At 43.1% G+C, this 144,179-nt stretch overlaps 1 protein-coding gene across 2 annotated transcripts; it reads right to left on the reverse strand.

The window, feature by feature from the left end:
* Nucleotides 1–20,772: 20,772 nt before the first annotated feature.
* Nucleotides 20,773–105,346, reverse strand: LOC128136248 (myocyte-specific enhancer factor 2C-like). 2 transcript variants are annotated; one of them, XM_052775510.1, is made up of 10 exons: nt 105,308–105,346; nt 100,955–101,055; nt 99,622–99,725; nt 95,547–95,587; nt 93,582–93,588; nt 38,733–38,905; nt 35,851–35,874; nt 32,861–32,990; nt 31,829–31,964; nt 20,773–21,057 (listed from the first exon to the last, which is right to left on the reverse strand). In XM_052775510.1, exons 1-10 carry the CDS (start codon nt 105,329–105,331, stop codon nt 20,829–20,831), a joined length of 969 nt encoding a protein of 322 aa, XP_052631470.1. In that variant the 5' UTR covers nt 105,332–105,346; the 3' UTR covers nt 20,773–20,828. The 2 variants fall into 2 exon arrangements, with proteins under 2 accessions (XP_052631470.1, XP_052631469.1); XM_052775509.1 differs by having other exon boundaries at nt 20,773–21,153.
* Between the last annotated feature and the right edge of the window lie 38,833 nt (nt 105,347–144,179).

Genomic DNA, 144,179 nt, shown 5'->3' on the forward strand with positions numbered 1-144,179 from the left:
TTGAGACAGTATAGTCATAGACTACACTGAATCCCAACTAATTGTCCTTTCTAATATAGTCTGATTAGCCTTGTCACGTTTCCATTCCATGATCATTCGAGTTGTATTTTTCTTAACTTGTTCATCATAAATACAATATCCTACATTATGAAATCTCCCAATTTTAATAAAAACAGAATTTAATAATTTTTCACAATTCGCCCTGTTCCCTGGAGACTTCCATTGCTTCTTAATAATTGTCACTTGTTCTTGCCATCCAACTACTGGCCTTTGTTCACAGTGGGTAGTCACATTTCTATGTTCTAAATTAATCAAATTCATTGTTAAAATTCCCCATGGAACGGATTCACCAACTGCCCTTGGTATTGGTAAACAGGCAGTAATTTGTGTCACATTCTGGAAATTAGCAAATCCCTTAATCAATCCTACCATCAGATTTTCTTCCTGAGTTTTCTTTGGGAGGTAAATGAATTGTTCAGCTTGTCTCTTATTTCTTGTCTTTTTCTTCAGCTCAATTTGTCCTGGTAGATACTCACCTTTTCCTTTATCTCTCATCCAACTAATTTCTAATTTGTCAGGATCAAATTCTGAAATCTGAATAAAATTACATCCCAATCCCAAAGTACCTCCATAGTTCACTGTTACTTGTTGTTTAGCCACAATCTCAGACCAGACTCCCACCAATATTATTTTCCAAATCAAAATCTATTTCCCCTAGATACCAAAATTATATGGAAGATTAAACATGCTTCAAAGTCAGTTTTAAGGTTCTAGGGTCTCTATATACAACTTTCCAAGATGATGGAGCTTAAAGTAGTCAACAATACTTGAAAGGGTCCTTTCCAGCGTTCCTGAAGAGGTTCAGAAGTCCATGTCTTCACATAGACATAATCACCTGGTTGGAAATCATGTACTGGATTTTCCAAAGACAGAGGTCTGTTCCAAACAACCGCACTCCGAAGTGCAGTTAAAGTTTTTCCTAAAGAAAGCAGATAGTTATATACATCTTGCTTTCCTTTTAAATGCATGCTCAGATTTGGTTCAGGAGATTCATAAGGTTTACCATATAATAGCTCATAGGGACTGATTAATGTCCCACTCTTTGGCTGAACCTGAATTCGTAAAAGGGCCAGTGGGAGTGTTTGAGGCCATTTCAAATTAGTTTCCTGACATATTTTACTAATTTGTCTTTTCAACGTTTGATTCATTCTTTCCACCTTCCCACTAGATTGTGGTCTCCAAGGTGTGTGTAAGTCCCATGTAATTTCCAAAATTCTACTAACACCCTGGACCACTTCTGCAACAAAATGGGAACCTCTATTGGAAGAGATTCCAATTGGTACTCCAAATCTCGGGATAATTTCTTGTAATAACCATTTAATGACCTCCTTTGCTTGATTGGTCCAACAGGGAAAGGCTTCTGGTCATCTTGTAAATGTATCAACCCCCACCAGAATATATCGATACCCATTCTGTCGAGGTAACTCCGAAAAATCTATTTGCCAATAATCCCCTGGTTTCATTCCTGATTTCAATATTCCCATTTGAACCTTCTTCTTTACAACTGGATTATTTTTTTTTTAAACATATCTCACATTTAGCAGTTGTCATTTTAGCTATTTCTAGCATTTTTACTGATACTACTTGCCTTTTCAAAAGAGTTACTAATGCTTCTGCTCCCCAATGACATTCCTTATGTTTTGTCTGTATTATTTCCCTCATTACAAATGGTGGAATTACTACTTGTCCTTTTGATGTCACCCACCATCCTTCCAAATTTTTCCTTGCATTTAATAGTCTCCCCAATTTTTCATCCTCCTCTGAATATTTAGGTTTTTCCTTTGCTAATGCAATAGTTTTTGTAGGAATTAATGCCATTTGTAGGGTATTCCTTTTGGCTACTTCCCTAGCTGATTTATCTGCTAATCTGTTCCCTACAATCTCTTTTGTATTCCCTGATTGATGTGCTTTACAGTGCATGATTGCTACTGCAGTTGGTTTCCGAACTGCTTGTAATAAATGCAAAATCTCCTCTTTATATGTAATGTTGGACCCCTCTGAGGATAATAATCCTCTCTCCTTCTATAAAATCCCATGGACATGGACCACACCAAATGCATATTTCAAATCAGTCCAGATATTCACTTTCTTTTCTTCACTCAATTCTAGAGCCTTTGTCAAAGCCACTAATTCCGGTTTCTGAGCTGAAGTTGTGCTTGGCAAAGCATTGGCTTCTATAACTGATTTTTCAGTTGTTACCGCATATCCTGCATAGCGGATTCCATTTTCAACAAAACTGCTACCATCTGTGTACAATTCCCAGTCTGGATTGTCCATAGGTACATCCTTCAGATCCTCTCGACTGGAATATACATACTCAATGGTAGTCAGGCAATCATGTTCCAGTTGTCCTTCTTCCTGTACAGAACTCAGAAAGACTGCAGGATTAGTTAAGTTAGTGGTTTTCAAAAGTACATCATCTTGCTCCATCAAAATTACCTGATATTTCATCATTCTGCTTGGGGAGAGCCAATGGCCCCCCTTTTGCTCTAACACTGATATCACCATATGTGGTACATATATCACCATCATCTTTCCCAAAGTCAATTTTCGGGCCTCCTGTATTATCATCACAGTGGCTGCTACTGTTCTCAAACAAGCAGGCCAGCCCTTACTTACAAAGTCCAATTGTTTGGAAAAATATCCAACCGGTCGCTTCCAACTTCCCATCTTCTGAGTCAGCACTCCCAATGTAATGTGTTGTTTTTCATGTATAAATAACTGGAAGTCTTTAGTCAGATCCGGAAGTCCCAGAGCTGGTGCTGTCATCAGGGCCTCTTTCAGATTCTTGAAAGCTCTCTGCTGATCTGGACCCCATTCAAATGGTGGACCTTTAAGAGCTTCATATAATGGTTTAGCCAACAGACCATAGTTCATTATCCATAGCCGACACCACCCAGCCATTCCCAAAAAGGTTCTCAATTCGTGGGTATTTCTCGGCTCCGGGATACTGCAAATTGCTTCTTTGCGGTCTGTTCCCAACTGTCTTTGCCCTTGTGAGATTTCAAAACTTAGATATATCACAGTCTGTTTTGCTATCTGGGCCTTAGTTCTAGAGACTTTGTATCCGCTTAGTCCCAAAAAGTTTAAAAGATCAATTGTTACCTTTATACACGCTGGTCTCTCTTCTGTCGCTATCAATATGTCGTCTACATACTGTAGGAGCAAATGTCCAGGTTTGGGACCATCTCGTTTCCACATCTCAAGTTCTTTTGCTAATTGGCTCCCAAAAATTGTTGGACTGGTCTTGAATCCTTGCGGCAATCTTGTCTATGTCAATTGTGGTTTTCGTCCTGTTTTTGGATTTTCCCACTCGAAAGCAAATAATTTTCGACTTCCTTCTTCCAGGGGTATACAAAAGAAAGCATCCTTTAAATCAAGCACTGTAAACCACTGGTGATTCTCCCCTAGAGCTGTTAAAAGTGTATATGGATTGGCCACTACAGGATGTATGTCTTTCACTATCTGATTTATTACCCTCAGATCCTGTACTAATCTATATTCTCCTGATGGTTTTTTCACTGGTAAAATTGGAGTATTATATTCAGATTCACACTCCTCTAAGATTCCATATTCCAAAAATTTATCAATTAATTTCTTGATTCTCAATCTAGCCTCAGGTTTAACTGGATACTGTTTTAATCTCACTGGTTTCACATTTTCCTTCAATTCTACTTTTACAGGCTGTGCCATTTTAGATTTTCCAGGTATCTCTGTGTTCCAAACTGTAGGGATCACAGCATCATCAACTTCTTGTGGCATCTCCTGAATCTTAACCTTCTCCTGTACCATCAGTATTTCCCCTGTCTTTGATTCTGGTATTTTTAAAAGAATTTCTCCTCCCTCAAAAGCTATCTGTGCATTTAATTTGGATAACAGATCTCGACCCAACAAGGGTATCGGACATTCTGGCACATACAAAACTTCATGTGTAATTGCCTTATTTCCAAATTTTAAATCAAGGGGTTGAAAGAATGGTCTATTTTCCTGTTTCCCAGTCGCTCCAATTATGTTCGCTGTTTTATTTCCCAGTTTCCTTTTGTAAGTATTCAAAACAGAATATGCTGCTCCCGTATCAACTAAAAATTCAACTTTATCATTTCCCAGCTTAATTGTAACCAGAGGTTCAGCTGGGTTCCCCTCCGGTCCCCTTCATTCATTTAAAGTCATCATTTTTGCTGACTGCCCCATAAAAATCGAAACCAATTGCTGTTGTTCTGCCTCTGTTTCTAATTTCAAATCAGTATATTTTCTAGCAGTTTCCTTCAATTTTTCCAAAAACACAGAGGGAGATTCATTTTTATCTTGCTTTATCTCATATAATTTAGACCAATTCAAAGCTTTCAGCATTGTATGCTTTACTCCATACAATACCCATTTTTGATATTGAGTTAACCTTCTCCTGTGTACAGGGTCATTTGGATCCCACTGGGGATCTCCCGAAGGAAAACTCTGTTCCAAAGTTCCAGAGAGTATTTCATTCATAAGTGCTGCCTCTGCTTGTGTTTTTCCAGTTTTTAATACTATCTGTTTTTCAGTACTATCCAATAAATTATTCTCCCTGACTCAATACTCCTTTCCCGTGAATGTGAGGGAGAGAGATCCTGCTCCTCCCTTGGTGGGGTTATTTCTAATTCTAGTTCCATTTCATCTTCTTTTGGTACTGTACATCTAATGCACCTCCTTCCAATATCACAAGCCGAACAACAACTCAGCTTTCTTATTTTCTGAAGTTAATGTCATCACCAAATTGTCTCGACTAATTAACTTGCATTCTTTTTGCCAATCCATTCTCTGCCTCAAATAAAAGAACAGATCCACATATGGTACTTCACTCCATTTACCCTCTCTCCTACAAAATAACATTAACTGTAATATAGTATTATAACTTAAAGTTCCATTTGTTGGCCATTTTTCCTGATCTTCCAAAACATACAAAGGCCACCAATGATTACAATATTCAGTCATTTGACTTTTACGTAAATCATCATGTAATTCACTCCAATGTGCCAATAAACATCCCAATGGTGATGTTTTCGGTATCTTTTCATCAGTGGTTATATTTCCCATACTCTTACTCTTAAATAATTTGGCTAATGCCATTATACTTATATATCAAATACCAAATGTACCAAATATCAAATATCAAAGTTCCAAATATTAATAACCAAATATCAAATGCCAAATATCAAATATCGAGTATCAAATACCAAATACCAAACAAATGCAAATGACAATTGTCCCAAATACACAAATGTCCAACCCAGCAATAGCTTTCGCTTATGACTTACGGGCAGACGCCTAGGCTTCTCCACAAACGGCTACCCTCTGAGCCCCAACCCTGCGAAGCTTTCGCCGCGCCTTACGGGCAGGCTATCCAAACAAATTCCAAAGAAGAAATGCCTTACCCTTTCTCCAGGGAACGTTGCGAGGAGCTTTGTGAGTCGAGAGCGATGGTTCCCCCCGAGAATCCCTCGGTGCCGGCTGGAGTTCGATCACCACTCGATCTCGTCCAGTCTCACTCGCAAGGTCCCATCTGGGTCGCCAAAACTGTTGCCGAAATCCGGAATAAAACTCCTTAACAGCAATGAGAAGTTAAGAAGCAGGCACTCCTTTATTGCAGCGCTGGGCACACGGGGGGATCGCTCCACCTATCGTGTGCACCTGTCTAGTCTAATTGTACAGTTTAAATACACTTGTTATACATATTCATTAAGTTTCTGGGAAATGTTATACATAATCATCAACTTTCCAGTAAATCATTAGCATATGTATATGTCTCTTCACGCAGGTGCAGCAAAGGTCTCTGGTGGTCTTCAGAAGCCCTCTGGTGGTCTTCCATAGTCTTCCTCACTTGTCCGCTTCTTGACCTCTCTTAGGTGATTCTGCGCAGTACGATTCTCATCACTATCTATATTAGTTTGCATAAAAATGTATACTATGTTCTCTTTTGAAATCTAACCTTTTCAATGATTGGTCTTTCAGTTATCAAGATGGGAAAGGTAGGGAGTTTCCAAGAAGCAAATCTTCTTGTCTTCTTAAAGGAAAATATAAGCCAACGATAATCAGCTAAAAGTACAGTACTACACATTCTTTAAGTTCTTTAACTACTATAGTCACACACTATAACTTTATATTCCTAAGATTTTAGCTGTAATCAGATTTGATTTCTTTTTAAAATGTAACAGGTTGACCCTGGCTTGATGCCAGGTGCCCACCAAAGCTGTTCTATCACTCCCCCTCCTTCTCAGCTGGACAGGGGAGAGAAAATATAACAAAGAGCTTGTGGGTAGAGATAAGGACAGGAGAGATCACTCAACAATTACCATCACGGGCAAAACAGAATCAGCTTGGGGAAAATTAACTCAATGTATTACAAATCAACCAGAGTAGGGTAATGAGAAATAAAACCAAATCTCAGAACACCTTCCCTCCACCCCTCCCTTCTTCCCAGGCACAACTTCACTCCCGGATTCTCTACCAACCCCCCAGCGGCACAGGGGGACGGGGATGGGGTTTACGGTCAGTTCATCACACATTATTTTCTGCCGCTTCATCCTCCTCAGGGGGAGGACTCATCACACTCTTCCCCTGCTCCAGCGTGGGGTCCCACCCACGGGAGACAGTCCTCCACGAACTTCTCCAACGTGGGTCCTTCCCACGGGCTGCAGTTCTTCACGAACTGCTCCAGCATGGGTCCTTTCCACGGTGTGCAGTCCTTCAGGCACAGACTGCTCCAGCGTGGGTCCCCCACAGGGTCACAAGTCCTGCCAGAAAACCTGCTCCGTGGGCTCCTCTCTCCACAGATCCGCAGGTCCTGCCAGGAACCTGCTCCAGCGCGGGGTTCCCACGCGGTCACAGCCCCCTTTGGGAACCCACCTGCTCCGGCGTGGGGTCCTCCACGGGCTGCAGGTGGATATCTGCTCCACCGTGGACCTCCATGGACTGCAGGGGGACAGCCTGCCTCACCATGGTCTTCACCACGGGCTGCAGGGGAATCTCTGCTCCGGCGCCTGGAGCATCTCCTCCCCCTCCTTCTTCACTGACCTTGGTGTCCGCAGGGTTGTTTCTCTTACATGTTCTCACTCCTCTCTCCGGCTGCCGTTTTCATCTGTCCCAACTTTTTTCCTTCTTAAAAATGTTATCACAGAGGCGTTACCACTATCGCTGATTGGCTCGGCCTTGGCCGGTGGCGGGTCCGTCTTAGAGCCGGCTGGTATGGGCTCTCTCGAACACAGGGGAAGCTTCCAGCAGCTTCTTACAGAAGCCACCCCTGTAACCCCACCGCTACCAAAACCTTGCCACACAAAGCCAATACAATGTCATAATTAAATTTTCTGATACACCAAATGCCAAAGTTTTTCACATTTGTAAATGCTCCCCAACTCTTTCCCAAACCTTGCTATCAAAAGTTCCCTTTGTGGGAAACCAGTTACAATTATCCTTTACCCGTATTAAAAGCGAAGCAATTTGTCCCTCTGTTATTTTATACCCAGAGGCTCGTAAAATCTGCTGCAAAGCGTTTAAGTAGAGCTTATGCTCCTGAGAAACTGATTGCCCCATGCTACCACAATCTCGCAACTCACCCGTTCCACAGGGGTTGCTGTTACCTATTTTCTCGGAGTCATGGCCACTTCTTCAAAACTCTCCCTGTTAGACTGCGTGGTCTCCGCAGTGAAGGGGAATCACCTCTTTTCTTCTTCTCCTGATCACATTGTTTTCTTCTCTTAATTGTGCCAGCTTCTTCTCTCCATCACGTTGTCGTCTTCTCTCGATCACGTCATCTTCTTCTCTTGATCACGTCGGGCTCACCATCTGCAGCGACTGAATCAAGCGCTCAAGCTCTCTGTGCAAGATTCCCTTTATTTCACAAAAGAATCAAACTTATATATGTTTCAACAAAGATCTAGAAAGAACTAACGGCATACAGCCAATACTACCAACACAGGAGGGCATATCTGGCCCAGCTGGGATGTTTGCCAGTCCTCAGAACAGTTAAAGATAAAAACATTCCATACACATACTCGTGACTGTCTTCAGACACATCTTCCCAGGCCTACACAAGGCCATCCTCCAACCTGACCTTGTAAAACTAGTTCTTCAAAGGCTTGGCAAACATGCAGCACAACAAATTCTAACGGTCACTCTTTAAAACAAATGCCAGGTGTTCCAAGCTGCTCCCACAGCTGTGAGTGGGCAAGAGGTTGGGAGGGGACATAGCCAGGATAGCTGACCCAAACTCACCAAAGGGATATTCCATACCATATGACATCATGCTCAGTAATAAAAGCTAAGAGAAAGGAGGAGAAGGGGGGGCATTCGTTATTAAGGCATTTGTCTTCCAAAGCAACTGCTACGCATACTGAGGCCCTACTTCCAGGAAGTGGCTGGACATTGCCTGATGATGGGAAATAGAGAATAATTTTGTTTGTTTGTTTGTTTCCTTTGCTTCCATGCGCGGCCTTTGCTTTTCTTTATTGAACTGCCTTTATCTCGACCCACAAGTTTTTAATTTTATTTTCTCCCCCTGTCGAGCTGTGGAAGGGGAGTGATAGAGCGGCCTGGTGGGCACCTGGTGCCTAGCCAAGATCAACCCACCACACTATTTTTCATCTTTTCAGATGACAAATTGCCATTAGAGTTCCTTGTTTTTGTGCTTATTGGTGGTATCTCAGGATGTCTCCAGTTTCTAGGTACCCAGCTGTACTTCAAGATGCCAGCTGCACTTTTCAATGATTCTGGTTCCCAGGCTAACAGTTCTCAGGCTGCCAGGCATTTTCTTTTTCAGAATTTTTCAGCAGACATTTTCTTCTCTTCAGTAATTTTCCCCTTCTAGGCAGGTTGCCTTTCTGGCTGCTCACAGTTGCCCAGAGACGTTGTGGAGTCTTCATCCTTGGAGATATTCAAAAGCCATCTGGACATGGTCCTGGGCAAATGGCTCTAGGTGGCTGTGCTTGAGCAGAGGGGTTGGACTAGATAATCTCAAGAGGTCCCTTTCAACTTAAATGATTATGTGATTCTGTGAAAAGCAATCAGTTGCATTTCTGCTGGCCATTTCTGTGGAGGACCTCAGCTGGACGGAGGGGCCTGGGGAGGATATTGACCTTGACAAGATTGCAGTGTTCCTGTGAGAGAACAAGAAAGAACGAGAAGCATGCCTGGGAAACTAAGTTTAAGGAATGTGTTGACCGTTTGCAGTTGTGATAAGGAACCTGAAAAAGTCACCCAATGAGGGGTGAGAAAAACAACTTCTGACAACTTTCTGACCAATAAGGGACAGACATATGTACAGGGTAACAAGTATAATGGGTATAAATTTGCTGGCTTGTAGTAATAAAAAAACCCTTCTTTGCTTGTACTATAAGAATGCATACTTGTCGTTTGTCCGTCTCGACCACGACAATTGGTGACCCCGACGTGATGCTGTAAATAATGCTTGTGACTGCGAGGAGAGCAGTGGAGACGGAGCCCGGCATAGCTTGAGAGCGGCGGGAAGAGCTGCTAGTCCGGACCGATACTTGACACCTGGAGATAAACAGGTGAGCTGCCGGGAACATGGGCGGGACCCTCAGTAAGGAGGACGCCGGAATTGTAAATATGTGGAAAGTAATATTGCAAAAGAGAGGACTTAAAGTAGAAGAGTTGATGTTGCGGAAAATGCTCTTATGGGGCAAGCAACACGGATATAAAGCAGATACAGTGACTGCATTTAGTGTGCCTGTGTGGCAAGGACTCGGGGACAAGCTGTTTGACAGTGCGTCCCGAGGGTCTAAGGAGGCAGCCAGCCTCCTGATGACGTGGTACCTGCTCCTTGAAACCGTCAAAGACATTAGAGAACAAAGGGATAGGATGAAGGAGCCAGACGTCCCTATCGTGGGGGGGAGGGCAGTCCTCTCCCACAGAGGACGTGGGGTCTGTTGCCCAGTCCTCTGGCAAGCGTGCAGGGCGGCCAAAGCCACGGGGCCGACAAAAGAACCCTTTCGTTGATGACTCTGATGATGAGCAGCCCTCAGGACATCCTCGGACTATTAAAGATAGAACATATAAGCGGCCCCAGGACTTGCTTCCTGGTAGTGACGTATGCCCCGCTGAAACGGCAGAGGCGCCGGTTAACCCGTCCGCCCCCCCCTTGCCGCCTGATTCAGAGGATCGAGAAGGGGTGAATAGCCCCCCCGGGCGCGGGGAGGGGAACAGGGGACCTCATGCCTGTACCCCCCCTCTGCCAGCCGAAACATCAGAGGGTTGGGATGATCCCATGGACAATAATATGGGGGATCCTGAACCTGGGGGGTCTGCGGGAACACCGAAGGAGGGACAATTACAGGGAGGCTCGCGTTGCCGAGGACAGACCTGGGTCCTTCCGCCGGCTCGAATTACTGTCAGTCCCCACAACCCCCTGAAATTCTGGCAGCAGGTGAAAGCTCGAGCTCTGCAAGAAGGAAATTGGGACCTATCCGAGCAAATTAACGTTCCTGTAACAGCAGGCAACTCCGGTGAAACGAATTTAAGGGGGACTGGGGCGATGGCTTTCCCGGTGGTACGGGGTGATCCAGGACAAGGAATTATGGATGAACATAGACCATATTCGTGGACAGTTATACAGGATTTACAAAAGGCAACTGCGCAATATGGTCCCAACTCCCCCACAGTTATGCAATTAATATGCCTATTAACTACAGAAGAAATGACACCTTATGATATTGCTCAAATTGCTCAAATTATTTTCCAACCTGTGCAATGCACCGTTTTTCATAGTATCTGGACTCAGAGAGCAGAGGCGCAAGCAGTACACAATTTTCAGCTTTCACAAACCGATCCACGTTATGGTAACGGAGCTGATGTTCTGACTGGGACTGGTCAATTTAATAATCCTCAACATCAGGCTCAGTGGCATCCGCTTGTGTTGGAGCAAGTAAAGACTATTGGTGTAGAAGCTTTGCTCCGAACGGCCGAGCTGGCAGAGCCTAAGGCAAGATATACCATGATTAAACAGGGGGCTAAAGAGCCGTTTCTGTCGTTTGTAGAGAAATTGATGGGGGCTATAGAGCGGCAGGTATTTGATGCACATTTACGAGAAATGCTGGTAAAACAGTTAGCCCGTGACAATGCTAACGCAGATTGTCAAAAGGTGATTGAGATGCTCTCTGGGGATCCAACCCTAGAAGCTATGATTACGGCTTGCGGGAAGGTGGGCTCTGTTGAACACAAAATGTCTGCATTAGCTACAGCTATGTCTGCAATGCATATGTCTAATCAGAAATGTTACTACTGCGGGCAGACTGGACATGTCAAGGCTAACTGTCCCGCTAAAAATAGAAAAGGAGGAGCCGGGCAGGTGGCCGTGGGAGCAGCTACATGTCTTAAGTGCGGAAAGCTGGGACACTTTGCAAAGCAATGTAAATCTAAATTTCATGCTAATGGTCAACCCCTCCAGTCGGGAAACGGCAGAAAGAGCGTGAAGGGGCGCGTGCAGACACAAATGCCTTACCACTCCAGCAACCCCTTTCTGGTACAACAGCCAGCGCAGACACCACAAGCCTTTGTAACAAGTTACGGGGACAAACCCAAGGAGCAGCCGGGATGGATGTATGCACCGCCCACACAGTAACTTTATCTACCCAAGGAGTGCATAAAGTGCCCCTGGAAGCCTGGGGACCGATTGGTAAAGGATTAAGTGCCTTACTAATAGGACGATCAAATAGTACTTTGCAAGGGTTAATGGTGCATGTGGGAGTTATTGATGCTGATTATCATGGGCAAATATGTGCAATGGTATCTACTGCCAACCCCTCCAGTCACTATAAAAGGAGGCACATGAATTGCTCAACTCGTACCATTTATGAGCTGTGTGCCTGCGACAGAACAGGTAACTTGTGGTACTCAAGGTTTTGGGTCCACTGGAAAGCCGCAGGTCTTTTGGTCGCAACGCATTACGGAAAGCAGGCCAGAAATGACCTGTACCCTCACTATGGCAAATGCATCCCCATCACAGATAAAATTGATAGGTTTGCTGGACTCTGGGGCTGATATGACCATCATAGCGCAGCGTAACTGGCCCTCCTCGTGGCCATTGGTTGTAAATGCGGAAGGAGTGTTGGGTGTAGGTGGAGTTTCAAATAGTTTTATTGCAGCAAAACCTGTGCTAATAAGCAACCCAGAGGGACAGAAAGCCACTGTGAGGCCATATGTCACCACTTTGCCACTTAATTTATGGGGTCGAGATGTGTTGGATCAATGGGGGGTGCGTCTTACCACAGATTTTTCATAGGGGCCACTGTGCTGCAGGGCGTGGAGCGCCCAACACTGGCACTGACCTGGTTAACAGATAAACCAGTGTGGGTGGATCAGTGGCCCCTCAATCAAGAAAAACTCCTCGCCTTGAAATCTTTAGTTGCAGAACAATTGGCCGCAGGACATATTGAGGCCTCTCATAGCCCATGGAACACACCAGTGTTTGTGATCAAAAAGAAATCTGGAAAATGGAGGCTATTGCATGATTTACGAAAGATTAATGAGGTAATAGCAACCATGGGGGCATTGCAGCCAGGGTTGCCTTCTCCAACTATGATTCCAATGCAATGGGAAATTATTGTAATGGACTTAAAAGATTGTTTTTTCACCATCTCTTTAGCCGCACCTGATATGGAGAAGTTTGCTTTCACTGTACCTTCAGTGAACAACAGTGAGCCAGCGAAAAGGTATCATTGGAAAGTTTTGCCTCAGGGAATGAAAAATTCTCCCACCATTTGTCAGTGGTTTGTGGCAAAGGCCTTAAGTCCAGTTCGTGCTGCATTCCCAACATGTTATTGTTATCATTATATGGATGACATTTTGTTAGCCGCTCCATCTCAACAGATGTTAAGTGAAATGGAAGTCACAGCACGTGATTCACTACAGCGATTAGGCCTAGTTATTGCACCTGAAAAGGTACAGCGTCAACAGCCGTGGCTGTATTTGGGTATGAAAATATTAAATCAGACGGTTGCACCACAACCCATTCAGTTACAATTGGAGATAAAAACTTTAAATGATGTACAAAAATTGGCCGGAGTGATCAATTGGGTTCGACCCTTTTTAGGGTTGCCATCATCGAAATTACAGCCACTTTTGGATTTATTGAAGGGTGATACAGATATTGCTGCACCACGGGCATTAACCCCTGAGGCAAAACAAGTAATTACAGAAGTAGAGCAAGCAATTGTGCATAGACATGTGTGGAGAATTGATCTGACAGTTTCAATTCAGGTTTTTGTATTAATAGACAAATTGGTGCCTTTTGCCATGATCGCACAATGGAATTCTGATTGGCCGGATCCATTGCATGTGTTAGAATGGGCCTTCTTACCGTTCAGACCAAACAAAACCGCCCCAGGTCTTTTTGAGCTTTTAGCCCAAATTATCATGAAGACCCGAGTTCGATGTATGGAATTGATAGCCAGGGACCCGGAATGTATCACTGTGCCTGTTAAAACCGATTATTTTGAATGGTGTCTCGCTAATAGCTCTGCATTGCAAGCAGCCTTGGCAAATTATACTGGGCAAATTGGGTATCATCTTCCCTCTCATCCGTTAATTAAAATGGGAAGTCAAATACGCTTTGCACAAAAGCAACTAAGTCAATCAGAGCCGGTGATTGGTCCCACGGTGTTCACTGACGGTTCAGGAAAAACAGGAAAAGCAGCCATTGTGTGGCATGATGGCCAGCAATGGCAACAGAAGATAGAACAGCAAGAAGGCTCCCCTCAAGTTGTAGAACTTCGAGCAATGGTGATGGTGTTTCAACATTTTCCAGATCCTGTAAACGTTGTCACCGATTCAGCTTATGTGGTGGGTTTGGTTCAAAGATTGGATAAGGCTGTGCTTGGTCAGGTGGGAAATGAAAAGTTATTTGGGGTGTTGAAGCTGTTATGGATGGAGATTCAGGAACGCCGCTCCCCATATTATGTCATGCATATTAAAAGCCACACAAGCTTGCCTGGTTTTATTGTGGAAGGGAATGCTCGTGCAGATGCTCTCGTATCGGGGGTGGCAATAGGTCCAGTACCAAATGTGAGACAACAGGCGATCGAAGCTCATCGTTTTTTTCACCAAGGACATCGGGCCTTAAAGCGGCAATTTCGATTGTTGAACTCTGAGGCTCGTGCCATTGTCGCCGTGTGCCCTGACTGTCAGGGCCACCATGTACCTCATTATTATGGAACCAACCCTAGAGGCCTTCGAGCCTTGCAAATCTGGCAGACTGACGTGACACATATTCCTGAGTTTGTGCGGTTGAAATATGTGCATGTGTCTATTGATACTTTTTCTTCTGTTGTTATTGCCACCACTCATACAAGTGAAGCCGCCAGGGATGTTATTTGACACTGGCAACGAGCGTTTTCTGTGGCTGGTGTACCTCAGCAGATTAAGACTGACAACGGTCCAGCCTATCTTTCTACCAAGGTGACTACCTTTTTGCAGCTTTGGGGAATTACCCATGTCACCGGTATCCCTCATTCTCCCACAGGACAAGGCACTGTAGAGCGCGCCCATGGAACTCTAAAGCATATGCTTCAAAAACAAAAAGGGGGAATGATGGGTGAGGGCCCGGAGGCTCGACTTAACAAGGCCACGTATGTATTAAATTTTTTGCAGGTCACTGATGATGTTCAACAACCACCAATGCTGCGTCATTTTGGGTCATTGACAAGTATATCTGGTGTGACCCCCGGGGTTAAGGTTCAGATACGACACCTGCAGATGGGTCAATGGTCAGCACCTTGTGACTTATTAACCGGGGGTCGAGGTTATGCTTGTGTCTCCACAGATACTGGACCGCGATGGGTGCCAGCACAACTGGTAAAACCCTACTTAGAAGTGTCATCGCCTGCTGCAGTCTCCTCAGAGTAGTGGTTGCAATATGGGTACCATCGCAGCCCAAGATGAACGTATGGGTAACGCTTGCAAATGCTACGGGCCAAGAGGGATGCTGACTAAGCATGCGAAGCAATGCTACATCACAAGCTCTTTCTGGATTATTGCTAGATATAGATTCTATATGCCATGCTACGCTATAAAACAGAGCAGCTATTGATTTTCTATTGTTGGCCCGTGGTCACAGTTGTGAAAACCTTAATAGTATGTGTTGTATGAACCTATCAGATCATTCGGTGTCAGTGTCCCAGAGTATCCAACAGCTGCGAAAGGAGGTGCAGAAGCTGACAGAAGATGTTGGGTTTTTTTGGGTTGGATGGCTTGTTCTCTCAATGGGGGATTGGAGGGTGGTTAAAAGGAGTATTGAAAACAGGATTATTAATATTGGCAATTATTATCATTGCATTGAGCATCCTCCCATGTGTGCTGTCCTTGCTGCAAAGGGCCCTGCAGCGGACAATTCACATGGCATATTTGGTGCAAAAACAAAAAGGGGGAATTGTGGAGGACCTTGGCTGGACCGAGGGGCCTGGGGAGGACATTGACCTTGACAAGATTACAGTGTTCCTGTGAGAGAACAAGAAAGAACGAGAAGCATGCCTGGGAAACTAAGTTTAAGGAATGTGTTGACCGTTTGCAGTTGTGATAAGGAACCTGAAAAAGTCACCCAATGAGGGGTGAGAAAAACAACTTCCTGATCAATAAGGGACAGACATATGTACAGGGTAACAAGTATAATGGGTATAAATTTGCTGGCTTGTAGTAATAAAAAAAACCTTCTTTGCTTGTACTATAAGAATGCGTACTTGTCGTTTGTCCGTCTCGACCACGACACATTTCAGTGGTCTGATTGCTGCACCTTCGCTTGTCAACTGTTTGTGGTCTAGATTCTAGATACATTTTGCTTGTTTCCTCCTTTGAGTTTTGGTGATGCAACACATTCTGGTGGGTTGACCTTGGCTAGCCACCAGGTGCCCACCAAGCCGCTCTATCACTCCCCCTCTCAGCTGGACAGGGGAGAGAAAAAAAACAACGAAAGGCTTGTGGGTCGAGATAAGGACAGGGAGAGATCACATTTTTTTTCACTACAGACATATGAATTAAGTCACTTGAGATAGATACACAGATGTGGTTTAACTTAGTTATCTTGTCATCTAGTGGCAACAAAGACCAGCTTATGCCTTGTGAGCCTCTATTTTAATATTTGTTGCAAATGCTTGTATGCCCCCATTTATAAGTTATTTCATAATTACCATTGTTTTATGGAAACAAATCCCCAGGAAAAAGACAGGAAAAAAGAAAAAAGGATGCAACAAACCATCTGAAGTAATCCAAGTATAATGCCTGTGGTAACCTAGGTCTGACATTACTTATTCCATAAAAGACTCTGGTACTGCATTTTTTAAACAAATTATTAAACTGACCTCTTTGAATCAAACTGAGGTATGGCTCAGTCTGAGGTATGAGCAAGGACAGTAAAAATGCAACACCTGATGATGAAGATAATCGAAGGGATACTTTTGATGAAGAAGGTCTGTGGCTCAAAGCTTGGATTATTCCACATCTTTGGTAAAAATATATTAGCAAAAGCCTTTTAGTACATCTACAGTCTGAAGCATTCTAACAAACACCAATGTTCCATCAGTCCTTCAAGATACCTGTAGTGGCAGGAAATTAATGCCATATAACTGACGATATCACAGCAGATGGCACAAATAGGAACATATGAAGTATGCCATGTTTAGGCAACATCCTTTATTGAGGTTTCAAGTGGCTTTTAAAAAATTGCAGAGCATTTACCTTTAAGGCGAAGGAAAAAGGAAAATGAAACAGCTTTGCTAGTGCTATAAATAAAAGAGGGTATATGGGCTAATACATACAATAAAAAAGGGTTGACATCCTTGAAAACAGTTTATGACTTCTTTTATTCTGATGTCAGCTTTGCCTGAAAAAGATCTGAGGACAACAGATATTTTTATGTTATTCATTAAAATTTGCTGAATTCCTCTTCTGGGAAAAATATAAGCAATTTTGTTATAAAACACAACTTTTGAAAAACATTGAAATGATAAAAACTTTACTGTGAATGACTCAATGCATACAATATACAGATTGTGCAGAATGGGTATGTCATATAACTGTCACCAGCAGTTAGACATTAACTGCCAACACCTTTTAATAGAGGTGTCCAGGTTTCAGCTGGGATAGAGTTAATTGTCTTCCTAGTAGCTGGTACAGTGCTATGTTTTGAGTTCAGTATGAGAAGAATGTTGATAACACTGATGTTTTCAGTTGTTGCTCAGTAGTGTTTAGACTAAAGTCAAGGATTTTTCAGCTTCTCATGCCCAGCCAGCGAGAAAGCTGGAGGGGCACAAGAAGTTGGCACAGGACACAGCCAGGGCACCTGACCCAAAGTGGCCAACAGGGTATTCCATACCATGTGACGTCCCATCTAGTATAGGAACTGGGGAGTGGGGGCGGGGAATCGCCGCTCGGGGACTAGCTGGGTGTCGGTTGTTGGGTGGTGAGCAATTGCACTGCACATCATTTGTACATTCCAATCCTTCTATTATTGCTGTTGTCATTTTATTAGTGTTATCATTATCATTATTAGTTTGTTCTTTTCTGTTCTATTAAACTGTTCTTATCTCAACCCACAGGTTTTACTTCTTTTCCCGATTTTCTCCCCCATCCCCCTGGGTGGGGGGGAGTGAGTGAGCGGCTGCGTGGTGCTTAGTTGCTGGCTGGGGTTAAACCATGACAAGAGGTTAACTTACTTATAATAATATTTGGAGATGTCTAGAATGACACTTCAAGTGTTTGAACTTGCAATTAAGAATGTTGCCTAAAACATTATATAGCATGGGTTAAGGTCAAATAAATGTTAATACTCTTTCAGGGCTCTGCCCCAAATTCCTTAAATACAAAGGAATCGCACAATAAACTCAAATTACCTTTGCAAATAAAATAAATGGTAAGGTACACAAGGGAACAGAGAAAGGTAGACAGTTACAGTTTACAGAAAGTGACTTCACAATAAAAGTTGTGCTTCTTTTCATTAGATCAGTTTACAAATATGCATTATCCCCCAGTGTCTTGTCACTACATGTTAGTTGCCCTCAGTAGCAGGAACAAGAGGGATGACTGGCATTCACTTTCATGTGATTCTGTTCTGTTTGTGTTCATATAAAAATCATTGACAGACAATATAATTTGCCCAGGCAATACCTTTCACACTACTTTCTGCTTAGTTACTTGCAGTAATGTATTACACTGCATCTCCCTTAAAAATGCTCTTTCCTTTTTCATGTGTTGCTGAGGCAAATTGCAAGGTGAACTATTAATATGGATATTCTTCATATTTCAATAGACCGACTCCTCCACCCCTACTGACAAGTTTCTACTACAATACTGATAAAGTTGTATTTTTTGTTGAAATGACAAGGTACATTTGTGATATATTTGCATATTTTTGACAGACCAAATTTTAAAATTCTCAGGAGAATATAAGTTCTTCTGAAGGAGAAGAAAGTGTTTCTGAAACGCTGTTTTGTGTTTTAAAATTAATTATGGGCCCCATTTTCACTTAACCCCCCCGCATATCTTTTTACCCTGCAGACTGCTACATGAGAGAAATGGATGCATTAGTAGCACAGCATTCTGCTTAAAGAGTTTCCAAATAATGCACTAGCCCCTGCATGGCTGAGAATACCTGTAAGACAGGATTATATAAGGGCATAAGGGAAAAGCATAGGTCAGAATGCACACTGTGGTCTATTCATCGTTTGCTAATACAGAGAGGTAGACTCTACCATTGAGCAGTGCACAGCAACTGCATGTATAGATGGGAACTAGAGACTGTATTTCCCTTAACAAAATCTTCTGTGTTGATATTTAGCTATTGCAGCTATATCCTTCACCATAGTGTTAATGTATGTAAGTGAGAGTTGGAACGACTCTTGGAAAAAAGATAAATATTACTAGTTTTACTATGGCACTAACATTTTGCTTAAACACTGTTTTTCTCCAACAGAAGTTTAGACTGAAACAATTGAATATACCATCTTCTTCTAATAAACAAGAGGGACAAAGAGGAACTGGTCAGGCTATTTTAGTCAAAGGAAAAATATGAGGCAGGAGAAAATGTAGATGCCGTATGCTGAAGCAAATCTTGTTAGGGTGTAAATACACAGGGAGTGTTGTTCAACAACATTCCCACTGTGAGATAATGTGACCACAGAGGTCCATGAAAACCATGATGATGTAATGGCCAATATCGGTTGTGTAAGATAAATTGACTTTTGAATGGTCCTTTAATTGATAAGCTCTCTAAAATTTTTAAATCTGTGAGAGAAGGGAGTTATCTATATAATAGGTGTGTTTGTGCCAATCCCTCACTTTTTACTCTGTCTACCACTTCTGGAAATATTCACCTGCACTTACATAACTAACAGCCGTTAGAGCTGTACATCCAGTTCTAACAGGCAGAATACCAGCTTCATTTATGAGAAAGGGCCAAGTTATGCCACTTCATCTTTTTACCCATGGAAAACTACAAGATACACCCGATGTAAGTAACAGAAGGGCCCTTAACCTGATACAATGAACAAAACAGCATGAAAGAACTAATCAGTATATACAGGCAATCACAGTTCACCCAACTGGTAAAATGTTGTATTAAAATGATTTAGGTTGTTACACCATGGGTAAATTCTAACTTTTTACAGATCTCTCTTTCAACAGATGACTTGGATCTGTAAAATATACGCCCAGTAAAAGAAAACTGAAAGAAAAAAGTTAAATGTGCAACTGCACATATATTACTCCCCCTCTATTAAGATAACAAAAATTTTTGCTATTACCATAATTATTATATATATTAGAAAGCTATACACAAGCATGTCAATTTCACAGATTTTTAAAAAAGAATCTTAATATTTTATATAATTAGAAATACACATTTCAAAAACAAAACTTTTGCAAAGAGAAAACAGTTATCTTGGTTAGCAAAGCATCAAGTTCTTCATGGCTTAGGGTAGTGCTTTCTATACAAAAAGTCCTCTCTTTTCTTCAGGCCTGTTAAAAAGATTAGCAAAACTATCAAGGAAAAAAGAACACATTTTGGCTTAAGGACATCACAAAAGCCACAAATTCTTTGCAAACTGTCTTACTTTTTAATATGAAAATAAGCAAAATCTAATGTACATATTCTTCTATTTTTTATTTAAGAAGTGATACAGAGCCAGAATTTTAAAAAATAAATATGTTTGCCCTCAAACTCAACATTTTTACAAGAATGGTCCTCTTTAAATATCTTTGATCCTTTTTAACTGAGGGTCATACTCTAATGATATGCCTGTATGTTTGTGAGCATTTTAGTTATGTTAGGTGACTAAGTCTCTTCCTAGCATTGATTCATGGCCACCCAACTGCTGGGTCTGTCAAAACACCTGTATAATTTCTGTATGTTGCATAACAGCTCCTTTCTCTCTCAGTAAAGATCTGCCACTTCTGGCAAATGTTTTCCTTTTGTCTATTTACATGTAAATAACGTTGAACCTGCAACATGACACTATCTATTGTAACATACATTTTGCAAGGGAGCACAACAGTGAAAAGAAGTTAGTCTTAAAATCTATTTTATACAAGTGTTCTGTTGTACAACTCAAGTGCTAAGTTTATCTCAGCATTTCTGTTTATCCTTGTACTGTATCACTGAGGCAATTTAAAAGTACTTTTAGAAAACAGAGTACCTGACTTGTTTTTCCACACATGGCACATAATGCATATTGACCTCCCTCCCCCATTAAGGTATAGCACACATGCGCTACAAGAAAAAAACCCACCTAATAAGGTTATTGTGTTGCACATCCTTCAGAGAGCCACATGTGCTTGACAGAGGGGCTTTCTCTTTTGTCTGGTGAAGGTCTGGTGAGTCCAATGGGGGAGTGGAATTCGTAATGGTGATCTTCTCGGTCACTTCCATCATATGAACTGCTACAGCTGCTCAAACTGTCAACAGGAGATCTCCCCACCGCATGGCGCATATGCTGTGGGTATCTTGAGAATGTGTCGGCACGGTCTCTAGGAGGAGAAACAGGTTCTGACTTGATGTTAAGGCTTTGAGTAGAAGGCAGGGAGATATTTGTACTCTGAGATAAATGAGCGCTAGTGCAAGCTCTGTAGGAGGAAAGGAAACCCAGTTACAGACTGAGGAGGCATGGAGCCCCTGGAAATGCACAAACACACAAAACATCGGTGTAAAGGCTCATGCAGTACTGGTGGATGCTGAGAGAACGAGGACTGTTTACTAGGAAGTATTGTGAAAAAAAATCAGAGAGATGAAAACATCACAACAGACATGGTTCTCTTGAGTGGCTCTGGGATATGCCTTGGGATTGAAAGTAAGTCTTTCTCTTTCGTTCTCTCATAACAAATAACATATCAACATATTTGTCATAACAAATTTTGGAAGCTGAGCCTTTGCACTGTTGGAACCACCTGTAGGTTTCTTTATAACTAATGCTTGTGTGTGTGTATGCACTGGCTGAGACAGGGAAGGCATGGACTTTCTGCTGGGATTAATTTGATTAGTTCAAATGCACCAAACATTTTTATCAGTGTTCATTTTGACATGCAACTTTAAATGCAAACTGTATAACAAAAATTTGGGCTCTGTACATGTTATACCTTTTGGAATGCAGTTAAATTTACTGGTCCTTGGATTAACATTAATAAAATACCACAGACGAGTAAGGATTTAGATATGATTTTATGGTATAAATGTATGAATTCATAATTCACACCAGAATTTTTATGAATAAGCTACCAAAGAGAAGCTGAAAAGTAGTGGAAGGTATCAGAAGAGTATATTGATTTGCATGTAGGAGAACCCAACTCAGAGGATGTTGCAAACATCAAGAGAAACTGTTGCTCTAAAACTTTTTAAAAGATGAGCTATATGCCTATTCTAAGTTAATTTTCTTTTTGTGGGCAGGTTATGGCAGAAGAAAGCTGAAGTAGGTGGGGAGGAGAGTGAATATTGAGAATGCATTTTATGTCTAAGGGAGAAAATGAGATCACTTGCATGTGATGAATGCTTTGTACAGAAGCACCACCTACTGGTAAAATCTGACTTTTCTTTTTATTATTAAAATGCAGTTCTCAATATGCAATTCCCATTATGTTCATGGACATTGTTCCAGTTCAGAGACCATTTACTAGTCTGAAGTTAGTGCCTAATCCCAAACACGCAGTTTCAAGGTTTCTAATAGTGAGTATTTATACAGGGAGAGACTGAAGGTAATAGGGGCAATAGGCCACAGAAGATTTTAAAACCAAAGGAGTGTACAGACATTTTTACAGCAAACAGAAGACATTTTGGGATTTGGAAGTATGTTTTAAACATGTAGGAGCAACTGTTAAGTTTAGATGTGGTCATTTCCATTTATTGAAATATTCCACTTTTTCTGATACCTCATTGACTAAGTTGAGCTTTACTTAGGCAACATCTACTATAACTTTCAGCAAAGGCAAAATGTTTTATTTTCTTTTGACACATTTATACTTGAAACTATAGGGCTTCACTACTGAATGATATCAACTGCTTTTATCACTACTTATTGCAATGTTAAATAACAGATGGATCTTGTTAGACAACAGAGAAAACAAGATGTTCTATCTCCAATTGTTTCTTACCCTTCATTCCTATAAAGGCAAGTTTGTAAAAATTTACAGCAATCCCTTTCATAAGTCACAGAGTTAGTGATTAATAGCCCTCACTGTAGCAAGTGTAGGTATTTTTTTTAGGCAAACAGGACATTTTTTGCTTTTGTAACTATTAAATAAACTGTATTGGGTCTGGCTGAGATGGAGTTAATTCTCCCCATAGCAGCCCTCATAGTGCTGTGCTCTGTATTGGTAGCTAGAAAGGTGTTGATAACACACCAATGTTTTGGCTACCACTGAGCAGTGCTCCCACAGCATCAAGGCTGTCTCTCCAACCACCCCACCCCCCCAAAGGCCAGTAGGCTGGGAGTGGGTGAGAGGTTGGGAGGGGACATAGCCAGGACAGCTGACCCAAACTCACCAAAGGGATATTCCATACCATATGACATCATGCTCAGCAACAAAAGCTAGGAGAAAGGAGGAGAAGGGGGGGCATTCGTTATTAAGGCATTTGTCTTCCAAAGCAACTGCTACGCATACTGAGGCCCTACTTCCAGGAAGTGGCTGGACATTGCCTGATGATGGGAAATAGAGAATATTTTGTTTGTTTCCTTTGCTTCCATGCGCGGCCTTTGCTTTTCTTTATTGAACTGCTTTTATCTCGACCCACGAGTTTTTAATTTTATTTTCTCCCCCTGTCCAGCTGAGGAGGGGGCAGTGATAGAGCAGCTTGGTGGGCACCCAGCAGGCAGCCAAGGTCAGCCCACCACATAAACACATATACTGTAAATATAAAACTTGGTCATGTCAATTTACTGAAATATTCTACTCTTTTCCTGAAAACTTGTTGAAAAGAATCCAACAAGAATAAAAAAATACGTTCCTGGGCTTTCTTTTGCTTTTCATTTCCAGTGATGTTATTTTTCAGTTGTTTAGGAGATGCTAGGAGTCATGTGAAAAAACAGGCTGGCAGATTTTAGATGACAAACCTATAGCTAAATTTGAAAGTCCCTTAATACAGGATGGTGGAGTCTGGGGATTTGTTTTAGAAATGTTTGATAGAAGTGAAGATCAGGTTCAAGACCACCTGAGGAACCTGAATATACACAAGTCCATGGGACCTGATGAGATGTGTCCTAGGGTCCTAAGAGAATTGGCTGATGTAGTTGCCAAGCCACTCTCCATCATATTTGAAAACTCAGGCTAAGTCCCCAGTGACTGGAGAAAAGGGAATAACACATCCATTTTTAAAAAGGGTAAAAAGGAGGACCCTGGGAAATACTGACCAGTCAGCCTCACCTCTGTGCCCGGTAAGATCATGGAGCAAATCATCCTGGAAGACATGTTGAAACATGTGGAAGACAGGGAGGTGCAGGAGGTAGAAATAAATGGACGCCTGTAAAGTTGAAAGCAGATGACAGATGACCCTTTATTGCTAAAACACACACATATTTATAATCACATATTCTGCAAAGTCACTGTACATGCGCACAAGCATAGAATATGATTGGTTATACCATCAGTGTACACGCGCATAAACATAAGGCATAATTGGTTATACCAACTAAAACATGCGAAACTTGTCTCAGTCTAATTGGTCAAGATAAACTGCCGAATTGAGGTTCTTTGTGCCAAGTTCCCTTTATCGTGGAATGCGCACTTGTGTTCTTCTAATTGGCTTTATTATCATCTTTCTTCTTTTTTTTGTCTTCTTGTTTATTCTGTTCAAGGTCTTCTAAAGGCGTCTGGAATGCTCTTGCGACCGTTAGCTAAATATGTTCCCACAGGGAGGTGATTAGAGACAGCCAACATGGCTTCACCAAGGGCAAATTGTACCTGACTAATCTGGTAGCCTTCTACAATGGAGTGACTGCATCAGTGGACAAGGGAAGAGCTACGGATGTCATCTACCTGGACTTCTGTAAGGCTTTGAAATGGTCCCACACAACATTCTTGCCTCTAAATTGGAGAGATATGGGTTTGATGGATGGACTAATCAGTGGATAAGGAATTGGCTGGATGGCTGCGTCCAAAGAGTTACAGTCAATGGCTCAATGTCCAAGTGGAAACCAGTAACGAGTGGTGTCCCTCAAGGGTCAGTACTGGGACCAATTCTATTTAATATCTTCATCAGTGACATATAGACACTGGGATTGAGTGCACCCTGAGCAAGTTTGCAGATGACACCAAGTTGAGTGGTACAGTTGAGTCACTAGAGGGAAGGGATGCCATCCAGAGGGATCTTGACAGGCTTGAGGAATGGGCCCACTCAAACTTCATGAAGTTCAACAAGGCCACGTGCAAGGTCCTGCACGTGGGTCAGGGCAATCCCCAGTATCAACACAGACTGAGAGCAGCCCTGGAGCAGGACTTGGGGGTACTGGTGGATGAAAAAGTGAATATGAGCCGGCAATGTGTACTTGCAGCTCAGAAAACCAATCCTATCCTGGGCTGCATCAAAAGAAGCATAGCCAGCAGGTTGAGGGAAGTGATTCTCCCCCTCTACTCCACTCTCGTGAGACCCCACCTGGAGTACTGCATCCAGCTCTGGGGTCCCCAGCATAAGAAAGACATGGACCTGCTCGAGTGGGTCCAGAGGAAGGCCATGAAGATGATCAGGGGGCTGGAGTGCCTCCCCTATGAGGACAGGTTGAGAGAGTTGGGTTTGTTTAGCCTGGAGAAGAGAAGGCTCCTGGGAGACCTTATTGCAGCCTTCTAATACTGAAAGGGGGCTTATAAGAAAGATGGAGAGAGACTTTTTACCAGTGCCTGTAGTGACAGGACAAGGGGCAACTGTTTTAAACTGAAAGAGGGTAGATTTAGATTGGATATAAGGAAGACATTTTTTACGATGAGGGTGGTGAGACACTGGAACAGGTTGCCCAGAGAAGTTGTGGCTGCCCCATCACTGGAAGTGTTCAAGGTCAGGTTAGACAGGTTTTCTGAGCAACCTGATCTAGTAGTGAAAGATGTCCCTGCCCATGGCAGGGGGGTTGGAACTAGATGACCTTTAAAGGTCTCTTCCAACCCAAACCATTCTATGATTCTATATGAGAAGATGATGTCACTTTGCACAGCTGGGGAGACTTAAAAACCCATGCTAGTTAAAAAACCTACACATATTCATTCAAATTTGTAAACATGGAACAAACTTGACTGTTACATGCATACTATTCTGTTACAGCCCCCAAAGGAATAAATCTGAAGAGATAAGCTACATTTTCCAAGAAATACAGCAAGTATTGTTACACTGCCATGTTACTTTTTTTAATAGTGTTTCAGAAGCGAGTATGAGAATGCATTTATATAGACACTTTAGATTCCTTGTGATTCTTCACAGGAGTTATGTAAATGAGTGGCATACAAGTTTGTGGCAGTCAAAAATATTACAGATTGATCTGAATTTTGAACACTTTTAAAATTGAAAAAAAACATTTTCGCAGATCAGGACTACAATTTTGAGGTTTAAAACAATAAAAATATTAAAACAACTGATAAAATTATCATTCAAATTTTTCTTTTAAATATTTTTTTACTAAAACTATTTCAGAAATTTAATAGGTGCTTTTGGTGATGATAATGTACATTATTTGGTTAAAAATCTTCTGAAACATTTTTACTAGAATATCATAGAAGCTAATATGGCCAATTACAAGGGAAACATACTGTAACACATAGGTGTGAATGGCAAAAGAATACATACTTGGGTGCATGTATTGGATTTGTGTGGCAAGGTTTTGGTAGTGGGGGGGGTTACAGGGGTGGCTTCTGTGAGAAGCTGCTAGAAGCTTCCCCTATGTCTGACGGAGCCAATGCCAGCCAGCTCCAAGAGGGACCCGCCGCTGGCCAAGGCCGAGCCAATCAGTGATAGTGGTAGTGCCTCTGTGATAACATATTTAAGAAGGGAAAAAAAGTTGTGGCAGCACAGAAATTGCAGCTGGAGAGAGGAGTGAGAACATGTAAGAGAAACAACCCTGCAGACACCAAGGTCAGTGAAGAAGGAGGGGGAGGAGGTGCTCCAGGCGCCGGAGGAGACATTCCCCTGCAGCCCGTGGTGAAGACCATGGTGAGGCAGGCTGTCCCCCTGCAGCCCGTGGAGGACCCTACGCTGGAGCAGGTGGATGCGCCCAAAGGACACTGTGACCCCATGGGAAGCCTGTGCTGGAGCAAGCTCCTGGCAGGACCTGTGACCCCCATGGAGAGAGGATCCCATGCTGAAGCAGGTTTTCTGGCAGGACTTGTGATCCCATGGGGGACCCACACTGGAGCAATGTGCTCCTGAAGGACTGCACCCTGTGGAAGGGACCCATGCTGGAGCAGGGGAAGAGTGTGAGGAGTCCTCCCTGTGAGGAGGAAGGAGCGGCAGAGATAACGTGAGATGAACTGACCGTAACCCCCATTCCCTGTCCCCCTGTGCCGCTGGGGGGGGATAGGTAGAGAATCCGGGAGTGAAGCTGTGCCTGGGAAGAAGGGAGGGGTGGGGGGAAGGTGTTTTAAGATTTGGTTTTATTTCTCATTACCCTACTGTGGTTTGATTGGCAATAAATTAAATTAATTTTCCCCAGGTTGAATCTGTTTTGCCTGTGATGGTAATTGGTGAGTGATCTCTCCCTGTCCTTATCTTGACCCACGAGCCTTTTGTTATATTTTCTCTCCCCTGTCCAGCTGAGGAGGGGGAGTGGTAGAGCGGCTTTGGCGGGCACCTGGACTCCAGCCGGGGTCAACCCACCACAGTGCAGTATTTAGTCTTGTATTCTAAACAGAGGATTGACCTCTACTTAGAATGGAAGCTTTCTATGTTATAGAAAATGAGAATTCTTTTTGCTACTAAATGATTTCTTTGTGTGTGCAAGTGTGGAAATGGCTGTTTATGTATCTGTATGTAACAATGTATATTTTACACAGTTGTTTCATATAAATATGCAGTTTTGGTCCAGGCATATATTATATTCATAATTTGAATCCTACGCTGAGTTCACTGAAAACCGAATAGAAAGAAGTCTATTGAAGGAAGGAAGAGCCTCACATATATCTTTTCTTTTAAGCCCACAATTGTTTCTCTAATTTACCTTACCTCCTCACTTCAGATAAACTTTTTGTTCATAAATGTATATAAGGAAACAGTGAAAATTCACTGTAAAATTTAGTTATGTCTGTAACTAGGAGAACTGGATATTTTTGACTTGCTAGCAATTCTTTTTCTTTCAGGTAAAAGCAAAGTATTTTTTTCATATTTTTGATCAAAGCAGTATAACAATTTTTGTGTCACGATATTTTGATTAGCTTTCACAGTTTAAAGGTTTATACTTTTAAAGGGAATTTCTAAACAAAGAATAATTGGAAATGGAATCACTGGAACATCTTATTTACAATAGTGGCATAAGAAAAAAGGCTCAGTCTGAAATATTTTAGGCTTTAATTCAAAACAAGGAAGTTGGCAGAACTGATACAAATTCACAAAACATGATGTTACTACGTCTAATTTTTTCAGTTAAAAGAATTCAGTGGAAAATATTTGTCCACTTCCAGTTATGCCTACTAACCAAAATTAATCATTGCTAATTAATCAGCTTGCAAGATAAAAATCACAGAACAAGTCAAAAGCATGTATGAATTTGGGCAAATCTTTCATTCAGTTGGGCAGAAGTTTGGAGAAACTTCTCGTATGTAAATAATTATCTATATTGAAGATTCTTGAGATGAAATACTGTGACTGAGTTTGCACTTATATTTTATGAAAGCTAAACTTTCACCTGTGGATGACACTTAAGGCAGAGAAGATCCTCTCTTAGACTGATAAATATGGATGAAAGAGAGTGGTTTCTATGTAATGGACTTGTGCCTAAAGAATTTATATCGTTTATTTCAAAGTTAGGAATGGAATCCCCTCCTGGTTAACAGTGATTAACTTCTGATAGACTATTTGGTCCATGTTAAATAAGTGGCAACCTTCTCTGTAGATGACATTGCAACAATATTCAGACAAAAATCTCTTAAGTTTTGGGAGGGATACATTTTGATTTTTAATGGGATTAATGTGTATTTTTTCCAGATGTAGACCCAGTCAAAAGACTGTGAAAGTAATATTTTTTCTTTTTAATCTAAAATGTTAAAATGCTTTAATGTCACAATCATATCAAAACAGACTCTACATTGTTATGTTACAAGGCCAGGTTGGATGGGGCATTGAGCAACCTGGTCTAGTGGAAGGTGTCCCTGCCCATGGTGGGGGTTGGAACTAGATGATCTTTAAGGTCCCTTCCAACCCAAACCATTCTATGATTCTATGATTGTTATCCTATTCACCAGGCTCAGCAAAAGGCCAAAAGCTGTACAGACATGGAAAGTGAACTACTCTCATATGGTCAGGTATTTTCCCTCAGGCCCACTGGCACTAGTATGGTTGCTAATTGCAGAGCCAACATGGAGAGTTAGAGTTAGATTGCAGAAATCTTCTACTCTTATCTGAAAGATGGTTCTGACAGTGCTGCTGAAATTGTTGGGGACTTATCTGGAGCAAGCTAATATGTCAATTACTAACCACATTCTTCTGCCATGAAGCTATAGGCTCCAGTGAAAAACAAAAAAACCTGCTGGAGAATTGGGATACCTCTCCCAGTAACTTCTGTTCTTTCTTAGGCACTCATGAATCTTTACAGATTACTGTTTATCAACAAACATCTCCCATATTCCACAGCTTTCCAGTATGTGGACTCACTCAGCTAGCATTCCCACAGCATAGGGATTTGGGAAGGTCAAACCCTTTCTAGATCTATTTTCTCAAATATCTAGGGATGACTAGAGTTTTGTGTGATTGTCTATTTTTCTGCAAATTCTAGCTCAGCTGATGTGGACTGGCTATGTTCTGTGTACTTTCAAGTTGTTGTGGTTTAACCCCAGCCAGCAACTAAGCACCATGCAGCCACTCACTCACTCCCCCCACCCAGTGGGATGGGGGAGAAAAATCGGGAAAAGAAGTAAAACTCGTGGGTTGAGATAAGAACAGTTTAATAGAACAGAAAAGAAGAAACTAATAATGATAACACTAATAAAATGACAACAGTAATAATAAAAGCATTGGAATGTACAAGTGATGCACAGTGCAATTGCTCACCACCCGCTGATCGACACCCAGTTAATCCCCGAGCGGCGATCCCCCGCCCCCGCTCCCCCCAGTTTATACACTAGATGTGACGTCACATGGTATGGAATACCCCTTTGGCCACTTTGGGTCAGCTGCCCTGGCTGTGTCCCCTCCCAACTTCTTGTGCCCCTCCAGCCTTCTTGCTGGCTGGGCATGAGAAGCTGAAAAATCCTTGACTTTAGTCTAAACATGACTTAGCAACAACTGAAAACATCAGTGTTATCAACATTCTTCTCATACTGAACTCAAAACATAGCACTGTACCAGCTACTAGGAAGACAATTAACTCTATCCCAGCTGAAACCAGGACAAAGTTTTTTAAGTAATCCAGAATTTAGAATAGGTGCTTTTGTATATAGAACTCAGCAATTAAAATAAGGAAATGCTTATGATTTCCTGCACACATAAAAGACTTCTACAGAACTGTCAGTGAAGCAGCTTTCATGGCTGAACTCATTTACAAATCACTGAAAGAATAATAATGAGTAGCAACTCAGAATGTATTCCACCAGCCACAGCTATTACACTTCGACTTCTGTGATAAGAATCAGAAACAGATAATGATGTATGACATATCTGAAAAAGCACATAGTTAGTTTAGGATTTAATTTATACTTTTTTTTTTTGTTGTTACCCAAATAGCCTTATTACATTATTTGATACACCACTGAAAACCATCAGATTATTGTGAAGTTATACATTGATATTTAACATGTGAGTTTTTTATTTATTTGACACTTTATGTCTTTAGTTGTATAGCTAGCCTGAATGTTGACCCAGAAACAGTGCAAACCTCAAAAGGAAATAAAAGAAGAATTAGAAAGTTATTAAGACTACTGTTTCTAACACAGCAACTATTTAATTGTATGTTTTTATGTAGTTAGTATCTATATATGCTTATTTATATAGAAGTGGGGTTCAAAAAGTGTATGTGTCCTCTAAAACATTTGTATAACTGTCCTTTAAAAATCCAAACCATTTATGCATGGTAATGAACTTACAGTAAGTTACAAAGTGTGGTCAGAAAAATTAGAAGGAGAATTCTGATGTTTTATAGTATTAAATACTTTCAGGTTATGGCAACTGTCTTGTAAAAAAATTAGTGCATGTGCACAATACCTCTTTCTGAAAAAAAAATGTTTAATTTTCTAGTGCTTGTGAATTAAAATTATACTCAAATATACTCCAGTTGCTTTCAGCTTGTACTTTTACAATGAAAACTTTCAAAATTCAAACATGTCTGGCCATACCTTAGGTTAAGTGTGGAGTGTTGGTGAATTCTTAGGATCTTACTCAATAGAAACTGCAGATAGTAGGATTTTTGAAAAATCATACTCTTAAAGTTTATTTGAATTAGCCAATAGGTTAATTTTTCAATAACTCATTAGGTGATTTCCTTGTGTGAATTTTCACACTTTAAAAAATACTGAAATAACTTAGCAGTATGCTTCACCAATCTTGAAGAATTATCTTGAAAGTAGCCACTAGAGGGCTGTCCTCCTCAACATAGGCAAATCACAATAGGTTTTATGGGCTGCCGGGTTCTTAGGCCTAATTATGTCATTTGCTTGTATAAAACATTTTGAAAGAAATTAAATTTGTATGTCACAGCTGATCAGATGGGAGTATATGATTATTATAGAAGGTTAAGGCTTAATCTAAGGTCAAATCATTATGTCACTGATTAAAAATAATTAGAAATTTTTCAAGTTTATTGTAAAAGTTTGTGCTATAGTAACTGCAAATAAAAGGAATAAAGGGCAAAATAAAGCAACAGTGTTTAGTTTTGTCTTTAGTGGTGAAAGAAAATACTATTTAAAGAAATAAAGAGCAAAACATGAGCAGTAATCTTTACTACTGAGAAAATGTCAGGGACAGAGAATATTTTATTTTAGCTACCTGAAAAGCTTTTCATGAAATAGAGCTGTTATATACAGTAAATATTTGCTGATATGTTACCTTGATATATTCCAGATTTGAGATTATTGGGGATACGGAAGTCACTGTAGAACGATATGATAGTTTAAAGTAAACACTGCTTACCCTAAGTGACTGACGGCAGATGGTGGTATATTATGTAGGTGTTGCTGTTGCCAGCCAGTCACAGAACCAAGATGAAGAGCATTGGCTTTGTTAAACCTAGAGAGATATGATATATCTGCATTACTCAGAGAATATTCTAGATTTGAAAACAGAAAAGACAATAATTAAAAGAGAATTAAGGAGGAAGGAATTAAACAATAACTAGCATCATAATTATCATAATTTGCACATCACTTAATATGCCTTTTAATTTAAATTACACCAATCATATTAAGTTGCACTAGGAAAAACAGACTCTCCTCTTCAGTCAACTCATTAATTTAGGAGCAAATAATGCACTAATAATTATTTTGTAATTTACCAGGGCTTTTCTGGATCTGAAAGATCTAAAGTATTCTTAGCCTGTATAGCGATCATAACTATATATGCATTTTCACGGAGCCAAAGACTTGAAAAACATCATAGTATTTCATTTATGATCTTCCTCACAGAACCTAGTAAGCAGCCTGTGTCTGAACAATGCATATCTTCTCTAAAAGCATCTGATACATATACTAATGTTTTATACAGTAGTAATGTGCATGGGAACTGGAAAGCATGTCTTGAGGCTTCATTTCTAGTCCCTTCTAGGTAACTACATAATAGCCCACAAACTTACTTATTGAACTCCATTTTGAAACCAGTGAAACCGCTTGCTCCCACTGCCCTTATGACTTTAAGAAGGTGCATTCAAGACCTAGGTGAAATTATATGTTGCATTAAGAGGATTAAGAAGTCTCTTTTAAGTTACATTTATTAAAGCCAATGAAAGAAAGCTATCCAAGCAGTTTTCCATTCAAACAAAATATCTATTTTAAAATAGATGTCTCGTCAGTGAGAGATACAGAATAAGTAAATGAAGTGTGAAAGCATATCAGCTATGAATTTTTCAGTTTAGCCCAGCAATCATTAGCTGATTCATTACTACCGAGACAGGCATTTATCAGCATTTTGTTCCCTCCCCCACCTTTTACATCTTGCATTGATACTTACCAGTACCATATGTTGTTGAGATGGCTGATGGGTATCCTCCCATCCCTTGCCCTGGTAAAGTAGGAGTTGCTATGGAAACTACTGGAGTAGCCAATGACTGAGCAGACTGGGAGTTATTTATCCTCTGATTCTTTTAAAGTAAAATAAACATATTATTGACTAGCTTTAAGTTAGTTAAGTGTATTAGCTTTCTGGGTATGCTTTGTGCATAAGAAATACAAGCTGATACAAATTTCTAGAAAATAATCATTTAACATGTGGCTTTCATGAACTCTGTCAACTTTATCATTTACAGTCCTTTAAGAGACTAGTTGTCACCATAGTAACCCATTACATCAGTATCTCCTGGGTAACTGAACTAGTAACAAGTAAGATTGCTTTTATTGTGGGTAGAAAAACAGACTGTATGAAAAACTGATGAAATATTGTGAGAGACTGAAAGAGTTAATGTCTCAAACATTGTGGTGGGGCAAGTTCTGCTTAAAGACAAACCCTGCACAGCAAGGAACCAAGATGAAAAGCCCATCAGCTCAGACATCAGCAACAGGAGGGGGAGGGCATGCTGGAGGGTGGGCAGCTCCCTGTTCTGATAAGCTATTCTGATACAAAGATCAAACAATGGCCACATCTGCAGGGAAGGAGAAGTTACTCCCCAAATGACCCCCCAGCCTAAAGGCTCACAAACTGATCATTAGCCTGACGAGTTCAGGTGCCCACCCAAAGGAGGGGCAAGGATGATAAAAGGACACCAACTGAAGCCCCAGGTGCGCAAGCCCCAGGTGCGCAAGCCCACTGGGACTGGACCCCTAGGCTGACTGGACCCCTAGACTGACTGAACCAATGCTGGACCCAAGACCGGTGAAATCTTTCTCTCTTCCTTTCTCTCTTCCTTTCTCTCTCTCTGTCTTCTTCTCTCTTTCCTTTTCCTTTTCCACAATCCCTACACCTCATCCGTTTCAAGATTGTCGTGGTTTAACCCCAGCCAGCAACTAAACACCACGCAGCCGCTCACTCACTCCCCCCCACCCAGTGGGATGGGTGAGAAAATCAGGAAAAGAAGCAAAACCCGTGGGTTGAGATAAGAACGGTTTAATAGAACAGAAAAAGAAGAAACTAATAATGATAATGATAACACTAATAAAATGACAACAGCAATAATGAAAGGATTGGAATGTACAAATGATGCGCAGTGCAATTGCTCACCACCCACCGACCGACACCCCGCCAGTCCCCGAGCGGCCAATCCCTGCCCCCACTTCCCCGTTCCTATACTAGATGGGACGTCACATGGTATGGAATACCCCGTTGGCCACTTTGGGTCAGGTGCCCTGGCTGTGTCCTGTGCCAACTTCTTGTGCCCCTCCAGCTTTCTCACTGGCTGGGCATGAGAAGCTGAAAAATCCTTGACATTAGTCTAAACACTACTGAGCAACGACTGAAAACATCAGTGTTATCAACATTCTTCACATACTGAACTCAAAACACAGCACTGTACCAGCTACTAGGAAGACAGTTAACTCTATCCCAGCTGAAACCAGGACAAAGATATAAACCAAGTCTGAGACTAAGAGTGGATCCAGCCGCCCCTGGGCCCTTCTCTGAGGAGGAGTCTAGAAAGCAAGGGGGTCTGCTCTGAACCTCGTGACTCAACAGGAGGGATCTCCTTATTCCCTGAATTGATGTATATGGTTACCCTGGGTTACACGGTTTACAGAAGTAGTCTTATGCCAATTCCTGTTGTGAGAAACCCTGCCACCTACTACCACGCCTCCCCAGTTCAGTTTGCTTCTGTCATGAATAAAATCTTTTGATGCCTTGAACAAAGGCAGAAGAAGGAAAATTTTACTGTATTGCTGTACTAACGAACTTTTGCTCGCTTGAAAACGTCAAAATTTTGGTATGTACTAATTAGATAAGAAAAACCTTGAGCTTTGTCAATGGTATGCGCTAAAGGCGCCAACAGACAGGAGGCCTCAGGCCTGATGTGCCTTGGGCCCTGATGATAAGCTTTGAGTTCTGCTGAGTTTTTGTAATTAAAACTTGCCAAGGCCAGCTAACTAGGAAAAAGAGATGACCCACACCGCGCGTGACCAAAGGGTGGACACTACGTAAATGATAATATGAATATGTATGACTGGAATAATATAAATTTCTGCTTGTTGTAGGTAACGGTGTGCATGATAGGTGGAGCGATCCCCCACGCACCCAGTGCTGCAATAAAGAATGCCTGCTTTCTAAAACTCCAAAATCGAGTCTTAGAGAGTTTCTTCGACTGGCTTTTTCAGTAACACTTTATCTGATCGTTTGGTGTCGTTTCACCTTAATTTAGCCTGAGGGAATTTTGAATTAAACACGACTCCCTGGTCTGTCCAGTCTGGATCGTGACAAATATGTGAATGCTATTCCTATTGTTTTGCTTTTCATTCAAACAAAAAAATAAGAAAGAATTAATGGATTTTATGCTTAATTCAGTGAGCGGCACCCCAATAGAACTGAATACTGAACTCTTTATAGCAGCACATAGTGCTCTACCTACTTTGCTTTTCGTAATAGCAAAACAAACTTCAAGGAGTATTAGGTAGCAAAGCAGTTACACATTTATCTTTAACTCTGAGGCACTAGATGCTGTACTGTAAAAATTGCATTCGAGAAGACCAGTCCTGTGAGTGGCAGGACAAAACATCCAGAGAGCTACCAAAAAATGTAAAAGGCAGCCGTGTCATCTTCAAGAGCACAAGATTATACACTAGCAAAACTCCAAGCTCCAACAACAGGAAAGCTTTATTTTAACATGCATAATTTGAATATGTGCAAAAAGTGCGTCTTTGTGTTCTATATTGCTAGATTTCAAAAATTATGATTCTTTTGTTTATAATATAGTAATGGTAAAGTTTTCTATTTTATTTCAACCACCATTTCCACACAAATATCAATCAGACAAAAGAACTGGTTTTTTCCCCCGTTATTAAGATGAAGTCACTACCACTTACCAAAAGCAGATTAACATCCTCAGACTGAGAGCATAGGAAAGGAGCATTAAAAATTGGTGAATGTATATATTTAACAGGGTGCAGATTTTGTAGTCTAATGAACAGCTTCATCTGATAGGGTGTCGTGGTTTAACCCCAGCCAGCAACTAAGCACCACGCAGCCGCTCACTCACTTCCCCCCCACCCAGTGGGATGGGGGAGAAAATTGGGAAAAAAAAGTAAAACTCGTGGATTGAGATAAGAACAGTTTAATAGAACAAAAAAGAAGAAACTAATAATGATAATGATAACACTAATAAAATGACAATAATAATAATAAAAGGATTGGAATATACAAGTGATGCACAATGCAATTGCTCACCACCCGCTGACTGACGCCCAGTTAGTTCCCAAGCAGCGATTCCCCCCAGCCCCACTCCTCCCAGTTTATATACTAGATGTGATGTCACATGGTATGGAATACCCCGTTGGCCACTTGGGGTCAGCTGCCCTGGCTGTGTCCCCTCCCAACTTCTTGTGCCCCTCCAGCCTTCTTGCTGGCTGGGCATGAGAAGCTGAAAAATCCTTGACTTTAGACTAAACATTACTTAGCAACAACTGAAAACATCAGCGTGTTATCAAGATTCTTCTCATACTGAATCCAAAACATAGCACTATACCAGCTACTAGGAAGACAATTAACTCTATCCCAGCCGAAACCAGGACATAGGGGTAGCAAATTAAATATTTTCTGAGCATAGCTTAGAAAAATAGCAGTTCATAGATCTGTTCTTTGTCCTTTTAATGAGATGTTTGTCTCAGCTGTGAAGACAATCTATCCAGTTTTCAGCACAACTCTTTGTCTTAGAATTAATTATTTCTTCCACAACCCCAGTGGCTGCAGATAGTGTTGCTATACATGGTTTCAGGAGACCTGACCATTCACAGAATCCCTTGGAAATTATCAGTTTTTAGGGACCTTCAAATAAATAATTTAATGAAGTCAGGTTGTCACTGCCTTGGTTGACTTTGAGTATAGCCCTGTAGGAGACTATTTATTACTTATCCTCTCAGAAGACAGCATCACATTTAGGGGGGGTTTAGTTAGATATTCAAAGTTAATTTATAATGTATTAAGTTAAAGTAGCCAACTAGGAAGTTGTTTTAATACTGTGTCTGTTAAATAATGGAAAAATGTGTTTATAGCATCACTTAAATTCACCATCAAGCTATTTTTTTAATGAAGTTCACTTTTAAAGTTAAATCACTCATGAAAGACTTACTTGCAACCACTAATCAACAACTTTCCTTGTAACCACTTTCAGTAGGGAACTGAAAGATGCTCACATGACACCTTAACAATTCAACCTTCTATCATACTACTCTGCTTACATTTTTTTAATCCTGTCCGGAGATACAGCAATCTGATGCCCCATTTTATCTTGCTCTATCTATTTACTACCTCTCATCTTTATAAAATTTGGCCTTTGGAGATCAGTGTGATAAAATTCAAATTAATTTATTTGTAGTTAATCTGCCATCTTCTGAGAATCTGTGTGGCTAAATATTTAAGAAAAATATAGTGTATTAGTAATACTTATGGTTAAATTCAGTGTCCTGGTTTAGGCTGGGATAGGGTTAATTTTCTTAGTAGCTGGTACAGTGCTGTGTTTTGGATTTAGTTTGAGAATAATGTTGATAACACACTGATGTTTTAGTTGTTGCTAAGTAGCGCTTATCCTAAGTAAGTTAAGGATTTTTCAGTTTCCCATGCTCTGTCAGCAAGCAGGTGTACAAGAAGCTGGGAGGGAGCATAGCCAGGACAGTTGACCCAAACTAGCCAAAGGGATATTCCATACCATAGAACATCATGCTCAGTATATAAACCAGGGGGAGTTGGCTGGGAGGGGTGGATCGCTGCTTGGGCATCAGTCAGTGGGTGGTGAGCAATTGCATTGTGCATCACTTGTCTTTTCTTGGGTTTTATTTATCTTTTTGTTATATTCCTTTTCATTACAATTATTATTATTATATTTTATTATTATTATTGTTATTATTATATTTTATTTTATTTCCCCCAGGTGAAAGTGGGAATATTAGGCACCGAGCGAAGAGAGGTAAAAAAGATTGTCGAGGGAAAAGAAGGAAAAGAGACCGCTGAGGAATGAGCGGGAAAAAAGGGAGGCGAGTGAAAGTGGAAAAATTAGACCTTGAGGGAAGAGAGGTAAAAGAGAGAGGGGAGGGCAAGGAGGGATAAAAGAGAGTTGAGGAATGACAGGGGAAAGAGGGAGTCGAGTGAAAGATGGAAAAAAAGACACCGAGGGAAGAGAGATAACAGAGACTGGCGAGGGAAAGGGGGGGAAAGTGACTGTCGAGGGGAAAGAGGGAAAAGAGAGAGTTGATTGGAAATAGGGGAAAGAGAGAGTTCATGGAAAAGAGGGAGGCGAGTGAAAGTGGGAAAATTTGTTATTAAACTGTTCATATCTCAACCCACGAGTTTTACTTTCTTTTCCCGATTCTCCTCCCCATCCCACTGGGAGCAGGGAGGCGTGAGTGAGCAGCTGCATGGTACTTAGTTGCTGGCTGGGGTTAAACCACGACATTCAGTCTCTATAACAAATCCAGGAAAGGCTCTTCCAGCTACTTGGAAGGAGAGTGCACAAGTTTAGACTGTGCAGGGGACAGCTCCCATTTTGTAATTCAATAGAAAAATGAAGTAAAAATGACTTCATAAAAGGAATCAAATAAGTTCTGCAAAATGTCAGGCCTTAAGGCTAGATAGAAAGACTAAGTAAACAAGAATATGGAATGTTTTTCTACTGATTTTAGTAGGTTTAGCAGGCCTTGAAATTCTTAAATATCTCTTATTTGAAAGGGGAAAAAAAGCTTTGAGAATGCATTACCACCGATGACACTGTATTTTTGCTGCCAGGTGGAATAAGCACTGGGAGATATGGTTTATGGTTGTTTATTCCCAAATTCATTTGGGGTGGAGATTTTGATTGCATATTCTTATTCAAGTTGCCAGGTGAGACCAGCAGACCTGGTGAGTTGTGGGGGTTGCCATACCCATTTCCTGTTTTAAAAAAAGATAAATGAAAAAAGAAAAAAAAGGAGAGGAGAGTCATAAGCTCAAAGGTATTTCTTAAGACTGAACATTAAAAATTTCAAATAAAAAATTCAAATACATGTATCAAGTAGTGTATCTATATAGGAAAATACAACTCATGCCATATTTGGAACAACTGTTCTTAAAATGCTTTCCTTCATGGCAGATGACATTTCACTGATGTGCTGAATTTTAACTTGATTATATGACTCTATTTGATATACTGTGCACTTAAAGAAGCCAAGATCTAACTTTTGCCTTAAAGAGAATTAGGAAAGTCAGACAATATTATGGCTTTAAAAGAAAAGTCAAAGCTATGCTGTGTTTTCTCAACAAGTACAGAGGATTCTGACTTGCCTGACTCAGCCCTTTCCAGTTCATGATTTTGTTTTGTTTTTAACCAAAGGATGAATATAGCAAGGCTATAATTTCCAGAAAAGGCAGGGGGAGGAATAGGAAGATTCTTAAATATTTTTGGCGCTCTTTCTCCACACTTTTTGGTCCTGATTCTGTCAACACTAAAGTCCATGGGAGATAGAGCATGTCCTTATTTGGAATATGCTGCCTTATTCTTAATCTTCATTTCTTTGCTGCTTTCTGCAAGCCCCAATAACAATTCTGAGAAGCTAATGCTTAATTTTTTTTTCAGAAATGAGTTTCCTTCTCTCACTAAATAATACTGACAATTGTATATCAGTACTGTTACTGAGATACCATCCCACTAAAAATGAGACCTCCTTTTTTTAATCCATCTGATTTCATCTCCTACCCTCACAAAGTTTGGGGAAAGAGATGACTTTTTAGCATAGCCTTGAAATTCTGTCACTACAGGGTCGAGAGAGATACAGAAACTGCCCAGTCATAGTGAGGAAATAGTATGACAATTAATATAGAAAGAGAGAAATTTCACATATAAATACCAAGAAAACAAATTTTAGGGAAGACATTCTGTTCTGGGCTCATCTTTTGTTTACAGCTAGCAAGCTGCAACACACAAGCTAAAAACAGTGTGGGAAGATGAGCTAGTGAGCACAAAACAGACCTATGAATTAGAAGCCCTGGAATTTCACAATTTCCTTTGTAGACCAAAATTTGGTGAAGCACTCAGTATCTCACTTTTTTCATATATGAAATAGGGGTTATAGCCCTAATGAACATAACTGCATAATAGAACTAAATTTAATAAAGTCTATGAGGTGGTGTCGAGGTTTAACCCCAGCCAGCAACTAAGCACCACGCAGCCGCTCACTCACTTCCCCCCCACCCAGTGGGATGGGGGAGAAAATTGGGAAAAAAAAGTAAAACTCGTGGATTGAGATAAGAACAGTTTAATAGAACAAAAAAGAAGAAACTAATAATGATAATGATAACACTAATAAAATGACAATAATAATAATAAAAGGATTGGAATATACAAGTGATGCACAATGCAATTGCTCACCACCCGCCGACCGACGCCCAGTTAGTTCCCAAGCAGCGATTCCCCCCACCCCCACTCCTCCCAGTTTATATACTAGATGATGTCACATGGTATGGAATATCCTCTTGGCCATTTTGGGTCAGCTGCCCTGGCTGTGTCCCCTCCCAACTTCTTGTGCCCCTCCAGCCTTCTTGCTGGCTGGGCATGAGAAGCTGAAAAATCCTTGACTTTAGACTAAACATTACTTAGCAACAACTGAAAACATCAGCGTGTTATCAAGATTCTTCTCATACTGAATCCAAAACATAGCACTATACCAGCTACTAGGAAGACAATTAACTCTATCCCAGCTGAAACCAGGACAGATGGCCATAAAAATAACAGTAAATGAGAGTGAATCTGTTTTCTAGTTTGGATAATGAAGTATGCCTAAGCATTACTACCATTAAATCATATTTTTAATTTGCAAGCACATTAAGTAATTGTATTAATCAGATCAGCAACTTCATGAAGAAAATTGATCAAGGGCTATTAAATGCAAAATTACCACTTCAGGCTCTGGAACACCCTGAACCATGAAAACTAGGATTGGGACACAGGGGAAGTATTACTAAGTGCTTGACTCCCATAATCTTTGGGTACCCACTGGTCTGCCCTGGCTTGTTTATTCTTATGCTTTTACTTATAATGATCTTCCAACACTTTGAAAAAAGAATTTAAGATCAAAACTTAAATGAACTCCAATCATGTTAGAGATTTTAAACAAAAATACTCTTTATAGTTAGTCTGGTTGTTTATTTCCGTAATAATATCTTACAGTTAGTGAGACAAAATGAATTAGTTTAAAAAAAGTGTATTTCACACTTATCAAGCAAAAATAACAGAACACTGGCAAGAATTTCCCATTTCATGTTAGGATTTTTCTTAAGTCAACAATTGCTCTCAACATAGATTTGCTATATTTTAAGCTCTAATTAATGCTATGTGTTCTTACAGGTGAAGAGATTAAAAGGGGCATTTTAAATATACAATATTGTTTTTTTTCTAGAAACTACAGTGCCTTTTAAAAGCTGAACTTTGGTTTGACAAACTGAAGACTGGAAAAACAGTTATGACACGGTGAAAGGATCAAGAGAAGAAACTGAAGCAAGAGTTTTTCTGATGCTGGTTTCATACAGGAGCTATTTTACCAAAAGTAAAACTGCCTTGTGAAATCTTTTGTATGACAAGCATTTGTTCAGAGTGTGAAAATAACGCTGTTTGAAGAAACAATGTAGTTTTTTAAAATTCTGCAGTATGCTATCTAAGATATTTAAGGAAACAGCACGCACTGTAGCCTATATGTTTGGTTTTATGCTTGCAATTTTTGGAGAAAAGAAACCTTTACAAGAAAACACTCCTGTTACCTACAGAAGATTTACTTAGTATAATTTTCTGTTAAAAAACTAAGAGAAAGAATGCATCCTCATCAAATTATACTGTTCAGAAACTTTATTCAGTCCTTTAATATTATTTACCTACTGATGTAAAATATTTTGAACAGTGATGACATTTCTTATATTTATATTTTTAGAACTTTTTTTTTAAGAACTACTGCAATCTTCTCTTTACCAATGGATTTCTGCTGTTCATGGCATATTATGCCAGCTAGCATTTTGGAGCCATAAAATAACCATTCTTCCTTCCAGCCACCAAATCGTTATTCTTTTGGTATAATGTGGATTCTGGAATGTAGGACTGTGGAATTCAAACCAATGATATAGAAACCCATTATTTAAAAATCAATGATGAATGCATGCATGTGGCTTGCAGCTAAGAAAAGTCTGCATTTAAACTATCTCTTTAAACCATATTCTCCTTACTCAAAAAGCTGTGGCTTGCTCTGAGGCAGCTGTCCCAACTTCAGATAAATCCACCAAAGAAAATGGTCTCATTTACATTCAGAGGTGTGCACACACACACAAAGTATAAACCACAACATTTTTTACCCTTTCTTAAATATGTTATCACAGAGGCTCTACCAACGTCACTGATTGGCTCAGCTTTGGTCAGCGTCAGGTTCGTCTTGTAGCCGGCTGGAACTGTTTCTGTCCGACATGGGGCAGCATCTGGCATCTTCTCACAGAAGCCACCCTTGCAACACGCCCCCCCCCCGCCCTGCTACCAAAACCTTGCCACATAAACCCAATGCAATAATGAAAATAAAAACAGTAGATGCACAAGTATTAAAGGGCATATGTCAGAATTTGTAAAATTGACAGTATTTTCAATTTTGGACGTTTTCAGAGAAAAGTATTTTTCTTAGTGTTGTTTGTTATATTGATTTGAAAGAGTAAAAATTTTTTACACATAGAAGAGCTTGTTTCTAGAAAGAACTAATGGAGCAGCACATGTCATGAAATGCAGTACCACACTGTATTTGGGCTAATGGCACAATATAAAGATAAATACTTTCTGAGCATAGAATGCTCTTCTTGGGCATGTTGCCATATACTGCAATTAGGCACAAGCGCCATTAAATCTAGAGAGAATTTTGTCCAAGTACAGATTGCATGATTAATCCTTATGATATCCCTTTTTAAAAACTCACATCCAGAAAAGCTATTTTTATGCACTGGTAGTTAGTCAGTCAATAAAAATTAATACAGAATATTAATCTAGTCCTGGAAAACTACTATTTGAACTATGTTGCAAATTAAAGTACAACTATCTTAAATGGTCACTTCTGTATTGTAAGAATTTAAGGGTAAGAATAAGGCACAAGTTTATTCATGATAGGATAGACAGCAAAGTTTATTTCTTTTCCTTCATACCCCATAAGTAACATCTGCACCTTACATATAGGTTGGCTCACTGGTATGACAGTGCTTGCAAACTGGCTGCAATTCTTGATATTCTCAGAGTTATAGAAATGCTTCTCTACCGAGCATTTAAGTTTGGAACCTTTCCACATATTAAGGTAACACAAATAAGGAGTGAATAATTTATTTCCATATCTCTCAACATTCTTGAACAGCATTGTCATGAGTTCAAAGTCTCAAAGTATTAAAAATCAGACAATTTTTGTATTTTGACTTCTTGAAGTTTAGATTCTGTTGATTTTTTATTTTATCATTTCAAAGAAACAAAAATGCAATTAATGAACAAAACCTCTATGGTAGTCCTAGAAGAGTTAAAAAGACGACAATAAATACGTTCTTTCTTTGTTTTTTTCTTTAATTTACTCTAATGCTTTTCACTGACCATATGGGTTGAGAATTTGCAAGATGTTTAGGAACCTGGGATGACTACTTCCCATTAATTTTAATAGGAAAGAGCTTTCAAATTTTTGAAGGAGTTTTAATAAATATTAGTAGTCATTTCAAGTTCTCAACAAGCATATGCTTTTACTTGTGGAAATGATCATAATTCTTCCAAGGAGAATATGTACATTCCATTTCATGGAGGATTCGTATTTCTTATTGGGTTATGTTAAATACAAATAATGTATATGTGACATTATGACTGACCATCAAGCCTGTCAAAAGGAATGTTAAGTTTAGAATGGGTCCATAAAAATATGAGATCAAACTATGCTATAATTCACCTTGGAATTTATAACATAAGAAAAATAAATGAAAAATGAATAAATGCAGTAATAGAAATTTTGCTATTGTCACATTCAGTTTTACACTCTTCACTTGATTCAGTTTTCCACTACTTAGAAGAATGGTAATTGCACCTAATAGCAATTACAAGGCAATGAATAGGTGCCTTTCTCTTCTTGCATCTTATGTGTGTATATTTTTTTAATGCATACGCATTGTTGGAACAGATCTTAGTGTTTACCACCCAAACAAAATAGATACCAACTATAATGCACTAATGCCAGGAAGTTGTACTGGTGTTGACCTACACATAATTTTTAAAAAGCTAATTGAAGGTTCTTACTCACATGTTGCATTTTAGTCATTTCACAGTACACGACCTTTACTAACTTCAAGTGGTAGAAGAAAACAAATCTGCAAATATGTTAATCCAGTGTGGTGGGTTGACCCTGGCTGGGTGCCAGGTGCCCACCAAAGCCACTCTATCACTCCCCCTTCATAGAATCATAGAATCATTTCAGTTGGAAAAGACCTTCAAGACCATCGAGTCCAACCATTAACCATGCCCCCTAAACCATGCCCTGGAGTACCCTGTCCACTCGCTTTTTGCATATCTCCAGGGATGGTGACTCAACCACTTCCCTGGGCAGCCCATTCCAATGTTTGACAACCCTCTCAGTAAAAAAATTTTTCCTAATATCCAACCTAAATCTTCCTTGCCTCAACTTGAGGCCATTTCTTCTTGTCCTATCTCCAGCCACCTGACAGAAGAGACCAACACCCACCTCACTACAACCCCCTTTCAGGTAGTTGTAGAGAGTGATAAGGTCTCCCCTCAGCCTCCTCTTTTCTAGACTGAACAGCCCCAGCTCCCTCAGCTGCTCCTCATAAGACTTGTGCTCAAGGCCCCTCACCAACTTGGTTGCCCTTCTCTGGACACGCTCAAGCAGCTCAATGTCTTTCCTGTAGTGAGGGGCCCAAAACTGAACACAGTACTCGAGGTGTGGCCTCACCAGTGCCGAGTACAGGGGAACAACCACCTCCCTGCTCCTGCTGGCCACACTATATCTGATACAGGCTAGGATGCCATTGGCCGCCTTGGCCACCTGGGCACACTGCTGGCTCATATTCAGCCAGCTATCAACCAGCACACCCAGGTCTTTTTCTGCTGGGCAGCTTTCCAGCCACTCTTCCCCAAGCCTGTAGCGCTGCATGGGTTTGCTGTGACCGAAGTGCAGGACCCAGCACTTGGCCTTGTTGAACTTCATACGATTGGCCTCAGCCCATCGATCCAGCCTGTCCAGATCTCTCTGTAAAGCCTCCCTACCCTCAAGCAGATCGACCCTGCCTCCCAACTTGGTGTCATCTGCAAACTTGCTGAGGGTGCACTCAATCCCCTCATCCAAATCATTAATAAAGATATTAAACAGAACAGGGCCCAACACCGAGCCCTGGGGAACACCACGTGTGACCCGCTGCCAACTGGATTTCACCCCATTCACCACTACCCTCTGGGCTTGGCCATCCAGCCAGTTATTCACCCAGTGAAGAGTGCACTTATCCAGGCCACGAGATGCCAGTTTCTCAAGGAGTATGCCATGAGAGACAGTGTCAAAGGCCTTGCTGAAGTCTAGGAAAATAACATCCACAGCCTTTCCCTCATCCACTAGGTGGGTCACCTGGTCATAGAAGGAGATCAGGTTGGTCAAGCAGGACCTGCCTTTCGTAAACCCATGCTGACTGGGCCTGATCCCCCTCTTTTCCTGGAGTTGCCATGTGAGTGCTTTCAAAACAAACTGTTCCATAATCTTCCCCAGTACTGAGGTCAGGCTGACAGGCCTGTAGTTCCCCGGATCCTCCCTCCGACCCTTCTTATAAATGGGACTCCCACTGGCAAGCCTCCAGTCCTCTGGGACCTCCCCTGTTGACCAGGAACGCTGATAGATGATAGAGAGTGGCTTGGCAAGGACCTCTGCCAGTTCCCTCAGTACTCTTGAATGGATCCCATCAGGTCCCATAGATTTGTGAGCATCCAGATGGCGTAGTAGGTCCCTAACTAATTCCTCCTGGATTAAGGGGGGTATGTTATGCTCTTCATCCTTACCTTCCAGCTCAAGGGGTGGAGTACCCTGAGGATGACTGGACTCACTATTAAAGACTGAGGCAAAGAAGGCATTAAGTACCTCGGCCTTTTCCTCATCACTGGTTGCTACGTTCCCTTCTGTATCCATTAAAGGAAAGATATTCTCCTTGGGATTCTTTTTACTGTTAACATATTTGTAAAAACATTTTTTGTTGTCCCTTACAATAGTGGCCAGATTTAGTTCTAGCTGAGCTTTTGCCTTTCTAATTTTCTCTCTGTATGATCTAAGAAGATCCCTGTACTCCTCCCAAGTTGCCCGCCCTTTCCTCCAGAGATGATAAACTCTCCTTTTTTTCTTAAGTCCTAGCAAAAGCTCCCCATTCAGCCAGGCCGGTCGTTTTCCTCGGCGGTTCGACTTGCGGCACATGGGAATATCCTGGTCCTGAGCCATTAAGATTTCCTTCTTAAAGAATGTCCATCCCTCCTGGACCCCTTTGCCCTTCAGGACCGTCTCCCAAGGGACTCTCTCAACCAGTGCCTTGAAGAGGCCAAAGTTAGCCCTCCGGAAGTCCATAGTGGTGGTTTTGCTGACCACCTTCTTTGCCTCACCAAGAATTGAAAATTCTACCATTTCATGGTCACTAAGCCCAAGACGGCCTCCAACCATCACACCTCCCACCAGTCCTTCCCTGTTCGTAAACAACAGATCTAGCAAGGCTCCTCCCCGGTTGGCTCACCCACCAGCTGTGTCAAGAAGTTATCTTCCACACACTCCAGGAGCCTCCTAGATTGTTTACTCACTGCTGTGTTGTATTTCCAGCAGATGTCTGGAAAGTTAAAGTCCCCCACAAGGACAAGGGCACATGATTCTGAGACTACTGCCAGCCGCTTGCAGAACGATTCATCCGTCTCTTCAACCTGGTCAGGCGGTCTATAACAGACTCCCAGCACAATATCTGTCTTATTGGCTTTCCCTCTCATCTCAGCTGGACAGGGGGGAGAAAATATAACAAAAGGCTCGTGGGTCAAGATAAGGACAGTTTAATAAAGTGAAAGCAAAGGTCACGTGCGAAAGCAAAGGGAAACAAATGATGTTATTCTCTACTTCCCATCAGCAGGCGATGTCTAGCCACTTCCTGGGAAGCAGGGCTTCAGTACGCGTGGTGGTTGCTCTGGAAGACAAAAATGCCCCCCTTCTGTCTCCCTTTACTTAGCTTTTATATCTGAGCTGACATATGGTATGGAATATCTGTTTGGTTAGTTTGGGTCAGCTGTCCTGGCTATGTCCCCTCCCGAGATCTTGCCCTGCCCCAGCCTGCCATTGAGGGGGGCAAAAATGTTGGAGAGACAGCCTTGATGCTGTGCCAGCACTGCTTAGCAGTAGCCAAAACACTGGTGTGTTATCAACACCTTTCTAGCTACTGATGCAGAGCAAAGCACTACGAGGGCTGCTATGGGGAGTATTAACTCCATCTCAGCCAGACCCAATACAATCTCCACCCCTTATTCCATACCATTTGCGTCATGCTCGGGTCCCACATAATTTACTACACATATCTTCTAACCACGCCATTGTTTTTAATTCTCATTACTGAAATCCCTTCTTACCAACACTTACAACTGAAACTACATACTTAAACCACTTTTATACCCAACATACAGATTTATACATTCTTATTAATTACTATCCCCTGTCCTTTAAGAGATAGATATTCCATGGGCTTCTTCCACTCCTCCAGATGTTCACACACAGGTTATGACTTGGGCCCCATCCGTCAAGATGAGTGGTCAGGACAGGAAAAGCAGTATGTTTGATCGTTGGGTGCCAACACCGGCTTGGTTTGGGTCACCGATGTACTTGTCTGGTTCCTTACGAAGTTCACTCCTCTGCAGTTCAGGTCATTCCTGCTACATTACTTCCTACAACATACAACTCACATCACAGATTATTTTTCCCCCAAGGTTAAATGTCGTTGAGGTGCACACTGGGTCTCCCCATCCTTCCGCATTACCCACCAAGTACACCCAGGTCCCTGAGCAAAGACAATCCCACGAATGGGTTTGCCTTTTCCCATGGGAGGAGAAATCCACACTGCCTTCCCCAGCCACTTCCCCATGTGCACTACGGGGACCTTATCTCCTCCCACAGTATGTAGGGGTTTTGTTTGGGCAGGACCAGGACGGTTAGCAGATCCTCTGGTGTTAACTAGCCAAGTGGCTTCTGCTAAATTTGTATCCCAATGCTTCCATGTCCCATTGCCTAGTGCTCTCAACATGGTCTTCAACAGTCCATTATATCTCTCAATTTTTCCAGATGCTTGCGGGTGATAGGGGATGTGGTACACCCACTCGATGCCGTGTTTCTTTGCCCAGGAGCTTATGAGGTTATTTCGGAAATGAGTCCCATTGTCTGATTCAATTCTTTCCGGGGTACCGTGTCGCCATAAAATTTGCCTTTCGAGGCCTAAGATGGTGTTTCGGGCAGTGGCATGGTTTACAGGATATGTTTCTAGCCAACCAGTAGTTGATTCCACCATCGTGAGTATGTAGCACCTGCCTTGGCGTGTTCGTGGCAGTGGTCCAATGTAGTCAATTTGCCAGGCCTCGCCATATCAAAAACCCAGCCACCGCCCTCTGTTCCAGGGAGACTTTACTCTGGTGGCTCGTTTGATTGCAGCACATGTTTCACATTCATGAGTGATCTGTGTGATGGCCTCCATGGTCAGGTCCACCCCTCGATCACGAGCCCACCTATATGTTGCATCTCTCCCTAGATGTCCCAATGTTTTGTGGGCCCATCAACCTACAAATAGCTCACCCTTACGCTCCCAGTCCAGGTCCACCTGAGCTACTTCTATTTTGGCAGCCTTGTCTACCTGTTCATTATTTCGATGTTCTTCAGTGGCATGGCTTTTGGGCATGTGAGCATCTACATGATGTACCTTTAAAGTCATGTGTTCTACACGGGCAGCAATGTCCTGCCACAGTGCTGCTGCCCAGATGGGTTTACCCCTGCATTGCCAATTGGTCTTCTTCCACTGCTGTAGCCACCCCCATAGGGCATTAGCCACCATCCAGGAGTCGGTATAGAGGTAGAGTACCGGCCACTTTTCTCGTTCAGCAATCCCTACAGCTAGTTGGATGGCTTTCACTTCTGCAAACTGACTTGACTCACCTTCTCCTTCAGTGGCCTCAAGGACTTGTCATGTGGGACTCCACACAGCAGCTTTCCACTTCCGATGGTTCCCTACCACACGACAGGATCCATCAGTAAACAAAGCATAATGCCTTTCGTCTTCTGATAACTCATTATATGGTGGTGCCTCTTGGGCACGAGCCACCTCCTCAGGCGATGCTCCAAAATCTCTGCCTTCTGGCCAGTCCATGATCTCTTCCAGAATTCCTGGTGTTTTCTGCCAAAGGCTCCAGTTGAGACCATGCTCCCCAGCTGCAGTGTAGAGTACATTTTGTACATCTGGTCCTGTCCGGACAGGCCCAAGAGCTACTGCACGAGCTATTTCCTGTCGGATATGCTCAAAGGCTTGTTGTTGTTCAGGGCCCCATTCAAAATAGATCTTTTTCCGGGTTACTCGATAGAGAGGGCTCACAAGCTGACTATAAGCTGGAATATGCATTCTCCAGAACCCCACAAGGCCTAGGAAAGCTTGTGTTTCTTTCTTTCTTGTTAGCTGGTGGAGACATAGTTGCTATCTTGTTAACCACATCCATAGGGACGTCCATCCTGCCATTTTATTCCCAAGAACTGAATCTCCTGTGCAGGTCCCTTGACCTTGCTTTTCTTTATGGCGAAACCAGCTTTCAGAAGAATCTGAATTACTCTTTTTCCCTTCTCAAACACTTCTTCTGCCTCGTTGCCCCACACGATGATGTCATCTATGTATTGTAGATGTTCAGGGGCATCACCCTGTTCCAGTGCAGTTTGGATTAGTCCATGACAAATGGTAGGGCTGTGCTTCCACCCCTGGGGCAGTCGATTCCAGGTGTATTGGACACCTCTCCACATGAAAGCAAACTGTGGCCTGCACTCTGCTGCCAAAGGAATGGAGAAAAACGCATTGGCAATATCAATTGTAGCATACCACGTGGCTGCCTTTGATGCCAGTTCATACTGGAGCTCTAACATGTCTGGTACAGCAGCACTCAGTGGTGGTGTCACTTTGTTCAGGCCGCGATAATCTACTGTTAACCTCCAGCCTCCATCAGACTTTTGCACTGGCCATATAGAACTATTAAAAGGTGAATGAGTCTTGCTGATGACTCCTTGGCTCTCCAGTTGATGAATCAGCTCATGGATAGGAGCCAGGGAGTCTCAGTTTGTGCGATATTGCCGCCGGTGCACCGTCCTGGTAGCGATTGGCACCTGCTGTTCTTCAACTCGCAGCAATCCCACAATGAAGGGATCTTCCGAGAGGCCAGGCAGGGTAGATAGCTGTTTGATCTTCTCTGTGTTCACAGTGGCTACACCAAAAGCCCACAGGTACCCCTTTGGGTCCTTGAAGTACCCTCTCTTGAGGTAGTCTATGCCAAGGATACAAGGGGCCTCTCGGCCGGTCACAATGGGGTGGTTTTCCCACTTGTCCCGTCAAGCTCACTTCAGCCTCCAATATAGTCAATTCCTGGCATCCCCCTGTCACTCCAGAGATCCAGATGGGTTCTGTGCCCCTGTACACTGATGGCACCAGCGTACACTGTGCACCAGTGTCTACGAAAGCCTTATACTTCTGTGGGTCTGATGTGCCAGGCCATTGAATCCACACAGTCCAGTATATCCGGTCATCCCTTTCCTCCTCCTGGCCGAAGGCAGGGACCCTCTATTGCTGTTCCTCATCAGAGTATTCACTGTCTGACCCTTGCAGTGCCAGACCAGAAGTCCCCTCATCAAGATCAAGGGAGGTGATCTTAGTCCTTCTGTGTCTGGGCGATCACTGATTGCTGCCTTGTGTCTCTACAGCAACTACGCTGACAGCCTTCTTCTTGGGTGACCCCTTCTTAAGAGCTGTCTTCTCTCTCAGTTCACGTACACGGGCTTCCAGCTTAAAGGTGGGTTCACCATCCCACTTCCTCATGTCCTCCCCTTGGTCACACAGGAAGAACCAGAGTGCACCATGTGGCATATGCCTTGGGCTCCCTTTCCCTCTGACTGGGGCAGGAGAGGACGGATTTCTTGGAGCGTCCCTAAGAGCCAAGGCACTGTCCTGTAGGGATGAGGAGACACAGAGATTTTCTTCAAAGTTTTGGAGCCAAGATGACACTTTCTCCACAGTTGGTGTTTCCATATCTGGGCAATACATTGCTGCCAAGCTGTTAGAATACGACGCTGGGGCACCTTGAATCACCTTCCTCCACATGGCCCGTGTGCACAGGACATCCTCTGGATCTTTGGAGACCTCCTCATCATCTAGATCACTGTAGATGACTTCCAGCACTGCTAACTCTCTCAGGTACTGGATGCCTTCATCTGCGGTAGTCCACTTTTCTGAGGAATTCACAAGATCTTCCTTGAATGGATATCTTGCCCTCACACTTGAGAGGAGCCGGCTCCAGAGACTGCAAATTGCTGCCTCTTTTCCAATTCCTCTTTCAATTCCCCGGTTTCTAGAGAGGGATCCCAGCTGTTGGGCTTCCTTACCTTCCAATTGCTGTCGGCCCCGTTTATCCCAGCATCGGAGCAGCCAGGCAGCAATCCGCTCACCTGGGTGGCGGCTGTAGTCTTTCCGCAAGTCCCGAAGTTCTGAGGAGGTCAGGGACTGTCACGGTCCACTCGGTGGACTCGTGATGGTTCGTTTGCTACGATCTCGAAAGTGCAAAATTAAGGTGACCAACACCAAAGGGGATAGCAATAATCACACAGTAAAACTTTATTGTATTGCCTGTAAAGAGGCACGTGATAGTTAGGGATGGGTGAAAGAAAGGAGAAAAGAGTAAAGTTAAGTTTAGAGAGAGGAGAAAGAGAAGTTATAGCTACCACCGCTGATCTCAAGACGTCCTAACGGTCCTGGGTCCAGCTAATGCTGCGTCGTCGATCGTCGTGGTCCTTGGTGGGGAAGCTTCAAGCTTCCGTTGTTCAGAAGTCATCTTTTATGCTTAGTAACACACCTTGCTCCACCTTTGCCTCAGGAGTCTCCGCCCTTCTCGAGCGAGGCTATCACGCAGGCGCAGGGTCAGTGTCCGAGGTGTGGTAAGTCTTGGAGGCGGGTAGCCTTCGACCAGGAGGTGTGTTTTGGTATTATAATGAAGCAAAGTTTGTCTAAAGCTCATGATTTCTTCATCGATATTATGGCAACAGTTGCAATCCATCCTTTTTGACAGTCTAATGGCTCTAGCCAGGTACCTTCCAGGAGCCTTGTACTGCGCGTTCCATTCTTGGGATCGGCCACTGCACTCCAAACAGGCCGTTGTCAGGAAATGTACTGTTCATGTTCCTGATGACAGTGTTGAGACAATGCTGATTTTCTGACCGACTCCTACAGGGACCGGGTAGTTTCTGCTTCCTGTTTAAGTTCTCTCACTCCTTCCTCCAATTTCTTTGTTGAAGGACCAGCTTCTAGATTTAACCTTTCCTCTTCTTCTTCTTCCCTCACTAATCGATGGTATGGACCTGTTGATCTCCTTGTCCACTGTTTCTTTTTCACTATTGGGGCAGTTACTGTAGTTGTTGTTGTTGTTTGGCTCCCTGCCTCGAGCATGGTGTCCTCAGATGCAGTCTGGGTCCCTGCCTCAACCGTGGTCCTCTGAGAGTGTTGAACTATGGCTCGGTAGGCATAGGCCAGGCCCCAGTACAGTGCGAGAAGCTGCTGGTTTTCATTGGGATAGGCAAGGCACCCTTCTATCAGGTGGCGCGTCAGTTTGCCAGGGTTGCTTGCCTGTTCAGGTGTAAAGTCCCAGGTTATGGGAGGTGATAACCGTCCTAGGAATCTGCCCAAATCCTTCCATATACCCTGCTACCCAGGGACCGGTCGCTTGAGGGCACATTTCAGTATTGCCTCACCCAAAACTTGTCTTCTCTTATACCAGGACAAGACCAGATTCCACAATACCCATAATATACAACCAGTATTAATTATTAGTATTGAACAGCTCACATAAGGGTGAACAAGGACCTCGGGAGCCTGCAAAATAAAACCATTCACATCAATGCCTGGTAGGGAGAGGGAGATGTGTTCCCTCATCTCCTCCACAAGATAGCTCCCACAACACAGCAAAGCCATCAGTGCCAGGACAAAGCACATAGCCATTATTTGTATTAGCATGTTCCCGAGTTCCTTCATTCTCCCCACAAGATAGCTCCCGCAGCACAACAAAGCCATCAGTGCCAGGGCAAAGCACACAGCCATTATTTGCGTTACCATGTTCCCAAACTCAGCAAGATAGAGATAAGCAAGCAGCCAACAAGCTCCGTGACCTGCACAGGAGCTTGCCACTTAATAACTAGCTATGGCACGCTTAATGCAAAACTACTGTTGTCGTGCCCCACGTTGGGCGCCAAAAAGGACTGTGGTGGGTTGACCCTGGCTGGGTGCCAGGTGCCCACCAAAGCCACTCTATCACTCCCCCTCCTCAGCTGGACAGGGGGAGAAAATATAACAAAAGGCTCGTGGGTCAAGATAAGGACAGTTTAATAAAGTGAAAGCAAAGGTCGTGCGTGAAAGCAAAGAAAAACAAATGATGTTATTCTCTACTTCCCATCAGCAGGCGATGTCTGGCCACTTCCTGGGAAGCAGGGCTTCAGTACGCGTGGTGGTTGCTCCGGAAGACAAAAATGCCCCCCTTCCGTCTCCCTTAGCTTTTATATCTGAGCTGACATCATATGGTATGGAATATCTGTTTGGTTAGTTTAGGTCAGCTGTCCTGGTTATGTCCCCTCCCAAGATCTTGCCCTGCCCCAGCCTGCCATTGAGGGGGGCAAAAATGTTGGAGAGACAGCCTTGATGCTGTGCCAGCACTGCTTAGCAGTAGCCAAAACACTGGTGTGTTATCAACACCTTTCTAGCTACTGATGCAGAGCACAGTGCTATGAGGGCTGCTATGGGGAGTATTAACTCCATCTCAGCCAGATGCAAAACATCCAGAAAAAGACTATCTTTACATTAAAGTACCTGCCCATTTCCACAGCATTACACTAATGGACCTTCTTTACTGAATTCCTGAGAGCCAACTGAGACAGATGTATGTCCTGGTTTTGGCTGGGATAGAGTTCATTTTCTTCCTAGTAGCTGATATAGTGCTATGTTTTGGGTTCAGTATGAGAAGAATGTTGATAACACTGATGTTTTCAGTTGTTGCTAAGTAGTGTTTAGACTAAAGTCAAGGATTTTTCAGCTTCTCATGCCCAGCCAGCGAGAAAGCTGGAGGGGCACAAGAAGTTGGGAGGGGACACAGCCAGGGCAGCTGACCCAAAATAGCCAACGTGGTATTCCATACCATGTGACATCATGTCTAGTATATAAACTGGGGGGGAGTGGGGCTGGGGGGAATCGCCACTCGGGAACTAACTGGGCATCAGTCGGCGGGTGGTGAGCAATTGCATTGTGCATCACTTGTATATTCCAATCCTTTTATTATTATTATTGTCATTTTATTAGTGTTATCATTATCATTATTAGTTTCTTCTTTTTTGTTCTATTAAACTGTTCTTATCTCAATCCTCGAGTTTTACTTTTTTATCCTGATTTTCTCCCCCATCCCGCTGGGTGGGGGGGAGTGAGTGAGCGGCTGCGTGGTGCTTAGTTGCTGGCAGGAGTTAAACCATGACAATGTGGTATATAAAATTTACTGACTTGCTGTGAAAGAATTCTCAGGCATCTTGTGAAATATCAGCTGCTTTTTGTACTGAAATAGGAACTCTTTGCTGCTGTTATAGCTTAAGAAATCAACCATTTCAAATAATGTAAATATAAATGTAAAGATTCCTACAACAATATAGGACTAAGTTGATATCTGACAGTGACATCCTCTCTCTAACTTATTCTTGTGATACAGGTAGTATAACTGTTAATGGGAAATTCTTGCTCTTTATGTCTAAAGCTATGTAAAGGGCTCTGCTGGCACTACAGTTATGTACTGGGGAAAAAACAGTATTTGGGAATCATTAAAATGCTGTGAATGCTATAGGCAATTTAGGTGTATGTGATGGTCACCTGCACTGGCAGTGCACAAAGGAAAAGGTTGCACTGTGTATCTTATTTCATGGTTCTAGGAGTTATCAAGAAGATCTTGTTTTGGGAGCCAAGCAAAACTCCACTGCTCCCATTGCAATAGAGATAAATGGTCTGATCAAATTTGCTAAGGAAAATTGTGTGTATGATTTGCTTATATTTGTAATATATTGTCAAGAAAATGGCTTCCCTACTCTATAGCTCTTATTTTTCAGTTTTGCTACATCCCTGGGCTGTTTAAAGTACTTAGGCTCAGATCCTACATAGTCTGAGAGTCTGGGTCTTACTGCTAAATCTCATATTTACTGTCATTAACAGTCCTCTCAAACTCTTGCCCAAAGTTCCAAATTGCCCAGGTACAGCCTATATGGTGAGAGACAATTTTATAAATGCAGGCTCAACTGTGAAGAGCAGATTACCTCTCATTTCTATTCATGCTCTTCTGGCATTCCTAAAACCTCCATATGCATATGTCAGGGCCCTGATGGCACTACTGGGCCTTACTGGCCTTGCCCAGCCTCCCCTGGGGCCTTCCCACACCCCTGCCCATGGCCCAGGACCCCATTTCGGCCCAGGACCCCATTTCGGCCCAGGACCCCATTTCAGCCCAGCCCAGAGACGCCATAGGAATGCTGGTCTTCAGTTCTGCCTCAGCCCAGCCCTGCTTGGCCATGGGCCCCACTGATTTGGGCCGGATGTGTGGGCTGACGTCCCAGCCTGGCCTCAGCCCATCCCAGTCCCCACAGAGGTGCCTGATGCCCTGGGCTGGAGGCTGCCCCCAGTCTGCCCTGCTCCCTTGCTGGGGGTGATGGGACCGGCCCCGGCTGGCAAGGCCCTGCCCTGCCCACCCATGAAGCCCCCGTAGCTCCAGGCTCTCCAGCCCTCAGGGAGCTGCCCACCTTCACGGTACCCTGACAGCATATTCCTTATCATGAAGGAATTAAAAATTAACTTTCTCTTCAGATCTTCATGTTGAGTACTGCCAACTACCTTAATGTTGCCAAAATCTGGAATAAAACTCCTTAACAGCAATGAGAAGTTAAGAAGCAGGCAATCCTTTATTGCAGCGCTGGGCACACGGGGGATCGCTCCACCTATCGTGTGCACCTGTCTAGTCTAACTGTGCAGGTTAAATACACACCTGTTATACATATTCACTAAATTTCTGGAAAATGTTATACATAATCATTAACTTTCCAATAAATCATTAGCATATGTAAATGTCTCTTCACGCAGGCGCAGTGAAGGTCTCTGGTGGTCTTCAGGAGCCCTCTGGTGGTCTTCCATAGTCTTCCTCACTTGTCCGCTTCTTGACCTCTCTTAGGTGATTCTGCGCAGTACGATTCTCACCATCGTCTATATTAGTTTACATAAAAATGCATACTATGTCTATTCTTAAATTTAACCTTTCTAAAAATTGGTCCTTCAGTCACACCATCTTATTAATAATCTTATGTTAAAACAATCATTGGTTAATCTCACTTAACTCTACTGATTGGAATCCTCGATAATTAGATTGAGGTGGGAAGGGTAAGGGGTTTCCAAGCAGCAAACTGGTGTCCATAACGGTTTCCTTAGTTTCCTAAAACAAAACGCTACAAATCAACAAATCTTTGTCAAAGTTTCTGTGGTTAACTGATTTTAGACAATACTTGAATTCTTATGGTTACACATAGTACATTTTCTAAAGTTCCTAAGTTCCTATGACTACATTTCAAACTTAACACTCCCATACCTATGCTTCACAATTTTCTACTTCTTAATCGAACCAAACTCTTTTATATAATCCAATTTTAATTTCTTTATCAAAATATTTGCAACATTTCCCCCCTTTGAAAGTTTTGACAATAATTTCAGTACTTTCACTATAATTTTTACTAATCATTCACTATATGCTGGGGGAAACTCTGGGATTGATTGTCCATCTTGCTGTCTTGCAATAGCTTGGATGATCATACGATTAAAAGAAGTTTTACGAGTAATTTGCTTTTTCAGAAAATAATAAATCAAAATGATCATTACAGAAATTATCAACAAAGTTAATACTGTACTAATCAATGATTTAATCCAAGAACTTAGATTCCAGCCTAATCCCTTAAAGATCTTGTCTATCCAACTCTCTTGCATATCTTGTTGCAACTCTTGTGTGTCTTTCTCAATTTTTCCCAATAATTCCAAATCATGTTCTACATCCTGAGTTACATTCGGAATGTGTATACAACAATGGTCCATTCTGTCTTTTAAATATCCACACACTCCGTGTTCTTTGAGTAAAAGCATATCTAAAGCCATCCTATTTTGCAGAGTCATTTTGGAAGTGGCCTGTAATTGTATATTTAGAGCTCTAAATCCTTTTCTGCTCACATTGGCCAGTTTCTCTACCTGTCCGGTTAGTTGATACAGCCAGTCTCGATTCCTATATATTGCCAAAGGGGTTAGTAGAGATTCTAGGGCCCAACTAATTCTAACTCCAGTGGAGGGTTCATTCCATTCATCATCCATTTCTGACCTTTTTGCCTGTTCCAATTTCAAATTTTCTAATGATCCTTTAAAAGGAGACTTTTTTCCAAATTGGGCATAATGTTGGCATTCCCTAAGTGATTTCTTTTACCTTCCCATCAAGAGGCAGATGGGTTGTCCAGGTTCCATCACTCATTGCCCAAACTAAGTGTCCTGGACTCTGAATAGTAGTTTTTCTGCAACTAAATATTGTTCCTCTTTTAGGTTTAAAGGTTTCAGTCAATTGAAGATCATTTTTAAGTCCTCTACACAAGCAGCCATACTTCACGGCTGCTGCTAAAGGTGGAATTCTTTGAATTGCCATGTCTTTAGTACTGCAATTGTATATTTTCTCACATTTCCACCAAGATACTAAATTTTCCTTTTCTCGTAATGTACTCCCTTTGTCATTTACTGATGGCCAAGCTGTAAAAATGGTTCCATCCCAAGTAAAACACCAAGGAGCTTTGGCCATATATTGGAATTGAGACAGTATAGTCATAGACCATACTGAATCCCAACTAATTGTCCTTTCTAATATAGTCTGATTAGCCTTATCACATTTCCATTCCATGATCATTCGAGTTGTATTTTTCTTAACTTGTTCATCATAAATACAATATCCTACATTATGAAATCTCCCAATTTTAATAAAAACAAAATTTAATAATTTTTCACAATCTGCCCTGCTCCCTGGAGACTTCCATTGCTTCTTAATAGTTGTCACTTGTTCTTGCCATCCAACTACTGGCCTTTGTTCGCAGTAGGTACTCACATTTCTATGTTCTAAATTAGTCAAATTCATTGTCAAAATTCCCCATGGAATGGATTCACCAACTGCCCTTGGTATTGGTAAACAGGCAGTAATTTGTGTCACATTCTGGAAATTGGCAAATCCCTTAATCAATCCTACCATCAGATTTTCTTCCTGAGTTTTCTTTGGGAGATAAATTAATTGTTCAGCTTGTCTCTTATTTCTTGTCTTTTTCTTCAGCTCAATTTGCCCTGGTAGATACTTGCTTTTTTCCTTATCTCTCATCCAACTAATTTCTAATTTGTCAGGATCAAATTCTGGAATCTGAGTAAAATTGCATTCCAATCCCAAAGTACCTCCATAGTTCACTGTTACTTGTTGTTTAGCCACAATCTCAGACCAGACTCCCATCAATATTATTTTCCAAATCAAAATACATTTCCCCCAGATTTCAAAATTATATGCAAGATTAGACATGCTTCAAAGTCAGTTTTGAAGTTCTAGGGCCTCTATATACAACTTTCCAAGATGATGGAGCTTTCTTCACCCGAGTATAGTGGATCCATGCATCTGATTCAGCAATCTTGACAGCGTTGAAAGTAGTCAACAATATTTGAAAGGGTCCTTTCCAGCGTTCCTGAAGAGCTTCAGAAGTCCATGTCTTCACATAGACATAATCACCTGGTTGGAAATCATGTACTGGATTTTCCAAAGACAGAGGCCTGTTCCAAACAACCGCACTCCGAAGCGCAGTTAAAGTTTTTCCTAAAGAAAGCAAATAGTTATATACATCTTGTTTTCCTTTTAAATGTATGCTCAAATTTGGTTCAGGAGATTCATAAGGTTTTCCATATAATAACTCATAAGGACTAATTAATGTCCCACTCTTTGGTTGGACCCGAATTCGTAAAAGGGCCAGTGGGAGTGCCTGAGGCCATTTTAAATTAGTTTCTTGACATATTTTACTAACTTGCCTTTTCAGTGTTTGATTCATTCTTTCCACCCTTCCACTAGATTGTGGCCTCCAAGGTGTATGCAAGTCCCACGTAATTCCCAAAATTCTACTAACGCCCTGGACCACTTCTGCAACAAAATGGGAACCTCTATCAGAAGAGATTCCAATAGGTACTCCAAATCTCAGGATAATTTCTTGTAATAACCATTTTGCTTGATTTGACCTCCTTTGCTTGATTGGTCCGACAGGGAAAGGCTTCCGGCCATCCTGTAAAAGTATCAACCCCCACCAGAATGTATCGATACCCATTTTGTCGAGGTAACTCTGAAAAATCTATTTGCCAATAATCCCCTGGTTCCATTCCTGATTTCAATATTCCCATTTGGACCTTTTTCTTTACTACTGGATTGTTTTTCAAACATATCTCACATTTAGCAGTTGTCATTTTAGCTATTTCTAGCATTTTTACTGATACCACTTGCCTTCTCAAGAGAGTTACTAATGCTTCTGCTCCCCAATGACATTCCTTATGTTTTGTCTGTATTATTTCCCTCATTACAAATGGTGGGACTACTACTTGTCCCTTTGATGTCACCCACCATCCTTCCAGATTTTTCCTTGCATTTAATAATCTCCCCAATTTCTCATCTTCCTCTGAATATTTAGGCTTTTCCTTTGGTAATGCAATAGTTTTTGTAGGAATTAATGCCATTTGTAAGGCATTCCTTTTGGCTGCTTCCCTAGCTGATTTATCTGCTAATCTGTTCCCTATAATCTCTTTTGTATTCCCTGATTGATGTGCTTTACAGTGCATGATTGCTACTGCAGTTAGTTTCTGAACTGCTTGTAATAAATGCAAAATCTTCTCTTTATATGTAATGTTGGACCCCTCTGAGGATAATAATCCTCTTTCTTTCCATAAAATCCCATGGACATGGACCACACCAAATGCATATTTCAAATCAGTCCAGATATTCACTTTCTTTTCTTCACTCAATTCTAGAGCCCTTGTTGAAGCCACTAATTCCGGTTTCTGAGCTGAAGTTGTGCTCGGCAAAGCATTGGCTTCTATAACTGATTTTTCAGTTGTTACCGCATATCCTGCATAGTGGATTCCATTTTCGACGAAACTGCTACCATCTGTGTACAATTCCCAGTCTGGATTGTCCATAGGTACATCCTTCAGATCCTCTCGACTGGAATATACATACTCAATGGTAGTCAGGCAATCATGTTCCAGTTGTCCTTCTTCCTGTACAGAACTCAGAAAGACTGCAGGATTAGTTAAGTTAGTGGTTTTCAAAAGTACATCATCTTGCTCCATCAAAATTACCTGATATTTCATCATTCTGCTCGGGGATAGCCAATGGCCCCCCTTTTGCTCTAACACTGATATCACCATGTGTGGCACATATACCACCATCATTCTTCCCAAAGTCAATTTTCGAGCCTCCTGTATTATCATCACAGTGGCTGCTACTGTTCTCAAACAAGCAGGCCAGCCCTTACTTACAAAGTCCAATTGTTTGGAAAAATATCCAACCGGTTGCTTCCAACTTCCCATCTTCTGAGTCAGCACTCCCAGTGCAATGTGTTGTTTCTCATGTACAAATAACTGGAAGTCTTTAGTCAAATCCGGAAGTCCCAAGGCTGGTGCTGTCATCAGGGCCTGTTTTAAATTCTTGAAAGCTCTCTGCTGATCTGGCCCCCATTCAAATGGTGGACCTTTAAGAGCTTCATATAATGGTTTAGCCAACAGACCATAGTTCATTATCCATAGCTGACACCACCCAGCCATTCCCAAAAAGGTTCTCAATTCGTGGGTATTTCTCGGCTCCGGGATACTGCAAATTGCTTCTTTGCGGTCTGTTCCCAACTGTCTTTGCCCTTGTGAGATTTCAAAACCCAGATATATCACAGTCTGTTTTGCTATCTGGGTCTTAGTTCTAGAGACTTTGTACCCGCTTAGCCCCAAAAAGTTTAAAAGATCAATTGTTACCTTTATACACGCTGGTCTTTCTTCTGTCGCTATCAATATGTCGTCTACATACTGTAGGAGCAAATGTCCAGGTTTGGGACCATCTCGTTTCCACATCTCAAGTTCTTTTGCTAATTGGCTCCCAAAAATTGTTGGACTATTCTTGAATCCTTGCGGCAATCTTGTCCATGTCAATTGTGTTTTTCATCCTGTTTTTGGATTTTTCCCACTCGAAAGCAAATAATTTTCGACTTCCTTCTTCCAGGGGTATACAAAAGAAAGCATCCTTCAAATCAAGCACTGTAAACCACTGATGATTCTCCCCTAGAGCTGTTAAGAGTGTATATGGATTGGTGTCCTAGTTTCAGCTGGGATAGAGTTAACTGTCTTCCTAGTAGCTGGTACAGTGCTATGTTTTTGAGTTAGGTATGAGAAGAGTGTTGATAACACTGATGTTTTCAGTTGTTGCTAAGTAGTGTTTAGACTAAAGTCAAGGATTTTTCAGCTTCTCATGCCCAGCCAGCAAGAAAGCTGGAGGGGCACAAGAAGTTGGCACAGGACACAGCCAGGGCACCTGACCCAAAGTGGCCAACGGGGTATTCCATACCATGTGACATCCCATTTAGTATTGGAACTGGGGAGTGGAGGCGGGGAATCGCCGCTCGGGGACTAGCTGGGTGTTGGTCGGCGGGTGGTGAGCAATTGCACTGCGCATCATTTGTACATTCCAATCCTTTCATTATTGCTGTTGTCATTTTATTAGTGTTATCATTATCATTATTAGTTTCTTCTTTTCTGTTCTATTAAACCGTTCTTATCTCAACCCGCGGGTTTTGCTTCTTTTTTCCCGATTTTCTCCCCCATCCCACTGGGTGGGGGGGAAGTGAGTGAGCGGCTGCGTGCTGCTTAGTTGCTGGCTGGGGTTAAACCACGACAATTGGCCACTACAGGATGTATATCTTTCACTATCTGATTTATTACCCTCAGATCCTGTACTAATCTATATTCTCCTGATGGCTTTTTCACTGGTAAAATTGGAGTATTATATTCAGATTCACACTCCTCCAAAATTCCATATTCCAAAAATTTATCAATTAATTTCTTGATTCCCTATCTAGCCTCAGGTTTAATTGGATACTGCTTTAGTCTCACTGGCCTCACATTTTCCTTCAGTTCTACCTTTACAGGATGTTCCATCTTAGATTTTCCAGGTATCTCTGTGTTCCAAACTGTAGGTATCACAGCATCATCAACTTCTTGCGGCATCTCCTGAATCTTAACCTTCTCCTGTATCATCAATATTTCTCCTGTCTTTGATTCTGGTATTTTTAAAAGAATTTCTCCTCCCTCAAAAGCTATCTGTGCATTTAATTTGGATAACAGATCTCGACCCAACAAGGGTATCGGACATTCTGGCACATACAAAACTTCATGTGTAATTGCCTTATTTCCAAATTTTAAATCAAGGGGTTGAAAGAATGGTCTATTTTCCTGTTTCCCAGTCGCTCCAATTATGTTCGCTGTTTTATTTCCCAATTTCCCTTTGTAAGTATTCAAAACAGAATATGCTGCTCCCGTATCAACTAAAAATTCAACTTTATCATTTCCCAGCTTAATTGTAACCAGAGGTTCAGCTGGGTTCCCCTCCGGTCCCCTTCATTCATTCAAAGTCATCATTTTCGCAGCTTCTTGCTGATTTGTTTGCAATTTAGGGCAATCCTTTTTCCAATGTCCATCCTCCCTACAATATGCACACTGATTCATTCCTAGAGGTGCATTAGGTTCCCGGTTACCAAAGTTTCTAAAACCTCCTCTTCCTCGAGCTCGTCCTCTTCTTCTTGCTGCATTCCCTGTTAAGACAGCTATTAATCTACTGTCTCTGATCTTTTCTTTCTTTTCTTTTCTTTGCTCTTCTTCCTTGTCTCAATTATTATAAACTTTCCATGTCATTTCTAACATTTTATTTAAATTTCTTGAGTCCTCTCCCTCCAATTTTTGGAGTTTTCGCCTTATATCAGGCGCTGACTGCCCCATAAAAATCGAAACCAATTGTTGTTGTTCTGCCTCTGTTTCCAATTTCAAATCAGTATATTTTCTAGCAGTTTCCTTCAATTTTTCCAAAAACACAGAGGGAGATTCATTTTTATCTTGCTTTATCTCATATAATTTAGACCAATTCAAAGCTTTCGGCATTGCATGCTTTACTCCATACAATACCCATTTTTGGTATCGAGTTAACCTCCTCCTATGTACAGGGTCATTCGGATCCCACAGGGGATCTCCCGAAGGAAAACTCTGTTCCAAAGTTCCAGAGAGCGTTTCATTCATAAGTGCTGCCTCTGCTTGTGTTTTTCCAGTTTTTAATACCATCTGTTTTTCAGTACTATCCAATAAATTATCCAATATTACTTGTAAATCATTCCAATCGGGATCCTGAGTTCTAATAATTGTTTCTACAACTCTTCCTACTCTCTCTGGATCTTCTCTATAAACCCCTGCTGCCTGTTTCCATGCCATTGTGGGATACTTGGAAAGTAATGGGCACACAGTGAACAATCCAGACTCGATAGAATTGATCAATTTGTGAGCCAAGGATGTTTTGTAGGCAGCAGGCTTCAAGGATGCTTTGCTTGTGGACACATATTTAGCTAACGGTAGTAAGAGCATTCCAGATGCCTTTAGAAGGCCTTGAACAGAATAAACAAGAAGACAAAAAAAGAAAGATGCCAATTAGAAGAACACAGGTGCGCATTCCACGATAAAGGGAACTTGGCACAAAGAACCTCAATTCGGCAGCTTATCTTGACCAATTAGACTGAGACAAGTTTCGCATGTTTTAGTTAATACAACCAATTATGCCTTATGTTTATGCGCGTGTACAGTGTTGTTATAACCAATCACTAGGTGTAACTAGGCGCGTGGACAGCTCATGCTAACCAATCTCTAATTTGCTTATGCGTGAACAGTAACTAGAATGAACATATAAACCGAGCTATCTTGGCAATAAAGTGGCATCTGCTTGATCATATTGATTGTGTGCAGTGTCCGTGACTTCCGCGTCAACAAGTGGCGCCCGAACAGGGACCCTCGGATCGGTGTTGAATTCTACGACAGGAGCCGATGGAGAGAGGGTGCGGAAGCCGGCCGTAGGCGAGTGCTGCCCCGGCACTCGGGGAAAAAAAAAAACGGTACTGGTACCGTCGTGGGAATCTCGTGCTGATCAGGCGAGCAGCCGGGGAGGAGATGGGGTCCACTATGTCCAAGGAAGAGGCAGCAGTGGTTAAGCTCCTCCAACATATGCTCTCTACGAGAGGATTAAGTTATGACTCGTCTACCCTGAAAGCCCTGCTACTATGGGCGAGAGAAAAAAGCTTACTCCCTACTTTCAGAGATGCTTTTGCCATTCCTACTTGGGAAAAGATAGGGCAAGAATTATGGCATAACATAAGTTCGGGTTCAAAAGAGGCGAGCAGATATTCCACCATGTGGAAGTTAGTTATAGAAACTTTAAAAGATATGAAAGCTGAACGTTCGGCAGTAGCTTCTGCTTTTGCCGCACTGCAGCCCGAAGGGCCACAAGGGATGCCATCCCCGGCGAGCTTCACCTTTGCGCCACCACAAATTCCAGCCGTTGTTCCAACTCGTGTATCCGGCGCAGGGACTAGTGCAGTCAGGAAATCTGCGGTAGCAGATCCAGAGCCCAGAGATCAGCCTTTGGAAAAAGCCGACAGCCTGGCAGAATTTCCACTACCACCAGCAGAAGAGACGGAAAACAACTTAGTCTCTAATTCTCGTCCTCCATCACCTAAACCAGTTGCCTCATCCCTGTATCCACCACTGCCACCATCCACTCCTCCATCCCCGCTCGAGGGAAAGGAGGAACGGGCAATAGGTTCGGGGGATCCACAACTAAAGGAACTGTTACAAAGGCTAGAGACTCTTGAAGCCCGCCTGGAGCCGTCGGTGAAGTCCGAGCCGGCGTCTTCAACTTTTCCTGCACCTCCACCACCCTTCAACGCAGGATTTTCGTCATTCCTGCGACCACCTCCAATGAATCCTTGTGTTTCCCAGGACATATCGGGTGAGATCGGTGCCGTGGCTCCTTTGCCACGGCCACCTCCGGTGACCTTATTAACAGGGAGTGGGGTGGGAGATCCGACAAAAAGATGGAAGGGGATAATCAGAGATGCTTTGATTGAAGGGGAAATTATTCCATCTGCGTTTCCAGTTGTGGCAGGGGCACATGGGGGTTCTGTTTGGGAAACGTTAGACTGGAAATTTTTAAAAGAAGCTAAGGCAGCAGTCACTCAATATGGGTTAAAATCACCATACAGTCAATCTGTTATTCAACATGTATTTTCTACACATTTATTGACACCATACGATGCTAAAATGATTGTGCAGATGTTACTGCTTCCATCCCAGCAGATCCAATTTTATCAAAACTGGCAAGCGACCTGTGAAAATGCAGCCGCTATCCCACGACAGAACGGGGATCCTTTGTTTGGAGTGCAAGCTCAAATGTTATTGGGGGCAGGTCCTTATGCCAGATCAGGATGGCAGGCACAATTTGCCATAGAAGTTTTGCAACTCAGTCAAGATTTAGCTTTTAAAGCATTGAACAGAAACCTTTTAATTAGTGTGGGTACAGCTTTTGAGCTTAGTACCTGGGAAGCTATCGGAACCTCCCTATGGGATGAAATTAGTGACGGGTCTAAAGAAGTTAAAGGTCTTACAACTTTATGGAAATTAATGAAAGCAGATCGTAAAGCGTCTGCGTCTGCTTTTACTGCTCTCTCTCCCACCACAAGCGAAGGAGAAACGTGGGGAGAAAAACATAATGCAGCGAGAGAGACTTTTGGAGCTTGTCTGCCTGCTCCTGTGCCCTTGACTTCTGCTCCACTCACTGGGACTGCCGATATTAATCAGCCATCTGACAGTTCCCAAGCCTCCCTAACCGTATGCTTAAAGGAAACCCTACAGAATTAGGAGGCTGCTGTGAAGCGAGAAAAAACGCCAGCCGTATCCTTTGATGCACCCCCCTTCCCCCCCCCCCCCCCCGCTTTCCTCCTCCTTCTTGCTGCATTTGGCCTGTTATGGGTGACACACATAAGTGAAGAATGGATGATCCAACAACCAAAACAGAATGTATGGGTAACTTTGGCAAACATAACGCATCAAGAAACTATATATCTTTCTGTCGCTACCCCTGAAAACCCTTTTTCTACCTCTTTGGTGGGGTTACCTCTAGACACCTGGCCAGATCCAATGCTTGAATTTTCCCTTTGTCCTAACCCACAATCCTGTGTCGATAATTGGGACGGTGTGTATGCACGCCTGCCTCAAGTAATGCAAGAACCTCAAGAGTTAGAGTTGTCAGGATCAGTCATCGTGAATGCCTGTGTGATGTTTAATTACACCTATAACACCACTCGAAAGGGTCAGAATGTAAATGCTATTTTGCCTGTATATAGAAATGCTACAGCTTGGTGTAACTATATCTATTCCAGAATATCACGCTTTTTTTTTCTATTCCAGCTGCTTTACCTGCAGGGATGTTTTTAATTTGTGGGGATAGAGCGTGAGGGAGAATTTCATCGAAACTTAACGGGAGGCCATGTAGCCTCGGACGACTTACGTTACTGACACCCAATATCAATATGATTCCCAGTAAAAGACTCACGATAACTAACACAGGGTTAAGTAGATGACTAACAAGTTTAAGAATTACGAGATGGTTGAAAGATTTGCTTATACATGGCTTAGTTATTTTAATTGTAATATTAGCAGTTGTAATGATTGTACCACGTATCATAAAAATAGTTGAACGTATGAGTGCAAAAGCATTTCATGTAACTTGGCTTGCACAAAAAAAAAAAAAAGGGGGGGGGGAATTGTGGGAGATTTCATGGAAAATGGGGGACATTTCTTTGAGCCTGATTATTTGGAGTTAGCATAAGTAGGCTGCAGTTAGCATGAGTGGGCCAGAGTACATGACAGCTGCAGTATGAACGGACTTTGAACCACCAGAAAAACAACGGACATGAGGAACTTGGACAGTGGAGCAATTAATAAGATAACAGAACTGCAGAGGCAAGAAGGAGCTGCAAGAGCTTTAACGCAATTAAGAAAGCTGTCATTTTGGCTTAGAGCATTTAACTGCGGGATGGGGACTTAAGAGTTGGTTTGTACCTTTGTTAAAAATCGGGGTTTCTTTTATTCTTGTATATTTTATTAGGTATAATGTTGCTTTTACTGTGTTTAATTAATTGTGTTCATAGATCTTGTAGGTCACCTTGGCCAACATAACAGGTCAAGATTCTCTGTGCATTGCAACCGCATCACAAAACCCATGAACCAGTAGACAGGATGGCTATGACTCGTGCAGCGCGCCTGGCCAGCGAGCGTATGCGTCATAGGCTCCCCATATTGCAACCGAGGCAGATTTTGGCACCCGCTGGCCACGTGTGCTTAAATCCGATCCTCTGCAAATGTATAAATACCGGGATTTTCCAAAGAGCATCGGGCTGGTGTACAGCAAGGCCATCGTTGCCTCCATGGGGACGCCCATGTAAAGCTGGCACCTACCGATTGCTGGGCTGAGTTTGCGGTGCAAGACGGCATGCAATGTTGCAGAATCGAGCTGCTATTGATTTTCTACTGCTAGCACATGGTCATGGTTGTGAAGATTTAGATGGAATGTGTTGTATGAATTTATCTGATCACTCTGAATCGGTCCATAAAAGCTATACAAATGATGAAGGACCAAGTTCAAAAACTGCAGGTTAGTGATGGTTTGGGATGGTTAGACAGGCTGTTTACCCATTGGGGAATTATGGGATGGATAAGAGATCTGTTAAAAATGTTGGGAATTGTTTTGTTAGTATTGGTAGTCTTGTTATTAATTATCCCTTGTATACTCAGTTGTTTAGGAAGGATGGTACAGAATGCAATGGCTAAAGTCTGGATTGTTCAAAAACAAAAAGAGGGATTTGTGGGATACTTGGAAAGTAATGGGCACACAGTGAACAATCCAGACTCGATAGAATTGATCAATTTGTGAGCCAAGGATGTTTTGTAGGCAGCAGGCTTCAAGGATGCTTTGCTTGTGGACACATATTTAGCTAACGGTAGTAAGAGCATTCCAGATGCCTTTAGAAGGCCTTGAACAGAATAAACAAGAAGACAAAAAAAGAAAGATGCCAATTAGAAGAACACAGGTGCGCATTCCACGATAAAGGGAACTTGGCAAAAAGAACCTCAATTCGGCAGCTTATCTTGACCAATTAGACTGAGACAAGTTTCGCATGTTTTAGTTAATACAACCAATTATGCCTTATGTTTATGCGCGTGTACAGTGTTGTTATAACCAATCACTAGGTGTAACTAGGCGCGTGGACAGCTCATGCTAACCAATCTCTAATTTGCTTATGCGTGAACAGTAACTAGAATGAACATATAAACCGAGCTATCTTGGCAATAAAGTGGCATCTGCTTGATCATATTGATTGTGTGCAGTGTCCGTGACTTCCGCGTCAACATGCCATCAAATCCATAATAGAAAATGGCACTTTGACATATACTGGCCCATGCTGTCCTAATCCCTGTCTCAAGGGAGCCAAGAATTCAGATTGCTGACGAGTTCTCCGAGACACTGGTGTATGAATTTCTACTTCTGGTGTGTCATGGTTTAACTCCAGTCAGCAACTAAGCACCACGCAGCCGCTCACTCACTTCTCCCCCACCCAGGGGGATGGGGGAGAAAAATCAGGAAAAGAAGTAAAACCCGTGGGTTGAGATAAGAACGGTCTAATAGAACAGAAAAGAAGAAACTAATAATGATAATGATAACACTAATAAAATGACAACAATAATAATGAAAGGATTGGAATGTACAAATGATGCGCAGTGCAATTGCTCACTACCTGCCGATCCACACCCAGCTAGTCCCCGAGCGGCGATTCCCCACCCCCACTTCCCAGTTCCTATACTAGATGGGACGTCACATGGTATGGAATACCCTGTTGGCCACTTTGGGTCAGGTGCCCTGGCTGTGTCCTGTGCCAACTTCTTGTGCCCCTCCAGCATTCTCACTGGCTGGGCTTGAGAAGCTGAAAAATCCTTGACTTTAGACTAAACACTACTTAGCAACAACTGAAAACATCAGTGTTATCAACATTCTTCGCATACTGAACTCAAAAACATAGCACTGTACCAGCTACTAGGAAAACAGTTAACTCTATCCCAGCTGAAACTAGGACAGTATCCACCCCTTATTCTATACCATTGACGTCAAGCTCAGTTCCCATACCTTTAGTTACATCCTAGTCAATCATCATCACCTTTTCCATCCCTTTGAGACATATGAACAACGATACATAGATATATATATGTATACACACACAGAGATATCATTCCTTTAGTTTATGGGTTATGTTCATAAAATGTTCGTTGAGTTCATTTAGTTCCTGACTCTGGGCTCCATCTGTCATATCAGTCCTTCTGGGCAGGAGGGATGGTGCAAAGTCCTCTCAGTCGGTAGAGCAGAATTGGGCTTCAGTGCGGTGTGACAAGCAGGTGACATTTGGCGCAGCAGGAGGATGGTGTGCACCGTTGGATTGTTGCATGGTGGAGTCGGTTCTGGTTGCATCACTACTGCGCTTTGCTCAGTTTTATCACAGTTCTTTCTTGCGTGATCTAAGTGATTCTTACTGTAGTACTATGGATATAGCATATAACAATTACAGTAATGATAACATACAGTAGCAGGGTTATATAGCAACTAATATACAGTTTAATTCTGGCTATTCTCACCTAAAATCAAATCCCCTTGAGGCACACATCGGACTTCCCCATCTTTTCGCATCACCCACCAAGTGCACCCAGGTCCTTGAGCAAAAGCAATCCCACGAATGGGTTTAGCTTTGCCTGAGGCAGGAGTAACCCAGACTGTCTTTCCGAACATATTTTTTATGTGCACTACAGGGACTTTATCCCCTTCTACAGTACGTAAAAGTTCTGACTGGGCAGGGCCACCCCGATTGGCAGATCCTCTGGTGTTGACTAACCAGGTGGCTTTTGCTAAATGTGTATCCCAATGTTTGAAAGTTCCACCCCCCATTGCTCTCAATGTAGTCTTTAACAGTCCATTGTATCGCTCAATTTTCCCAGAGGCTGGTGCATGATAGGGGATATGATACACCCACTCAATGCCATGCTCTTTGGCCCAGGTGTCTATGAGGTTGTTTTGGAAATGAGTCCCGTTGTCTGACTCAATTCTTTCTGGGGTGCCATGTCGCCACAAGACCTGCTTTTCAAGGCCCAGGATAGTGTTCTGGGCAGTGGCATGGGGCACAGGATATGTTTCCAGCCATCCGGTGGTTGCTTCCACCATTGTAAGCACATAGCGCTTGCCTTGGCGAGTTTGTGGGAGTGTGATATAGTCAATCTGCCAGGCTTCCCCATGTTTATATTTCAGCCATCGCCCTCCATACCACAGGGGCTTTAACCGCTTGGCTTGCTTAATTGCAGCACATGTTTCACATTCATGGATAACCTGTGCAATAGTGTCCATGGTCAAGTCCACCCCTTGATCACGAGCCCATCTATATGTTGCATCTCTTCCCTGATGGCCTGAAGTATCATGGGACCACTGAGCCATAAATAGCTCACCCTTATGTTGCCAGTCCAGGTCCACCTGAGACACTTCAATCTTGGCAGCCTGATCCACCTGTTGGTTGTTTTGATGTTCTTCAGTGGCCCGACTCTTGGGTACATGAGCATCTACATGACATACTTTTACAAACAGATTCTCTATCCGGGACGCAATATCTTGCCACAGTGCGGCAGCCCAAATGGGTTTACCTCTGCGCTGCCAGTTGCTCTGCTTCCATTGCTGTAACCACCCCCACAGGGCATTTGCCACCATCCATGAGTCAGTATAGAGATAAAGCACTGGCCACTTTTCTCTTTCAGCAATGTCTAACGTTAGCTGGATGGCTTTCACCTCTGCAAACTGACTTGATTCACCTTCTCCTTCAGCAGTTTCTGCGACTTGTCATGTAGGACTCCATACAGCAGCCTTCCACCTCCGATGCTTTCCCACAATGCGACAGGATCCATCAGTGAACAGGGCATATTGCCTCTCATTTTCTGGCAGTTTATTATACAGCGGGGCCTCTTCAGCACGTGTCACCTCCTCCTCTGGCGACATTCCAAAATCTTTGCCTTCTGGCCAGTCCGTGATCACTTCCAAAATTCCTGGGTGACTGGGGTTTCCTATGCGAGCCCGTTGTGTGATCAGTGCAATCCACTTACTCCACGTGGCATCAGTTGCATGATGTGTAGAGGAGACCCTCCCTTTGAACATCCAGCCCAGCACTGGCAGTCGGGGTGCTAAGAGGAGCTGTGTTTCAGTACCAACCACTTCTGAGGCAGCTTGAACTCCTTCATATGCTGCCAATAACTCTTTTTCAGTTGGAGTATAGCGAGCCTCGGTTCCTCTGTATCCCCGACTCCAAAACCCCAGGGGTCGGCCTCGGGTCTCCCCAGGTGCTTTCTGCCAGAGGCTCCAGGTAGGGCCATTCTCCCCAGCTGCAGTATAGAGCACATTTTTAACATCTTGTCCTGTCCGGACTGGCCCAAGGGCTACTGCATGAACAATCTCCCGCTTAATTTGTTCAAAGTCTTGTTGTTGCTCAGGGCCCCATTTAAAATCATTCTTCTTCCACGTCATTTGATAGAGAGGGCTTACAATCAGACTGTAATTTGGAATATGCATTCTCCAAAAACCCACAACACCCAAGAAAGCCTGTGTTTCCTTTTTATTAGTCGGTGGAGACATAGCTGCTATTTTGTTGATCACGTCCATTGGGATCTGAAGACGTCCATCTTGCCATTTTATTCCTAAAAACTGGGTCTCCTGTGCAGGTCCCTTGACCTTACTTTCTTTTATGGCAAAACCGGCTTTCAGAAGGATTTGGATTATTTTCTTCCCTTTCTCAAAGACTTCTTCTGCTGTGTTGCCCCATACGATGATGTCATCAATGTATTGCAGGTGTTCCAGAGCTTCACATTTTTCCAGTGCAGTCTGGATTAGTCCATGGCAAATGGTGGGGCTGTGTTTCCACCCCTGGGGCAGTCATTTCCAAGTGTACTGGATGCCCCTCCAAGTAAAGGCAAATTGTGGATGGCATTCTGCTGCCAGAGGGATTGAGAAAAACGCATTAGCAATGTCCATTGTGGCATACCACTTGGCTGCCTTTGACTCTAGTTCATATTGAAGTTCTAGCATATCTGAACGGCAGCACTCAGCGGTGGCGTAACTTCATTCAGGCCACGATAGTCAACTGTTAGTCTCCACTCCCCATTAGACTTTCGCACTGGCCATATGGGACTATTAAAGGGTGAGCGAGTTTTGCTGATCACTCCTTGGCTCTCCAGTTGGCGAATCAACTTGTGGATGGGAATCAGAGAGTCTCGGTTGGTACGATATTGACGCCAGTGCACCGTCATGGTAGCAATTGGCACTTGTTGTTCTTCAACCCTCAGCAACCCCACAATCGAAGGGTCTTGAGAGAGACCAGGCAGGGTAGACAGCTGTTCAATGCCCTCCATCTCCAAGGCAGCTATACCAAAAGCCCATCGATACCCCTTTGGGTCCTTAAAATACCCTCTCCTGAGATAGTCTATGCCAAGGATGTGTAGAGCCTCTGGACCAGTCACAATGGGGTGTTTCTGCCATTCATTCTCAGTCAGGCTTACTTCAGCTTCCAATACAGTTAACTCTTGGGATCCCCCTGTCACACCAGAAATACAGATGGGTTCTGCCCCTTTATAATTTGATGGCATTAGAGTGCACTGTGCGCCGGTGTCTACTACAGCCTTATACTCCTGTGGGTCTAACGTGCCAGGCCATCGAATCCACACAGTCCAATAGACCCGGTTATCCCTTTCCTCCACCTGGCTGGAGGCAGGGCCCCTCTAATTCTGGTCAGAGTATTCAGTACTCACTTCTCGTAAAATTGGCTCAGAAGTCCCTTCAAGAGGATCAGAAATAAGATCAGCCCTTCTACTCTGTTTGGAAACCGGAGCAGCATTTTTCCTGGTAGAATCCCCTTTTGTGGTTGTTTTTCCTCGCAGCTCACGTACCCGTGCATCTAGGACCGAGGTAGGTTTTCCATCCCATTTCCTCATGTCCTCTCCATGATCACATAGGTAAAACCACAGGGCACCTCGCAGTGTGTACCTTCTATATTCTCTCTCTTGGGCAGAGGAGCGCTCACTCCTAATAGCTGAGACATTGGTCCTTACAGGTGGGGAGTAGGACATCTCCTCTTTGAATTGCTGGAAATCCTCGGACAGCTTCTCCACAGCCGAAATGCAGGCTTGTAGGGAGGAGGAGAGATTTTCTTCGTATTGACGGAGTTGCCGAGCCACTTCATCCACTGTCGGTGCCTCTTCGTCTTTCCAGGTCATTATTGCCAGTGAGTTGGCATAGGACGATGGTGCGCTCCGTACAAACTTCCACCATGGGTCGTGTGCATTGGACTTCGTCTGGATCTTTGGGTAATTGTGGGTTGTCCGGGTCATGATGAATCATCTCTAGCACGGCTAATTCCCTCAGATATTGGATACCTCTCTCCATGGTTGTCCACTTGCTTGACTGACATATAACATCTTCCTTAAAGGGGTACCTTTCCTTCACACTTGACAGGAGTTACCTCCAGAGGCTGATGGCTTGTGTCCCTCTTCCAATTGCCTTGTCAATGCCACCTTCCCTGGCAAGCGATCCCAGCTGCTTGGCTTCCCTACCTTCTAATTCCAAGCCATTAGCCCCATTGTCCCAGCATCGGAGGAGCCAGGTGATAATATGCTCACCTATATGGCGGCCAAAATCGTTTCGCATATCCCGCAGCTCACTCAAGGATAGGGACCGGGTTATTACCTCTGGTTCTGCCTCTTCCTCCTGTTCCCGTGATAACCCTGGTTCACCTCCATCCTTCGCTAAGCGAACAGATTTTTTTGTATATTTCTTTTTCTGTATGGGGGCAACTGATACTGGTGCAGGTTGGTCTGCTGGTTCAGTTGCAGTACCGCTCGCCGGGTTTTGGATAACCGCAGCGTCTGTTGCCAAGGTTTGGTTTGCAGCAGCGCTCATTGCTGGGGCTGGAGGGGTCGCAATGCTCGTTGCTAAGGTTTGGGTGACCGCAGTGCTCATCGTTTTGTTGTTAGGTCCAGAGACCTTCTCTTCCCCTTGAGGGTACTGTGTGGTGTCGAACAGGGCTCGATAGGCATGGGCCAGGCCCCAGCACGTTGCAGTGGTTTGTATCTCTCTGGAGCTGCCAGGGTAACAGCATACCTTTTCCAAATATTTTACTAGTTCTTCCTGATTCTGCACTTGTTCAGGGGTGAATTTCCAAAACATTGGAGGTGCCCACTTCTCTAGGTACTTGCCCATACTACCCCACACACCCTGCCACTCATAATTATCCAGCCTTGGGGCAGACCTCTGGGTGATCTTCTTAAATAGTTGTTTAACCTTAAACAATAGCTGGACCACATTCAGGAACATGCTAACTCCTAGCAGTAGGGCTAGGACCGTGCTGGTCCCAACATCCCAAGGGTATTCAAATTTTCCAAAATTCTCAAACACCATTGTAACTGGACTGAAGGAGAAAGGAGAGGGGAAGAGAGGTACCCCACCCATAGACTGGTTTTCAAAGGAGGAAAGGTAAATGGTATAATTATTAATAGTTTCACACAGATGGCTCCCGGAGTATAAAGATGAAAATGCTGAGTGCAAGTACCAGATTAATCCCACAACCAACGACTTTATCATACCATAAACCAGTGTTATACAATACATCAAAGCGAAAAACCTTAATCCACCTCCCACGGATGATAAGCAGCAGAAGAGGGACTACATACAGCAAGTGAGGTGATACATAACAGAACTTTAAAAACCAGAGCAACAACTCTAAGAACACATAAATCAACATAATGACCAGCGACTATTAGACCAATATAATGAATGCTTATAACAAATTTGTTTTAACAAGCTCTGGTCAGGTTTGTCGTTATCTCAACCCTTCGTGCCCCACGTTGGGCGCCAAAAAGGACTGTCGTGGTTTAACCCCAGCCAGCAACTAAACACCACGCAGCCGCTCACTCACTTCCCCCCCACCCAGGGGGATGGGGGAGAAAATCGGGAAAAAAGAAGCAAAACCCGCGGGTTGAGATAAGAACGGTTTAATAGAACAGAAAAGAAGAAACTAATAATGATAATGATAACACTAATAAAATGACAACAGTAATAATAAAAGGTTTGGAATGTACAAATGATGCACAGTGCAATTGCTCACCACTCGCCGACCGACACCCAGCTAGTCCCCGAGCAGCGATTCCCCACCCCCACTTCCCAGTTTATATACTAGATGTGACGTCACATGGTATGGAATACCCTGTTGGCCATTTTGGGTCAGGTGCCCTGGCTGTGTCCTGTGCCAACTTCTTGTGCCCCTCCAGCTTTCTCGCTGGCTGGGCTTGAGAAGCTGAAAAATCCTTGACTTTAGTCTAAACACTACTTAGCAACAACTGAAAACATCAGTGTTATCAACATTCTTCTCATACTGAACTCAAAGCATAGCACCATACCAGCTACTAGGAAGACAGTTAACTCTATCCCAGCTGAAACTAGGACATGGTGTCTCATCAACTTCTTCCCTCATTCTAGTACTATCCGGTTCTATTATTCTTCCTGATTCAATACTCCTTTCCCGTGCGTGTGAAGGAGAGAGATCCTGCTCCTCCCTTGGTGGGGCTATTTCTAATTCTAGTTCCATTTCATCCTCTTTTGGTACCATACATCTAATGCACCTCCTGCCAATATCACAAGCCAAACAACAACTCTTAGTGTTCTTATTTTCTGAAGTTAATGTCATCACCAAATTATCTCGACTAATTAACTTGCATTCTTTTTGCCAATCCGTTCTCTGCCTCAAATAAAAGAACAAATCCACATATGGCACTTCACTCCATTTACCCTCTCTCCTACAAAATAACATTAACTGTAATATAGTATTATAACTTAAAGTTCCATTTGTTGGCCATTTTTCCTGATCTTCCAAAACATACAAAGGCCACCAATGATTACAATATTCAATCATTTGACTTTTACATAAATCATCATGTAATTCACCCCAATGCACCAATAAACATCCCAATGGTGATGTTTTTGGTATCTTTTCATCAGTGGTTATATTTCCCACACTCTTACTCTTAAATAATTTGGCTAATGCCATTATACTTATATATCAAATACCAAATATACCAAATATCAAATATCAAGTGCCAAATATTAATAACCGAATATCAAATGCCAAATATCAAATACCAAACAAATGCAAATGACAATTGTCCCAAATACACAAATGTCCAACCCAGCAATAGCTTTCGCTTATGACTTACGGGCAGACGCCTAGGCTTCCAATGCAAATGGGTACCCTCTGAGCCCAAACCCTGCGAAGCTTTCGCCGCGCCTTACGGGCAGGCTATCCAAACAAATTCGAAAGAAGTGCCTTACCCTTTCTCCAGGGAATGTTGCGAGGAGCTTTGTGAGTCGAGAGCGATGGTTCTCCCTGAGAATCCCTCGGTGCCGGCCGGAGTTCGATCAACACTCGATCTTGTCCAGTCTCACTCGCAAGGTCCCACCTGGGTCGCCAAAACTGTTGCCGAAATCCGGAATAAAACTCCTTAACAGCAATGAGAAGTTAAGAAGCAGGCAATCCTTTATTGCAGCGCTGGGCACACGGGGGGATCGCTCCACCTATCGTGTGCACCTGTCTAGTCTAACTGTGCAGGTTAAATACACACCTGTTATACATATTCACTAAATTTCTGGAAAATGTTATACATAATCATTAACTTTCCAATAAATCATTAGCATATGTAAATGTCTCTTCACGCAGGCACAGTGAAGGTCTCTGGTGGTCTTCAGGAGCCCTCTGGTGGTCTTCCATAGTCTTCCTCACTTGTCCGCTTCTTGACCTCTCTTAGGTGATTCTGCGCAGTACGATTCTCACCATCGTCTATATTAGTTTACATAAAAATGCATACTATGTCTATTCTTAAATTTAACCTTTCTAATAATTGGTCCTTCAGTCACACCATCTTATTAATATTCTTATGTTAAAACAATCATTGGTTAATCTCACTTAACTCTACTGATTGGAATCCTCGATAATTAGATTGAGGTGGGAAGGGTAAGGGGTTTCCAAGCAGCAAACTGGTGTCCATAACGGTTTCCTTAGTTTCCTAAAACAAAACACTACAAATCAACAAATCTTTGTCAAAGTTTCTGTGGTTAACTGATTTTAGACAATACTTGAATTCTTATGGTTACACATAGTACATTTTCTAAAGTTCCTAAGTTCCTATGACTACATTTCAAACTTAACACTCCCATACCTATGCTTCACAATTTTCTACTTCTTAATCAGACCAAACTCTTTTATATAATCCAATTTTAATTTCTTTATCAAAATATTTGCAACATTAATGAACTGTTTACATGGATGAAGTATTAAAAATTAATTCTAATCCATGAATTAGTGCCATCTAAGATTTGGAACATCCTTAGAGTCTGTTGTTACATGTTGAATATTTGCAGGCGCACACCCCAATTGCTGAAAAAGGGCATGTATGTCTGATACTTCAATGACCAGGCTCAGATTTCCTTGAAGACAGAGAGGCTGCTTCTCAGGCAGAAGTTGAAAATAAAGGAGTAGCTCTTTGGCCGCTTGACAGAGCAGAACACACTGCAAAACACATTTCTGGAAATCTAAGGCAGTGTGACTGTGAGGGACTGAGAGACTGTGAGAGTCTGGCAACCATTTTGTCTCAAACAACCAAGCAGGTAGCTGCAAGCAGCCGAAATAGGATGTGCCCTGCAGAGGTGGGGTAGTGAACTGTTTCTGGGAGGCTTTCCAGCAGTTGTGCCTTGAAGAGGCTTTCTAGCGATTGTCTTTCTGGGAAGTTTTCTAGCGGTTACGCTTTGGATGTTTTGTCACAGGTTCGGAGTTTTGCCACAGACCCTTACCATGGCAGTTGTGTAAACAAGTTAAATGGGATAAGGGGGCATCAGCGACCCGCCCCCCCCCCAACTCCTTCCTCAAGAACTTTTGAGAAAACCCCACAACGCATGTGCGAAGGGTTCTTGGACGAGGGTATAAAAGGTGGGGGGGGAGACAAACCCCCATGCGCCGCCTGAGGAATCCAGACAGTTACTACCGAGACTCTTTCCTTGCTGGATTCAAGGGTGGTGATACTTACCTCTCCTTTTTCTCTTTCTTCTCTCTCTTATCTTTTCTCTTCCTCCTACCTTGTCGTTAGGAATATTTTACTACGGCTGTTAGGTGTCAAGTTTTTTATTCGAAATATCTGCTACGCCAAATTTAGCAACACTTGTGTTATAAGTCAATGTTAAATAAAGCACATTTTGAGCATTTAGGAGCCATTGTCGTGACTCCTGCCCTGGGATTTGCTGAGCGAAACAGGGTGTTGAAATTTTCCTTGTCCCTCCTGAGTCATTGTTGTGACTCCCATGTGCGGCAACGAACTATCTAAAAGATTACCTCCCCCGAGCCCACCGAGTGGGACGGGAGTGGGACGGGACAGTGACAAATCTAGGAGGCTAAAAATCTGAGATACTTTTTCAAACAGAGAAACAGATGAGTTTATTCACACAGAGTGAAAGACCATGAGAACAAAAATCTGACTTGTCCATCACAGACTATTACATTTCATGCAAATACTTTAACGCTGAATCAAGTACATGACTAAGTATATGGCAAACTAATCTGATTACCAACACTGTAGTTTATGTTTTTCTACTATAATAAAATACATATTTAAATGTTTTTAAAGTAGTTCTTGCACTAAGCATTCTCCCACCTTAGACTATGTAAGGAATTCACATCTTAATAAAATAAATGTAGAGGTGGCACCTGACTACAGAATTAGCCTGTGATCACCTACATGAGGAACTGTAAGCAACCCTTCAAAACATTTCTTATTGCAATTAGGTTTCCCAAGCGGCAGGCAGCGTTTCAGAACATCTCTGGACTCCCTCCTTCCAACCTTTGCATATATATCACATATGCTGTGAGGGTATGGTATGTGTTTCAAACTCTTGTCAACACAGAGAGAAGGGGGAGTGCTCTGCCTGCTTAAAGCTGACATCATCTTTATTCCTCCCTTTATGCTCAACACAGAAACAGAGCAATAGGTGATCCAAGCCCAGGTCCTGATTGTGTTTTTTAATTTTCCAGTAGTTATTATTGTCAGTATGCTTATATTCTGATATTGTCTAATCATAACATCTTACTATTTGCTTTTGCAATCCTTTAATTGCTTCTAATTTCAGGAATTTCAGAGCATATAGCTTTAATGCAGAAATGCTATATTTCCTATATCTTTACTTCTGATTGTATTGATTAATTTGTTTCCACTTCCACAACACTGTTTTGTTCTAAATACGTTTGTATATCAATACCTATGTCTATCTCAGAAAACATATATTTCAAATTATCTTGTTTGGTTTGATGCTTTCATCCAATCAGCACAGTAAATAAGTTATAATTAGTGAGAAAAATCACTTAAGAAAATTACATAGTGGTCTTCAATTTTGTGCTTTATAAAGACTACACTTTTATAGTTCAAAAATATGGGAACCGCACAATGAGCATCAGAACCACATTCCTGCGCATTATAGGCTCTCTGGTGGTTTTTAAAGTCCAAATATTAGGGACCAGATAGTTACTTAAAGGTGTCTTACCATCGTGAAATAGCTAGCCTACCACTGTCACTGGAGCTGTAGCTGTTACCATGAGGAGTAGACACAGTGCAGTATCCCCTACCTTGCATAGCATTCCTTCCTCACCAACTGTTCACATTTGCATAGGTTAGTGTCACTCTCCGCACTAGGAATGCAAAATTCTTTTACAGTGAAGTCCAGTCTATTAGAAGAGGTCAACGCCAAAAATCTAAGATGGTTTTCAACAGTGCTCATCTAAAATTTAGCCTGCATGACAACTTTTCTGAAAATCTTGCAGTAAGTGGCACAGGCCTGTTCTCCTAGCATGCACAGGATGCACAAAATTATATCAGGACCTCATCTGAGATACACCCTCCCCAATATATTTTCAGAACTTAGCTGCCCGCTTATGATTTTAAGTTAATTCTTATTCCAGTAAAGCAATTAAATAATGCATATTATAAGCATGTGATAATATATCCCTCCATCTTGTATATGAGCTGAAAAGATGCTCCATTCTAGACCCTTCTATGCAAAAAAACCCCAGTATTTTTTCTTCTTTTATATGACCTGTTCTAGAGTCAGAAGAAATAAAAAACAGACTTATGTAAGAGAGAAAACTACATTACTGGAAAACATAACCTTTTCTGAAGATATATAGGAGCCTGGGAAGAGTAGAGTCTAAGATTGCCAAAGAGCCTTTTCATAGGACAAATAATTTGCTTTTTTGGCTGCTCCAAAGCAATTATGATTTTGGGGAAAAATGCTTTTTAAGTGAAAAATATTTCAGGACAAGAAGTAATTCCAGTTATAAATTGAGTAATAATTTGCAAATGCACTTTTTTTGCTTCCCCAAAGAAATGTTAGAAATAACTGTTAACATCTTTTTTTCATAAACAGCACTAAGTAGCTGCATGTTAAATTGTCTGTTTTTGTTAAATGCACAATTATTGAAAAATGAAGAATGCAGTTTAAAATTCAATATCAGAAAAACTTTCAAACTACAAATTCTAAACACAAATCATACATCCTTATATTTCTAACCTGTCTATATCATTAGAACAGATATACACACAAAAGGAGAGTTTTGCACCTAGATAATACTACTTTTAGATTTGTTTTGAAATTTAAGCAGATGCAAAGAAAAGACCAGTAACTAGCCCTGCCCCATCTCCTCTGGCTTTTTTTGTCTGGGAGACCGTTTCAACTGTTTTCAAGGGAAAAATCAGCTTGCAAGATATTTAGAAAACTGGAATCTGTGGCTTGAATATCTTAATTGAGGAATCATAACTTAAAGAGCAGAGGTCACATTAACGCAATACTGCCAGGAGCTTCTGTGTGTGGCTGCAGTCCCAGTTTCAAGAGGTTAATAGTATTTCTTGCTATCCTTCCCAAAGTTATTGCTGCATTCCGGATCCAGGAGACATTAACTGTTTCTTTCAGGACTCAGGCTAGGCATGAAATCCAGATGTCTGCTGATTTGCAATGCCTTTTTATATTTTCTGAATATGAACAAGAATATGAATTGCAGTATACTGACGTGCAGAAACAGACTCCACAGTCAGTGAGATTGTAAAGTAGGTATGTTTATTCAGCGCTGGGCAGCACAGGGGTAGTCCCACCAAAGTCGTGCGTGCCTGACTCGGCAGTTCGCTTCAAATTTATACAGTCAAGTGTTACATTTACATAGAGTTTCACAATACGCCTATACATAGGCATGATCTATCCCCACTTTATATTAAAATTAGTTCCAAAAAGTCACAAGGCCGGTCTTGGCTGGTTTTTGGGGTCGACTGCTGCTTCTTATCAGGGACTATCTCCTGCCCCAGCCAGCCTCAACAATGCAGACGTTAAGCATCACTTCTCATCCTCTTGGGCCATGTCTACCTCTATTGAAATTTCTTTAACTTCATTATAAGCTAGATAATTATTAATCAATTCTTATCTACATCCATATATCTACTATATCTACTAAGGTTCCTTTGGCTCCCCGTTTCAGTCCCCCCTTTTCTAGAAAATAGTAAATTCTTTTACTATATCCAACTCTAGTACTTCTAATGCATTGTTTCCCTATCTACCATTCTCTCAAAATATTTATTGGACTCGAGTTTTCGTCACAATTGGTTCTTTTTCCGTTCACTGTAGGAATCTCCTGTGCTTTGGAAACACCATAGGCTGCATCGAATTGTTGTACAAAGGACTATGAGCAGAAAAATGATTACTATTGCTGTCACAAACAGTTGTTTTGGCCATGTTAAATTTGGCAACCAGGAAGTTAGTTTTTCCCATATCTCAGAAAATCCCCATGATGTGTCATCCACAGTGATAAGATGTAATTCCTTAGAAATTTCCCAAATCTTTTCAATATCTGTCTCTACTTGCTGTCTTTCATTTAAATAAGCACAACAGCTTTGATTTATAAGTACGCACACCCCCTCTTCCTTTGCGGTTAACATATCTAATGCAAGGCGATTTTGTATCGTTATCTTTGCCAAGGAATCAATTTCGGCTTGTAATTTTCCTAGCGCGTCAGCAGTAGTATTGGCTAAAGTCTCGACCACCGCTGATACATTGACTATTGCTTTTTCCAATTCAGATACTCCAAGCATTGGGAAAAGCCATCGTACCACACTGTGGAATGTGGTGCCTCGTTCTATAAGAGGGTTGGAGGTTCTTTTAGTCCTCGTGTGGTGCCATGGGGATCGGAATATTCCCTGTAATTTTCCTAAAATAGGGAGTGTTTGTGGGATTATTATTCCCTCTGTGCATTCTCCCCACCAATCGATAGGTAAACTCTTATGTGCCTTCCCGTTTGCACAAAGGTACCAACACCTGTCAGGGAGATTACAATTGGATGGCTCCCGAGGAGGAGGAAGATAACAACTCCCTGTTAGATTTCTCCATCCTGTATTAGCTATCCCTGTAGAGTGTGATTCATTACATCGAAAGCAAGTTCCATTCAGTGTCCCAAGAAAACTAGAAGTGTTGGCATAATGGGGGCGCATCATTACGGGGTCTCCCCCTCTGCCTCTTTCCATGTCTTTTAATCTCCAAGACCAATTGTATTGATCATTATCATGTGGGTCTCTGCTATCCAGACCAAGTTTATACTTCACTATAGTTCTGGAACCATTTCCATATAAACTAGTATAGTTGGCAGTTCTATTCAATAGTGTTTTAGTGCTGTTTGTTCTGAGGGGGACACCAATAAACGGGAAGGTTTCTCCTTGTCTGGGTATTAAGGTACACATCCAACAGCTTGATACATTAATATCCTTTGCTAGCTCCTGGTTATATCTGACAAACAGGTTTTCATCCCACGCCTTACACAGAGTCCCCACAACTCCCCATATTACCGCATAAAAACTAAATGTCCATCGGGTTTTGTGGTAACAACTTTCCATGGAGTTTTGGGTGTCTTTTCCACTCTGGTGTGATGAATCCAAGTGTCCTGTTCCTTGATTCTGATTGCAGTAAAGGAGGTGAGTAGTACTTGGAATGGTCCTTCCCACTGTGGCTCCAGGGTTTTTTCTGTAAGAGACTTTACATATACATAATCCCCAGGTTGTATATTATGTACAGGTCCATCCAAACCTCTCCCGAGTCCCAGCCACATGCTTCCTGATTTTATTGAGCTGCTTACTCAGTGCTACCATGTAAGAGGTCACAATTTCGTCCCCAGCTTGCACAGACACCCCTTTCTGTATTTCATAGGGTCGTCCATACAACATTTCAAAGGGGCTCAGTCCTTCCCTCGCCCTTGGTCTTGTTCGTATACGCAGAAGGGCTAAAGGGAGAGACTGAGGCCATGTCAAATTTGCTTCTTGTCCTAATTTCACAATTTGCTGTTTGATTAAGTGGTTCATTTTTTCCACTTGACCACTCGACTGGGGGTGATATGGAGTATGAAGCTGCCAATCTATACCCAAATGGCGGCTAATTTGTTGTACTATTTTTGAGACAAAATGTGGTCCTCTGTCAGAGGACATGGTTGCTGGAACCCCAAAACGTGGTATTATCTCTTGTACTAATATTTTAGTTACCTCCCGAGCTTTAGCCGTTCTTGTTGGGAATGCTTCTGGCCAACCTGAGAAGGTATCAGTTAATACCAATAAATATCGATACCCCCCTTTTCTTGGAAGTTCTGTAAAATCAATTTGCCATTGTTGTCCAGGCCCATTGCCTTTTCCAATCTGGCCCATTTCTAGTTTGGGGGTATTCTTAGGATTAGTCTGAAGGCAAAGATCGCATTGTTGAGTCACCTGTCTCACCGTGGTATATAAATTTCTAGCCACAATTTCTCTTATCAAATGTTTATACAGAGCCTCTGTCCCCCAATGTCTTTTCCTATGCTCCTCCCGTATCAAATGCCACAGTAAGCAAGAGGGAATGATTAGTTTTCCCTGTGGGGTATGAGCCCACCCCTCTTCATTATATGACCCTTCTAAATCTGTAATAAGCTTCTGATCTTCCCTGGTATATTCTGGCTTACCTTCTAGGGAGAGTTGTCTATCGGGAATTAAAGCCCCTTCTATTTTTACCTTTGTTTTGGCCACTTGTTTTGCCTCTCTGTCCGCCAGCTCATTCCCTTTTCCAAATCTGAGCTCACTTTCTGGTGTGCCTTAATATGCATAATTGCTACTTTCTTAGGGAGCTGGACAGCTTCCAGTAACTTCAGAATTTCTTCTGCGTGTTTGATATTTTTCCCCTGGGAATTCAATAGTCCTCTCTCCTTCCAAATTGCTCCGTGTGTGTACAACTCCAAAGGCATATTTTGAGTCTGTATAAATGTTCACAACTTTGCCCTGGGCCAATTCCAGGGCGCGGGTTAGAGCAATTATTTCTGCCTTCTGTGCGGAGGTGTTCATGGGCAAAGCCCCTGATTCTAGTACCTCTTGGCTGGTGGTGATGGCGTATCCCGCATGTCGATTACCATTTAGGACGTAGCTGCTTCCGTCTGTGAACCAAGTTTCCCCGTTTTCCATGGGGCTGTCTTTCAGGTCTGGGCGGCTTGTGTATGTTGCTTCGATGGTTTCCAAGCAGTCATGATGTACCGGTTCTCCTGTGTTCCAGCTGAGAAAAGAAGCTGGGTTGACAATGTTAGTGACTACAATCTCCACATCATCCTGCTCTACCAATATAGCTTGATATCTCAGGAATCTTTGCGGAGAGAGTCAATGTCCACCCTTTGCTTCCAGTACTGCTGATACTGTGTGAGACACCAAAACAGTCATTTTCTGGCCCAGAGTAAACTTTTGGGCTTCCTGTATGTTCAGTATCACAGCTGCAACTGCCCGCAGGCATCCAGGCCAACCTTTTGCAGTTGTGTCTAACTGCTTAGAGAGGTAGGCAACTGCCCGTCGATATGGACCCAGGTTTTGTGCTAATATTCCCAGGGCAATGCCCTGCTTCTCGTGGGAGTAAAGAAGAAATGGCTTACTCACATCTGGGAGTCCTAAGGCTGGGGCCGACATCAAAGCCTTTTTCAGTAGCTCAAAGGCTCGTTCGGTCTCCTTGTTCCACTCAAGGTGTTTCTGCTCAGTGGCTGTCAGCGCATACAGTGGTTTAACAAGCAATCCATAATTATAGATCCACAATCGGCACCACCCCGTCATTCCCAGAAAAGTCCGCAACTCTTTTACTGTCTGAGGTCTCTGAGTTTGGCATATTGCCTCTTTACGGGCCTGTCCCAAAGTTCTTTGTCCCGCACTAATTTCATAGCCCAAATAATTCACTTTGCGTTGTATTACCTGTGCCGCCTTCTTGGATACCCGGTACCCCTGGAGTCCCAGGAAATTCAACAGACTCACTGTCCATGTCATACAATCTTTCTCTGTCTTGGTGGCGATCAGGATATCATCCACATACTGCAACAGCTTTCCCTCCTCAGACAGGGTTTCCCAGGATTCTAAGTCTTTCGCAAGCTGATTGCCAAAAATGGTAGGACTATTCTTAAATCCTTGTGGCAACACCATCCAAGTGAGCTGGGTCTTTCGACCACTCTTGGGGTTTTCCCATTCAAATGCAAATAATTTTTGGTGGCTTTCGGCCTTCCTTGATCCTGACTTCAACAGGTGGAGCACTTTTCGCTCTTCCAGGTACATCAGTAGCCCATACCCCCGGGTACACTTGGTTTAAGATGTCCTCGTTAATGCTTCCTTCTAGGGGGAGACTGGTTAAGGTTAGGCTCAATATTTGAATATATTGCTGATCTTTTACCTCCAGAGTAATTTCTCCCTTTTTGAATACAATTTTTGCTCCCAATTGTTCCAACAAGTCCCTTCCCAAAAGTGCCTTTGGGGAATTGGGCATATATAAAAATTTATGAATGCCCCACTGTTTTCCTAATTTATATTCTAAAGGTTTACAAAAATATGCCTTTTCACTTTGGCCAGTCGCTCCTTTCACCATGACATAATCATCTCCCAGGGGCATCAAGGCTTGGTTCAGAACCGAGTATGTTGCCCCTGTATCTACCAAAAATTCTACCTCTTGTTGTGTTTTCCCTAGCTTACTTATAACCAGTGGATCCGCTAGGGTAGATTCCCCAGGTTCCCGTCAATCTCCCTTCACATGGGCTACCGTTCTTCCTGTTTGAGCCCTCTGATCCTCCTTCTTGTTCTTTGGGCATTCCTTTTTCCAATGACCAAATTTCTTACACAAAGCACATTGATCCTTGCCCAGTCGGGGCAAGTCTCGTCTAGGCCCTCTTCCTCTTTCTTCTGGGATAACAGCCATTAATTTCCTTTGCCCTTGCCTATATCCTTCTTCTCTGTTACTAAATACTCTCCATGCTTCATCCAATAATATTTCTAAATTCCTACTCTCTGTAGGGTGTAATTTCTGAAGTTTGTGCCTTATATCCCCTGTAGATTGACCCAAAAACAGGGAGACCAATTGTTGTACTCCTACCTCTAACCCAGGATCCAGCGGTGTGCTGCGGCGCATTACATCCCTCAGTCGATCCAGGAATTCAGATGGAGACTCAGAAGGACTCTGACTGCATATAAAGCTGACCAATTTATAGTTTTGGGGATTGCCCTCTCCATTCCTTTTGTAATCCAATCCTGATACCCCTGCAATCTTTCCATATGTGCAGATATATTAACGTCCCACTTTGGGTCTTGGAGAGGGAAATATTCCTTAATGTCCCCTCCTGTAATCTTATAATGATCTTCAGCAAGGTTCCCTGCTGTTTTTAAAATCAGCTTTTTCTCCGTCTCAGTCATGTATTCCAATAATAGCTGTATATCCTTCCAAACAGAGTTCTGCTGTTTTACAATAAATTGGAAATGCTTAGTTACACCTATCGGATCTCTCCTATAATCTTTTGCAACCTTTTTCCATTCCCCTAGGTCAGCAGTAGAAAAGGGTACTTTGATTAACATTGTCCCACCATCTGGCCTCACCGCCTCTCGGAGAGGTGCTTGTAAAGCTGTTGAGGTAGTTTTCTTCCTAGTACGGGAAGATACAGGGCTGTCCGGGGGGGTCGGAGTTCTATCCGAGTCTGCATCCTGTTCCTGTGGTCGAGGGGGAGGCTTAAACAAATCAATTAGATCTTGTTCTGGTGCCTGATGGATTTTATTGGTCTTTGTACATCTTTGTCCAATACTACATGCCGAACAGCACCGCCTCAGTTTACCTCTAAGCTCCTTGTTGTTTTCTTGCTCAAGTGCAAGCACCATGGGGTCCTGTGGGGGTATCATTCCACAGTCCCTTTGCCACTCCGGATGGTTTCGGAGGGTGAAAAACATGTCTGCATACGAAACCTCATCCCATTTTCCTTCTCTCCTTAAAAACAGCATTAGTTGTAATAGAGTATTATAATCTATTGACCCATTAAGTGGCCTCTTAGCATCATCTTCTAACTTATACAACGGCCACCATTGATTGCAATATTTAATAAGGTTCTTTTTACTTTCCGTACCTCCGGTCCCAACAATATCTTTCCAGTGGGCAATTACACAACCCAGACGACTCTTCCTCAATATTCCCCCTTGATTGTTTCCCATTTTATAACTTCTCCTTTTAATAAGCTTCCATGCAAATCGTTTCTTACACTTCTTTATAGTCTTCTCCCAGTTTTCCTCCCACACGTCCCGAATTTCCGGGATTAAATTTTCCTTTCCACACACCAATTTCACTATTTCTGCTACCTTTCCAACCACAAACAATATCTCAACTGTATACGTAGCCCGTCCCCTCTTATCCTAGGGAGTCCAAACCCGACACTCAGGGCATTCAATATCCCCTCCACAATCTATTTGCACCACACACATTCCAGGACATATGAGGGCATACACTCATTTCCTGGATGTAAAAGACACCATTCAAATACCCACATTTATGCGATGCACCATACAGGGACTTTCTTATACCAACACCACAAAATGATTAAGATAATCAAACTCAAACTTACAATTACAACGCTAACATATAAATTGAAGTTCCAAATCATCAGGGAGTCACACTTCGTTCGTCTCCGGCCATACCCCTTGTGAAGTTACAAAACTGTGGATCAGAACTCCACACACGCTCCGCAGCTGAGTTGCGTCTCTTTTACTCAAACATTCAATTCACAGTTTTAGACATTTACACATTAACAAGCATATATACACATATAAATCTCAACATAACATTTCCACATACTCACACAAAATCTTTAACATTAAATTTCCAAACAAACATTCACATCATACAATCATCGCTCCAGTTGACAACCTTTCAGCAGCTGCAAAAATGTACCAAATGCAATTGCGAGGGGGTCCACTTACCCCAAAAATGTACCAAGTGCAATTGAGAGGGGGTGCGCTTACCCTTCTCCTGCCTCTTATATACCAGTCATCGACAGGTCCGTCCTGGCTCCCAATACTGGGATGCAGCGGTCACCCTGGATTTGCTCGATCTACCCCCAAGATCGCTGGCGGCCGCTCTATCGGTCAGCAAATCCCCCCTCGTTACCATACAGGGTACCCTCCTCCCATACGGGGACTACGCTGCATGCCAGACGTTTCTGCGCGATTTACCAGCTGCCCCGGCCCGTACTTTTACAGGCTCCCTTTGTGACACATACCGTTTGGTCCGCGGCTTCAGGAGGTTGTTGTCTGCTCCCGCGGTGAGCGGCTGGCAGTGGAGGCTCCTCCGAGAAAAGTGCTCGGGGCGCGCCTAGGGGCGTCCGCTCCGCAGTCGGTCCCGCAGCGGAGCAGAGAGTCTCCTGGCTGGCTCACCAAACTGACGTGCGGAAATGGACTCCACAATCAGTGAGACTGTAAAGTAGGTATGTTTATTCAGCGCTGGGCAGCACGGGGGTAGTCCCACCGAAGTCGTGCGTGCCTGACTCGGCAGTTCGCTTCAAATTTATAGTGTCAAGTGTTACATTTACATAGAGTTTCACAATACGCCTATACATAGGCATGATCTATCCCCACTTTATATTAAAATTAGTTCCAAAAAGTCACAAGGCCGGTCTTGGCTGGTTTTTGGGGTCGACTGCTGCTTCTTATCAGGGACTATCTCCTGCCCCAGCCAGCCTCAACAATGCAGACGTTAAGCATCACTTCTCATCCTCTTGGGCCAACAATGCAAATGTTAAGCATCACTTCTCATCCCCTTGGGCCAACAATGCAAACGTTAAGCACCACTTCTCATCTTCTTGGGCCATGTCTACCTCTATTGAAATTTCTTCAACTTCATTATAAGCTAGATAATTATTAATCAATTCTTATCTACATCCATATATCTACTATATCTACTAAGGTTCCTTTGGCTCCCCGTTTCAATACAACATAAGACAGTGTGGTGGATGCACTCGACCCCCCCTTAACCAAACCAGCAGCAGTTTGGTACAGGCTCCAAAGGAGGTAAAGGCCTGAGCCGTAGCCGGGCCAAGAACTCCTCTAGGAAACCCACAAAGGAACAGAGCAACACAGTGAAAGTTGTGGGTACAAGGAGTCTTGTGCATACCTCTCCCATTGTATGTACTACAAGCCAACCACTTTATCCCATAAATATGACAGCCTAAGTGAGCCGCCTTTGAGCTCGCCCTGCTAGGCAGCGTGGCTGCATGGCAGTAATCTCCAGCAATGAGATCTTTTACCAGCGACAGATTGTTGGATGAGCCCAATTTGAATTCTCCTTGGATGGCAACTGGACTGCACACCAGGCAACTCTCCCCTTGAGCAGGGACGCCTCTCAGTATTAAGAGATATTAGTCCTTTAGCTTAAATAAGTAAGTTTTAAATAGAATGAATCACTTAAAGTTATAATGTTGTGTGATTTAGTGTGCTGTTTGCTTAGCTTTACTTACTTAGCATGAGTAGCTAGATTTGCTGAAGTCTTAGGCCATAAGCTGTAAACTTTCACTTAGATTTACTGAACCTGTACCTACTTAGTCAAAACAGGGGCCTCCAGAGCCAGCGTAAATCAGAAGATAAGGAGGCGTCAAGGCTACACCCGTCAACAGCACCTGCAACTCCACAAGATAACGAATGGCCTGTCTGGAGACAGTGAAGGAATCCAATAAGGAGTCAGAAGGTGTCAGGCTAGAAACACTACTGGACCAAAGGGTGTGTGGAAGATGTGTGAAGAGAGTGTGAAGAATGTGTGAGGGATGGGTGAATAGTCTGTAAGGGTATAATTGCCCAGGGATTTGTTTGTTCAGGTCTGTCCCTCCCCAGAGGCACCCAGCTGGAGCTGACCCTGCTGCTGTACCACTCTATTAAATTATTTATTTTTATAAGACTCGATGCCTGAGAGTCTGTTTCGGAAAACTGAGGGCTCAAACTTTGGAACGAACTAACACCGGACACCTGGACGGAAGGTAAGTGATTAATAGCATGCTAAACTTTGAAATCCTAACTAAGTGATATAAAGGATTGATTGTGCACATATAATTCCTTTAGCCATAAACCCTTGACCAAGTCTGAGACTAAGTCTAGATCCAGCCACACCTAGACTCCTCTCTGAGAAGGAATTTAGAAAGCAAGGGGGTCCATTCTGAACCTTGTGACTTAACAGGAGGGTCTCCCTTATGTTTTTGCATCTCTGATCTTTGTGCAAATCATTCTAAATTGATTCTAACTTGATTTTCCTTTGTATGTTTCTCCCATGTAGTAAGTAATAGAGTGAACCTTGCCATTGAACTCTGTTAAGTTGCACTTTTACAGATTCTTTAAGGATCCTAAATCACTCATCCGCGACAGGTGTCCTAATGAGCAAGAACGCACAGACAAAATAAAGAGTGAAATCCTTGTCTCACTGAAGTAAAGCATACAATTTCTACAGACTTCACTAGGAAAAGAATTTTATCCAAAGAATCCAAGTTATTCTAGAGGAATATTTGTAATTTCTTGTCATAAAGGAAAAGTCAGCCATGCCTGTCTTTAAAATCCTACTTACAAAGAATCATACTTTGGATGACTCAATTGTACGTTACATGTGAACTTAGGGCTTTCTTACTTTCAAACCTTCCAAGTTGTCTTTTTATAAATACAAATATTGAGACATTGGCAATTAGAGAGACGATGAGACAGAGAATAACTAAATAAATTACTAAATCAACACTTACACAACTGATGGAAGCCTAACAAAGGCCAAATCTTCACAGATTTCCATCGAGGTCTCCTCAGAATGAGTTTACATGGACCTCTTTATGGATAAGAGGTCACCTAAGTTAGCTGAAGATACACACATCCAACCTTTGCATATGACACACAAAGTCATTGTGAGATTTTTTGACTTATAGATGAACAGCAGCCTCCATCCTTTCAAATCCATTCTCAAAGGTTTGCTGATGTGATATTTACCTGTATGAAAAGAGTCTGAATTAGATCAGTTGTCTAGGGCAGAAATAGGACTTCATTTTGGAAAGGCCTATGTTGACTGCCTACATAGACATGAATTTCAGGTACTGTAAGATAGACAATTTCCTTCATACTATATATTAGTGAGATGGGGGGCTAGAAATTTTAGGAGAAATATATCAGCATGGTTACTTATTTTAGATATAGGTAAGGGTTTTAATGATTATGGTAAAGAATGGATTTGGGTAGGAGCTGTTTAATGATTATCTAACTTATAATAAAGTTTCAATGGCAATAGACATAGTTCAAAGGGATGAGGGACAATGATTAATGTATATGTTGTTGTAACCAACTGAAGCAAGAGATAGTTCCTGATGAGAAGCAGGAGTCGACCCCAAGAACTAGCCAAGATCGGCCACACAGTTTGAACAGAAGCCAAAGGATGACTGCGCCTGTGCAGAAGCAAGAGGTAAAGAGTTCATCGCGAGGAAGACATACAGCCTTCATCTTTACGACCACCGCAAGGAGGCATTGCGCAGGCTCAGTTAGGAGGGACTTAGGGAAATGACTTCTTGGGACTAATTTTAATATGAAGCAGGGATAAGTCATGCATACGTATAGGCGTATTGGGAAATCTTATGTATATGTAACACTTGACTGTTTAAATTTGAAGTAAGTTGCCGTGTCAGGCGCGCATGACTTTGGTGGGACTACCCCCCCGGGCTGCCCAGCGCTGAATAAACATACCTACTTTACAATCTCACTGATTGTAGAGTGTGTTTCCGCACGTCATTAGAGCTGTCAAACAAGTTCTAGTGGTGTTATTGCTTTATCACGAATCTCCCACTAGTAGGTACTTTCCCTAAAACATCAACTCCTAGACTGACGTAGGACTGGAAAAAAGTATGTATCCTCCATATACAGATGAAAGTTTGGAAAAGCAACACTTAATGGCATAAAAATAGTAGAATAAAAGGAAAAGAAAAAGAACCTGAGAGCTGTTGTGTTGCTCATTTCTTATCCCCCTTCATGGTTTTTCAGGCCTGCCAATTTATGATTTCTTAGTGTTTGGCACTATTGCATCATGAACTCTGTTATGAATGACTGTATGTTCATTCCTTTGGACTATAAACTTCCTTGGACAGGAAGTGATGTTTACTATACTTTCATACAGCATCTTGCCCAATCTTTAGATCAGAGGTCTGTGGGCAATTGCACAGACTGAGTGATAAGGGAAGGGTAATGACTTATTACACTGGTCCTGGCAACCCTAGTCCCAACAGGTTGCCTGTAAACTGTGGTTTGGGAATCACTGTTCTAAGCTCATTTATTTAACATATTCCATGCTCATGGCCTAAGAATTATCTTCTCTTGACTATGCCAAACATGATTTAAGGGCACAGTGGAGATATTAAATTTCTGTTATTTAGTATTAGTTTGCTTATTTATATTATGGTTGCAAAAGACACTAATGGAGTTAGGTGCCGTTGAAATCCTTGCTTACTTTTGCTCCTACTTGTAGATTTATTTGAGCAGATTGTTTCTTTTTAGTAAAACATCCTGGCAGATCCAGGACCTGAACTCTCATAAGGCCACTGTTAGCTTGCGCTTAATTTCCAGAAGGAAATGACCAGCTGCTCATTTATAGGTAAATATGTGATACAGTTATTAAAAAGACATGGGATTATTATTTCAAAAGGAACTACTGATCTTTTCAGTGACTAATGATTTTAAAGAACAGCTTTAAGGGTAGTTTAAGGATGCTTGATTTACAGAGAAGCAGCACTTAGCTCCTCTGACAGCATTTTTAGAGCCCCAAATACTTTTGAATAAGTTGCTCCTTTACTATTAATGTCAAGATGGAGGCCGTACAGAAACCAAATGGTGAAACAAACAAATTACAGAAAGCAAATAAACAATTAAAGCAAAAATTATATTTTTTATTATACTCATCCTGGATTTAAAAATGAGAATGAAATTTTCCTTCTATTTTATTATTTATAGTGGTTTAAAAATCAAAGAAATTCTGTTGATTTAGATGGGCTTATTCCATACAGAAGAAAACTTAATCATAAAATACAAAATGTCATAACCTGAAAACCATATGGAAACAAAATGAAAACTATAACTCAGTTGGGGGCTTTAAAAATTGAATGTTTAAAGTACAGATGCAAAGAAAGACTTCCCCAAAATTTTTTATTTTAAAACTATTGAAATATTTTTTAAGTCTTAATCTTTCATTAGGCTTTCAGCATAAATATTGAGCCACTGTATAAAGCTTGAGTTCAGATAATTTGCAGAACTAAAACTTGTACTTCATAGACATTATTTGTTTCTGGTCAAGTTACTGTTGACTTAACTGGTTTTGTTTAAGACTAAATATGCTCCCTAAAAATTAAAACAAATTCAAATACTTTATTATGTGAACAGGTAGCATGTCACAGTTTTCATGTTAGTTACAGGGTAAGCTGAAGGGTGCAACTTTAAAATGGTTTTAGAACATACTGATTTAGGTCCAAAAAATTCTTGTTCTTGCTTTCAATCAAAAGTTTCTGGTTTGCGAGAATGGTGCCAAAGACATTGCTGCATTTATAATTTAGCAACTATAATAAATGGGAAGTTCAATTCTATTGGCAGTTGCTACTATCACATGATATAAATTGTTCAATCAGTTTTTGGCTAAGAATAAATTTACTTTAATAAACCTGAGATAACCTTGGTTTAAGTTAAAAATACCACTTCCGATATTTATTCATGTAGGATAATAAAGTAGTAGTCAGCTTTCTTATGTTTTATTTATGGTTTGGGTTTACTCCCAAGGTAAATTATGGATGATTTCAGGGTTATTACTTGGAATAAACCACACACACCTCCCCCCCACCCCACCCCCATTTTCAAAACACAGGCATAACTAACCTAAATATCTTTTTCCATTTCCTATATTGCAGTTATAATGTAATTTGTTAAAGTAATGCAGAAACTGAGATCTGGTGTTAGCAATCAAAAGTAGTCTCATTTTGTAGTGACAGAAACTAAACCCTTTAGACTCTTCTTCTTGGAGTATGTTATTTTGAATATATGCCATTTTTGAATCCTGCAGAGAAATGTAAATTCATAAAGTTCTAATTTGGCAAGATATATGAACCTCGACAGATTAAACCACATGATCATGCTATCAGCTTCTAAGATCCAAATTAGAAAACCACAGAGGTCTCTGTTTCTTAGAGAACAAAGTTTTGACTGAACAGGACTATATAATGGACCCAAAAGTTTTTATGGAAAGGCTAATATGAAGGAAATCAGACATTTGTATACATGGAATTAGGTGAAGTGCAAGATTTTCAACAGTGCTGAACACCAGTCTCTTCCTACTGAGAAGCACAGATAACACTTCCCACCCTTCCAGTTGGGGGAACTAAGCCAATGCTCAGCACTTTCTAATATCCCACCTCCAATATGGAGCTATTTTAGGACTCAGCCTTTGGAAGAAGTCCCTTGTTCCATTACAATGCTAAACAAATTCTTTTCTCTTTACTTGCACTGTGCCTGCACCCCTTGTGAGGTCTTCACCCATCAGGCCACCTAGGGGGTTGAAACAGAATACTTCAAATGAATACAATAAAACATAACAGACTGTCCTGGTTTCAGCTGGGATAGAGTTAATTGTCTTCCTAGTAGCTGGTACAGTGCTATGTTTTGAGTTCAGTATGTGAAGAATGTTGATAACACTGATGTTTTCAGTTGTTGCTAAGTAATGTTTAGTCTAAAGTCAAGGATTTTTCAGCTTCTCATGCCCAGCCAGCAAGAAGGCTGGAGGGGCACAAGAAGTTGGCACAGGACACAGCCAGGGCACCTGACCCAAAGTGGCCAACAGGGTATTCCATACCATGTGACATCACATCTAGTATAGAAACTGGGGGGAGTGGGGGCGGGGGATTGCTGCTCGGGGACTAACTGGGTGTGGATCGGCGGGTGGTGAGCAATTGCACTGTGCATCATTTGTATATTCCAATCCTTTTATTATTACCGTTGTCATTTTATTAGTGTTATCATTATCATTATTAGTTTCTTCTTTTCTGTTCTATTAAACTGTTCTTATCTCAACCCACGAGTTTTATTTCTTTTCCCGATTTTCTCCTCCATCCCACTGGGTGGGGGGGGGAGTGAGTGAGCAGCTGTGTGGTGCTTAGTTGCTGGCTGGGGTTAAACCATGATGCAGGCAAACACACAAAACATTTTCTCTAACTTCAAATTGATGTCAGAAGGACAATCTCTTATTGAAACCATAGGAACAAGAATGGAAGGTCCCTACGTTGAATCCATTGAAGCAAGGAGGTGAAACAATGAGGTTCTGTCAATCCTATTGCCTTACTTCTGATTTATATCACAAGTGCCCAGTTCTGGAGTAGTGTCAAGAAAAAAGTGTGTCCTTAGCTAACTTAGCTTGATTTTAATATTAAAAATGACACCCACTTGTGCATAATGAGTATGTAAATGTAAGACCACCTTAATATAATGAGTTAGGTAATTATCTAGACATGCATAGAAGTACTTTTGTTATATAAATTGTTTGTAACCAATCATGTATTTTGTTACCACTTTTTCCTTGATCCTGATGTGTATATAAGACCCTGTTTGCATTTCAAGTGTGTGCTAGCTTTGTGGAGTTACCACCTAGCACCCATCTCTGTGCAGACATGAAATAAACAAATATCTCGACTCTGTGTGTTATCAGCTCTTTGCACACCGGGTGAAGAACCCCATTTTGGGACAACAAAATGGCTTGATCCAATACACAATTCTGTTTTCCTCTGCCTCCAACAGGCATCAGATCAGGACCACAGTCATAAAATTGTAATGTTTAATGCTACACATAAAAGATATTTGCCTGTCAAGGAAAAACAAAATATGCAGTACCTAACATTTCATTAGTTTATTTCCATACTTCCACAGCATATGAAAAAATAATTATATTGGTGTCACATCCCAATTTCTCAGGACGATGACTCAGGTTTGCTGATTCCCAGGTCAGGACTAAGGTGAAACGACACCAGGGATCCTTTAACTCACAAAACACAACTTTTATTTGCTCATAACAAGAATTGGCATGCTCACCACAAAAATTGGTATGCTCACAACAAGAATTGGCATGAAACTATGTCAGTAAACTGTGTAATGTGTGCTAACCATATGTCACCAAACATAAACTACAGGCCTTGCTTATTTTCTGATCAGTTCAGGGAAGACAATAAGGAGAGCCCTCCCGTTGAGTCACGAGGTTCAGAGTGGACCCCCTTGCTTTCTAGACTCCCTCTCAGTGAGGAGCCTAGGGGCGGCTGGATCCACTCCTAGTCCCAGACTTGGTCAACGGTTTATGTCTAAAGGGATAAGGTGTAGGAATTACAGAAAAAAGAGAGTGAGAGAAAAGAGATTTCACCAGTCCTGGGTCCAGCATTGGTTCAGTCAGCCAAGGGGTCCATTTCCGGTGGGCTTGCACACCTGGGGCTTCAGTTTGTGTCCTTTTATCATCCTTGCCCCTTCTTCGGGTGGGCACTCGAACTTATTAGGCTAATTAGGTGTCATGAGCAGTTTGTGAGCCTTTGGGAAATGGGTCGTTGGGCTTGGGGGTCATTTGGGGAGTAACTTCCCCTTCCCTGCAGACATGATCTTTTGCCATGCATGGTGAACTGTCCTGCTCAACATATCAGAACAGCATGGTGAGTTGCCTTGTTCAGCATATCAGAACAGGGAGGTGCCCTCTGTCCTGTTGCTGATGGGTGCTGATTGGCTTCTTTTCACCTGTGGTTCCTTGCTATGCAGGGTTTGTTGTTATGCAGAGTTCATAGTTTAGCAGAACTTGCCCCACCACAATGTTTGAGACATTAACTCTTTCAGTCTCTCACAATTGGAAAGTTATGTCTAGCATTCCTTCATTTGAAAACTATATTTAGTTCAGTATTAGTTTGAAAAGCAAAGGCTTCTACATAGGCTGAGAAGACATTGAAAGTACCTGTAAGAGAAGCTAACTCAGACACTGTAATACATATTTGCATAACTTTTTATTTTCTCAGACTTTCATAGACATTCACTCCAAGGATTTTTAATACTTCTCTTTATGCTTGGAGACCTCAAATTGTTCTTTGAACCCTGTATACTTAAGGGTGTTGATGTTGCTTCAGAGAGACAGATTGAATGAACCTAACCCCCCTTTATCCTGTTCATAGGTGACCCCTCATCATCACTAGTACAGAGCATAGCCTCTTGCTATACAAGGCACTCAAGTACAGAGCTCGACTAACATTTAACTATCAAGGAACTTGTGAATGCTGTATTGGCTTTGTGTGGCAAGGTTTTGGTAGCGGGGGGGGTTACAGGTGTGGCTTCTGTAAGAAGCTGCTGGAAGCTTCCCCTGTGTTCGAGAGGCCATACCAGCCGGCTCTAAGACGGACCCGCCGCCGGCCAAGGCCGAGCCAATCAGTGGTAGTGGTAACACCTCTGTGATAACATTTTTAAGAAGGAAAAAAAGTTGGGACAGAGGGTAATCGGCAGCCGGAGAGAGGAGTGAGAACATGTAAGAGAAACAACCCTGAGGACACCAAGGTCAGTGAAGAAGGAGGGGGAGGAGATGCTCCAGGCGCCGGAGCAGAGATTCCCCTGCAGCCTGTGGTGAAGACCATGGTGAGGCAGGCTGTCCCCCTGCAGTCCATGGAGGTCCACAGTGGAGCAGATATCCACCTGCAGCCCGTGGTAAAGACCATGGTGAGGCAGGCTGTCCCCCTGCAGCCCATGGAGGTCCACAGTGGAGCAGATATCCACCTGCAGCCCATGGAGGACCCCACGCCGGAGCAGGTGGGTTCCCGAAGGAGGCTGTGACCCCGTGGGAATCCCGCGCTGGAGCAGGCTCCTGGCAGGACCTGCGGATCTGTGGAGAGAGGAGCCCACGGAGCAGGTTTTCTGGCAGGACTTGTGACCCCGTGGGGGGCCCACGCTGGAGCAGTCTGTGCCTGAAGGACTGCACACCGTGGAAAGGACCCATGCTGGAGCAGTTCGTGAAGAACTGCAGCCCGTGGGAAGGACCCACGTTGGAGAAGTTCGTGGAGGACTGTCTCCCGTGGGTGGGACCCCACGCTGGAGCAGGGGAAGAGTGTGATGAGTCCTCCCCCTGAGGAGGATGAAGCGGCAGAAAATAACGTGTGATGAACTGACCGTAAACCCCATCCCCATCCCCCTGTGCCGCTGGGGGGTTGGTAGAGAATCCGGGAGTGAAGTTGTGCCTGGGAAGAAGGGAGGGGTGGAGGGAAGGTGTTCTGAGATTTGGTTTTATTTCTCATTACCCTACTCTGGTTGATTTATAATAAATTGAGTTAATTTTCCCCAAACTGAGTCTGTTTTGCCTGTGACGGTAATTGGTGAGTGATCTCTCCTGTCCTTATCTCGACCCACAAGCTCTTTGTTATATTTTCTCTCCCCTGTCCAGCTGAGGAGGAGGGGGAGTGATAGAACGGCTTTGGTGGGCACCTGGCATCCAGCCAGGGTTAACTCATCACAGTGACCTAAGGCACACAAGCAGATGATAAAAAAGAACATTTAAAGGGATGGGATTGAGCAGAGCCTACCTGTGTTACCTGCACTCAGAGGCTGATGCGTCACACCAGGAGACATGCTATTTCTTTGCAAAGAAGGATGGGCCAGTGGCAAAAGGTTGGGGTTACCCAGTGAGCTTGATAGCATATATCCATACATTCTGTACGGTATGTCTAAATATTTTGATGGTTTTAATATTTTGTACCAGCCGTGGAAACTGGTTTGCTGCTAGGTGACTGTAAAAGTGAGATTTGGTAAATAATTATTAGAAATCTTATACTAACACTATGATTGAAACAATAGACAAAAGTATAGCCAAGCAATTAACTAGTAGAGGTAGTTACTCCTAAGTTTGGCAGTTCTTGGCTCTTATGACTAGATGTTCCTGTACGCTAGATGAGAACAATGTTGAAACTGACCACATGTGATTGAAGCTGCGTTAAGCTTCAAGATCAAAGAACAAGGACAAGAACAAAGACTTCAAGGACAGCCAACAAGAACTTCAAATGGGTCGGTGGTTGCAAAAGCAGCCCTTCGACTCAAATGGATCCTTCATTGCACATGATGGGATGTAGGCAGTACTATGATAATCAGTTATAATCATTTTTATGTGTATGTATACTAATCTGATTAATATGCAATTAGTTATTCTATTGTCGTGGTTTAACCCCAGCCAGCAACTAAACACCACGCAGCCGCTCACTCACTCCCCCCCCACCCAGTGGGATGGGGGAGAAAATCGGGAAAAGAAGCAAAACCCGTGGGTTGAGATAAGAACGGTTTAATAGAACAGAAAAGAAGAAACTAATAATGATAATGATAACACTAATAAAATGACAACAGCAATAATGAAAGGATTGGAATGTACAAATGATGTGCAGTGCAATTGCTCACCACCTGCCGACCGACACCCAGCCAGTCCCCCGAGCGGCGAATCCCTGCCCCCCCTTCCCCGTTCCTATACTAAATGGGACGTCACATGGTATGGAATACCCCGTTGGCCACTTTGGGTCAGGTGCCCTGGCTGTGTCCTGTGCCAACTTCTTGTGCCCCTCCAGCTTTCTCACTGGCTGGGCATGAGAAGCTGAAAAATCCTTGACTTTTAGACTAAACACTACTTAGCAACAACTGAAGACATCAGTGTTATCAACATTCTTCACATACTGAACTCAAAACATAGCACTGTACCAGCTACTAGGAAGACAGTTAACTCTATCCCAGCTGAAACCAGGACATCTATATAACCTGTTTGTGCTAAAGCTGTGGCATGCACACTAGGTGGAACTATGCCCGCGCATCCAGCGCTGCAATAAAGAATGCCTGCTTTCTAAAACTCCAAAACAAGTCTTAAAGAGTTTCTTTGACCGGCTTTTTGGTATCAAGCTGACTGGGTTACTGTATACCAAATTGCTGTGGTTAGACACTAGGATAGAAACTGGTATCTCAAAGTTCGGTGGTAGAACAACCTGTACAAGTAAAAAAGGGGAAATAAAGACAAGAATAGTATAGAAACACAACAATCTTCAAGTATTGTTGCTCCATATTTAGTTCAAATATTTTGTAGCTAGCAGTTAAAATATTTAAGCTCCCACCCACTAAGAGACAAGAGAAGAGGTTTAAACAGTTACCAAGGCTTTTAAATATGGTTTTCAAAATCATTATTCCATCTTCCTTTAATGCAGCTTGTACATTTACTTTGTAAGAACTGGAATGATATTTTTTGTTTGTTTGTTTGTTTAAAAGAATACCCTGCTTTATGAAGCTTAATATTTTTTCTTTCATTCAGTTAAGTCATAATTGTTCACTTGTGATCTCTTAATCTAGTGTCACAGGTGACTGCAAGATCAAAGGTATGTGATTATGATGACTTCATTGCATGGAGAAAAATTAGATGGGGTGGAAAGCAAAGAGGAAAGCTTTAATTTCAGCATATGTTGCTTTAGCAACCAGAATGATTCCAAATCACGTTAAAGGCACCAACACAATAGAAACTTTTTTTAAAAAGTCTTTTATCTTAGTTTAGGAAGGGCTTAAAAGAAACAAAGTTCTAATCAGGGACGTGTAGCAAATACAAGAACTTTACATATAGATACACCATTCTTTGGCTTTTTTTTGGGGGGCGGTGGTGTTTGTTGATGCCTGTTCAACCAGGCCTTCATCTATTTAGAGACAGCAATACTTATAGCTCCCTTCTAGTGAACTATTTCTGTCTCCTCTGCTTTCATCACTCTTATGAAAATTACAAATAAATGTATAATTATTATCAGATGTTTTAGAACAAAATAAATACTTATCCCCAGAAAATTATCTGAGGAAATGCCATTGGCCTTAGCTGTTAAGAGGAAAAGCTAATTTTATTTTCATTTGGCAGCAGCTTTGTTCAAGACCAGGCACAGGCATTGCATTGTTTTTTAAATTTTGTTAGTGATTTAATGGCTTGACTTGTTGACTTTTTGTTCAGTTTTGTTTTCTTACTCCCAGATTTCTTAGCTACCTTTTAATGATCACAAGTAAATGAATATAACTTCCCTGAAGCTATACTGATTTGCACAGTTAAGGATCATGTCTTATATTTACAAATTTACATTATATAGTAGCCTTGAGCTCCATCTTGCCCATTAGATTTAGGCTTACACTAAGAGAAGGAGCTCCTATTGCATTAAGGGACAACACCTACTGATTCTTCCTTTTGTGGTAAGCAGCTTGCTAGTGCATACAGACTGTGAGCTCTGTGTGTGAAGTATTTATATAAGATAGGATATCCCTTTGAAAAGAAATGCTAACATTTTGCAGTTCTGTAGTGCATCTCTGAAGCAATTTCACAAAAAGATAATACATTTTACCTTGTAAGATACCTGCAAGGTAGGAAGTTATACCCAAAACACACCTCAGGAAACCAGAAGAGACAAGTTAATAGCTGGACTAGGACTATATCTGGTTTTAAATCTGACATCAAAAGGTTAAGTTTAATGAAAGCAACTAGAGGGAAATTTCATTAATTTTTAGGAGGACAAAAGTGATGTACCATGTTTAGATTAGCTGTATTGTTTCTAATTCCTAGATCTTTCTCAGTTTTATAGAAAAGGCATTTTTCCCAAATACATATGGAGGTAAAGAAGGTGACAGAAGTCACTTCAAGCCAGGAATGAGTTCTTCCTTTTTTTTTTCTTCTCATTTCTTAAGACTTTAAGTGGTTATAACATGCTGCTTTGCTGGAACCAAACCAAGCAGCATGAGAGACAATGAAGGATCGGAAGAACCACCAAACCCCCAGTTTTTAAAGATGGAAAAGTAACTTGGTTAAATTCTATCTAATTGCAAATTCTGTTGCCTTGGTTTGAACAAACCAAACGTCAACCTTGAAAGAGGATAGCAACGGCAATTGGTATGATTTTGACTTGAAAAAAGGTTAAGTGTTTCAGCTCATAACAGTCATCCAAAGTGTTGCAGTCATTGCTTTATTGAACTGAGTTGTACCCTGGAAAACCAAATTCATGGTGACATCTTTAAAACTTTTTTGTTGAGAAAAACAGCTATACAAAATAAGCAAATGGAAAGGGAAGCAAGAAAGATGGAATATACATGTATACCTCCCTGATGCTTTATATAAACGTTGAGCATTCTTAACAAGCCATTCCAAATTCTCATTTGTCAAATTTGGTACTATTCTGGTCTCTCTGAAAAAATATTTATTACTTAAATTTTTTGCAAAAACATGTTTAGCATAGATATGTGAACTTCTTCAAATTTAAATTAAAGTCATGTGAAAATTTTTCTTCTGAGAATTAATATAAAGAACACTTATACTGTGTGAGACAGAACATCCTTAAGAAGTATTCTCAGCTTAGATATCAGATTTTGCACTGTCCTGGTTTTGGCAAGGATAGAGTTAATTTTCTTTCTAGTAGCTGGTATAGTGTTATGTTTTGGATTTAGTATGAGAATAATGTTCATAACACACTGATGTTTTCAGTTGTTGCTAAGCAGTGTTTATACTAAGTCAAGGATTTTTCAGCTTCTCATGCCCCGCCAGCAAAAAGGCTGGAGGGGCACAAGAAGTTGGGAGGGGACACAGCTGGGACAGCTGACCCAAAGTGGCCAAAGGGATATTCCATACCATGTGACATCATGCCCACTATATAAAGTGGGGGGGTTGGCCTGGGGGGCAGATCGCTGCTTGGGAACTAACTGGGCATCAGTTGGCAAGTGGTGAGCAATTGCATTGTGCATCACTTGTTTTGTATATTCCAATTCTCTTATTACTGTTGTCATTTTATAATTATTATCATCAGTATCATTATTATTTTCTTCTTTTCTGTTCTATTAAACCGTCTTTATCTCAACCCACGAGTTTTACTTTTTTTTTTTTTCCCCCCCAATTCTCTCCCCCATCCCACTGGGCGGGGGAGAAGTGAGTGAGCGGCTGCGTGGTGCTTAATTGCTGGCTGGGGTTAAACCACAACATGCACACACAATTGACTAGGAATACAGAAGAGACTTTGCTCATTCTGGGTATGCAGACATCCTCTTTTGCAGCTAACCATACAACCTACATGTGGGAATAAGGGATGAACACATCCAAATAATTGCACTCTCTTCTAAAAGCAAGTAGTTATCTATGCAAATTCAGATGCTTCTTTGAACCTGGGCAAATCTTTGGGTTTGCTAATCTTTCTTCCACACAGAAGAAGGGTCAAACAGAACCTCCACATTCTGTTTGTCAGCTTTATAAATCTAATCTTAAGCATAATGACAAAATAGCCTGCCCCTCCATCTTGTGCAAACAAAATAGCACATGCAGAGTTATTTCTCTTAGATATCTGGCAAGGCATATGACTGATGGTTAGAAATTTTTTACTTCGTTAAAACAAAATTTAGCTCTTGTTAAAGCATTAAAGAAATGCTGATGAGGTCAAAGCAAATTCTCTGATAAAGCTGAAAAATGACCCCACCACACAAACATATCTGAATCCTGCCATTAGGCTCTCATGTAGTTTGTTTCTCTGCAGTGAGCAAGTACCTGTAACCCTTCAGTGCTCCAGTTAAGTGTGGCAGAAACACTTAAAAACTGAAATAGCACATAAGAGAATGCACTAATTACTATATATAAAGGAATTTCAGTTCTACATTGTTTTTTCTATATCACCACAAAAAGTATTCTGTGGGTTTGTTAGCCTGTCCACAAAGAAAGATTTCCATCATTATATTTTTAGATATAATTTGGGCAAGTGGTGTGGTAAAACAGTTCTGTAAATCAAGTGAATATAATGTATATATATATAATTCACTTCCTTCTGTAGGTTTCACCTATAGTAGGCTTTGTGTATGTGTCAGAGGCAGAGACTTGGAAGAAAAATATGTTATGTGAAATTTTCTGACCACAGTATTTAATTATATATAGTGCTATTAAATACTGTTTCCAGCTGAAATGTTTTCCTTAAGAAGCCAGAACTGAAAGGGTTATGGTTTGTTACTGCAACAGTTGTCAGCAGACAGCCATCTAACCTTTGGTACTTACAAGTTTTTTATGGTTCTTGATCATATTATCAAATTCTTCATTAATTGTTTTGTATTTTTCTTCAGTGTGTGGGGTGAGAGTGTAAGAGGAGTCAGGATCAGGGCTTTCACAACCTTTGATTTCTTTCTTGTTCAATGCCTGCCAGGCTTAGAGAAATATCAAAAAGTAAAAAATAATTAAAGGCAGCTCAGAGTATTTACACATAATCTTTGCCTGCTGATCATTAGATCAGTATCTTCATCATTTTTCCTGTACTTGTCCTCAGACTCAGTGATGTGACCTACTGAATCATCTGCATCGGGGTCTGGACTGTCACAGCCATTAAGTACTTTCTTTCTCAATGTCTGAAAAAACATAATTTGGAAAGTTCAGTACATGACACCCTGCAAGAGAGACTCAGCATTGTTACAGTAACACCAACTGCCCAGCAGTGGAAGGTTTTATACTGTACTTTAGGGAAAGAAACTGGCTATAGATCCACCATCTACACCATCCACCATGTTACAGATGCACAACTAACCAAATCCAATAGGTGTTAAAACTCAGATTTATTCTTCAGCAAAAGTTAGTTAGAAGTCCGGTAACATTTTATAAAACCACAGGCTCAATGATGTAAAGAGAATTAATACTACACGGCCGACTTAAGAATCCCCAAGATTTAAAGTGATGGCTCAAAATGCGCATATCACTCACCTAAAAGCTGAGGGCTCTCTCCCTCGAGGAGTTACCTCGGGCGATGCCCCGACCTGAGGGGGAGTCCCCGACTACAGACCTGCTGCTCCGAGGAGGACTGCCAACATGTCCTCTGGCGGGACCTCATTTATACCCCTGTCGAATCTGACCTGTGGTCATTTAATTCTATTGGCTAGGAGGGTCACCTCGGTGTACCTGGCGCATCTCGATTGGCCAGTTCAAATTTCAACCTGCAGCCTCCAGGGTTTCCTTCCCCTTCTCCCTGCCTGGAGAAGTTTTGTTTCCTGCTGGCGGGATGGGGGGGGAGGAAGCATACTGCCACAATCCACCCCGTGACCACAGTCATGATTCAACTGGTTTCTTTGGAGTGGTGGTACAGTCACCTCTTGCCTCCAAAGTTAAAAGGGGGTGCAGTTTGGCGAGTTTGACGCTCATTGTGGGTCATCGTTCCCTTCTGGTCTAGAATTAAAGTGGAATATCAAACACAGGAATATCTAGTGTATGGACAGTTCAAAGGAGTATACTTAATCGTTAGTACAGGCTTCACTACCAAGCGTTTGATAGAACTTATTGCAATATAGATTACAGTAGTCATAATTACAAGCATTATTAAAGTTTAGAGAAGGCTGGTCGCCCACCCCGTGAGAGAAAAAAAATCCGAATGTATTAAAACTTTTCCCAACCAGTTGGTCCCTGGTGCAGAAACAGTTGCCTCTGGGTCTCCTGAACTGTAAACTCAGTTTAAGGTGCTCTATCGATGTTCCTTGAGTAGCATACACAGTTGCCCCCATGGAATTTTAGGGTGTAGTGTAGTACCATTCCAATTCCACCCCGTGATCCCATGGGTTAGTTGGAGGATATAGTCACATCTGGTGACCAACTATAAACAACACGAGTATAACCTCCTCCCCCATCCAATCTGAACCTCCGACCATAATTGTTACATTGCTCTCATGCGAGCTCAAGGACTTGCGATATATTGATGTCCATTTTTGCCACGACATTATCATCCAGATCTTCACCATCCACGCCTGTCACCATCATCACTGTCAGCAAAGGACTGAAATGACTTGTTCCTTCATGGTCCTGTAAGAAAGCACAAACTAGGCCTCGGTCTTAAAACCGGGTCACAGGGTTAGAAGTCCGGGATTATCCACCAGGCACCGATACGGTGAGTCTTTCCACTCCCATCCAAGGCTTCCCAGGCATGCAGGCCTCGGTTTTGCTAAGGTCATAGGAACAATACCAATGGAGGGCAGTTTCACCGTGACAGGTTGGCCCACGTATGTCCCCAGTGGGAAATGGTGTCTCTGGTCATCTGGTATAGAGTCCTTGCCCCTTAATGGTTCCGTAGGACCGAATGCTCAAATTTTTGGACTTTCATAACTTCCCCATTGATTATTAACAGTAAAAACTGCCTGTGGTAATCGTGTGTCCCAGTTATGGTGTGAGACATCAGCATGTTTTTTAATCAAGCCATTGGTTCGCTCAACTGTACCATTGGCTTGGGAGTAACATGGGGTGTGAAACACCCATTTGATGCCCTCCCCTCACACCCAGTCTTGCAACACTGTGGCTGTGAAATGTGATCCGTTGTCACTTTGAATGCATTCAGGAATAGGTAGAATACCAAAACACTCTCGCAAAACCTGGACTGTCTGGTCTCCAGTGGCTGTGCCAACAGCCGTTGCCATAGACAATCCTCATACTACTTCCACTCCTGCCAAAATATACTTCTTCCCATGAGATGGTCTTAAAGGACCAATGTAATCAACCTGCCACGTGCTCCAAAGAGCCTTGCCTTGTCTGATATGCTGGGCTGGAACTTAGTTTGGGTGATTAGCCTTAAGCCTTATTCGGCATTGCAGGCAAGCTGTGATGATTGCTTCACAGGTTTTCATAGACACTGGCCAACCCTGAGACCAGCATTCATAATAGAGATCTGCTTTCCCTGAGTGGCCTCATTTGATATGCAACCATTCTGCTAGTCTATCCCAACCTTCCTTCTCACTGGTGACCATCCTGATTTGGGCCAGGTGGTCCATCTGCTGATTCCATTTCCCAGCTGGGGTTCCATCCCAAGCATGTCCCTTCACCCATCCGACCTTTAAAGGTCAGGACCTCCCTATTGCCAGGAGACATTGCCAGTCCTCTGTCCTCCACACTTTCGCATGACCTACTTCCCACTTACTAGATTCCCACTGACATAGCCACTCTGTAGCACCCTTAAAGGTTGTGTAAGAGTCAGTATAGACGATGGTAGCACCATTCTCTACGGCCAGTAATAAATGCAGCGACTGAATTAAGCGCTCAAGCTCTCTGTGCAAGATTCCCTTTATTTCACAAAAGAATCAAACTTATATATGTTTCAACAAAGATCTAGAAAGTACTAACGGCATACAGCCAATACTACTAACACAGGAGGGCATATCTGGCCCAGCTGGGATGTTTGCCAGTCCTCAGAACAGTTAAAGATAAAAACATTCCATACACATACTCATGACTGTCTTCAGCCACATCTTCCCAGGCCTACACAAGGCCATCCTCCAACCTGACCTTGTGAAACTAGTTCTTCAAAGGCTTGGCAAACATGCAGCACAACAAATTCTAACGGTCACTCTTGAAAACAAATGCCAGGTGTTCCGAGCTGCTCCCACAATAAAGCCAGTAGTTCTCTGACTTGTGCACTACCTTCACCCTCTTCTTCGACTTCCTTCCCAGTACCAATCTCCAATGCCACTGCTTTACATTGCCATTTTGATCCCACTCGACAGGCAGATGCATCAGTGAACCACACTCCCTGCACATCCGAGCCTGCCACAAATTCGGGTGCCTCCTCAATTGGAGAAGGTTTATATGGTTGACCCAGAAAGGCTGGGTCAGGGTTTACAGGTGGCTGTAGTCTGAAAACCTTAACCGGACCCTCCTTTAGTGGGAGCAATTGGCTTATCCCTTCTAGGTATGCATACCATTTCCTAACTGTGGCCTTTTGGGCTACTCCCTCCGGAGGAGGTGACCCATTGAGGATTGAATTTAAGAGAGGGAAAGGACCCTGTACTATAACATCCTGTGAAGTACGCAGCTTTTCAGCCTCTTTAACTGCTCTAGTGAGGGAAAGAGTCCCCTTCTCCCAATCTGAATATCATCGCTCAGTCTCTTTAAATGCAGTGGAGGAGAACAATAATGGTCTAGCTGGTCCCTGTGGCCCCTTTTGAAACACACCACACTATGAGGCATGTGCAGCAAATCCCCATTCCACCCTTAATGGATCTCGTGGGTGCAATGGACCTAGACTCTGATAAGCCTTAAGCTCATCTTTCAGAGTGTTAAGGGCTTCCGTACGCTGCAAAGGCCAATCCCATTTTCTGTTTTCAGAGCAAGTCATAGAGAGGGCGGCCAATCACCAAAAACCCTGGTATGTGTTTTCTCCAGTAGCCCAAAGTACCTAACAGCTGTTGTAATTCCATTTTATTGCCTGGAGTCTGTCCCTTTTCAATAGCTGATAGAGTGTCGTCAGGTACCGCAACTGCTCCAGCTATCCACCATGCCCCCAGGAATTTCATTTCTTGTCCAGGACCTTGGCATTTAGAAGATGGAACTTCTAGCCCATTCTTGACTAACAGATTCCAGATGGCCTCAGCCACTTGCCCTACCTGTTCCTTGTTATCCCCACCAACTAGGATATCATCTATATATTGATCTATGTGGACACCTGGTGGTACTTCCACAGCATCAAGGAGCTTGGCTAAAGCATTGTGAGCAATAGTAGTGGAGTGCTTATATCCCTGGGGAAGTCAATTAAAAGTGTATTGGGTCCCCTCCCAAGTGAAAGTGTTATAAGTTTGGACAAAGGTCCAGGAGCCGACTGTGGTGAATAATTAGAAGTAATTTATTAAGCAAGCGGTAAATAGGCAAAACAGCACTGGGCGGCCGGGGAGCCACTGCTCTACCAACGGCTCGCAACCCCCCTTCCCGTAGCCACAGTTCTTATAGTCCTCTATTTCCGGTATATGTGTCATTTTCGGTATACGTATCTTCCTTAGTGTACTCCACGTCTGCACCGATCTGTTGCTAGGGGGGTCTTTTTCTGCCTTCTGGCTTCCTTGGTGTACTCCGCATCTGCGCCGATCTGTTGCTAGGGGGGGTCTTTTTCTGCCTCCTGGTGATTGCTGGGATGAAGGCCCCCAAGTCTTCCTCCTGCGACTGCCCTGTGCCCCTCACTTGACACATACATGTTTTATTACCTTTTGTATAAACACAAGGCTTGCACAAACATTGTTTACATTACCAGTTATCTGTAGCTAATGCAAGACCCCCTCCTTCCTGTTTTAAGGCCGACATCTGGTTTTTCTACTAACATAAGCAAGATTTGATTAACAAACGCTTATCTATTATCACAATCCCCCCTCTTTCTTTTTCCCATTTTGTTTATCAAATCGTCTCACTGCTTCTTTTGCTCTTTCTAAGATAGGGGCTTCTTCGATTTGCAATTCGCCCTAAGTTGTTCATATTGACTTCTAATTAGCATCAATTGTTCTGCTTCCAACCTCCCCTTAACTATGGTGATTAATCTATTAAAAATGCATGGTCCAAAAGTAAGTCCTAAAACTAACAAAATGAGTGGCCCAGCTATCGTTGATAATAAGGTGGTGAGCCAAGGGGAGTGATTAAACCACGATTCGTACCAATTTTGCTGTATTTCTCTTTCTTTTTTCCTTTTTTCTAATCCCTCCCGGAGTTTAGTCATGGTGTCGCGAACCACCCCTGTGTGATCTGTATACACACAACATTCTTCTCGAAGAGCAGCACACAACCCCCCTTGTTGTAAAAACATTAGGTCTAGTCCTTGTCTATTTTGTAGGACCACTTCAGATAATGACCTTAATGAGGACTCTAGAGCACTAATAGATTTTTCAATCTTTACTAAGTCTTTGTCTACAGCTACCCTCAAGGCTCGGAATTTCTGATTTTGTTGGATCAGTGAGGCAATACCAGTTCCTGTTCCAGCTGCCCCTGCAGCCATTAACAGGCCTATAGTTAACGCCGTAAAAGGCTCTCTTTTTTGTAAGTGATGTTCCCGTACAGTGTGGTAATCGTATACAAAGCTCTCTGGATGGTAAATTATCTTGGGGACGATTATCACTTGTATGTAGTACTCATCTCTTTCATTAAACACTTTTACAGATAAACAAGGGGTAATTCCAGTTTTAGAACAAATCCATTTAGTATTTCTTGTGGGTATCAGCCAGTCTGTTGGAGGTTTCCCTTTTAGTGAGGTTTTGACTCCACATAAGTGATCTTTTTCTAATGGGATTTTTCCCAGGCATCTACCCTTTCCGGAGACTTGGGATAAAGTTATTCCCTGCTTTTGTCCCATTTCTTTTCCCCATAGGCATTGGGCAGGGTTTGAACCACTGATTCTTTTAAATTTAAAGGTCACTCCCATGGCTTCATAAAACAGGGGTTTGATGCCATAGCAGAGCCAGCAATGTTCAGTTAGGTTTGGACTAGTGGCATTGAGCACTTGGTAGCTTGCTTGAACAAGCTTCCACAATGAATTATCTTCAATTTTCTCTTGCGGCTCATTCTCCGGAATAGAAGCGACATTAATTACCCCTGTGGCAGCATTATCCTTTAATTCCTTTAATTCTTTTGTCTCCTTTTCTCCTGCAAGTACTGAGTTGGGACCGACTCCTATGGGATCATTTGGTAAAACTTCTTTCCTGATCAAGATCAGACCCCCTTTATCAGTTCCTGTTTCCCAATATCGCATTCCCCAGGTTCTACCTACTATCCACCCAGGATCTGAAAGGTTGGATACATTTATATATATGTATTCACAACTCCCCAGCCAATAGCCGATTGTCGCACCAGCAGAGTCGCGTTGAGGTGGCGTGTATCCAGGGGGCCCCCAACCTACTGTTATATGAGGATCCTTGCCTCCCCCTGGTTGCCAATCTGAGGCGACCGTTTCACATCCCCAATAAGCACAGTAATATTCATTCGGATAGTTACAGTATCCTTTCCCAGGGTTTGAATTGGGACAAAAATAAAATCCCAGGTTGGGGTGGCATGGTTTTCTGGGGACTAATTGACAGAGAGTGGGAGTAAAACTTGGGGTTCCTGGCGTAGTTATGATTTGGATATTTTGTTGGTCCTCCCACCTGCTTAGAGTCCATTTATAGGGTTGATGTGCATATTTGTGTTCCCCTTGAGAATTTCCCAGATACAATAGCAGCAATAAAAATACCAAAATGCGTCGGGATTGTGGAGTATGCTTTTGGCCAATTGTATTCAATGGATTTGATATCTGTGGTGAAGTGTATGCCGTGTTGTTGCCATTTGGGTCGGAATAACGGCTGTAATCACCAGGGGATGTTAAGCTTTTAGCCTGAGAGTCTGGGTTAACTTCAAGGCAATTCATCCAATGCTCTTGTACCATCCCATTCTTTGGGCTCTCGGTTTCTCTTCCCCACCTTTTTACTCCTCTGCCTCGCCCGTCTACTCGGTTGCTTCGAGCAACGGGGTGTGCCATCTTCTCGGCAGCAGGGGTATTCTTCAGGGGTTCTTGTACCGATTTTTTTTTTTTTTTTTTTTTTTTTTTTTTAACTCCTAGTGAGTCGCACGTATTCCCTTTAAGGCTTCACGGCAACACACTTGAGTAATTTCAACTATATAAGGAATGGGTTCATTGTGATAGTAACAATATTTTTCGGGATTTATACTTAAGTTAAAGATTTCCCACCACTCTCTGGACCACTCTTTTAGTTGTCCTGTTGAGACTTCTACTTGTAAGGCCAATTCAGTTAAATTCCTCTCCTTTCCCAGCACTCTCTATACACCTCTCTCGGGGGCTCCCCTTTATGGCAATGGGTCCACCACTGTTCCCGACACACTTTGCAAGCATAGCATACAAAAGGGTAACGGTTACAGTCAGGGTTTATACAAGTAATAACTATATCATCAGTGTATGTGTAGTCCAGACCGACCCACAGCCTCACTTATATTGTTTACCCATACAGCAGTTACGTTGTGGTTCATTCGTGTCCTTTTCTCAGGGTGATTTTTAAATCATTCCTCCTTAAGAGGACAGGCCCAAAAGGCATCCTTAAGGTCTATTACACTGTACCATTGATTTTCAGAATTCAGTTGACTAAGCAGGGTGTGGGGGTTTGCTACCACGGGAAATCTGGTGACTGTTCTTTTATTTATCTCCCGTAAGTTGTGGACCAATCTGTAGCTCCCATCAGGCTTCTTTACAGGGAGAATTGGGGTATTAAAAGGAGACATACAAGGTTCTAGTAATCCTTTACTGATTAATCTCTCTATTTCAGATTTAAGTCCCCTTTTCCCTTCTTGCGACAATGGGTACTGTTTTATTCTCACAGGTACTTCAGGGTTCCGAATAGTGACCTCGAAGGGTTCAATATCTAATTTTTCCACCGTCTCTGGAGTGTACCAGACTTCGGGGTTAATCTTTTCTTCATTGGTCACAGTAAGGGGGCACAATCTTATTTTTATTTCTTTATCTTTTACTTCTAGGTTAATTCCCAATTCCACAATCATATCCCTCCCCAATAGATTATATTCTGCTTTGGGAACTAACAAAAATGATCCAACCCCATATTTGCATTTTGATTCAATCATTACATCTCGTATGACGGGAACCTTGAAGGGTTCACCTTTTGTTCCTATCACATTAACTCTTTCGGGAGATATTTTACATCCTCTAGGTAAAGTTTGTACCGTAGATCTTTCAGCTCCAGAATCCACTAGGAACTCCACTTCTTGTTGCTGAGGTCCCACTTTTAAAGTTATCAAGGGCTCTGTTTCTTTTGGGGTCCTCAGCACATAGAGCCCCTGACCCCGTTAATCCTCATTAAACATCTTTTCATCCTCTATCCTCCTTCTACAATCTCGCTTCATGTGTCCTCTCTTTTTACAATAGAAACATTCCATGTCCCTTGTGTCTTTCACGGTCTTTCTTTCAGATAGTTGCACAGGGGTCCTTTTAGATCTATCTCTTGGACCTCCCCCCTGGCTTCTCATGGTTGCAAAAGCTCCCTTTTGCCCTTCCCTCACTGCTGCTACCAAAATCCTTGTTTGTCTCTTTTGTGCTTCTTCCTCCCTTCTTACATAAACCTTCTGAGCTTCTTGGAGCAGCTCATCTAATCCCCTCTCTTGCCAATCTTCCATCTTTTCTAATTTCTTTCTAATATCCATCCAAGATTTTGCCACAAACTGGGTCTTTAATAATGCTTGACCCACAGGAGTTGCAGGGTCCACTCCTGAATATAACTGGAGACTCCTTCTTAATCGCTCTAGCCAATCAGTAGGAGTCTCATCCTTCTTTTGTTGTTCACTAAAGGCTTTATTGATATTCTGACCTTTAGGGACTGATTCTTTAATTCCTTGAATAATAATTGCACAGAGATCAGCCATATTAGCTCAGTGCTCAGGATTCTGATTATCCCAATTGGGTCTTTGATTAGGCCACTTTTGGTTTGCTGCCGGGCCCGCCTGATGTTGCTGGTCCTATATTCTCATCCCAGCCCTCCGAATCATGTCCCGCTCTTCTAATGTGAATAATATTCCTAAAATTACCTGTATTTCATCCCAGGTATAAATGTTGGGCCCCAAAAATTGGTCTAATCTTTCGGCTACTCCGAGGGGATCTTCTAACAGATTTCCCATCTCTTTCTTAAATTCCTGGACATCTCCGGTGTTTAGTGGGACTGAAACGTAGCCGGCTCCCGGTACTCCAGCCTGACCCCCACCCCCAGGGACAAGGACTTCTCGGAGGGGAAATAACTTTTCTTCCCTAGCTTTACTCCTTGTGATCCTTGTGGAAGGGGCCTGAGAAGTCTGAGGGGTATGGGAAGAATTTCCGCTCCCCATGTCCGAATCGGAATCCCCTGGGTCATCCTGACCCTCGGCAGCGGGAGGGTTGGGGGGGTGAATCAGGCGGCTGAGGAGCATAAGGAGGGGGCCACCCGTAAGCATCATTTTCAGGGCATGACCTCCCTCGCTTCTTTTCCTTTAAGACAAGTACAGATACCCTCTCATCCCCTTGCGGTACCCATAAAGCGGCATATCTTCTTTCCTCAGGGTTAGGGGGTCCTTTATCATTTACCCATAAGTTCAGTTGCTGACATACCCAATCCTCAGAAGACCCAAAGACTGGCCATATTATATGGGGATCCTTAAGGGATTTCCCTCCCCAAACTTCTATACAATAGTATACCATTTTCTCCTTACTTTTATTTTGCCTTTGTGGGGAATCATTCCAATATTCAAGCATTAACCCCAGCGGACTATCCGGGGGAATATCCGGCAGTTTCTTCTGGCTGCCACCCATGGGATTAGAGGGCTTGCTCTTCCTCTGTCCCATCTTCCGGAGTGTCTACTCACACACACACACCGCTCCCCTCGGTCGTGACTCGCTCCCTCGCGGGCTACGAGAACTGCACTACTGGAGGGTCCGCACTCACTTGGTCTCCCCGAGACCTCTCAGCCGTTACACTCCGGGATACCCAACCCCAACCGAGTGGATTACCGCAAAATACGAAAATACTTACTCACTCCAGAGTCTTCACTTGGTCTTCGTGCACAAAAATTATGGGGTTCTGCAGTTTCTTTTGCCTATTTACCGAATTTGGAGGGGTTCAGGCATCCAGGTCTCGACACGGGAGGTTCTCACTCTGGGGCCATCCGGAGATGGGGCGCCTCCCCAGCATGCGAGTCCCGAGTCGCAGTTGCCTGGATCCGAGTCACGGCACCAAAATTGTTATAAGTTTGGACAAAGGTCCAGGAGCCGACTGTGGTGAATAATTAGAAGTAATTTATTAAGCAAGCGGTAAATAGGCAAAACAGCGCTGGGCGGCCGGGGAGCCACTGCTCTACCAACGGCTCGCAACCCCCCTTCCCGTAGCCACAGTTCTTATAGTCCTCTATTTCCGGTATATGTGTCATTTTCAGTATACGTATCTTCCTTAGTGTACTCCGCGTCTGCGCCGATCTGTTGCTAGGGGGGTCTTTTTCTGCCTTCTGGCTTCCTTGGTGTACTCCGCATCTGCGCCGATCTGTTGCTAGGGGGGTCTTTTTCTGCCTCCTGGTGATTGCTGGGATGAAGGCCCCCAAGTCTTCCTCCTGCGACTGCCCTGTGCCCCTCACTTGACACATGCGTGTTTTATTACCTTTTATAGGCCCCAAGTCTTCCTCCTGTGACCACCCTGGGCCCCTCACTTGACACATACATGTTTTATTACCTTTTGTATAAACACAAGGCTTGCACAAACATTGTTTACATTACCAGTTATCTGTAGCTAATGCAAGACCCCCTCCTTCCTGTTTCAAGGCCGACATCTGGTTTTTCTACTAACATAAGCAAGATTTGATTAACAAACGCTTATCTATTATCACAAAAGCAAATTGGGGTTTGTCCTCTTCCCTTAGGGGAACCATAAAAAAAACATATCTTTGACATCTAAAGCAGCCATCCATGGGTGGGCCGCAGCCTGTATTGCTGTTACTATTGAGGTTATACTTGGAACAGCAGCAGTTAATGGTGGGGTATTACTGTTCAATCTCCTATAATCAATTGTTAGTCGCCACCTCACATCTGGTTTACGGACTGGCCAAACAGGAGAATTATAAGGAGAACGTGTGTGACTTATGATCTCTCTCTTTTCCCAAGATCGTTAATTACTTCCAAAATGCCCTGTTTGGCAGCGGCTGGCAGTGGGTATTGAGGGACACGGTTTACCTTAGATTGCGGTAGTGCAGGAGCAACCTGCAAGGTTCTCACATGAATAGCCTCTGCCTCCCTGCCCCCAATGCTCCACACCCTGCCATTGGGTAGGTACCATTGTTTGCCTGCCAGTACATCAAATCCCAGTATATTTCCCTCATAGGGGCTCAGAGCCACCTCCACAGCTGTCATTCTCTTTTCCCAAGGTAGCCAAAGTTGGGTTTGAGCTATGGGGCATTTTTCTGTCACCCCTGTTATGCCTCTAATGTTTATAGCCTTTCTTGATGGTTTAACTCCCAGCTCACTAGCTTGTCGTTCGTTTAAAATGCTAATTTAGGCTCCTGTATCGATTAAGAATTCTAAACTTATCTGTCTTGGACCTATAGGAATGTGTATATAAGGCTCTTTATCAGCAGACCATTGACAGGTATTCACCATGTGGATTGGGCGGCCTGAACCCCAAACTGCAGCTCCCAGTTTTCAGCCCTTCCAGTTCCTCTCCCAGTGCCGCGAAAGGGTCCCGTTTCTCTTCCCGAGGGGGCGGGGTTGCCGGCGCTTCCCTTTGGTCTCTAGCTTTCCCCTCCAGCAATCCCACTCCCGGATGCCGCCGGCGGACTGCCCGTGCAGCACGGCTCGGGGTGCTCCCAGTGCCGGTGCCTTCCGCCAGAGAGCGTCCCTTCCGGGATCCTAGTTCCGACCCGACCTCCCGCGAGTTCGAGACCGCTCGGGGCGGGGTTTACAACCGGCTGGGCGGACCTTCCTGCTGCCCTCCGTTAACTCCGACAGTCCGTTTACCTGGATAGTAACAGATTCTCCTCTCTCATTGGGGTTCACACCCCCAGCCCAGTAGGGTACTCGGGACGTTATCGACTGATCACCCGCCGGTCCGGCACTCAGAAACACTCCCGGTCCCCAGTAACCTCTCGCTTCATCATCACTCAACAGTATCCGATCCTCCCCCGTTAGAGAAACTCTCCACAAATACTCAGTTTCGGTTTCGCCCGGCTTGCGCGAAAACTTAGCTTGCAACTCGCCGAGTTCGGGTCCCGACCAAGGGGTTGTGCAAACAGCGCTCCGGGGGCTCCCACCGTGCGGACCCGCGTGCCCTTCTGTTTCAATAAGGGGCCGCACGTCCCTTTCCTCCAAGTCCACCTTCAGACAATCTATTTCCCCTTGCCTTTTCGCAGAATCACTCTTTCGGTTCTGTGCTTGAATCAAGCAGGCGCCCAGGAGGGCACACACACTGCCTTTGCCGTCTCGACTACTTTCGCGGCATAGTTCTACTGTCTCCACGACCGCTGCTGGGTCGGACCACTTCTCCTTCGCCCAGTCCAGACCTGGGGGAAAAAGGCTGCAGCCGTGCCTCCGTAATAATTCCTCTATTAACACCATCCTGCCGACTACGCCAATTTAAAATGTTACGGATGCACGACTAACCAAATCCAACAGGCGTTAAAACTCAGATTTATTCTTCAGCAAAAGTTAGTTAGAAGTCCGGTAACATTTTATAAAACCACAGGCTCAATGATGTAAAGAGAATTAATACTACACGGCCGACTTAAGAATCCCCAAGATTTAAAGTGATGGCTCAAAACGCGCATATCACTCACCTAAAAGCTGAGGGCTCTCTCCCTCGAGGAGTTACCTCGGGCGGTGCCCCGACCCGAGAGGGAGTCCCCGACTACAGACCTGCTGCTCCGAGGAGGACTGCCAACGTGTTCTCCGGCGGGACCCTGTTTATACCCCTGTCGAATCTGACCTGTGGTCATTTAATTCTATTGGCTAGGAGGGTCACCTTGGTGTACCTGGCGCATCTCGATTGGCCAGTTCAAATTTCAACCTGCAGCCTCCAGGGTTTCCTTCCCCTTCTCCCTTCCTGGAGAAGTTTCGTTTCCTGCTGGCAGGATGGGGGGGGGGGGGCGGGATATACTGCCACAGATACTTATCATTTAAAGTGGAATAACACTGTGTTTTCCTTTACTCTAAAGAAAGACACAGGAGAAAGAAATAAAAAAACCCTGAAAACAGATTTAGGAATCCATGTTCTTGACAGAAGAAAAAGGAGCAGTAGCTAAATTGAATTCTTCCTTTGAACTGGACACAAGAGATGACACCAACAGTGCCCTGCCACTCCTAAATGTATGCTCTTGTTAGGTGTGCTGGTTTTGGCTGGGATAGAGTTAATTTTCCTTATAGTAGCTGGTATGAGGCTATGTTTTGGATTTGTGCTGGAAACAGGGTTGATAATACAGAGATATTTTTGTTATTGCTGTTGCTGAGCAGTGCTTACACAGAGTCAAGGCCTTTTCTGCCTCTCACACCACACCACCAGCGAGTAGGCTGGGCATGCACAAGAATTTGGGAGGGGACACAGCTGGAACAGCTGACCCAAACTGGCCAAAGGGATATTCCATACCATATGACATCATGATCAGCAATAAAAGCTAGGGGGAAGAAGGAAGAAGTGAGGTGATGTTGAGAGTTATGGTGTTTGTCTTCCCAAGGAACCATTATACGTGATGGAGCTCTGCTTTCCTGGAGATGGCTGAGCACCTGCCTGCCAATGGGAAGTACTGAATTAATTCCTTGTTTTGCTTTGCTTGTGTTTGTGGCTTTTGCTTTATCTATTAAATTGTTTTTATCTCAACCCACAAGTTTTCTCACTTTTACTCTTTTGATTCTCTCCCCCATCCCACTGTGGGGGGAGTGAGCAAGCGGCTGTGTGGTGCTTAGTTGCTGGTTGGGGTTAAACCATGACAATAGGACAAAGGGGAGGAGAGAGTTGATAATGTGACTGTGAAATAATGATTAAGAGCTTCTAGACATGTTTATTTTTCATTGACTCTAGTTACAGTGCCACAAATGTGCAGTGCTGAACTTCAATGTCCATGTTTAATGTTAATGAGAAACAAGTCTTTGTGGCCTGTCCAAGTATAAGCACCAGTACACAAAGTGAGTATTTGTAGGTTTCCTCAAATTTAGCTTTAAGAGTTCCTATCTCAAAAAGTCTTCAAAGAATCCATTTGGCTGCCTACAAACATTATCAGTAAGTTTGCAGTTAATTCTGAGTTTAAACCTGGCTGAGTGGTCTCAATTACAACATATAGATTGCATAGCACTCTTGTGTTGCTAGGTGGCTATGCTTGTGATATACGATTAGTATGGGATGCTCCATGCAGCACTAGTTGGTTTCTTTTTGACTTCTCAGAATGGCTGCATCTCATTTGAGCTTTTTGTTCCATTTGGAAAAGTATGTTTCCTAATTATTTTCTTTACAACAATGCCCAGTTCATCACTGTTAAATCCCTCAAGTATTACAATTTCATACTTTGTTTCTGTAATATTGTATTTATATCTTTAAAGATCAGAGTTCACTTTCTATATTTTAGCTGAGACAAGAACAGAGCCCTCTTATTCCTGCAAAAACTATTCTTGTGGAGAACCCTCGAACCTCACATTTTCATCAAGCCAGCAAAGTGATGGCCATCTGTCCTAAGAGATCTGAACCTTCCAAACTCATGTTGTGGACCTCTGAAACAAAACTAGGCAATTGCAGAAGGCTAGCTTCAACTCAGTGTTGACCTTTTCAAACTTTGTATCAATACAAACTTCACATCTAATCCCATGAGATACACCTGACACAGACAAAATTATAAATCCTTTTGAATCAAACCTTAAGAAGGCAAAACAACTTGAGTGAGTGTCATGGTTTAAACCCAGCCAGCAACTAAGCACCAGGCAGCCACTCACTCACTTCCCCCCCACCCAGTGGGATGGGGGAGAGAATCGGGAAAAAAAAAGGAAAACTCGTGGGTTGAGATAAGAACAGTTTAATAGAACAGAAAAGAACAAACTAATAATGATAATGATAACACTAATAAAATGACAACAACAACAATAATAATAATAGAATTGGAATATACAAGTGATGCACAATGCAATTGCTCACCACTTGCCAACTGATGCCCAGTTAATCCCCGAACAGCAATCCACATCCCCCCAGGCCAACTCCCCCCAGTTTATATACTAGGCATGATGTCACATGGTATGGAATATCCCTTTGGCCAGTTTGGGTCAGCTGCCCTGGCTGTGTCCCCTCCCAACTTCTTGTGCCCCTCCAGCCTTCTTGCTGGCTGGGCATGAGAAGCTGAAAAATCCTTGACTTAGTCTAAACATTACTTAGCAACAACTGAAAACATCAGTGTGTTATGAACATTATTCTCATACTGAACTCAAAACATAACACTATACCAGCTACTAGAAAGAAAATTAACTATCCCAGCCAAAACCAGGAAAGTGAATCTCTCTACTTTTTTTTCCATACCCTCTTTTCTCTCTCTCTTATCTCTTAAATGTTAGCTAACAGAACTGACAGAGGCTACAGTGTGTCATGGATGATTTCTGATACTACTAGCCTGAAACAAACCAATTATAAAGAAGGCTTTTGCAATCAGCTGTTTGATAGATTTAATAGATAAAATATGATACGTGAAAAGTGAAATTTTCCTTTTAGATCTGAATAACTAATCTCAGCTAATGTTCATCTCTCCATATAAATACAAAACAGTTGTCATCTGAATACAGAATACATAAAATGTTATTTTCAAGATCCTTTGGATCAAGCTGCTCAGACATGAAACCCAGATCGGTAGTCTTGGGACCTTTTCTTGAGCTCATCTAAGTCATTGACAGAGTCCTACCGATTGTGGTCCAAACAGTAATGGAGCCTGACCACATGTTATAAAACAAACTTTATTGAGGCAGTAAGAAAGATGAGCAGTAACGTACCCATACGGCAACTCACCCAATCACTGATAGCCAACACAGGATCATAAGCGATGCCATGGCTCCAGGTGGACTGTCAGGGACACTTAGTGTCCAGGTCATCTGATGGCAACAGCCAATCATGCAAATGCCTTTTGAATGCAGGTAAGAGTTGCACCGCCCCTTGGCTCCACCAATGGTAATGTAATTTGAGAGAATCATACCTTACATGGATAATGTGGGTGGCATTCTGCCTATGCTGTAGATGTCGGTCAAGGGGCAGGGTGTCAGGGGGCAGGGTGTTACTTCCACCCCTTGATTTGCTCAAATCAGCACTTGATGTGGAGTTATAGGCTAGGGTGTTATTTGGCTGGTCATTAGCTATATAATAAGCTAGGTGAGGTTGGTATTTCCTTATATCCAGTGGCCCCCAACCTGGGTCAGGGAGTGGCTTGACCATGATTGGGAAAATGCTTTACGAGACGATCTACAACCGCATCTGCTGATACAAAACAAAACATAAACAATGACAATAAAGAAGATAATTACAAAAAGTACAGCCAAAATCTTTTTGACAGCTACCCTGAGATCTGGGAACCAAGAGGTAAGCCATGACCATAATTTGCCAATTCCCCAACGGGTATTTTCGGTTGCCACCTGATGCAAGGACTTTAGTTGTTCCTGGATTTTCTTAAGTTCAGTCTCAATGTGTTGATCTTGGTTGACGTAGACACAGCAGGTAGTATTTACTAACGCACAAATGCCACCTTGTGCATCCAACAAGTAATCTAAGGCTAGACGTTTTTGAATGGTAATCTGTGATACTTGAGTGACTTCTTGCTGCAGTGCTTGGATGGCATCAGTTGTTTCCAGAGTAGCAGAGAGATTGACGATCACTTTCTCAAGCTCATAGATCCCTAGCCAAGAAAGGAGGGCCTGGGCAAACTGATGAAATCTGGATCTTTGTTTTACCAAAGGTTTAATGCCACGCTGATGTTGCAGGGCATCTTTGACATGCATCCCAGGCACTATCCGCCCCAGTGTGCAGGTCCCCTCCCACCTCCATGGGAGGGTTTTCATGGCACAATTGCTACACAGCCATTATAGGCTGGGCGTACCTATTGTGCTATGGTCACAGCAGTGAGTAGTGCCTCTCAGGCAAGTGGCAATATTGGCATGGTAGGTTTGCATAATGTAGGATGGACCCCACCGCATGGTTTATAGCTGTATGGATCATAGCCTGTAAAGTTCTGGAGGACGTTGAATTCTGATCCGTTCTTCACCAAGACAGCAGTGGATAGCTGGTGGTCGAGAGATTAGCCCAAACAGAGTAATAGCTGACAAAAGTTTTAGGTGCATGGCCCCACAATTCCACCAATACTGACATTCCCGCCACGTGAACCCCTTGGTGCCCAGATGATGTGAGCAGCCATAATGGTGGCCTGGTTAGAAGGGGAAAATTATGGAACAGAAGAAAATGTCTGCTGAAAAATACTGACAGAAAACATGCCTGCCAGTCTAGGAACTGTCAGCCTGGGAACTAGGCCTGTGAGCTAGCATTTCTGAAGTACACCTGGGTACCTAGAAACCAGAGACATCCTAAGATAATATAGATAAGCGCAAAAAAAGAGGAACTGTAACAGCAACTTATCATCTCAAAGGTGGAAAACAGTCTGGAAAAATAAAAATTGGTCTGACAGAACAGAAAACATCATCTATTGGCTGTTACAGGTGAAAAATAGAAATAACAGCATCTATTGACTGCTCAAAGTGGTAGTGTCCTACACCACCTTATGTCTCTATGATATAAAAAGGACTTAATTTTTATCCAAAATGGAGCCTCTCTCTCTCTGAGAACTTCCCATGCTGCATGTACTTTTCCTTTCCTAAACAGGTTAAATTCTCCGCATGGACTTTCTATGATGTCTTGGACTCTCACCAGGGATGCCAGGCTGACTCCAAACTCTGACATGGATCATGTTCGAATTGAGACTCTGTCTGTTACATTATTGGTCCCCCTCTGGGCCCACTTTTGAGATTTGGTTTGTCATCCCCTCTTTTGGGGATTGTTGGGTCCCCCTCTGGGATTAGTTTGTCCTCTCACCCCTTTGGGATGGTTTTGCCCCTTCTGAAAACTAATTCGCTTGATACTGGTACTATATGTCCATATAAGTAATCTATCATAAGTATATGTGTTATTATATTGTTGATAAGTTGCTTTACTAATGATAATTTTGTAGTAACCTGTAATAGTATACACCTACTTGGTTGTTGCTATAATATTGATCACTGCTATACAATTGATTGTTGCTATTCTATTGATTGCTGCCATATTATTGATTCTTGCTATATTATTGATTGCTGATAGTAATTTTTAACAGCTTGACATATATATATTTACTTTATTAATCATAGGTATACTTGCTAGTGGTGATATGTGTGGTAATCTGTAATAAAGTAGAGAAATTTAGAGGATAAAAGCCTCTGTGTCCTTGTGTATTACAGAATCCTACAAACCCATGGTCATGATCTCCACAAACCCATAGGCTGAGTAACCCTTTAGATGGTTGTGGTGGGTTGACCCTGGCTGGATGCCAGGTGCCCACCAAAGCTGCTCTATCAATCACTCCCCCTCCTCAGCTGGACAGGGGAGAGAAAAAAATATAATGAAAAGCTCGTGGGTCGAGATAAGGACAGGGAGAGATCATTCACCAATTACCTTCACAGGCAAAACAGACTCGACTTAGGAAAATTAGTTTCATTTATTACCAATCAGAGTAGGATAATTAGAAATAAAACCAAATCTTAAAACACCTTACCCCCACCACTCCCTTCTTCCCAGGTTTAACTTTACTCCCGATTTTCTCTACCTCCTCCCCCACAGTGGCACAGGGAGTGGGGGTTGCAGTCAGTTCATCACACGTTCATCTGCCGCTCCTTCCTCCTCACAGGGAGGACTCCTCACACTCTTCCCCTGCTCCAGCATGGGGTCCCTCCCACAGGAGACAGTCCTCCACGAACTTATCCAACATGGGTCCTTCCCACGGGCTGCAGTTCTTCACGAACTGCTCCAGCATGGGTCCCTTCCACAGGGTGCAGTCCTTCAGGAGCACACTGCTCCAGCGTGGGTCCCCCGTGGGGTCACAAGTCCTGCCAGAAAACCTGCTCCAACGTGGGCTCCTCTCTCCATGGGTCCACAGGTCCTGCCAGGAGCCTGCTCCAGCGCAGGCTTCCCACAGGGTCACAGCCTCCTTCGGGCACATCCATCTGCTCCGGTGTGAGGTCCTCCACAGGCTGCAGGTGGATATCTGCTCCACTGTGGACCTCCATGGGCTGCAGGGGGACAGCCTGCCTCACCATGGTCTTCACCACAGGCTGCAGGGGAATCTCTGCTCCGGGGCCTGGAGCACCTCCTCCCCCTCCTTCTTCACTGACCTTGGTGACTGCAGAATTGTTTCTCTCACATATTCTCACTCCTCTCTCCGGCTGCTGTTGTGCAGCAGTTTTTCCCTTCTTAAATATGTTATAGAATCATAGAATCATAGAATCATAGAATCATTTCAGTTGGAAAAGACCTTCAAGATCATCAAGTCCAACCATCAACCATGCCCCCTAAACCATGTCCTGAAGTACCCCATCCACTTGCTTTTTGAATACCTCCAGGGATGGTGAATCAACCACTTCCCTGGGCAGCCCATTCCAATGTCTGACAACCCTCTCAGTAAAAAAATTTTTCCTAATATCCAACCTAAATCTCCCTTGCCTCAACTTGAGGCCATTTCCTCTCGTCCTATCTCCAGCCACCTGACAGAAGAGACCAACACCCACCTCACTACAACCCCCTTTCAGGTAGTTGTAGAGAGTGATAAGGTCTCCCCTCAGCCTCCTCTTTTCTAGACTAAACAGCCCCAGTTCCCTCAGCAACTCCTCATAAGACTTGTGCTCCAGGCCCCTCACAAACTTGGTTGCCCTTCTCTGGACACGTTCCAGCACCTCAATGTCTTTCCTGTAGTGAGGGGCTCAAAACTGAACACAGTACTCGAGGTGCGGCCTCACCACTGCCGAGTACAGGGGAACAATCACCTCCCTGCTCCTGCTGGCCACACTATTTCTGATACAGGCTAGGATGCCGTTGGCTGCCTTGGCCACCTGGGCACACTGCTGGCTCATATTCAGCCAGCTGTCAACCAGCACACCCAGGTCTTTCTCTGCTGGGCAGCTTTCCAGCCACTCTTCCCCAAGCCTGTAGCGCTGCATGGGGTTGCTGTGACCGAAGTGCAGGACCCGGCACTTGGCCTTGTTGAACTTCATACGATTGGCCTCAGCCCATCAATCCAGCCTGTCCAGATCTCTCTGTAGAGCCTTCCTACCCTCAAGCAGATCGACCCTGCCTCCCAACTTGGTGTCGTCTGCAAACTTGCTGAGGGTGCACTCAATCCCCTCATCCAAATCATCAATAAAGATATTAAACAGAACAGGGCCCAACACCGAGCCCTGGGGAACACCACTCGTGACCCGCCACCAACTGGATTTCACCCCATTCACCACAACCCTCTGGGCTCAGCCATCCAGCCAGTTTTTCACCCAGTGAATAGTGCACTTATCCAGGCCACGAGACGCCAGTTTCTCAAGGAGTATGCCATGAGAGACAGTGTCAAAGGCCTTGCTGAAGTCAAGGAAAATAACATCCACAGCCTTTCCCTCATCCACTAGGTGGGTCACCTGGTCATAGAAGGAGATCAGGTTGGTCAAGCAGGACCTGCCTTTCATAAACCCATGCTGACTGGGCCTGATCCCCCTCTTTTCCTGGAGTTGCCATGTGAGTGCTTTCAAGACAAACTGTTCCATAATCTTCCCCAGTACCGAGGTTGTAGGAGTCAATTATATGGAACTTAGTGACTGGGTCTGAAAGTAGAGTACATGAGAGCATTCCAGACGCCTTTAGAAGGCCTTGAACAGGGTAAACAAGAAGACAAAAGAAGAAAGTTACCAATTAGAAGAACACAGGTGCACATTCCACGATAAAGGGAACTTGGCACAACCAACCTCAATTCGGCAGTTTATCTTGACCAATTAGATTGAGACAAGTTTCGCATGTTTTGATTGATATAACCAATTATGTTTTATGTTTATGCGCGTGTACAGAGTGGTGTGACCAATTATGCCTTATGTTTATGCACGTGTACAGAGGAGTAGTATAACCAATTATGTCTTATGTTTATGCGTGTGGACACTGTATGCTTGCATGCAGCAACCAATCAGAGCTTTTGAGGAACTTAGAGAATTGTATAAGAATGGTCTGCTATGCTCAATAAACTGGCGACTTTGATCATCATATTGGTGTGCTGTCGTCCGTCCCCGCACGGAATTTCCCTACATCTGGCGACTCCGACGTGATCCGGTAAGGAACAAGAGGGGAACGCTAACGACTGAAAAGGCGGGGGAGATTGCCGCGGATGCCGGTGGGCTTAGAAGAAAGCGCCGGGCTGCTCGAGAGAGGCAGGAATCGTAAGCTTACGTGATAAAAGGCTGCATGGGTATCGCAGCATCTGCGAAGGAAAAGGCAGCCGTAAAGACATTTATGAGGCTGGTTGAAAAAACAGACGGGAGGATCCTGACTGAAAGACCGGCTGCCCCGGCTGGTGTGCCCATAGAGGCAGATAAGACAGCGCTGTCGTTTTTTCGCCCGTTGACGTGAGGACTCGCCCGTAAAGGAGGTGAGCGGTCAGGGGAGGAGATGGGGTCTACGCTTTCCAAAGAAGAAGCAGCGGTAGTTAAGCTCCTCCAACATATACTCTCAAAGAGAGGCATAAAATATGATGAAGCTTGTTTAAAGCGGCTTTTACAATGGAGCAAGGACAGAAACCTTTTAATTAGTGTGGGTACAGCTTTTGAGCTTAGTACCTGGGAAGCTATCGGAACCTCCCTATGGGATGAAATTAGTGACGGGTCTAAAGAAGTTAAAGGTCTTGCAACTTTATGGAAAGTAATTAAGACAACTCTGCAAGAAATAAAAGCAGATCGTAAAGCGTCTGCGTCTGCTTTTGCTGCTCTCTCTCCCACCGCAAGTGAAGGAGAAACGCGGAGAGAAAAACATAATGCAGCGAGAGAGACTTTTGGAGCTTGTCCGCCTGCTCCTGTGCCCTTGACTTCTGCTCCACTCCCTGGGACTGCCGATATTAATCAGCTATCAGACAGTTCCCAAGCCTCCCTAACCGTACGCTTAAAGGAAACCCTACAGAATCAGGAAGCGAGTAAAAATCTGCCTACGAGAAAACAGCCCCCAGATATTGCCGCTCAACATGAACAAATTATACCTAGCATATACCCTCCGTTGTGTCCGTCTACACCTGGATCGCCTCAAGAGCATGAAGAGGGGCCGGAGCCTACTTCGCAGCAGTTGCAGTCAGTAATAGAAAAGCTGGCACAGCTGGAGGCTGCTGTGAAGCGAGAAAAACGCCAACCGTATCCTTTGATGCACCCCCTTCCCCCCCCACTTTCCTCCTCCTTGCTACATTTGGCCTGTTATGGGTGACACACATAAGTGAAGAATGGATGATCCAACAACCAAAACAGAATGTATGGGTAACTTTGGCAAACATAACGCATCAAGAAGCTATATGTCTTTCTGTCGCTACCCCTGAAAACCCTTTTTCTACCTCTTTGGTGGGGTTACCTCTAGATACCTGGCCAGATCCAATGCCTGAATTTTCCCTTTGTACTAACCCACAATCCTGTGTCGATAACTGGGACGGTGTGTATGCACACCTGCCTCAAGTAATGCAAGAACCTCAAGAGTTAGAGTTGTTAGGATCAGTCATCGTGAATGCCTGTGTGATGTTTAATTACACCTATAACACCACTCGAAAGGGTCAGAACGTAAATGCTATTTTGCCTGTATATAGAAATGCTACAGCTTGGTGTAACTATATCTATTCCAGAACATCACGCTTTTCTTTTTTTTTCTATTCCAGCTGCTTTACCTGCAGGGATGTTTTTAATTTGTGGGGATAGAGCGTGAGGGTGAATTCCATCGAAACTTAACGGGAGGCCGTGTAGCCTCGGACGACTTACGTTACTGACACCCAATATCAATATGATTCACAGTAAAAAGGCTCACAATAACTGACACAGGGTTAAGTGGATGGCTAGCAAGTTTGGGAATTACGGGATGGTTGAAAGATTTGCTTATGCATGGCTTAGTTATTTTAATTGTAATATTAGCAGTTGTAATGATTGTACCACGTATCATAAAAATAGTTGAACGTATGAGTGCAAAAGCATTTCATGTAACTTGGCTTGCACAAAAACAAAAAGGGGGAATTGTGGGAGATTTCATGGAAAATGGGGGACATTTCTTTGAGCCTGATTATTTAGAGTTAGCATAAGTAGGCCGCAGTTAGCATGAGTGGGCCAGAGTATGTGACAGCTGCAGTATGAAAGGACTTTGAACCACCAGAAAAACAACGGACATGAGGAACTTGGACAGTGGAGCAATTAATAAACAAGATAACAGAACTGCAGAGGCAAGAAGGAGCTGCAAGAGCTTTAACGCAATTAAGAAAGCTGTCATTTCAGCTTAGAGCATTTAGCTGCGGGATGGGGACTTAGGAGTTGGTTTTTATCTTTGTTAAAAATCAGGGTTTCTTTTATTCTTGTGTATTTTATTAGGTATAATGTTGCTTTTACTGTGTTTAATTAATTGTGTCCATAGACCTTTGCAAAGGGCAATACAGCAGGTGTGAATTGATGAAAAAAAAAAAAAAGGGGAGTAGGGAATCTCTCTCCACAAGAAAAGTTAGCTAAAGCCACTTATGTTTTAAATTTTCTAAATCGTTGGTCTGATGCAGGTGGTCCACCGATATTTAGACACTTTTTATCCACATATCAGGAACGGCCGGAAATTAGGGATACAGGCCCACGATGGACTCCCGCTCGATCTGTACGACCATCATCATCTGGAACATCCTAGATGGTGCGGCAATATGAATACCACCTCAGCCAAAAACTAACGTGTAGGTCACCTTGGCCAACATAACAGGTCAAGATTCTCTGTGCACAACAACTTTCATATGAACAGGTATTATCTGACCTTTAAATGTGCCTTGGGACATATGGCCTAGTCATAGCTCCAGAAAAAATTCAGCTAACGGCACCATGGAAATATCTGGGTTTGCAAGTTGCAGAAGCCTCTGTTTGTCCACAGAAGTTGTCACTACACAAAGACATACGAAATGTACATGACGTGCAAAAGCTTGTCGGAGACCTACAGTGGATTCGACCTTATTGTGGTATTACAAATACAGACTTGCAATCACTGCTGGATTTATTGCGGAGTAGCAATAGCTTAACTTCCACAAGACAACTGAGTGCACCGGGACGGCAAGCCTTGGCAGCAATTGAACAAAAAATCACTTCATCCATGTCTGGCAGATACATTCCTGACTTACCCATAAATTTATATGTATATAATTCAGATAAGGAAGTTGCGGGAATTTTGGGTCAGTGGGATGAACAACAGGAACAAAACCCATTGATAATAATAGAATGGATATTCTTGCCTGCTAGCATGTCAAAAACGGTAGTCGCTAGAGTTGAAGCCTTGGGGATGCGCATTCAAAAGGCAGGAGCGAGGGCGATACAAATTTCAGAGAAGCAAATAGACAAAATTATTTTGCCTATATCCCTTGATATTGTGAATAATGCCATGATGAAAAATGATTGCTTTGCAGTAGCTCTGATGGGCTTTAAAGGGGAAATAGACAATCACTATCCTCCTCACCCATTGTTTAAAACAATGTTGACATTGGAACCACGCTCTATTTGCAGTGAAAACCCATTGGAAGCAATTACTGTTTTTACTGATGCTAGCAGCAGAACAGGTAAAGCGGGATTTGTGTATCTTCAGGATGGATCTTGGAAATCTGAAGTCATTTTGTCAGAAGGGTCAGTACAGGTGCTTGAGTTATTAGCCGTATGTTCTGTTTTCAAAAGATGGGATAAATCACCTGTCAACATTATTTCGGATTCGCAATATGTCGTTGGGGTAGTCAGACGTATGCACAGGTCCTTGCTAAAAACTGTAAGTAACGAGCAGCTATTTATGGCATTTTTGAAATTATGGACGTTATTAGAAAAACGAACAGACTTATTTTTTATCGATCATATTCGTAGCCATACAACGTTGCCAGGATTTATTGTGGAAGGTAATGCGCGTGAGGATCGGTTGGTAGTAGCCAATGCAGACATTTGTTTAAATACACCCAAACCTGATTTATTTGGACAAGCGCTGTTATCCCATAAATTTTATCATCAGTCTGCAAAAGCACTGAGTAAGCAGTTTGACCTCCCATTGCAGCAAGCTAGAAGTATTATTGCTGCTTGCCCTGACTATGCGAACATTCCAAACTTACAACCACAAGGGGTAAACCCCCAGGGATTATCATCATTGCAAATTTGGCAAACAAATGTTACGGAGTATCCCAGTTTTGGGAAATATAAATATGTTCATGTATCTATTGACACGTATTCGAACCTTATGTGGGCTACTGTTCATGTGTCAACTAATGCCAGATCAGTAATTAAGCACCTTTTGGCGGCATTCGCTGCCATGGGAGTGCCAACGGAAATTAAAACAGACAATGGCCCAGGATATCGTGCCCAGTCATTAGAAACATTTTTACAGTTATGGGGAATAACTCATACATTTGGCGTACCCCATAATTCTACTGGTCAAGCTATTGTTGAGCGCGCACATAGAACCTTAAAGGATTGTTTAAATATCTTAAAAATGGGGGAAGACATGCGGCATTGTACCCCCCAAGAATTAATAAGCAAAGCACTATATGTTTTGAATTGGCTACAGCCACGCGGTACCGAGGATCAGATCCCAATTACTAGGCATATGTGTGGGAGCAAAAATATTGATGAAAACCAGTCACAAGTTTCAATATTCAATCCAGATTTACAACAATGGCAGGGACCTTGCAAGCTATTCACGTGGGGAAGAGGATATGTTTGTGTTTCCACAGGTAACGAGCAGCCCTATTGGATACCGGCGAAATGGGTCGAGCCATGGATTAAACAATCAGATGTCACAGACAACTCAGGAGATCAAGAGCAGGAGCCAGTAGAGACTTCAGCAAATTCTGAAGCCCTGGATAGACTACTTGGACAAACCACGGCAGAGACTGGCAGTCAATACGAAAATCAAGAACGCGTGTGAGAAAAAAAACAAACAAACAAAAAAAACCCCCAGGGTATGGTGCCAGCCCTGGATATGCATCTCCTGCCCAGGATGTAGGCAGAAGACACGAAGAGTAGTATCAGTGGGTGAAAAGGATAAACAATTTTTGTGTGATTATTGTGATAGAAATTCAACTAATCAACTAATCAACTAACCTACTAACCTTGCGTAGATGAGCAGAGCATTTATTTTTTGCAATAGATCGCTTGCTGATTTTGGCTTCGTGCATGTTGTTAATTGTATAAGAGAATAAGCAGCTTAGAGCTATTACAGCAAATATATTTGATTTAATGTTGATTGGCTTATGATAAAGACAAAAAAAAAAAAAAGAAAAAGATGAGTTTGGAAAAAGAAATAGTAGTGATAATGACTGCGATGACCTTAGTCACGGGATCTGTATTTAAAATTGACCCCAGGCAGAATATGTGGGTAACTTGGGCGAACAGTACCGGACAGACTGATTTTTGTTTGTCTTTAGCTACACCAGGGGATCCTTTTCGTACATGTCTAATTGGGTATCCAGACTTTAACCCTGAATTTTACAGCTCATGGTACAACCAGACCAGCTACAACATAGAATTTAAAAAATTCAACATGATGACAACAAGCGATTCGGCGATGTGCATAAATATTGGCGAAAAGTGGTGGCCCTCTTTGATAGGAGCTAAACAACAGCAATTGTTTGTAGAAAACCTTCTGATTAGTGCGAACTTGCCCCTTCAGGAATTAGATTTAATGTTTTCCTTGCCCCCGGTTGAGGTAACCAATATTTCCCATTTAAAAGAATGTCGATACCTCCGATCACAATTACAACCCTATAATGGCATAGGGGCAATATTTTTGGGGGACACCATTTTACTAAGGAAGGAGAAAGAGCAACCAGGGTCATACTTTATGGGATGGCAGAACATAACAGGGTTGTCCTTATGGCCTGACGTTGATGCTGCAAGTTTGGATGTAAATACTGCAGGGGGAAAATTGTTGCCCCCAGGAGTGTTTTTGATTTGCGGAGATAGGGCATGGAACGGTTTACCATATAAGCCTGTAGGAGGACCGTGTTACTTGGGTAAGTTGACAATGTTTACACCCTCCATGAGACAATTGACTAGTAACACCAGAGCACGCAGGGAAAAGAGAGGAGTTAAAAATTTTAATGAAACCTGTAAAGATGAGGTGGAATTTTTGTCCATGGCGAAATTTGTTGCATTAGCAACGTTTCTTCCTGGTGGAGCGGCAGGAAGAAATTATAGGGAACTAAAAAGATTAGCCTGCTGGTCTGTAAAACAATTCAATTTAACATCATTAATGATATCAGAACTTCTTAACGATGTTGATAGTATCAGGCATGCAGTTTTGCAAAATCGAGCGGCTATAGATTTCTTACTTTTAGCGCAAGGACATGGGTGTGAAGAGTTTGAAGGAATGTGTTGCATGAACCTGTCGGGCCATTCTATGAGCATTCACAAACAGTTAAATCAGTTACGGGAGAACCTAAACAAGATTAGATATTATGCTGACCCGTTTAGTGAGTGGTTAAAATCATTGGGATTAGGACCTTGGATACAGCAAATATTAAAGTGCTTGATTTCTTTGATGGCTCCTATATTTATAATCTTGGTTATTATCCCATGTATGATTCAATGTTTGCAGATGATGGTGACTAGATCTGTTAATGCTCTTTTTAAAGAATAATCTTCCCCGGTACCGAGGTTGTAGGAGTCAATTATATGGAACTTAGTGACTGGGTCTGAAAGTAGAGTACACGAGAGCATTCCAGACGCCTTTAGAAGGCCTTGAACAGGGTAAACAAGAAGACAAAAGAAGAAAGTTACCAATTAGAAGAACACAGGTGCACATTCCACGATAAAGGGAACTTGGCACAACCAACCTCAATTCGGCAGTTTATCTTGACCAATTAGATTGAGACAAGTTTCGCATGTTTTGATTGATATAACCAATTATGTTTTATGTTTATGCACGTGTACAGAGTGGTGTGACCAATTATGCCTTATGTTTATGCACGTGTACAGAGGAGTAGTATAACCAATTATGTCTTATGTTTATGCGCGTGGACACTGTATGCTTGCATGCAGCAACCAATCAGAGCTTTTGAGGAACTTAGAGAATTGTATAAGAATGGTCTGCTATGCTCAATAAACTGGCGACTTTGATCATCATATTGGTGTGCTGTCGTCCATCCCCGCATGGAATTTCTCTACACGAGGTCAGGCTGACAGGCCTGTAGTTCCCCAGATCCTCCCTCTGACCCTTCTTATAAATGGGAGTCCCATTGGTAAGCCTCCAGTCCTCTGGGACCTCCCCTGTTGACCAGGAACGCTGATAGATGATAGAGAGTGGCTTGGCAAGGACCTCTGCCAGTTCCCTCAGTACTCTTGGATGGATCCCATCAGGTCCCATAGATTTGTGAGTGTCCAGATGGCGTAGCAGGTCCCTAACTGTTTCCTCCTGGATTAAGGGGGGTATGTTATGCTCTTCATCCTTACCTTCCAGCTCAAGGGGTGGAGTACCCTGGGGATAACTGGACTTAGTATTAAAGACTGAGGCAAAGAAGGCATTAATTAATCATTATCACAGAGGCGCTACCACTGTCGCTTATTGGCTCGGCCTTGGCCAGCAGCGGGTCTGTCTTGGAGCCGGCTGGCATTGGCTCTATCGGACATAGGGGAAGTTTCTAGCAGCTTCTCACAGAAGCCCCCCCGCTACCAAAATCTTGCCATGCAAACCCAATACAATTGTTACACCAGATGCAGGATGTTGTGTACAAATCCAACAATCAGTTCCCTTTCTAACATTTGCCAGTGCCTGAGATGCATAAATTAACAAGTTAGAATCCCAACCAACAAGGCCCTGGTGGACTGTCCCCAAGAACAGTGTGACGGTCTGACAAATTCAATGTCTCAAACATCCGTTAAAGAGCTTTGCTGGAGAAAACGGCCTCTGTAAAAATGCTGGAGTTTTGTGAACAGGACAATGTGGCCAGAGGAGAGGGCCCCACAGAGGGTGGGAACGCACTTTTCCAAAGCCCCAATTCCTTATCTTAAGTGACCAGGAGAAGGAACACAATTTATGCCTTCCTGGAGGAAGAATGCCCCACGGAAGTTGGGACTGTGCTTCTATCTTAAGCGGTCATGCCAGCAGGAAAAGAGAGGCAACTCCACAATGAACCCCCCCCCCCCCAAGCTCACTGACCGATTCCAGTGAACCCCAGGTGTGGGAACTGCGCATGTTGAGATCATCAACTAACACACTATAAAAGAAGAGAGAACGAGTCCTCAGTGCGCGCCCTCCGGAACTGGATCTCTACGCTGGCTGGACCAACGCTGGACCCAGGACTGGTGAAACCCTTCTCTTCTCTCTTTCTTTCTTTCTTTCTTTCTTTCTTTCTTTCTTTCTTTCTTTCTTTCTTTCTTTCTTTCTTTCTTTCTTTCTTTCTTTCTTTCTTTCTCTCCCTCTTTTCCTTCTCTCTTTTCCACAGTCCCTACACCTCATCCTTTTAAACATAAACCGTTGACCAAGTCTGAGACTAGGAGTGGATCTAGCCACCCCTGAGCTCCTCTTTGAGAAGGAGTCCAGAAAGCAAGGGGGTCTGCTCTGAACCTCGTGACTCAACGGGAGGGCTCTCCTTCTGACACAGTTTCATGTTCCTTTTTCCTTTTCATTTTTCTATACTTCCCTCCTCTTCTCAAACAGCGGCTTAATGACATGTTGCAAGGTTCATATTAATAAGTTCATGTGTACTTGGACAAAGTTAGCTAGGTTGAATAAATGTTGATTGTTGTTTGAACTCCCCTGGTGTCGTTTCACCTTAATTCTGACAAAGGAAATCCACAAACCTGAGTCGCTCCAACTTTGGGATGCGACATCTTAATTGGCGTCACGGACAGGATTTCCCTTGTTGGAAGGGAGATTGTAATGGGATACCGGACCTCCACTCGGAGAACGGGCGGGGAGGATCTGGGAAGGATCTCTCAACAATAAGTCGGGAGAGATCCGAGCAGTGGCAGACATAGAGGCCCGGGAAATATCTGTGTCTGACTGTTCCCCAGTTTTAGAGAGGCTAACTGCCTATACGGGATTTCCCTTGTTGGAAGGGAGATTGTAACGGGATACCGGACCTCCACCCAGAGAACGGGCGGGGAGGATCTGGGAAGGATCTCTCAACAATAAGTCGGGAGGGATCCGAGCAGTGGCAGGCATGGTGACCCGGGAAATATCTGTGTCTGACTGTTCCCCTGTTTTAGAGAAGCTAATTGCATATAAAGCCCACCCTTCCCCACAAGGAGTAGCCTGGGGCACGAGACCACTGGCATGACCCAAAAGCCATTGTAGGAAGAATTGAGAAGCTAGCAAAAGAAGGCAGGTTTCGCCCGGGAAAAGGGAAGGCTGTAGTGTGTGCAGTGTTAGGGGCCGCACTCATAGCAGCTCAGGAAAAGAGACAGGAAACAATGAGAGCTGAGCAGGCAGATAAGGAGAAGATTCAGTCCCTGCAGGATTTAGTTAAAGTCCTGCAAGAGCAGTTAACTGCTGAGCGTAATACAACGCAGCGGCTTCATGCTGCCTTGTCTGATGCATTAGATGATTGGGAAAGAATTTTGCGAGCCGAGGCGGATGAACGATCTGACCCGGACTTAGACCTGGAAGGTCTAGAGGTAGTTCAGGTGAAACAGCAAAAATCTTTATACCCAAATCAAGAGTTAGAATGTACCAGAAAAGTTTTTTACCCTGAGGATGAAGGGATAGCAATGAGGCCATTAATTAAAACAGAAACTATAGACAATGGCCAAAATGGCAGAGCACCACACATGACCATTAAGACGATACCATATTCTGCCACTGAATTATCTAAAATTCAGGAAAAGTATATCCGACTAGCAAAGGAGACCGAAACAGAATATGTGTGGAGGGTGTCATTAACCGGTGGCGACCGGATTTTATTGTCAGAAGATGAAGCCCAAGGATATTGGGGGCCTGGAGTGTTCCTAACTACCGATGATCCTAGGGAACCATGGTCTCTGACGCAGCGGGCAGCTTACTGGGCAGGGGGAATAGACCAAATGGAACGAGGAGAACCAACACGGATAGACACCCCTTCTATAAATCAGTTAACTGAGAGCTTACAGAAAACTGCTTGTCTCCAATTAATGCATGATAGGCGATTAGTGCCACAACAGCCCTCTCCAATGTTGTTAAATGCCAATCCCGATAGAATGACTCCTCTAATCCGAGGTTTACCAGATTCTTTGAAATTATATGCTGTCCAGCTGCAGGATAGATTACTCGATGCGATAGCACCTAGAGGAGGCAGGCGGAATGCAGGAGGGGCCCTGACCTGGGGAGAAGTGGCACGGGAATTGATTAACTATGGCCGGAGAATGGGTCTCACAAGAGAAGAAAGCAGGGCTAAGCCTGCTATCCGCCTGTCCTGGGTTCAGCTGGGATAGAGTTAATTTTTACAGGAACCTGGGAGGTGGGGGGGCATAGCCGGGGCAGCCGACCTGAACTAGCCAAGGAGCTATTCCATACCATGTGACATCATGCTCAGTATATAAATGGGGAGCGGGCCGGGGGGGGGTGGGCTCTCGACTTTTGGTGGCGGAGCGTCGGGTTCCGGGTGGTGAGCAGTTGCACTGTGCATCACTCTTTTTGTATATTCTTTCATTAGTACCGTTGTTGTTGTTGTAACCTTTTTTTGTGTTGTCCCAGTAAACTGCCCTTGTCTCAGCTCTCGAGGTTCCAGTTTTGTTTTTTTTTTTTTCTCCTCCGTCTCCTCCCTATCCCACCGGAGGGGGGCGGGAGGAGTGAGCGAGCGGCTGCGTGGTCCTTTGTTACCGGCTGGGCTGAAACCACTACAGTCCTTTTTGGCGCCCAACGTGGGGCACGAAGGGTTGAGATAACGACAGATCTGGCCAGAGCGTCTTGAAACAAATTTGTCATACGCATTTCTTATATTAGATAAATAGATGTTAGTCACAATGTTGATTCATTTGTTTACATGGTGGCGTTTTGTAAGTTCTTATGTGCTCTATGTATTGCCTGTAGTTACATTTCTCACCTCTGGGAGAGTGATTGGGATTATCATTTTGCTGTACTGGGCAATGTCGACTTGTGAAATGATTACATCACTGGTCATGAGGTTAAGCTGGTATCTGTATGAGGCAGTGATATCATTTCCATACTTCGGGCACCTTCTATCGGATTTTATTGGTAATTACACTCAATCCATGGGGAAGTTAGGGGGGGATACTTCCCCCCGTCCGTTCGCCTCCCTTCTCTCCTTCCAACTAATTACAACAGCTTTTGAGAATTTTGAATATCCTTGGGATGCGCAAGCCAGTGTGCTGTTAGTGCTATGCCTCCTGAATATGTTTCAGGTCTTGTTTAGGGCTACAAAAAGGCTCTTTAAGAGTACCACCCAGAGATCTGCCCCAAAGCTGGATATTCATGAGTGGCACGGCATGTGGGAGGATATGGGCAGGTATCTAGAGAACTTCTCACCTCCAGTGGCTTGGAAGTTCACTCCCGAACAACTACAGAACCCTCATGAAGTGGTAGAATATTTGAAAGGAAAATGCTGTGGCTATTCCAAAGACGTACAACTCGCTGCACTGCGCTGGGCCCTGGCCAGTATCTACCAAACACTGCTTGATATTAGGCAGCACCCTCAGGGGGAAAAGGGGGAAAAGATGGAAAACAGGACAACAGGCACCGTGGCTACCCCAACCCCGACAACAGGCAGTGTGGCTACCCAAACCCCGACAACAGGCAGTGTGGCTACCCCTACCCCGGCAACAGGCAGTGTGGCTACCCCAACCCCAGTGACAGGTACTGCAGCTAAACCAGAGAACCAACCTGTGCCAGTATCAGTCACCCCTGTACAGAAAAAGAAATACACAAAGAAATCAGTTCGCTTAGTGAGAGATGAAGATGAACCAGGGTCATCGCGAGAACAGGAGGAAGAGGCAGAACCTGAAATAATTACCCGATCTCTATCCCTGAGTGAGTTGCGCGACATGCGAAAAGATTTTAGCCGCCACCCAGGTGAGCACATTGTTACCTGGCTGCTCCGATGCTGGGATAATGGGGCTAGTAGTGTGGAATTAGAGGGTAAGGAAGCCAAGCAGTTGGGATCTCTGTCTAGGGAAGGGGGCATCGACAAGGCGATTGGGAGAAAAACACAAGTCCTCAGCCTCTGGAGGCGACTTCTGTTAGGTGTAAAGGAAAGATACCCCTTCAAGGATGAAGTTACATGTCACCCAGGCAAGTGGACCACCATGGAGAGAGGTATCCAGTACCTGAGGGAATTAGCTGTGCTGGAGGTGATTTATAATGATCCAGACAATGAGCAGTCACCCACAGATCCAGATGAAGTCCAATGCACACAACCGATGTGGCGGAAGTTTCTACGAAGTGCACCACCAACCTATGCCAATTCATTGGCAGTAATGTCCTGGAAAGAAGGCTATGGACAAACGGTGGACAAACTGGCTGTCCAATTCTGGCAATACGAAGGAAGTCTCTCTTCCTCCCTATGGGCCTGTGTCTCAGCTGTAGAGGAATTGTCCCGAGAGTTCCAGCAATTCAAAGTGGATATGTCCTCCTCCCCACCTGTACAGGCCCGCATCGCAGCTATTGGGAGTAAGCACTCCTCTGCCCAAGAGAGAGGAGAGAGAAAGTACACACGACGGGCTAACCTGTGGTTTTACCTGCGTGACCATGGAGAGGACATGAGGAAGTGGGATGGAAAACCTACCTCAGTCCTGGATGCACGGGTACAGGAGTTGCGAGAAAAAGCAACCAGAAAAGAGGATTCTTCTTGGAAAGCTGCTGCTCCAGTTTCCCGTGAGCAGTCCCCCAGACGCAGTAGATGGGCTGATCCCATTTATGATCCTCTTGAAGGGACTTCTGATTCACGTGTGTGAAAAGTGAGTAACGGATATTCTAACCAGGATTAGAGGGGCCCTGCCTCCAGCCAGGTGGAGGAGAGGGACAACCGAGTCTACTGGACAGTGTGGATTTGATGGCCTGGCACATCAGACCCACAGGAATATAAGGCTCTAGTAGACACTGGTGCACAGTGTAGTCTAATGCCATCAAGTTATAAAGGGGCAGAACCCATCTGTATTTCTGGTGTGACAGGGGGATCCCAAGAGTTAACTGTATTGGAGGCTGAAGTAAGCCTAACTGGGAATGAATGGCAGAAACACCCCATTGTGACTGGTCCAGAGGCTCCGTGCATCCTTGGCATAGACTATCTCAGGAGAGGGTATTTCAAGGACCCAAAGGGGTACTGGTGGGCTTTTGGTATAGCTGCCTTGGAGATGGAGGGAACTGAACAGCTGTCTACCCTGCCTGGTCTCTCTCAAGACCCTTTGATTGTGGGGTTGCTGAGGGTTGAAGAACAACAGGTGCCAATTGCTACCACGACGGTGCACCAGTGGCAATATCGCACCAACCGAGACTCCCTGATCCCCATCCATAAGCTGATTTGCCAATTGGAGAGCCAAGGAGTGATCAGCAAGACTCGCTCACCTTTTAATAGTCCCATATGGCCTGTGCGGAAATCTAATGGGGAATGGAGACTAACAGTAGATTATCATGGGCTGAATGATGTCACGCCACCGCTGAGCGCTGCTGTGCCAGATACGTTAGAGCTTCAATATGAACTGGAATCAAAGGCAGCTAAGTGGTATGCCACAATTGACATTGCTAATGCATTTTTCTCCATTCCTTTGGCAGCGGAGTGCAGGCTACAGTTTGCTTTCACTTGGAGGGGGGTCCAGTACACCTGGAATCGACGGCCCCAGGGGTGGAAACACAGCCCCACTATTTGCCATGGACTGATCCAGGCTGCACTGGAAAAAGGTGAAGCTCCAGAGCGCCTGCAATACATTGATGACATCATCGTATGGGGCAACATGGCAGAAGAAGTTTTTGAGAAAGGGAAGAAAATAATCCAAATCCTTTTGAAGGCTGGTTTTGCCATAAAAGAAAGGAAGGTCAAGGGACCTGCACAGGAGATCCAGTTCTTAGGCGTAAAATGGCAAGACGGGCGTCGTCACATCCCAATGGATGTGATCAACAAAATAGCAGCTATGTCCCCACCGACTAATAAAAAGGAAACACAGACTTTCTTAGGTGTTGTGGGCTTTTGGAGAATGCATATTCCAAATTACAGTCAAATTGTAAGTCCTCTCTACCAAGTTACCCGGAAGAAGAATGATTTTAAATGGGGGCCTGAGCAACGACAAGCCTTTGAACAAATTAAGTGGGAGATTGTTCATGCAGTAGCCCTTGGACCAGTCCAGGCAGGACAAGATGTTAAAAATGTGCTCTATACTGCAGCTGGGGAGAATGGCCCTACCTGGAGCCTCTGGCAGAAAGCACCTGGGGAGACCCGAGGCCGACCCCTGGGGTTTTGGAGTCGGGGATACAGAGGATCCGAGGCTCGCTATACTCCAACTGAAAAAGAGATATTGGCAGCATATGAAGGAGTTCGAGCTGCCTCAGAAGTGGTTGGTACTGAAACACAGCTCCTCTTAGCACCCCGACTGCCAGTGCTGGGCTGGATGTTCAAAGGGAGGGTCTCCTCTACACATCACGCGACTGATGCCACGTGGAGTAAGTGGATTGCACTGATCACACAACGGGCTCGCATAGGAAACCCCAGTCACCCAGGAATTGTGGAAGTGATCACGGACTGGCCAGAAGGCAAAGATTTTGGAATGTCGCCAGAGGAGGAGGTGACACGTGCTGAAGAGGCCCCGCTGTATAATAAACTGCCAGAAAATGAGAGGCAATATGCCCTGTTCACTGATGGGTCCTGTCGCATCATGGGAAAACATCGGAGGTGGAAGGCTGCCGTATGGAGTCCTACACGACTAGTCGCAGAAACTGCTGAAGGAGAAGGTGAATCGAGTCAGTTTGCAGAGGTGAAAGCCATCCAGCTAGTGTTAGACATTGCTGAAAGAGAAAAGTGGCCAGTGCTCTATCTCTGTACTGACTCATGGATGGTGGCAAATGCCCTGTGGGGGTGGCTACAGCAATGGAAGCAGAGCAACTGGCAGCGCAGAGGTAAACCCATCTGGGCTGCCGCACTGTGGCAAGATATTGCTGTTCGGATAGAGAATCTGGTTGTAAAAGTACGTCACGTAGATGCTCATGTACCCAAGAGTCGGGCCACTGAAGAACATCACAATAGTCAACAGGTGGATCAGGCTGCCAAGATTGAAGTGTCTCAGGTGGACCTGGACTGGCAACATAAGGGTGAGCTATTTATGGCTCAGTGGGCCCATGATACCTCAGGCCATCAGGGAAGAGATGCAACATATAGATGGGCTCGCGATCGAGGGATGGACTTGACTATGGACATTGTTGCACAGGTTATCCATGAATGTGAAACGTGCTGCAATTAAGCAAGCCAAGCGGCTAAAACCCCTGTCGCACGGAGGGCGATGGCTGAAATATAAACAGTGGGAGGCCTGGCAGATTGACTATATCACACTCCCAGGAACCCGCCAAGGCAAGGCCCATGTGCTTACAATGGTGGAAGCAACTACTGGATGGCTGGAAACATATCCTGTGTCCCACACCACTGCCCAGAACACTATCCTGGGTCTTGAAAAGCAAGTTTTATGGCAACACGGCACCCCAGAAAGAATCGAGTCGGACAACGGGACTCATTTCCGAAACAACCTCATAGACACCTGGGCCAAAGAACATGGCATTGAGTGGGTATATCACATCCCTTATCACGCACCAGCCTCCGGAAAAATCGAACGATACAATGGACTGCTGAAAACTACATTGAGAGCAATGGGGGGTGGAACTTTCAAACATTGGGATACACATTTAACAAAAGCCACCTGGTTAGTTAATACTAGAGGATCTGCTAATTGGGCTGGCCCTGCCCAACCAAGACTTCCACATACTGTAGAAGGGGATAAAGTCCCTGTAGTGTGCATGAGAAGTATGTTAGGAAAGACAGTCTGGGTTAGTCCCCCCTCAAGCAGAGACAAACCCATCCAAGGGGTTGTTTTTGCTCAGGGACCTGGGTACACCTGGTGGGTGATGCAGAAGGATGGGGAAGTTCGATGTGTACCTCAGGGAGATTTGATTTTGGGAGAGAATAGCCAGTGAATTAGGCTGTATGATATTTAACTGCTAAATAACCTGCCAATGTATGTCATTGTATCTATAGTGTCTATATGCCATATCAAGGGTATTACTGTAAGAATTACCCAAATGACTGAAGGATGGACTTTGAAACTGAGCCAAGTACAACAGTGATAGAACTTGAACTGGCGCCCAGCGATTTCCTCAAGATCCACATGTTCAACCTGCAGACCAAAGGTGTGGGTTGCACCAAATGTACCAGCCACAAGTTCCAGAGGCAGCATACAACCACCTAACACCTCACACCATCTCTCTTATCCTGAAGGACTGTTACAACAGATGGAGCCCCAAAGTCATGGACTAAATAAAATTGATGGACACATTGGAGGGATAGCCCATCGACTAAGGGAATACTATTTGTGTGTGTGTGTGTGTGGGAGGGGGTGTCCATATACATATATATATATATGACAAGGAAAGTGGTAGTAGTTGATTGGAAAATGTAAGATCTGGGCATGATGTAGATGGTATAGAATAAGGGGTGGATAATGTCCTGGGTTCAGCTGGGATAGAGTTAATTTTTACAGGAACCTGGGAGGTGGGGGGGCATAGCCGGGGCAGCCGACCTGAACTAGCCAAGGAGCTATTCCATACCATGTGACATCATGCTCAGTATATAAATGGGGAGCGGGCCGGGGGGGAGGGCTCTCGACTTTCGGTGGCGGAGCGTCGGGTTCCGGGTGGTGAGCAGTTGCACTGTGCATCACTCTTTTTGTATATTCTTTCATTAGTACCGTTGTTGTTGTTGTCACCTTTTTTTGTGTTGTCCCAGTAAACTGCCCTTGTCTCAACCCTCGAGGTTCCAGGTTTTTTTTTCTTTTCTCTCCTCCGTCTCCTCCCTATCCCACCGGAGGGGGGCAGGAGGAGTGAGCGAGCAGCTGCGTGGTCCTTTGTTACCGGCTGGCCTGAAACCACGACACCGCCGAATAGAAGGACCTGGCCGACCTCCCCCATCTAAGACTGTAAACACCAAAAAGCCGTATGGGGGTCAGCGGAACTTGTTGTGGGCAGAAGGGATAGAAAACGGAATTCCCCGGGATGTGGTGGACGGCTTGCCCACCTCTGTCCTAGAAAAGTTGGTCCTAGGGTGGAAAGACAAGAACAAGTAGCCTCCCCATACTGAGTTAAACATTCAAGACTATAAGGGGGCGAATCCACAGTTGCTGGCAACTCCCACTCCCCAAACACCTACTGCCCCAGAGGAAGGTATGACTGTCCGCAGGACGGGAAACTAGACAGGCCATCCCCAGTAAGTGATCCAGGGGATGGCCAGTGGGTTTATTTAAGGAGGCTCACTGAAAATAAGACAGGAGACCTGTTGATTACTTTTCCCCTTGGTCCCTTTAAGACCCCAGTAACTTTTTTAGTTGATACGGGTGCTCAGATGTCAGCACTCCAGGCGGATGTTGCTAACCGCAATGGAATA

This window comes from Harpia harpyja, chromosome W (genome assembly GCF_026419915.1).
Source record: "Harpia harpyja isolate bHarHar1 chromosome W, bHarHar1 primary haplotype, whole genome shotgun sequence".
NCBI classification, from domain to species: Eukaryota; Metazoa; Chordata; class Aves; order Accipitriformes; family Accipitridae; genus Harpia; species Harpia harpyja.

Excerpts from the sequence above, each read along its gene's own strand:
- LOC128136248 (XM_052775509.1), bottom strand. The coding sequence starts at position 105,331 with ATGATCAGCAGGCAAAGATTATGT. Across the intron at positions 99,726-100,954 it reads AGCTTGATACCAAAAAGCCG|CTCACTGGGTAACCCCAACC; the intron begins GTCAAAGAAACT and ends TATGCTATCAAG. Across the intron at positions 32,991-35,850 it reads AGGATGTTAATCTGCTTTTG|AATCAGAGGATAAATAACTC; the intron begins GTAAGTGGTAGT and ends TTACTTTAAAAG.